This window comes from Coregonus lavaretus, assembly GCF_964263955.1.
Source record: "Coregonus lavaretus genome assembly, chromosome: 5".
NCBI classification, from domain to species: domain Eukaryota; kingdom Metazoa; phylum Chordata; class Actinopteri; order Salmoniformes; family Salmonidae; genus Coregonus; species Coregonus lavaretus.
This window is the reverse complement of record NC_139992.1, coordinates 3,840,795-3,970,014: the sequence shown is the minus strand read 5'-3', so window position 1 is coordinate 3,970,014 and position 129,220 is coordinate 3,840,795. Positions and strand designations below refer to the sequence as shown.

Sequence of the window (129,220 nt, the reverse complement as noted above, 5' to 3'; positions counted from 1 at the left end):
CTCCTATCTCTATCCTCTACTCCATCTCCTCTCTCCTCTCTCTTTCCTCTACTCCATCTCCTCTCTCCTCTCTCCTCTCTCTATCCTCTATTCCATCTCCTCTCTCCTCTCTCCATCCTCTACTCCATTACCTCCTCTCTCCTCTCTCTTTCCTCTACTCCATCTCCTCTCTCCTCTCTCTTCCTCTACTCCATCTCCTCTCTCCTCTCTCCATCCTCTACTCCATCTCCTCTCTCCTCTCTCTTTCCTCTACTCCATCTCCTCTCTCCTCTCTCTTTCCTCTACTCCATCTCCTCTCTCCTCTCTCCATCCTCTACTCCATCTCCTCTCTCCTCTCTCTTTCATCTACTCCATCTCCTCTCTCCTCTCTCTTTCCTCTACTCCATCTCCTCTCTCCTCTCTCTTTCCTCTACTCCATCTCCTCTCTCCTCTCTCTTTCCTCTACTCCATCTCCTCTCTCCTCTCTCCATCCTCTACTCCATCTCCCTCTCTCCTCTCTCTTTCCTCTACTCCATCTCCTCTCTCCTATCTCTATCCTCTACTCCATCTCCTCTCTCCTCTCTCTATCCTCTACTCCATCTCCTCTCTCTCTCTCTTTCCTCTTCCCATCATATGTCTGTAATCTGTCCCTGCCTCACCCGGATCATCCACATCTCTCTTATTGCCCTTCACAACTCTGCCCATATCCTGTCTTCCACTCTGCCCATATCCTGTCTGCCACTCTGCCCATATCCTGTCTTCCACTCTGCCCATATCCTGTCTTCCACTCTGCCCATATCCTGTCTTCCACTCTGTCCTCAACTCTGCCCATATCCTGTTTTCCTCTCTGTCCTCAACTCTGCCCATATCCTGTCTTCCACTCTGCCCATATCCTGTCTGCCACTCTGCCCATATCCTGTCTGCCACTCTGCCCATATCCTGTCTTCCACTCTGTCCTCAACTCTGCCCATATCCTGTTTTCCTCTCTGTCCTCAACTCTACCCATATCCTGTCCTCCTCTCTGTCCTCAACTCTACCCATATCCTGTCCTCCTCTCTCAGTCTCTTTAGTTTCTCCTCCCTCTCCTTCTCCTCCTCTCGCCTCTTCATATCCTCCATATTCTCCCTCTCCCTCTTCCTCACCCATAGTCCCCTTCACCTCCACTTCTCCCTCTTCCTCTCTTTTAGTCCCCTTAACCTGCTCCTCTCCCTCTCCCCACTCCCCCTCAACTTGCCTCCCCACCCCTTGCCCTCTCTCCAGCTCCCCCTCCCTCTCCAACTCACCCTCCAGCTGCTCCTCCCTCTCCCTCTCCGTCTCCACCTCCGCCTTCTTCGCCCTCTCCCTCTCCTCCTCCCCTCCCTCCCTCCCCACCTCCCCCTCCCTCTCCTCTTCCATCTCCCACCTCCCCCTACCTTTCCTTCTCCCCCTCCCTCTCCTCCTCCCCTCCCTCCCCACCTCCCCCTCCCTTTCCTCCTCCATATCCCTCCTCCCCCTCGCTCTCCTCCTCCTCCCTCCCTCCTCACCTCCCCCTCCCTTTCCTCCTCCTCCTCCCCCTCCCCCTCCCTTTCCCCCTCACTCTCCTCCTCCCCACCTCCCCCTCCCTCCCCTCCTCCGGTGATCAGCAGGTCTGCCATCATAAACAGGTGCTCGTGTCGCCCACAGTGGTGAAGATTTGCTCAGAGAACCAGAAGCATTAGAAGTACTAGCGCCTCACCGAGGCGAATACAGGGTTGGAGATGTTGGGGTAGATCCAACATTCCGCCCCGAAGCCGATGTATCAGGACAGGGAGAAGTAGAGACAAGCCTTCCAGCATGAATGTGTGTAGAGCAAAAGCTTGGAGATGAGGAAGGTGGATTCGGCAGGAGAAGTTCCGCCCCCATTAATTTCCAACGAGGACACGCAGAGAAATGTGCCGGGGATTGTGAGAAGGTGAGCGGCGAGAACTCTGCTAGCGGAGCAGTAGAAAAGGTTTAGTTCTGCTCTGCTCTACTTTATGCACATTTCAAGTGAAGCGAAGCATTGGAGCGAAGTGTTGTCAAGAGGAGGTGCCGCCTCTGGTCAAAACCCAGCGTTAGAGTAGGACGTTCTGGTCTCCATTTAGTCCTTGGCCTCGTTTGGCGGGAGGTGCACAGGAAGCAGTTGACCCTCACCAGGGGTTGACCCTCACCACGGGCTGACCCTCACCAGGGGTTGACCCTCACCAGGGGCTGGTTGACCCTCACCAGGGGTTGACCCTCACCAGGGGTTAACCCTCACCAGGGGTTGACCCTCACCACGGGTTGACCCTCACCAGGGGCTGCTTGACCCTCACCAGGGGCTGGTTGACCCTCACCAGGGGTTGACCCTCAACAGGGGCTGGTTGACCCTCACCAGGGGTTGACCCTCAACAGGGGCTGGTTGACCCTCACCAGGGGTTGACCCTCACCAGGGGCTGGTTGACCCTCACCAGGGGCTGGTTGACCCTCACCAGGAGTTGACCCTCACCAAGGGTTGACCCTCACCAGGGGTTGACCCTCACCAGGGGCTGGTGTATGGCGAAGTACAGACAGAGGAGGTCAGTGGGCAGCAGGGAGGCCTAGATAGATAGATAGATAGATAGATAGATAGATAGATAGATAGATAGATAGATAGATAGATAGATAGATAGATAGATAGATAGATAGATAGATAGATAGATAGATAGATAGATAGATAGATAGATAGATAGATAGATAGATAGATAGATAGATAGATAGATAGATAGATAGATAGATAGATAGATAGATAGATGAGGTCAGTGGGCAGGCGGCAGGGAGGCCAGGTCCAACATGAAGATAGATAGATAGAGGAGCTCAGTTGGTAGAGCATGGTGTTTGCAACGCCAGGGTTGTGGGTTCGATTTCCACGGGGGGCCAGTGTGAAAAATAAAAACAACTATGTATGCACTCACTAAATGTAAGTCACTCTGGATAAGAGCGTCTGCTAAATGACTAAAATGTAATGTAAATGAGGTCAGAGCAGGTGGCAGGCGGCAGGGAGGCCAGGTACAACAGGAAGATAGATACAGTAGATAGAGGAGGTCAGTGGGCAGCAGGGAGGCCAGGTCCAGCAGGAAGATAGATACAGGTAGAGGAGGTCAGTGGGCAGCAGGGAGGCCAGGTCCAGCAGGAAGATAGATACAGGTAGAGGAGGTCAGTGGGCAGCAGGGAGGCCTAGTCCAGCAGGAAGATAGATACAGTAGATAGAGGAGGTCAGTGGGCAGCAGGGAGGCCAGGTACAACAGGAAGATAGATACAGTAGATAGAGGAGGTCAGTGGGCAGCAGGGAGGCCAGGTCCAACAGGAAGATAGATACAGTAGATAGAGGAGGTCAGTGGGCAGCAGGGAGGCCAGGTCCAGCAGGAAGATAGATACAGGTAGAGGAGGTCAGTGGGCAGCAGGGAGGCCAGGTCCAGCAGGAAGATAGATACAGTAGATAGAGGAGGTCAGTGGGCAGCAGGGAGGCCAGGTCCAACAGGAAGATAGATACAGTAGATAGAGGAGGTCAGTGGGCAGCAGGGAGGCCAGGTCCAGCAGGAAGATAGATACAGTAGATAGAGGAGGTCAGTGGGCAGCAGGGAGGCCAGGTCCAACAGGAAGATAGATACAGTAGATAGAGGAGGTCAGTGGGCAGCAGGGAGGCCAGGTCCAACAGGAAGATAGATACAGGTAGAGGAGGTCAGTGGGCAGCAGGGAGGCCTAGTCCAGCAGGAAGATAGATACAGTAGATAGAGGAGGTCAGTGGGCAGCAGGGAGGCCAGGTCCAACAGGAAGATAGATACAGTAGATAGAGGAGGTCAGTGGGCAGCAGGGAGGCCAGGTCCAACAGGAAGATAGATACAGTAGATAGAGGAGGTCAGTGGGCAGCAGGGAGGCCAGGTCCAACAGGAAGATAGATACAGTAGATAGAGGAGGTCAGTGGGCAGCAGGGAGGCCAGGTCCAACAGGAAGATAGATACAGTAGATAGAGGAGGTCAGTGGGCAGCAGGGAGGCCAGGTCCAACAGGAAGATAGATACAGTAGATAGAGGAGGTCAGTGGGCAGCAGGGAGGCCAGGTCCAACAGGAAGATAGATACAGGTAGAGGAGGTCAGTGGGCAGCAGGGAGGCCAGGTCCAGCAGGAAGATAGATACAGTAGATAGAGGAGGTCAGTGGGCAGCAGGGAGGCCAGGTACAACAGGAAGATAGATACAGTAGATAGAGGAGGTCAGTGGGCAGCAGGGAGGCCAGGTCCAACAGGAAGATAGATACAGTAGATAGAGGAGGTCAGTGGGCAGCAGGGAGGCCTAGTCCAGCAGGAAGATAGATACAGTAGATAGAGGAGGTCAGTGGGCAGCAGGGAGGCCAGGTCCAACAGGAAGATAGATACAGTAGATAGAGGAGGTCAGTGGGCAGCAGGGAGGCCAGGTCCAACAGGAAGATAGATACAGGTAGAGGAGGTCAGTGGGCAGCAGGGAGGCCAGGTCCAGCAGGAAGATAGATACAGTAGATAGAGGAGGTCAGTGGGCAGCAGGGAGGCCAGGTCCAACAGGAAGATAGATACAGTAGATAGAGGAGGTCAGTGGGCAGCAGGGAGGCCAGGTCCAGCAGGAAGATAGATACAGGTAGAGGAGGTCAGTGGGCAGCAGGGAGGCCTAGTCCAGCAGGAAGATAGATACAGTAGATAGAGGAGGTCAGTGGGCAGCAGGGAGGCCAGGTCCAACAGGAAGATAGATACAGTAGATAGAGGAGGTCAGTGGGCAGCAGGGAGGCCAGGTCCAACAGGAAGATAGATACAGTAGATAGAGGAGGTCAGTGGGCAGCAGGGAGGCCAGGTCCAACAGGAAGATAGATACAGTAGATAGAGGAGGTCAGTGGGCAGCAGGGAGGCCAGGTCCAACAGGAAGATAGATACAGGTAGAGGAGGTCAGTGGGCAGCAGGGAGGCCAGGTCCAGCAGGAAGATAGATACAGTAGATAGAGGAGGTCAGTGGGCAGCAGGGAGGCCAGGTACAACAGGAAGATAGATACAGTAGATAGAGGAGGTCAGTGGGCAGCAGGGAGGCCAGGTCCAACAGGAAGATAGATACAGTAGATAGAGGAGGTCAGTGGGCAGCAGGGAGGCCTAGTCCAGCAGGAAGATAGATACAGTAGATAGAGGAGGTCAGTGGGCAGCAGGGAGGCCAGGTCCAGCAGGAAGATAGATACAGTAGATAGAGGAGGTCAGTGGGCGGCAGGGAGGCCAGGTACAACAGGAAGATAGATACAAGTAGATAGAGGAGGTCAGTGGGCAGCAGGGAGGCCAGGTCCAGCAGGAAGATAGATACAGTAGATAGAGGAGGTCAGTGGGCAGCAGGGAGGCCTAGTCCAGCAGGAAGATAGATACAGTAGATAGAGGAGGTCAGTGGGCAGCAGGGAGGCCAGGTCCAACAGGAAGATAGATACAGTAGATAGAGGAGGTCAGTGGGCAGCAGGGAGGCCAGGTACAACAGGAAGATAGATACAGTAGATAGAGGAGGTCAGTGGGCAGCAGGGAGGCCAGGTCCAACAGGAAGATAGATACAGGTAGAGGAGGTCAGTGGGTAGCAGGGAGGCCAGGTCCAACAGCAAGCGTGAGGAGGTAGCACTTCTTCAGGCGGGACTTGTCCTGCACCAGGATGCAATGCTCCAGCAAACCTGCAGGGGGTAGCACAGCACAGAAACAGTCTGGGTCAGAGTAGTTCATATCCAGATAAATATGAATATTAATTTCATAACTAAGCAAACTCACTCTCCTCCCTCCTCTTGCAGAATTCAGTCATGGGCTCTCCACACTATTGCTTTTCACGTGCTTTTAAATGCATTAACAAGCACAATCACAAAGGATTATTTCCAACCCACCACTGGTAGACACACACACACAAACACAAACACACACATACACACACCCACACACACACACAGCCACACACACACAGGTTTCATCTGTTAAAAAATATAACATCTTTACCAGTGCAAAATTTGATGATGGTATCAGCCATGTACAGTGTTAAACAGAAATATACAATGCCTTCAGAAAGTTTTCACTCTCCTTGATTTTTTCCACATTTGGTTGTGTTAAAGCCTGTGTCAATGATCTACACACAACACCCCACAATTTCAAAGTGGAATTTTGTTTTTAGAACTTTTTACGAATTAATAAAAAAAATGTAATGCTGAAATGTCTTGAGTCAATACGTATTCAACCCCTTTGTTATAGCAAGCCTAAATACGTTCAGGAGTAAACATGTGCTCACATGATTGTAAGGTTCTGTATTTATTTTCTTAGTTCACCTTGTGTTCTTGAACGTAGCCCTGTTTCTTTGTGTTCTTGAACGTAGCCCTGTCTTTCATTTTTGTTCATTGATTTCACCTGTGTTAGTTACTCACCTGGTCTCATCAGCTCCTTATTTAGTTCAGTTCTTTCTGTTTGTGCCTTGTGAGGTATTGTTCGTTTTGACTCTACTAAGCCTTTTCCTAGCTCGTTTGTGAGAACCAGTTTTAGCCTTCAATCCTAGTTTTGTTTCACCTGCCTGTTTTCCTACCTGTGTATGACCATTGCCTGCCCGTGACCACGATTCCTGCCTTCTGCAAAGGCGTAATAAACACCTGCCACGCTCTGCGTGTGAATCTACACATTTTTCTCCCTGATTATTCATTACAATAATAAGTTGCATGGACTCACTCTGTGTGCAATAATAGTGGTTAATATAATTTTTGAATGATTATATCTGTACCCCACACATATAATTACTGTATAATTATAGGTCAGAAGTAGTCGAGTGCAAGCCACAGTGCCAGGTACGATTCATCTGTTGCCGTGAAGTATGTCCCGGAAAATAAAGTCAAATTAAATGTCAAATGTTATTTTTTTAAATCAAAAAATTCTAACATTTGGTCTGTGAGGTGGTCTGTTTATCTTTCAAATCACCATTTATTTAATGTGTACAAGGTGTCACATTGACATGACCCGAACACCTAGGAATGGATAACTGGCAGACGATGAGGACCCAGCTGTAGAATATGGTAAAGAAAATGAAAGACAGGGCTACGTTCAAGAACACAAAGAAACAGGGCTACGTTCAAGAACACAAGGTGAACTAAGAAAATAAATACAGAACCTTACAATCATGTGAGCACATGTTTACTCCTGAACGTATTTAGGCTTGCTATAACAAAGGGGTTGAATACGTATTGACTCAAGACATTTCAGCATCACATTTTTTTTAATTAATTCGTAAAAAATTCTAAAAACAAAATTCCACTTAGAAATTGTGGGGTGTTGTGTGTAGATCATTGACACAGGCTTTAACACAACCAAATGTGGAAAAAGTCAAGGGGAGTGAAAACTTTCTGAAGGCACTGTATATTTCTGTTTAACACTGTATATGGCTGATACCATCATCACATTTTGCACTGGTAAAGATGTTATATTTAATTGAGCTAAATTATAGTATATTCTACTGTCCTCCTCTGTGTAACCCTCACTCACCCACCCACCTAATCTGACGCATTTACACTGATCTATGCAGCTCAAACATGACTATTATGCATTGGGAAATGTATTTTTAAGCTCATGGGTGTGTCCCACACACAACATGCCTGACAGGTATAAAAGTGCACGAGTTCCTTTCAGAAAGAAGGCTTCTTTCAAGGGCGTCGGAGGAAGGGCACAAGGAAGGGCACAAGGAAGGGCACAAGGAAGGGCACAAGGAGTAGCACAAGGAGTAGCGGTAAATCTGCGCTAGCGGTTTCTAGAAGCGTCATAGCGTCCCTTGCGTGTGGGTGTGTGACCACTGAGGTATGTGTGACAGAGGAAGATGGCTGCGTAAAGAGAGAATGATTGTGAAATCAGAAAATGGATTGTTGTTGTTTAAAGACGTAATCTACGCGACAAAATTATACAATTCATAGGCGATCTTGTTTGCGTCCGTGAGTAGGTTTTTGTAATGTTGTCTCAATTTTTACAGTACATCCTGATTGACTGACAGTGGAATTGCCCGGATAGCCACCGTTAGCATTTTGGCTAACTAGCAAGCTAACTAGCTAAGTTGTTTCGTGGAAATCACTGCTCCACAGCAGCTTGCCATTTTTTGGGAAAGTACTGCAAACCTACCCGGTGAGTATTTGACTGGTCAGCTGAAATACTTTGAATTTGTCATTTTACTTGCTAACGTTATCTATCTATTTGCGTTCAGCTAAGTCTGAAAGTATCAGATTTGTTGCTAACGTTAAATCGCTGAAGGAGACTTCGCTATATTAGCTAGTTAGCTAGTTTTTTTTTAAATACACTGCGCTGTCTGACACACAGCAGCACTTAGCTGGCTAGCTAGCTACACGGGCATGCAGTAGCTACGTGATATGTTATGCAAACGAGCAGCAGGCATGCACATCAACTGTTTATATTGACGTTAGGCGTTTATTTACTTGGCTAGCAAACCAGCACATTTTCCAAATTGTTGTAAATGTTAACGTTAGTAATGCTGAAGCTAGCTAGTTGTTGAATACTCAGAAATTAGGAACGGGTAACGATATTCAACGATGCCATGGTATAATTCAACCTGATCTCATAGGCTACTCGTAACATACTAAACTTAAATGTGGGATTCTCAAATTAGTAGTATATGTTACGTTTGGTGTGGTTACATAAGACCGAATGTTACTTAAGTTAAAAACGAAAGGGGGGTGGGTGGGTGAACGTCTAGCAACCCAAAAGTTGTTTGTTCAAATCTCATCACCGACAACTTTAGCATTTTAACAAATGTCAAATTCGTAACCTTTTCTACATTTAGCAAATACGTAACATCATACAAATTGTGATTCGTAACATATCACACGAAATGGATGATGAATATTCACAAATTAATACATACCATACGAAACATAACATTTCATACTAAATGGAGTGTCCTGTCTTTACATATAGAATAATTAACCATTTAAGGCACAAGGGTGTGTGGTATATGGCCTATTTAACACGGCAAAGGGCTGTTCTTAAGCGCGACGCAACACTGAGTGCCTGGATACAGCCCTTAGCCGTGGTATATTGGTCATATGCTGCAAACCCCCGAGGTGCCTTATTGATATTATAAACTGGTTACCAATGTCATTACAACAGTAAAAAATACTTTTTTGTCATACCCGTGGTATACGGTCTGATATACCACAGCTTTTAGATAATCAGCATTCTGTGTATCGAACAACCCGCTTTATAATGTGGGATAATCAAGAGGCTATAAGTTCTATGGGAAATAATGCACAATGTGGAAGGTGTGCGGAGTGGCGATAACCTTTCACAGAGTTACATCATTTTCCAGAGAACGCATAGAGCCCCGAGTTCATTATGCCATGGTTATAATTTAACACATTTGCCGCTAGAAATGTTTGTTTGGCGCTACAAATGTGTTAAACATTCACTGAGCAGCTAGCAAGTTGACTAGATAGCGACAGTATCTGGCTCTGACTATAATTCTTCAGCAACGTCAAGTTGGTCTTGAGAGAACATTTTGAAATATGGCTGAGCTGTCCAGGTCAGGAGGTTCTTGAGATGGGCTTGAGAGGCTTGCCACTCAATAATATATCACGCGGGCACACGTCCCGTGGCTAGGCCAGCAGAGAGGGAGAGAGAGACATACCTTTTCCCTACATGCTGCACTACATTTGACCAGAATCTTATTCAAAAGTAGTGCACTATAGGGTGCCATTTCAGAAGCAGCCACGGTGTTCAGTAACCATGACTGTGGTCAGTTAGCCTCTCTCAGTTAGCCTCTCTCAGTTAGCCTCTCTCAGTTAGCCTCTCTCAGTTAGCCTCTCTCAGTTAGCCTCTCTCAGTTAGCCTCTCTCAGTTAGCCTCTCTTGGAAAATATTCCCCCCACATTCTATCCTCTATCTGCCCATCTGAGGGATATGCGCTCAAACTTTCCTTCTTCAGTAGTGATGAGTGCTTTTTTTTAGGCCCTTTTTGGGTTTGGTTCAATTATAAAAAAAATAATCACGGTTTAGATTGTATTTTTGTTGTTGTGTGGGTTGAATATTGTAACAACAAAAAATAAAACAATAAGTCCAATGATGGTAGTGACTGCCCATTACTGCTTATCACTTAACCATTTTATTCACATTACTTTAATAAAATATTTCAGTTGTGTTTACTACATTTTGTTTTATTTGACTTTATTCTTTATTTCCAAGTCATGTCATCTCTATAGAGCTGCTGCTTTCTGACTAAATTACTATTTTAGTAGTTCTTCAAAGTAAATAAGGCGTACTTTTATGACTGCTGAATACCAACTATCAAACACCTAGAGCATGTCTTTTTAGGTAGAGAAACCTCGTTAAGCAACTGCTCTCTATCCCTCTTGCTCGCACGTTCTTCTCTCAGTCTCGTCTCCATGTCTGCCGCACACAGACCGGACAAGTAGGCGTGCAATTAATTTAAGGTCATTGTTGTTAATTACCACGTTTTCTGCGCTAAACTATGTAGAATATTGGCCTATTGGAAACCAACTCCCTACTTCATCGAACAGTCTGGGCTTGATCTGATTTTAATGCCTTCAGAAAGTATTCATACCCCTTGACTTATTCCACATTTTGTTGTTACAGCCTGAATTCAAAATTGATTAAACATATTTTTTTTCTCACCCGTCTACACAGAATACCTCATAATGACAAAGTGAAAACATGTTTTTAGAAATTGTTGTAAATTTAATTGAAAATGAAATACAGATTTCATTTAAGTATTCACACCCCTAAGCCAAGATAATGGTGCTGGAGGAGATGGCTTCCGTTTTACGGGCTCCTAACCAATTGTGCTATTTATTTATTTATTAATTTTTTTCCGCATTGTTTAACTTATTTTGTACAAAATGTTTCTGCTACCGTCTCTTATGACTGAAAAGAGCTTCTGGATATCAGAACAGCGATTACTCACCTCGAACTGGACAAAGATTTTTGCTTTAATGAGTCTGACGCAACGGATATACTGCTGCTCCCGGGCCCAAATCCCCGTCATTAGCATAAAGAGGAGACGGAGATCCGGGTGCCTTGGGAGAATTTGTTGGCGAGTGGGTAACCCGCCTCTACCATCCGTTCTATTGGCCAACGTGCAATCACTGGAGAATAAACTGGATGAGCTCTGTTCGAGACCATCCTACCAACGGGACAACGGTAATATGTTATGTTTCACAGAGTCGTGGCTGAACAACGACACGGATAATATACAGTTGGCTGGGTTTTCCGTGCATCGGCAGGACATAGCAGCTACGTCCGGTAGGGGGGGTGTGTCTTTGTCAATAACAGCTGGTGTGGGATGTCTAATATTAAGGACATCTCGAGGTATTGCTCGCCTGAAGTAGAGTGCCTCATGATAAGCTGTAGACCACACTATCTACCAAGAGAGTTTGCATCTATATGCAACCAGAGGGGAAAAAAAACCTCTAGACCACCTTTACTCCACACAGAGACACGAACAAAGCTCTCCCTCGCCCTCCATTTGGCAAATCTGACCATAATTCTATCCTCTTGATTACAAGCAAAAACTAAAGCAGGAAGTACCAGTGTCTCGCTCAATACGGAAGTGGTCAGAAGATGCGGTTGCTACGCTACAGGACTGTTTTTCTAGCACAGACTGGAATATGTTCCGGAATTCATCCAATGGCATTGAGGAGTACACCACCTCAGTCACCGGCTTCATCAATAAGTGCATCGACGACGTCGTCCCCACAGTGACCGTATGTACATATCCCAACCAGAAGCCGTGGATTACATGCAACATCCGCACCGAGCTAAAGGCAAGAGCTACCGCTTTCAAGGAGCGGGACACTAATCCGGACGTTTATAAGAAATCCTGCTATGCCCTCCGACGAACCATCAAACCGGCAAAGCGGCAATACAGGACTAAGATCTAATCCTACTGTACCGGGTCTGACGTTCGTTGGATGTGGCAGGGCTTGCAAACTATTATTGACAACAAGGGGAAACCCAGCCGCGAGCTGCCCAGTGACACAAGCCTACCAGACGGGCTAAATGCCTTTTTATGCTCGCTTTGAGGCAAGCAACACTGAAGCATGCATGAGAGCACAAGCTGTTCCAGTCGACTGTGTGATTACGCCCTCCGTAGCCGACGTGAGCAAGTCCTTTAAACAGGTCAACATTCACAAGGCGTGTACAATTACCAGGATGTGTATTCCTAGCATGCGCGGACCAACTGGCAAGTGTCTTCACTGACATTTTCAACCTCTCCTTGACTGAGTCTGTAATACCTACATGTTTCAAGCAGACCACCATAGTCCCTGTGCCCAAGAAAGCAAAGGTAACCTGCCTAAATGACTACCGCCCCGTAGCACTCACGTCGGTAGCCATGAAGTGCTTTGAAAGGCTGGTCATGGCTCACATCAACACCATCGTCCTGGAAACCCTAGACCCACTCCAATTTGCATACTGCCCTTTTCCACCTGGACAAAAGGAACACCTACGTGAGAATGCTGTTCATTGACTACAGCTCAGCATTCAACACCATAGTGCCCTCAAAGCTCATCAGTAAGCTAAGGACCCTGGGACTAAACACCTCCCTCTGCAACTGGATCCTGGACTTCCTGACGGGTGGCCCCCAGGTGGTAAGGGTAGTTAACACATACGGGTGTTAGGCAATCCTCAACACGGGGGCCCCTCGGGTGCATGCTCAGTCCCCTCCTGTACTCCCTGTTCACCCACGACTGCATGGCCAGGCACGACTCCAACACCATCAAGTTTGCTGACGACACAACGGTGGTAGGCCTGATCACCGACAACGAGGAGACAGCCTATAGGGAGGAGGTCAGAGACCTGGCAGTGTGGTGCCAGGACAACAATCTCTCCCTCAACGTGAGCAAGACAAAGGAGCTGATCATGGACTACAGGAAAAGGAGGGCCGAACACGCCCCCATTCACATCGACGGGGCTGTAGTGGAGCGGGTCGAGAGTTTCAAGTTCCTTGGTGTCCATACCACCAACAAACTATAATGGTCCGAACACACCAAGAAAGTCGTGAAGAGGGCACGACAACGCCTTTTCCCCCTCAGGAGACTGAAAAGATTTGGCATGGGTCCTCAGATCCTCACTAAGTTCTACAGCTGCACCGTCGAGAGCATCCTGACCGGTTGCATCACCGCCTGGTATGGCAACTGCTCGGCATCTGACCGTAAGACGCTACAGAGGGTAGTGGGTACGGCCCAGTATGTGACTAGGGCTAAGCTTCCTGCCATCCAGGACCTATATACTAGGCGGTGTCAGGAAGGCCCAAAGAATTGTCAAAGACTCCAGTCACCCAAGTTTATTTAGTAAATATTTTCTTAACTGCATTGTTGATTTTAAAGGCTTGTAAGTAAGCATTTCAATGTAAGGTCTACACCTGTTGTATTAAATAAAATTAGATACATGTTAGAATCACCTTTGGCAGTGACTACAGCTCTGAGTCTTTCTGGGTCAGTCTCTAGAACTTTCCACACCGGGATTGTGCAGCATTTGCCCATTATACTTTAAAAAATTCTTCAAACTCTGTCAAATTGGTTGTTGATCATTGCTAGACAACCATTTTCAGGTCTTGCCTGAAGAATTTTGCCTGTAGATTTAAGTCAAAACTGTAACTAGGCCACTTCTTGGTAAGCAAACCCCAGTGTTGATTTGGCCTTGTGTTTTAGGTTATTTTTCCTGCTGAAAGGTGAATTAATCTCCTAGTGTCTGGTGGAAAGCAGACGGAACCAGGTTTTCCTCTAGGATTTTGGCTGTGCTTAGCTCCATTCCGTTTATTTATTTTTTCAATCCTGAAACTCCCCAGTCCTTAACGATGACAAGCATACCCATAACATGATGTAGTCACCACTATGGAGATTGGTACTCACTAATGTGTTGAATTGGATTTGCCCCATAGCCATTAGAGGTGTGCCGAGACAAAACAAGTAACGGATGTGGAGAATTGTCCGAATACGATTATTATTTTTTTTATTTTTTTATTTTTTGTAGTGATCGGGAAAAAGCTATTTTCAGTTGCCAGCACGCATCTCTCTTTCACTCAAACCGTGTGAAGCGCTGTGTTCTCTAAACAACTATTGGATAGTGATTCTGTAAAGAAACGGCCGGGGATTGGTTGAGCCTGCTGCATCGACTAGAACAAGCCTCCCTCTGCTGTCATTTCTCCAGACAGACACACGACTCTGTTTCACTCACTCACTCATTCGTTTCAGGGCACAAGTCTCCCCTTCTCCAAACGTAGTGTATGAATCGGAATCATCTGTAGCTAGTCATTGTTGTTCAATCTAGTTATTTCCCGGCGACTTTGCTGAGGCGATATGGTTGTTTTGGTCTGTCTACTTGGCGCTGTTTAGTAGGCTTACTTTGTCTGTCCATATAATTATTCCATTGCTGACGTCTGTCGTGATCCAAGCCCATGCTTGCTTGATATTATTATTTATTCATGTTTACAGAACGACAGATCATTATGAAATAAAATGAAAAATGTAGGTCGTTTTTCTTTTTGCTTGTATAAATGTGGAGTAAGTGTCGGCAGAGAAAAGCATTGCTCCTCTCCAAAGTGAAACAATATATGGGGCATGCAAATTAGCCTACCTTCATCTAAATCTGTGTCTGGAATACATGCAGACAGTAGTAACCAGCAATGCATAGGGCCTATGTATTTGCCTATTCCGTTGATAATTGAATAGGACTATGTAAGTAATCGTGCATTTTCATCTGTCGGGGTCATTTAACAATACAGTGAGGGGGCGGGGGGGGGGGAAGTATTTGATCCCCTGCTGATTTTGTACGTTTGCCCACTGACAAAGAAATGATCAGTCTATAATTTTAATGGTAGGTTTATTTGAACAGTGAGCGACAGAATAACAACAATAAAAATCCAGAAAAACGCATGTCAAAAATGTTATAAATTGATTTGCATTTTAATGAGGGAAATAAGTATTTGACCCCCTCTCAATCAGAAAGATTTCTGGCTCCCAGGTGTCTTTTTATACAGGTAACGAGCTGAGATTAGGAGCACACTCTTAAAGGGAGTGCTCCTAATCTCAGTGTGTTACCTGTATAAAAGACACCGGTCCACAGAAGCAATCAATCAATCAGATTCTAAACTCTCCACCATGGCCAAGACCAAAGAGCTCTCCAAGGATGTTAGGGACAAGATTGTAGACCTACACAAGGCTGGAATGGGCTACAAGACCATCGCCAAGCAGCTTGGTGAGAAGGTGACAACAGTTGGTGCGATTATTCGCAAATGGAAGAAACACAAATAAACTGTCAATATCCCTCAGCCTGGGGCTCCATGCAAGATCTCACCTCGTGGAGTCGCAATGATAATGAGAACGTTGAGGAATCAGCCCAGAACTACACGGGAGGATCTTGTCAATGATCTCAAGGCAGCTGGGACCATAGTCACCAAGAAAACAATTGGTAACACACTACGCCGTGAAGGACTGAAATCCTGCAGCGCCCGCAAGGTCCCCCTGCTCAAGAAAGCACATATACAGGCCGTCTGAAGTTTGCCAATGAACATCTGAATGATTCAGAGGAGAACTGGATGAAACTGTTGTGGTCAGATGAGACCAAAATCGAGCTCTTTGGCATCAACTCAACTAGCCGTGTTTGGAGGAGGAGGAATGCTGCCTATGACCCCCAAGAACACCATCCCCACCGTCAAACATGGAGGTGGAAACATTATGCTTTGGGGGTGTTTTTCTGCTAAGGGGACAGGACGATCAAAGGGACGATGGACGGGGCCATGTACCGTCATATCTTGGGTGAGAACCTCCTTCCCTCAGCCAGGGCATTGAAAATGGGTTGTGGATGGGTATTCCAGCATAACAATGACCCAAAACACACGGCCAAGGCAACAAAGGAGTGGCTCAAGAAGAAGCACATTAAGGTCCTGGAGTGGCCTAGCCAGTCTCCAGACCTTAATCCCATAGAAAATCTGTGGAGGGAGCTGAAGGTTTGAGTTGCCAAACGTCAGCTTCAACTTCTAATGACTTGGAGAAAATCTGCAAAGAGGAGTGGGACAAAGTCCCTCCTGAGATGTGTGCAAACCTGGTGGCCAACTACAAGAAACGTCTGACCTCTGTGATTGCCAACAAGGGTTTTGCCACCAAGTACTAAGTCATTTTTTGCAGGGGGGTCAAATATTTATTTCCCTCATTAAAATGCAAATCAATTTATAACATTTTTTACATGCGTTTTTCTGGATTTTTTTTTGTTCTGTCTCTCACTGTTCAAATAAACCAACCATTAAAATTATAGACTGATCATTTCTTTGTCAGTGGGCAAACGTACAAAATCAGCAGGGGATCAAAAACTTTTTTCCCTCACTGTATGTCTGAGTGAAGGAACACAATGTGCTCTGAGATGCAGTCTGAGTAATGGCGCAGTAATGCTCACTTGATGTATAGGCTTTACCGGCATTTTAAAGCGCACTTCTGGGTTTTCCGATCACGCGTAAATCCGGTTACGAGTATCAAGTGTTATATAACGGATACGATTACGACGATCGGCACACCCCAATACCCATAACATGATGCAGCCACCACTATGCTTGAAAATATGGAGAGTGGTACTCAGTAATGTATTGGATTTGCCGCAAACATAACACGTTTTAGTCGGGACAAAGTTAATTGCTTTGCCACATTTTGTGCAGTATTACTTTCGTGCCATGCAGCGAATAATTTTTATTCTGTACAGGCTTCCTTCTTTTCACTCTGTCAGTTAGGTTCGAATTGAGGAGTAACTACAATCTTGTTGATCCGTCCTCTGTTTTCTCCTATCACAGCCATTAAACTTTTTAAAGGTCACAATTCCTTCACCATTGGCGTTATGGTGAAATCCCCTGAGCGGTTTCCTTCCTCTCCGGCAACTGAGTTAGGAAGGACACCTGTATCTTTGTAGTGACTGGGTTTATTGATACATCCATTGTGTAACTTCACCATGCTCAAAGGGATATTCAATTTCTGCTTTTTATTTTTACCCATCTACCAATAAGTGCCCTTCTTTGCGAGACATTGGAAAACCTCCCTGGTCTTTGTTGAATCTGTTTGAAATTCACTGCTTGACTGAGGGACCTTACAGATAAGTGTATGTGTGGGGTACAAAGACGAGGTAGTCATTCAAAAATCATGTTCAATACTATTATTGCACACAGTGAGTCCATGCAACTTATGTGACTAGTTTAAGCAACTTTCTACTCCTGAACTTATTTAGATTTGTCATAACAAAGGGGTTGAATACTTATTGACTCAAGACATTTCTGCTTTTGTAAAAATTTCGAAAAAACATAATTCCACTTTGACACGGGGTATTGTGTAGCCAGTGACACAATCTAAATTTCAAACATTTTAAATTGACTGTAACGGGCGGCCAGCTCTAGGAAGAGTCTTGGTGGTTCCAAACTTCTTCCATTTAAGAATGATTGAGGCCACTGTGTTCTTGGGGACCTTCAATGCTGCAGAATTTTCTTTGGTGCCCTTCCCTAGATCGGCGCCTCGACGGACAATTCCTTCAACCTCATGGCTTGGTTTTTGCTCTGACATGCACTGTTAACTGTGAGACCTTGTGTAGACAGGTGTGTGCCTTTCCAAATCATGTCCAATCAATTGAATTGACCACAGGTGGACTCCAATCAAGTTGTAGAAACATCTTTCAAGGATGATCAATGGAAACCGGAAGCACCTGAGCTCAATTTCGAAAAAAAAATGTATTTGTTTTTTTTACCCCTTTTTCTCCCCAATTTCGTGATATCCAATTGGTAGTTAGTCTAGTCCCATCGCTGCAAGTCCCGTACGGACTCGGGAGGGGCGACGGTCGAGAGCCGTGCGTCCTCCGAAACACGACCCAGCCAAGCCGCACTGCTTCTTGACACAATGCCCGCTTAACCCAGAACCCAGCAACACCAATGTGTCAGGAAACACTGTACACCTGGCGACCGTGTCAGCTTGCATGCGCCCGGCCCACCACAGGAGTCGCTAGAGGGTGATGGGACAAGGACATCCTGGCCGGCCAAACCCTGTCCTATCCCGGACGATGCTGGGGAAATTGTGCGCCGCCCCATGGGTCTCCCGGTCAACAGAGCCTGGACTCGAACCAGGATCTCTAGTGCCTTAGACCACTGCGCCAGTTGGGAGGCCCCAATTTCAAGTCTCATAGCAAAAGGTCTGAAATACTTACGTAAATAAGGTATTTAATTTATTTTTTGTGCGAAAATTAACAACCCGTTTTCGCTTTGTCATTATGGGGTATTGTGTGTAGATTTGATGAGGGGGGGGAAAGGCTGTAACGTTACAAAATGTGGAAAAAGGGAAGGGGTCTGAATACTTTCCAAATGCTCTGTATCTGTGTGTATGTTCATATGGCAGTGAAAGACAGTGGAAAAACTGTCTTTTAGTTATCAAAATTCTGAACTTAATTGAGTGAACAACAGTAGGCATATCTTATTGGCACCAGCAATGAGCATCGGCCATATCCCCGGTGAGAGCGCACTGCTGCTGATTCACTCTTTATCATTGTTTGGTCACGGCCACTTAAGTGTGTGTGTGTATATTTGGACAGTAATTTCCTCCTCCAGTTTAGATGGACGTCATATTCTATTTGTCACCCCTTCTCGTAGGTTTTGGGATTTTCCTTTCAATTAAACCCTAGACAACCAGGTGTGGGGAGTTCCTTATTAATTAGTTGCCTTCATCAATCAAGTACAAGGGAGGCGCGAAACCCTGCAGCCCTCCGTGGAATGGGTTTGACACCCGTTTACACACTCTCAGCCATTCATTGAACAGTCTTTTTATTTTTATTTTGCTAAAAGGGATTTTGAGTTATGTTATTAGCCAACATTTTGACTATCCAATCTACTCATCACATTATGAATATTACATACGTCCGCAAATGCGACGATGCATGGAATGCTTTATTATAAAGGTCTGTTTTTCTGGTGAAAAATGAGCTTCCCCCCCCCCCCCCCCCAAACTTGAAACAGTTCTAACATCTTCAAATTGTGTGGTAAGGGCACAGGTCATTGCATCCTCGACTTCCATCATCTGTAAAGATGTATTACTATAATCTAGATGTGATTTCTGTCGTTCTGAGCACCGTGCGTGGACGCCCTAATCAGGTTACGCACCCAATGCATATGGGTTCGGTACATTTCTCAAATGTCAGGCACCACATTTTCATAATGGCCACATGTATGTTAGCCATTCAGGTTTTTGTACGTTTTGCAGTGTTTTCCACAACTACATGGAGTAGCCAGCCAAATACAAAAAAAAAAGTCATTTTGGTGGCCTACATTTAAATGCCTTGATTCCGTCTGAAATACACAGCGACATTATTGAATATTTTATCAAATTTACCTCCCAGATTGGAAACATTTAGTTGTGGTATTGTATGTAGAAGGACAGGACTTTACCTTTTTTTTTTAATTTGTTGTTGTTTTGGATATCGTCCAGGCCTATATGAGCATAACTATTTTCTAAGTTAAAGAACATTACACCTTATTTTTTAACATTTTAACCTGTCAGGGTTCTACACTAACTGTTTCCACTGGTGGCACTAGCATGTGATTTGGTTGCACCATTTTATAAAAAATAAAAGTTTCAAAAACGTGTATAATGACCTGGCCTGTGTCCCATAATGTACCTGCATTCTGTACAGAACCAGGCTAATAATGACTAGCCATCTTTTTTTTTTTTTATTAGCATGCCCTTGTGTTCTTACATTTTGATTTGGATAGATTTTCTGTAATGGCTAAGAAAGGTGCAATATGTATTTTATTGCAGATTTGAAAGTGCCATGTGTTATTTTCTTCTAAATCCTCTAGAGGGCAGAATTAGGAAAAACTATACTTTATACAACCCCCATTTTTTTTTTTTTTTTTTTAAGGTTTTCACTCTCAAAATCGCGCTTTAAAAAAAACGAATTATAGGAAAAACAGCATTGGATATTCTAAGTCCACAACAATGATTAAACCACATCCTATTTCCAAGGTCCATAGTCAGAATTTAGGCTAATATATCTCAATCACTGTAAGCAAAAACACTTTCAATGCATGGCTGAGCGTGTAGTGGCATAGAGTGGGCTATAGGCTACATCAGATACGTTTCTTGGCCTTTTTATAAACAGATTTCATGCAGTTCTACTTTATGACTGGAGACATTAGCAGAATATTTTTTTTAATACAACAAACTAAGGGTAGCCTACTGTGCTGACACTGACAAACAGATCAATAAAAACGTTTTCTGATCCATATAATAGGCCTACGACGTTTACATTTTAGTCATTTAGCGGACGCTCTTATCCAGAGCGACTTACAGTTAGTGAGTGCATACATTTTCATACTGCCCCCCCCCCCCCCCCCCCGTGGGAAACGAACACACAACCCTGGCGTTGCAAGCGCCATGCTCGGAGAAGGGGAGACCCAAATAGCCTACCATATGACATCCATCTAACCTGGAGGAGGACATTTATTGTCCAAAAATATACAAGTGGCCGATGCTCTTCGCTGGTGCCAATAAAATGGGCTGTTTTAATTTGAGAATTTTGATGACTATAAAAGACAGATTATTATTTTCATTATCTTTCTTTACAGCAATAGCTATTTCGTTTCCAAACTAAGATGAAATAATGCAAAATGCCTGGCTGGGCCTCTGCTTTTCACTGACCGTCACAACGCCACAATCCTCTGGTATTTGCCGCATGCGCTGTCCAAATTGCGGGCCCTTCCGACTGTAGGCAATGCAATTTTTTTTCAACAATCCACATCTTATTTTATTTTAAGAATCTGATGATCCTCTGTGGCCAAATCATGCTTTCTTGTGTAGCAGCCTATTTTGAATGATTTTGATTTTATTTGTGTATAGACAGGAGTAGGCTAATTTAGGCTCTATAATTTTGGCAATTTACTTTAGGTGAAGCTTAGCTTATGGGCACGCCGCCTGTGTCTGTAGCGGACTTGTGATGGAGTTTTCAAAACAAATGGCCACTGGATTAATGCAAATAATGATTCTGCCAGGTAGGCATAGGCTACTTTGTAGTTACCTTTTTTTAATTGCCTTCCGAAGACTGTTAAGCTATGATTAGCATCGCTCACGGCTACACAGTGGTAGACTTATAGGCACTACACAGACCGGGGTGTTCCCGTTCCGTTGCTGCCTCTCCAGAAAGTTGGTCTATTTTTGGTCAGTTGCACATTACTGTTTGAATAAATCATAATGATAAAAAAAGACCAACTTGTGAGCCTAAAACTAATGTGACCAGGTACATTTTGTTCTTCACTGGCACCCTTGCGATCAATTAAATGTGTGTCGCGCTGCTAATTGAAATGGTCGCAAGTGCGACTGTTTTGGTCACAGTATCGAACCCTGCCTGCCTTCTCTTGATCAGTCTTATTTACAGTTTTTACTGCAATGATATGAACTGACACAAGGTTTGTTTTTCAAATTATGTATTTGATTTAAAACAGAAATGATTTAACTAGCCCCCTGCCCACATTATCTCGAAAAATACAATATATGAACCACAGGAAATAAAATAAATGAATGTTCCAGAACAATAATAATGACTAAGTGGATTTTGGGCGTAGTTGGCAAGAGGCTGTTTGCAAAACAAATACCCACTGGATTGATGAAAATATTTACCATATGGTTCTTCCAGTTAAGCATAGGTTACTTTGTAGTTAACATTTAGTTGAGATGGTTTTTGGGACAACCAGAAGACTGTTTTCATTAGCATCGTCGCTAATGGCTACACAAAGTGGGAAACGTTGCTGGAAATACAAATCACTGATGCATTCTGTTCATGTCTTGTGATATAAACTTGGGCAAATTAATACATTTACAATACATTTAGGTGATTCCAATACAGTTTTTAAATATTATTGAATTCCGTTTAAATGCCTAGATTCCGTGAGAGCCCAAATTATCATATTTGGACAAGAATGAGGTTCTCCACTGCCTGTTGTTCCTGCAGTGATGATTCACCATTTTCATTGAATGTTTTAATAATTTATCTGCAGATAATCGCCAAAATAATCTAGGCATACCAGTAGCCTACGCAAAACAGGGAGCCAAATGAATGCTGTGATTCGGGAGGCTACACTGACTGATGAGACGAGTCACTCACTGTCTAGTGACATCTAGGCAAGGAAACCAAGGAAACCCTTTGGTTTATTTGTCCTGATGCGATACCATGGACATATAACAACATTTACATTTAACTACGTTGCATGATTTATTAATGGCAAAGGGGATATAGGAGATTGACTATATTGAGTTTGTTTGACACCTTGCAGTTCAGTTTATAATAATAATAATAATAATAATAATAATAATATGCCATTTAGCAGACGCTTTTATCCAAAGCGACTTACAGTCATGCGTGCATACATTTTTTTTTTTTGTGTATGGGTGGTCCCGGGGATCGAACCCACTACCTTGGCGTTACAAGCGCCGTGCTCTACCAGCTGAGCTACAGAGGACCACAAAGTTTACATTGACATTTTAGTCATTTAGCAGACGCTCTTATCCAGAGCGACTTACAGTTAGTGAGTGCATACATTATATATATGTATATAATTTTTTTTATATTGTCAATCAAAGCACAGTAAATAGCCTACTATGCGACTCCGCCCCATCGCTATGGTATACTATGCGCCATTGTTACGTGTGACATTTATACGGGACGTGCAAATTCACGAGCATCATGCTCTCTCCCTCCAATTCGCTAGAAGATGCATATCGTTCATTCTAGCGGGAGATGGCTCAATGGACTAGCGAATTGAAACTTTAAAAAAATAAAAATAAATGAAAAGTAGCCTACTTAATATGAAGTGGGGGAAAAGTCGCCGGCTGAAAAATGAGTCTTACCGGCTGATTTAGCCGCCGCTAATGGAAAACACAGCCTGTCAGATGGGGCTCCCTGAGGACATGACTTTGAAAATCCTAACATGGCTGAGCCTCACATTAAACAACGTGTTTTCATGTAGTTTGTTGTCTTGCCAACGTAGTGGTGCGCACACTAACCGACGTGGACGGGAGGACACTCACTGCAACACTCTTCACTTGGTGGTGAGGATTCTCCACACCACGCTGTCTCGCCAAAAACAATGTGGTGATTCGATTTAACGTATCTAGAACGAGCTGTGGCTCAAAACAGCCTCAAACGTTTTCAGTCAGACATTCACGCTTGCCATACAGAATTTAAATATCTAGCCAACATTTTGAATTGCTTGTGAACCTCAGAGCTGTAACGATTTTGACACTTTTTTTATTTGCTTAAAGGCAAGTACAAACGCATACTAGTAGTAAATACTCCTACTCGAGAGTCTACACATTCTGGGTGATGTGAAACATCATCTCACTGGCTTCTTCTCTGGCGAGCTCTCATTGGCTATTGCTGATCAGCGTTCCCAAAACTTGTCGTTGCACGTCTCACTCACTACAAGAGCATTGAAGATTTTGTGCTGGTTTTTTTTAAAATCAAACGTTTGAAAATATCAGGACATCTGGGACGGCTCAAAGACGGGATCGGTAGCCCTCAGATTGCGTCTCTGACCCGCTCACATTAAACGACCGTCGGTGATTGCCGCGCGCCCTGAGGAGGCAACGACGTGGACTTGGTCTCCGATCTCAAACTTGTCTGGGACAGCTAAATCGGGGTCAAAATCGTGTGGTGTACACCCAGTTTAACACCGTCACTGTCACCTCTGTCTGTGTCTCTCTCTGCCAGATTAGACCTGTATAGTACAATACACTGGTTTACCAGCTTATAACCAAACCCTTTCCTCTCTGTCTAGGTGGTGGTTGACGTTCAGTCCTGGGAGAGCAGTTGGGGCTAAGGAAGACTAAGCCGATCGCTGCTGGGTGGTGACTTCCTTGAGGAAGCCAGCTAGGACCATGAGCCAGGGCTCCCTCTGTGGACCAGAGCCAACATGGAGGTTTAGCCCAGACAGACGCTGAGCAAGTGTTCAGGTAAGATGTTGTTATTTTTTTTGTAGAACTTCTCTCTCTGTACACGTGATGTAAGCAACCCTCAATCATAGTGACTCACTGAGGCGCTACGGTGACCTACTTTATCTCCCAGCAGACTTTGCTCTCTCTGTCTCTCTCTCTCGTGTCCTGAACCAAGTGTAGCAGTCAGTTGTGTTGTCGTGATTTGGAAGGTGGAGTTGGGTGTGGAAATGTTCAAGACACCGACTGATTCTGTGAAGCATGATTGTAGTAAAGAATGGAGATGGAATATGGGCATGGAGATTATGGTGGAGCAGATCATGTTATCTGTGGTAACCCTGATATTAAAGACTAATCACTCCGATGTTCAGTTTCTTAAAGTTTTGCTAAATGTGTCCTTCCTCAGCCACAGAGCAAAACATTCCTCTCTAACTCTGTCTTTATCCCAGATCTCTACTTTGACGTCAGTCACGAGTGAGAGATCAACCGAGCGCCTGAGTGGCCTGTACATTCTTCTAATCCCTAATTGCTATAAGCAATAACTTGAGCAGGACACTAAGTACTACTAGGAACCCCACACAGGGTACTAACTTTACTTTAGCTCTATATGGCTCTAAACTCTAAGGTGATTGGATGAGACATTTGGCTCCATCAGTGTTGCTGGTTCCACAAGCCTCTAAGTGAACTTCCCCTGTTTGTCTGGGCTGGGGCCCCGTGCTGTTAGGATGGGGTGGGGGGGCTGGGGCCCCGTGCTGTTAGGATGGGGTGGGGGGGCTGGGGCCCCGTGCTGTTAGGATGGGGTGGGGGGGCTGGGGCCCCGTGCTGTTAGGATGGGGCCCCGTGCTGTTAGGATGGGGCCCCGTGCTGTTAGGATGGGGGGGCTGGGGCCCCGTACTGTTAGGATGGGGTGGGGGGCCCGTGCTGTTAGGATGGGGGGGGGGGGCTGGGGCCCCGTGCTGTTAGGATGGGGCCCCGTGCTGTTAGGATGGGGGGGCTGGGGCCCCGTGCTGTTAGGATGGGGCCCCGTGCTGTTAGGATGGGGGGGCTGGGGCCCCGTGCTGTTAGGATGGGGCCCCGTGCTGTTAGGATGGGGCCCCGTGCTGTTAGGATGGGGTGGGGGGGCTGGGGCCCCGTGCTGTTAGGATGGGGCTGGGGCCCCCGTACTGTTAGGATGGGGTGGGGGGGCTGGGGCCCCGTGCTGTTAGGATGGGGTGGGGGGGGCTGGGGCCCCGTGCTGTTAGGATGGGGTGGGGGGGGCTGGGGCCCCGTGCTGTTAGGATGGGGGGGGGGGGGCTGGGGCCCCGTGCTGTTAGGATGGGGGGGCTGGGGCCCCGTACTGTTAGGATGGGGTGGGGGGGCTGGGGCCCCGTGCTGTTAGGATGGGGGGGCTGGGGCCCCGTGCTGTTAGGATGGGGGGGCTGGGGCCCCGTGCTGTTAGGATGGGGTGGGGGGGCTGGGGCCCCGTGCTGTTAGGATGGGGTGGGGGGGCTGGGGCCCCGTGCTGTTAGGATGGGGTGGGGGGGCTGGGGCCCCGTGCTGTTAGGATGGGGGGGCTGGGGCCCCGTACTGTTAGGATGGGGTGGGGGGGCTGGGGCCCCGTGCTGTTAGGATGGGGGGGCTGGGGCCCCGTGCTGTTAGGATGGGGTGGGGGGGCTGGGGCCCCGTGCTGTTAGGATGGGGTGGGGGGGCTGGGGCCCCGTGCTGTTAGGATGGGGGGGCTGGGGCCCCGTACTGTTAGGATGGGGTGGGGGGGCTGGGGCCCCGTGCTGTTAGGATGGGGGGGCTGGGGCCCCGTGCTGTTAGGATGGGGGGGCTGGGGCCCCGTACTGTTAGGATGGGGTGGGGGGGCTGGGGCCCCGTGCTGTTAGGATGGGGTGGGGGGGCTGGGGCCCCGTGCTGTTAGGATGGGGGGGCTGGGGCCCCGTGCTGTTAGGATGGGGGGGCTGGGGCCCCGTGCTGTTAGGATGGGGTGGGGGGGCTGGGGCCCCGTGCTGTTAGGATGGGGTGGGGGGGCTGGGGCCCCGTGCTGTTAGGATGGGGTGGGGGGGCTGGGGCCCCGTACTACTGTTCTGTGTTAGGATGGGGGGGACTGGGCCCCCGTACTGTTAGGATGGGGTGGGGGGGCTGGGGCCCCGTGCTGTTAGGATGGGGGGGGCGGGGCCCCGTGGCTACATCAGTTTTGGGGGACTGGGCCCCTGTACTGTTAGGATGGGGTGGGGGGACTGGGCCCCCGTACTGTTAGGATGGGGGGTCTGGGGCCCCCGTGCTGTTAGGATGGGGGGGGGGCGGGGCCCCGTGGCTACATCAGTGTTGGGGGACTGGGCCCCCGTACTACTGTTCTGTGTTAGGATGGGGAACAGGGGCCCCCGTGCTGTTAGGATGGGGGGGACTGGGCCCCCGTACTACTGTTCTGTGTTAGGATGGGGAACAGGGGCCCCCGTGCTGTTAGGATGGGGGGTACTGGGCCCCCGTGCTATTAGGATGGGGGGGGACTGGGCCCCCGTGCTGTTAGGATGGGGGGGGGGGGGGGGGGACTGGGCCCCCGTACTACTGTTCTGTGTTAGGATGGGGGGGCTGGGGCCCCGTGCTGTTAGGATGGGGTGGGGGGGCTGGGGCCCCCGTACTGTTAGGATGGGGGGGGCTGGGGCCCCGTACTGTTAGGATGGGGGGGCGGGGCCCCGTGCTGTTAGGATGGGAGGGGCGGGGCCCCGTGGCTACATCAGTGTTGGGGGACTGGGCCCCCGTACTGTTAGGATGGGGTGGGGGGGCTGGGGCCCCGTGCTGTTAGGATGGGGGGGGGGGGGGCTGGGGCCCCGTACTGTTAGGATGGGGGGGCGGGGCCCCGTACTGTTAGGATGGGGGGGCGGGGCCCCGTGCTGTTAGGATGGGGGGGCTGGGGCCCCGTGCTGTTAGGATGGGGTGGGGGGGCTGGGGCCCCGTACTGTTAGGATGGGGGGGACTGGGCCCCCGTACTGTTAGGATGGGGTGGGGGGGCTGGGGCCCCGTGCTGTTAGGATGGGGGGGGGGGGGGGCTGGGGCCCCCGTGCTGTTAGGATGGGGGGGGCGGGGCCCCGTGGCTACATCAGTTTTGGGGGACTGGGCCCCTGTACTGTTAGGATGGGGTGGGGGGACTGGGCCCCCGTACTGTTAGGATGGGGGGTCTGGGGCCCCCGTGCTGTTAGGATGGGGGGGGGGCGGGGCCCCGTGGCTACATCAGTGTTGGGGGACTTTGCCCCCGTACTACTGTTCTGTGTTAGGATGGGGAACAGGGGCCCCCGTGCTGTTAGGATGGGGGGGACTGGGCCCCCGTACTACTGTTCTGTGTTAGGATGGGGAACAGGGGCCCCCGTGCTGTTAGGATGGGGGGTACTGGGCCCCCGTGCTATTAGGATGGGGGGGACTGGGCCCCCGTGCTGTTAGGATGGGGGGGGGGGGGGGGACTGGGCCCCCGTACTACTGTTCTGTGTTAGGATGGGGGGGCTGGGGCCCCGTGCTGTTAGGATGGGGGGGACTGGGCCCCCGTGCTGTTAGGATGGGGGGGGGACTGGGCCCCCGTACTACTGTTCTGTGTTAGGATGGGGGGGCTGGGGCCCCGTGCTGTTAGGATGGGGGGGGGGGCGGGGCCCCGTACTGCTGTTCTGTGTTAGGATGGGGGGCTGGGGCCCCGTGCTGTTAGGATGGGGGGGCTGGGGCCCCGTGCTGTTAGGATGGGGGGGGACTGGGCCCCCGTACTACTGTTCTGTGTTAGGATGGGGGGGCTGGGGCCCCGTGCTGTTAGGATGGGGGGGCTGGGGCCCCGTGCTGTTAGGATGGGGGGGGGCGGGGCCCCGTACTGCTGTTCTGTGTTAGGATGGGGGGCTGGGGCCCCGTGCTGTTAGGATGGGGGGGGGGCCCCGTGCTGTTAGGATGGGGTGGGGGGGCTGGGGCCCGTACTGGTGGGGTGGGGGGGCTGGGGCCCCGTGCTGTTAGGATGGGGGGGCTGGGGCCCCGTGCTGTTAGGATGGGGGGGCTGGGGCCCCGTACTGTTAGAATTGGGTGGCGGGGCTGGGGCCCCGTGCTGTTAGGATGGGGTGGGGGGGCTGGGGCCCCGTGCTGTTAGGATGGGGTGGGGGGGCTGGGGCCCCGTGCTGTTAGGATGGGGGGGCTGGGGCCCCGTACTGTTAGGATGGGGCTGGGGCCCCGTGCTGTTAGGATGGGGGGGCTGGGGCCCCGTGCTGTTAGGATGGGGGGGCTGGGGCCCCGTACTGTTAGGATGGGGTGGGGGGGCTGGGGCCCCGTGCTGTTAGGATGGGGTGGGGGGGCTGGGGCCCCGTGCTGTTAGGATGGGGTGGGGGGGCTGGGGCCCCGTGCTGTTAGGATGGGGGGGCTGGGGCCCCGTACTGTTAGGATGGGGTGGGGGGGCTGGGGCCCCGTGCTGTTAGGATGGGGTGGGGGGGCTGGGGCCCCGTGCTGTTAGGATGGGGTGGGGGGGCTGGGGCCCCGTGCTGTTAGGATGGGGGGGCTGGGGCCCCGTACTGTTAGGATGGGGTGGGGGGGCTGGGGCCCCGTGCTGTTAGGATTGGGGGGGGGGGCTGGGGCCCCCGTGCTGTTAGGATGGGGGGGGCGGGGCCCCGTGGCTACATCAGTTTTGGGGGACTGGGCCCCTGTACTGTTAGGATGGGGTGGGGGGACTGGGCCCCCGTACTGTTAGGATGGGGGGTCTGGGGCCCCCGTGCTGTTAGGATGGGGGGGGGCGGGGCCCCGTGGCTACATCAGTGTTGGGGGACTGGGCACCCGTACTACTGTTCTGTGTTAGGATGGGGAACAGGGGCCCCCGTGCTGTTAGGATGGGGGGGACTGGGCCCCCGTACTACTGTTCTGTGTTAGGATGGGGAACAGGGGCCCCCGTGCTGTTAGGATGGGGGGTACTGGGCCCCCGTGCTATTAGGATGGTGGGGACTGGGCCACCGTGCTGTTAGGATGGGGGGGGGACTGGGCCCCCGTACTACTGTTCTGTGTTAGGATGGGGGGGCTGGGGCCCCGTGCTGTTAGGATGGGGTGGGGGGGCTGGGGCCCCGTACTGTTAGGATGGGGGGGTGGGGCCCCGTGCTGTTAGGATGGGGTGGGGGGGCTGGGGCCCCTGTACTGTTAGGATGGGTTGGGGGGGCTGGGGCCCCCGTACTGTTAGGATGGGGTGGGGGGGCTGGGGCCCCCGTACTGTTAGGATGGGGTGGGGGGGCTGGGGCCCCCGTACTGTTAGGATGGGGGGGGCTGGGGCCCCGTACTGTTAGGATGGGGGGGCGGGGCCCCGTACTGTTAGGATGGGGGGGCGGGGCCCCGTGCTGTTAGGATGGGGGGGGCGGGGCCCCGTGGCTACATCAGTGTTGGGGGACTGGGCCCCCGTACTGTTAGGATGGGGGGGACTGGGCCCCCGTACTACTGTTCTGTGTTAGGATGGGGGGGGATTGGGCCCCGAAATGTTAGGATGGGGTGGGGGGGCTGGGGCCCCGTGCTGTTAGGATGGGGGGGGGGGGGGGGCTGGGGCCCCCGTGCTGTTAGGATGGGGGGGGCGGGGCCCCGTGGCTACATCAGTTTTGGGGGACTGGGCCCCTGTACTGTTAGGATGGGGTGGGGGGACTGGGCCCCCGTACTGTTAGGATGGGGGGTCTGGGGCCCCCGTGCTGTTAGGATGGGGGGGGGGCGGGGCCCCGTGGCTACATCAGTGTTGGGGGACTGGGCCCCCGTACTACTGTTCTGTGTTAGGATGGGGAACAGGGGCCCCCGTGCTGTTAGGATGGGGGGGACTGGGCCCCCGTACTACTGTTCTGTGTTAGGATGGGGAACAGGGGCCCCCGTGCTGTTAGGATGGGGGGGACTGGGCCCCCGTACTACTGTTCTGTGTTAGGATGGGGAACAGGGGCCCCCGTGCTGTTAGGATGGGGGGTACTGGGCCCCCGTGCTATTAGGATGGGGGGGACTGGGCCCCCGTGCTGTTAGGATGGGGGGGGGGGGGGGGGACTGGGCCCCCGTACTACTGTTCTGTGTTAGGATGGGGGGGCTGGGGCCCCGTGCTGTTAGGATGGGGGGGACTGGGCCCCCGTGCTGTTAGGATGGGGGGGGGACTGGGCCCCCGTACTACTGTTCTGTGTTAGGATGGGGGGGCTGGGGCCCCGTGCTGTTAGGATGGGGGGGGGGCGGGGCCCCGTACTGCTGTTCTGTGTTAGGATGGGGGGCTGGGGCCCCGTGCTGTTAGGATGGGGGGGCTGGGGCCCCGTGCTGTTAGGATGGGGGGGACTGGGCCCCCGTACTACTGTTCTGTGTTAGGATGGGGGGGCTGGGGCCCCGTGCTGTTAGGATGGGGGGGCTGGGGCCCCGTGCTGTTAGGATGGGGGGGGGCGGGGCCCCGTACTGCTGTTCTGTGTTAGGATGGGGGGCTGGGGCCCCGTGCTGTTAGGAGGGGGGGGCTGGGGCCCCGTGCTGTTAGGATGGGGGGGGACTGGGCCACCGTACTACTGTTCTGTGTTAGGATGGGGGGGCTGGGGCCCCGTGCTGTTAGGATGGGGGGGCGGGGCCCCGTGCTGTTAGGATGGGGGGGGCGGGGCCCCGTGGCTACATCAGTGTTGGGGGACTGGGCCCCCGTACTGTTAGGATGGGGGGGACTGGGCCCCCGTACTACTGTTCTGTGTTAGGATGGGGGGGGACTGGGCCCCCGTACTGTTAGGATGGGGTGGGGGGGCTGGGGCCCCGTGCTGTTAGGATGGGGGGGGGGGGGGCTGGGGCCCCCGTGCTGTTAGGATGGGGGGGGCGGGGCCCCGTGGCTACATCAGTTTTGGGGGACTGGGCCCCTGTACTGTTAGGATGGGGTGGGGGGACTGGGCCCCCGTACTGTTAGGATGGGGGGTCTGGGGCCCCCGTGCTGTTAGGATGGGGGGGGGGCGGGGCCCCGTGGCTACATCAGTGTTGGGGGACTGGGCCCCCGTACTACTGTTCTGTGTTAGGATGGGGAACAGGGGCCCCCGTGCTGTTAGGATGGGGGGGACTGGGCCCCCGTACTACTGTTCTGTGTTAGGATGGGGAACAGGGGCCCCCGTGCTGTTAGGATGGGGGGTACTGGGCCCCCGTGCTATTAGGATGGGGGGGACTGGGCCCCCGTGCTGTTAGGATGGGGGGGGGGGGGGGGGGGACTGGGCCCCCGTACTACTGTTCTGTGTTAGGATGGGGGGGCTGGGGCCCCGTGCTGTTAGGATGGGGGGGACTGGGCCCCCGTGCTGTTAGGATGGGGGGGGGGACTGGGCCCCCGTACTACTGTTCTGTGTTAGGATGGGGGGGCTGGGGCCCCGTGCTGTTAGGATGGGGGGGGGGGCGGGGCCCCGTACTGCTGTTCTGTGTTAGGATGGGGGGCTGGGGCCCCGTGCTGTTAGGATGGGGGGGCTGGGGCCCCGTGCTGTTAGGATGGGGTGGACTGGGCCCCCGTACTACTGTTCTGTGTTAGGATGGGGGGGCTGGGGCCCCGTGCTGTTAGGATGGGGGGGCTGGGGCCCCGTGCTGTTAGGATGGGGGGGGGCGGGGCCCCGTACTGCTGTTCTGTGTTAGGATGGGGGGCTGGGGCCCCGTGCTGTTAGGAGGGGGGGGCTGGGGCCCCGTGCTGTTAGGATGGGGTGGGACTGGGCCCCCGTACTACTGTTCTGTGTTAGGATGGGGGGGCTGGGGCCCCGTGCTGTTAGGATGGGGTGTGGGGGCGGGGCCCCGTACTACTGTTCTGTGTTAGGATGGGGGGGGGGGGCTGGGGCCCCCGTGCTGTTAGGATGGGGGGGGTGCGGGGCCCCGTGGCTACATCAGTGCTGGGGGACTGGGCCCCCGTACTACTGTTCTGTGTTATGATGGGGGTCAGAAGGGGCATAGGCTTCTCACCTCTGACCTCCGTACAGCCTATAGCCTCCCTCACACAGCCCATTAGAAACATGAGGAGCAGTGGGGCGAGGGGCCCTCTAGCAGGGTTGGGGTCAATTCAAATTGAAGGCAGTCAATTTAGGATGTCAACTCAAATTAGAGTTCAGGGGACCACCTTTGAGGTCTGGGGAATGTAGTTATATCTGTGCGCATTTGTGTGTGTATGTACTGAACAAAAATTTTAAAACGCAACAAGTTCAACGATTTTTACATTTACGTCATTTAGCAGACGCTCTTATCCAGAGCAACTTACAAATTGGTGCATTCACCTTATAGCCAGTGGGATAACCACTTTTACACTTTTTTTTTTGGTGGGGTAAGGGGGGGGTTAGAAGGATTACTTTATCCTAGCGGGACCTGTGCTTCAGCAGAGGTAGGGGAGCCAGCAGGCCAGAGGTGGATGAACGCAATGCCCTCGTTTGGGTGTAGGGACTGTTCAGAGCCTGAAGGTACTGAGGTGCCGTTCCCCTCGCAGCTCCGTAGGCAAGCACCATGGTCTTGTAGCAGATGCGAGCTTCAACTGGAAGCCAGTGTAGTGTGCGGAGGAGCGGGGTGACGTGAGAACTTGGGAAGGTTGAACACCAGACGGGCTGCGGCATTCTGGATGAGTTGTAGGGGTTTAATGGCACAGGCAGGGAGCCCAGCCAACAGCGAGTTGCAGTAATCCAGACGGGAGATGACAAGTGCCTGGATTAGGACCTGTGCCGCTTCCTGTGTAAGGCAGGGTCGTACTCTCCGAATGTTGTAGAGCATGAACCTACAGGATCGGGTCACCGCCTTGATGTTAGCGGAGAACGACAGGGTGTTGTCCAGGGTCACGCCAAGGCTCTTCGCACTCTGGGAGGAGGACACAACGGAGTTGTCAACCGTGATGGCGAGATCATGGAACGGGCAGTCCTTCCCCAGGAGGAAGAGCAGCTCCGTCTTGCCAAGGTTCAGCTTGAGGTGGCGATCCGTCATCCATACTGATATGTCTGCCAGACATGCAGAGATGCGATTCGCCACCTGGTTATCAGAAGGGGGAAAGGAGAAGATTAGTTGTGTGTCGTCTGCGTAGCAATGATGGAAGAGGCCATGTGAGGATATGACAGAGCCAAGTGACTTGGTGTATAGCGAGAATAGGAGAGGGCCTAGAACTGAGCCCTGGGGGACACCAGTGGTGAGAGCACGTGGTGCGGAGACAGCTTCTCGCCACGCCACTTGGTAGGAGCGACCGGTCAGGTAGGACGCAATCCAAGAGTGAGCCGCGCCGGAGATGCCCAGCTCGGAGAGGGTGGAGAGGAGGATCTGATGGTTCACAGTATCAAAGGCAGCAGACAGGTCTAGAAGGACAAGAGCAGAGGAGAGAGAGTTAGCTTTAGCAGTGCGGAGAGCCTCCGTGACACAGAGAAGAGCAGTCTCAGTTGAATGACCAGTCTTGAAACCTGACTGGTTTGGATCAAGAAGGTCATTCTGAGAGAGATAGCAAGAGAGTTGGCTAAAGACAGCACGCTCAATAGTTTTGGAGAGAAAAGAAAGAAGGGATACTGGTCTGTAGTTGTTGACATCAGAGGGATTGAGTGTTGGTTTTTTGACAAGGGGTGCAACTCTCGCTCTCTTGAAGACGGAAGGGACATAGCCAGCGGTCAAGGATGAGTTGATCAGCGAGGTGAGGTAAGGGAGAAGGTCACCAGAGATGGTCTGGAGAAGAGAGGAGGGGATAGGGTCAAGCGGGCAGGTTGTTGGGCGGCCGGCCGTCGCAAGATTTTATCTGGAGAGAGAGGGGAGAAAGAAGTCAAAGCATAGGGTAGGGCAGTGTGAGCAGGACCAGCAGTGTCATTTGACTTAACAAACGAGGATCGGATGTCGTCAACCTTCTTTTCAAAATGGTTGACGAAGTCATCCACAGAGAGGGAGGAGGAGGAGGAGGAGGGGGGGGGGAGGATTCAGCAGGGAGGAGAAGGTGGCAAAGAGCTTCCTAGGGTTAGAGGCAGATGCTTGGAATTTAGAGTGGTAGAAAGTGGCTTTAGCAGCAGAAACAGATGAAGAAAATGTAGAGAGGAGGGAGTGAAAAGATGCCAGGTACGCAGGGAGTCTAGTTTTCCTTCATTTCCGCTCGGCTGCCCGGAGCCCTGTTCTGTGAGCTCGCAATGAGTCATCAAGCCACGGAGCTGGAGGGGAGGACCGAGCCGGCTGGGAGGATAGGGGACCTAGAGAGTCAAAGGATGCAGAAAGGGAGGAGAGGAGGGTTGAGGAGGCAGAATCAGGAGATTGGAGGGAGAAGGATTGAGCAGAGGGAAGAGATGATAGGATGGAAGAGGAGAGAGTAGCGGGAGAGAGCGAAGATTGCGACGGCGCATTACCATCTGAGTAGGGGCAGAGTGAGTAGTGTTGGAGGAGAGCGAGAGCGAAAAGGATACAAAGTAGTGGTCGGAGACATGGAGGGGAGTTGCAGTGAGATTATTAGAACAACAGCATCTAGTAAAGATGAGGTGAAGCGTATTGCCTGCCTTGTGAGTAGGGGGGATGGTGAGAGGGTGAGGTCAAAAGAGGAGAGGATTGGAAAGAAGGAGGCAGAGAGAAATGAGTCAAAGGTAGACGTAGGGAGGTTGAAGTCCCCCAGAACTGTGAGGGGTGACCCATCCTCAGGAAAGGAACTTATCAAGGCGTCAAGCTCATTGATGAACTCTCCAAGGGAACCTGGAGGGCGATAGATGACAAGGATATTAAGCTTAAATGGGCTAGTGACTGTGACAGCATGGAATTCAAATGAGGAGATAGACAGATGGGTCAGGGGAAAAATAGAGAATGTCCATTTGGGAGAGATGAGGATTCCTGTGCCACCACCCCGCTGACCAGATGCTCTCGGGGTATGCGAGAACACATGGTCAGACGAGGAGAGAGCAGTAGGACTAGCAGTGTTTTCAGTGGTAATCCATGTTTCCGTCAGCGCCAAGAAGTCGAGGGACTGGAGGGTAGCATAGGCTGAGATGAACTCTGCCTTGTTGGCAGCAGAACGGCAGTTCCAGAGGCTGCCTGAGACCTGGAACTCCACGTGGGTGGTGCGTGCAGGGACCACCAGGTTAGAGAGGCAGCAGCCACGCGGTGTGAGGCGTTTGTATAGCCTGTGCGGAGAGGAGAGAACAGGGATAGACAGAGGCATAGTTGACAGGCTGCAGAAGATGGCTACAATAATGTAAAGGAGATCGGAATGAAATGAACTAAACATCTGGGAAAGGAGAGAGCGGGGCCTCCCTCACCACAACACCCAAATATAACTCTCCCAACTTCCACCTCAGAAACTATAATTGTTGTAAACTACAGCGGTTCGATGTTTTCTAGGAATAGACTAACTTAGTTTATTCAGCTAGCTAACTAGGTACAGTATTCTTCCGTGAAAATCGTCCAGGGCACCTAGTCATAAGACGCCACAGCCAGCTAGCATGCCGGACTCCAACAACACGGTTTAGCACCAATACTCGGCCACAACAAACCACCAGTGTGTCAACACGCCAAGCAGATCGTTCGTGTCCGTGTCTAACGTTGTGGGTTAGTCCCGACAGCTTGAGCGAGTCCGTCGTCAACTTATTCAGCCAGTTAGTTAGCTAGAGTAGTTAGCATACTAAGTTACAGTTCATAAAAGGAAATCAGTCAATTCTAAATACATTTATTTCGGCCCTAATGTATGGATTTCAAATGACTGGGCAGGGGTGCAGGCATGGTAGGGCATATGCCCACCCACTTGGGAGCCAGGCCAACCCACTGGGGAGCCAGGCCCAGCCAATCAGAATGAGTTTTTCCCCACAAAACGGCTTTATTACAGACAGAAATACTCCTCGGTTTCATCAGCTGCCCGGGTGGCTGGTCTCAGACCATCCGGATGTGGAGGTCCTGGGCTGGCGTGGTTACACGTGGTCTGGGGAGGTCCTGGGCTGGCGTGGTTACACGTGGTCTGGGGAGGTCCTGGGCTGGCGTGGTTACACGTGGTCTGGGGAGGTCCTGGGCTGGCGTGGTTACACGTGGTCTGGGGAGGTCCTGGGCTGGCGTGGTTACACGTGGTCTGGGGAGGTCCTGGGCTGGCGTGGTTACACGTGGTCTGGGGAGGTCCTGGGCTGGCGTGGTTACACGTGGTCTGGGGAGGTCCTGGGCTGGCGTGGTTACACGTGGTCTGGGGAGGTCCTGGGCTGGCGTGGTTACACGTGGTCTGGGGAGGTCCTGGGCTGGCGTGGTTACACGTGGTCTGGGGAGGTCCTGGGCTGGCGTGGTTACACGTGGTCTGGGGAGGTCCTGGGCTGGCGTGGTTACACGTGGTCTGGGGAGGTCCTGGGCTGGCGTGGTTACACGTGGTCTGGGGAGGTCCTGGGCTGGCGTGGTTACACGTGGTCTGGGGAGGTCCTGGGCTGGCGTGGTTACACGTGGTCTGGGGAGGTCCTGGGCTGGCGTGGTTACACGTGGTCTGGGGAGGTCCTGGGCTGGCGTGGTTACACGTGGTCTGGGGAGGTCCTGGGCTGGCGTGGTTACACGTGGTCTGGGGAGGTCCTGGGCTGGCGTGGTTACACGTGGTCTGGGGAGGTCCTGGGCTGGCGTGGTTACACGTGGTCTGGGGAGGTCCTGGGCTGGCGTGGTTACACGTGGTCTGGGGAGGTCCTGGGCTGGCGTGGTTACACGTGGTCTGGGGAGGTCCTGGGCTGGCGTGGTTACACGTGGTCTGGGGAGGTCCTGGGCTGGCGTGGTTACACGTGGTCTGGGGAGGTCCTGGGCTGGCGTGGTTACACGTGGTCTGGGGAGGTCCTGGGCTGGCGTGGTTACACGTGGTCTGGGGAGGTCCTGGGCTGGCGTGGTTACACGTGGTCTGGGGAGGTCCTGGGCTGGCGTGGTTACACGTGGTCTGGGGAGGTCCTGGGCTGGCGTGGTTACACGTGGTCTGGGGAGGTCCTGGGCTGGCGTGGTTACACGTGGTCTGGGGAGGTCCTGGGCTGGCGTGGTTACACGTGGTCTGGGGAGGTCCTGGGCTGGCGTGGTTACACGTGGTCTGGGGAGGTCCTGGGCTGGCGTGGTTACACGTGGTCTGGGGAGGTCCTGGGCTGGCGTGGTTACACGTGGTCTGGGGAGGTCCTGGGCTGGCGTGGTTACACGTGGTCTGGGGAGGTCCTGGGCTGGCGTGGTTACACGTGGTCTGGGGAGGTCCTGGGCTGGCGTGGTTACACGTGGTCTGGGGAGGTCCTGGGCTGGCGTGGTTACACGTGGTCTGGGGAGGTCCTGGGCTGGCGTGGTTACACGTGGTCTGGGGAGGTCCTGGGCTGGCGTGGTTACACGTGGTCTGGGGAGGTCCTGGGCTGGCGTGGTTACACGTGGTCTGGGGAGGTCCTGGGCTGGCGTGGTTACACGTGGTCTGGGGAGGTCCTGGGCTGGCGTGGTTACACGTGGTCTGGGGAGGTCCTGGGCTGGCGTGGTTACACGTGGTCTGGGGAGGTCCTGGGCTGGCGTGGTTACACGTGGTCTGGGGAGGTCCTGGGCTGGCGTGGTTACACGTGGTCTGCGGTTTGTGAGGCCGGTTTGACGTACTGCCAAATTCTCTAGAATGACTTTGGTTTATGGTAGAGAAATTAACATAACATTCTCTGGAGAAAAGCTCTGTTGGACATTCCTGCAGTCAGCATGCCAATTGCATGCTCCCTCAACTTGACACATCTGTGGCATTGTGTTGTGACAAAACTGCAGATTTTAGTAGCCTTTTATTGTCCCCAGCACAAGGTGCACCTGTTTAAAGACCATAATATTTAATCAGTTTCTTGATATGCCACACCTATCAGGTGGCTGGATTATTTGGCAAATTAGATATGCTCACTTACAGGGATGTAAACAAATTTGTGCACAAAATCTGAGAGAATGAAGCTTTTTGTGTATATGTAATATTTCCGGGAACTTTTATTTCCGCTCATGAAACGTGGGACCAACACTTTACATGTTTTTGTTTAGTATATCTGTGTATATGTGTACAGTGCATTCGCAAAAGTATTCAGACCCCTTGACTTTTTCCACATTTTGTTATGTTACAGCCTTATTTTAAAATTGATTCAATTGTTTTGTGTCTCATCAATCTACACACAATACCCCATAATGACAAAGCAAAAACAGGTTTGTAGACATTTTGTATTAAAAATAAAAAAACGTATATTACATTTACATGCAGTGCCTTGCAAAAGTATTCATCCCCCTTTTGCGTTTTTTCCTATTTTGTTGCATTACAACCTGTAATTTAAATTGATTTTTATTTGGATTTCATGTAATGGACATAACACAAAGTACTTCTAATTGGTGAAGTGGAATGAAAAAAAATAACCTGTTCAAAAAAATAAATAACGGAAAAGTGGTGCGTGCATATGTATTCACCCCCTTTGCTATGAAGCACCTAAATAAGATCTGGTGCAACCAATTACCTTCAGAAGTCACATAATTAGTTAGATTGCACACAGGTGGACTTTATTTAAGTGTCTCGATCTGTCACATGATCTGTGTGTGTGTGTGTGTGTGTGTGTGTGTGTGTGTGTGTGTGTATGTGTGTGTATATATGTATGTATGTATATATATATATATATATATCACACACACACACACACACACACACACACACACACAGGGGGAAAAAAGTATTTAGTCAGCCACCAATTGCGCAAGTTCTCCCACTTAAAAAGATGAGAGGCCTGTAATTTTCATCATAGGTACACGTCAACTATGACAGACAAATTGAGGAAAAAAAATCCAGAAAATCACATTGTAGGATTTTTAATGAATTTCTTTGCAAATTATGGTAATGGTATTTTATGTTTTTTAATAATACAAGTTCTACATTTGTTTTGTGTAGTGCATTACCCTACAGTGGCAACACATACAGTTGAAGTCGGAAGTTTACATACACCTTAGCCAAATACATTTAACTCAGTCTTTCACAATTCCTGACATTAAATCCAGGTAAAAATTCCCAGTCTTAGGTCAGTTAGGATCACCACTTTATTTTAAGAATGTGAAATGTCAGAATAATAGTAGAGAGAATGATTTATTTCAGCTTTTATTTATTTCATCACATTCTCAGTGGGTCAGAAGTTTACATACACTCAATTAGTATTTGGTAGCATTGCCTTTAAATTGTTTATCTTGGGACAAACGTTTCGGGTAGCCTTCCACAAGCTTCCCACAATACGTTTGGTGAATTTTGGCCCATTCCTCCTGACAGAGCTGGTGCAACTGAGTCAGGTTTGTAGGCCTCCTTGCTCGCACACGCTTTTTCAGTTCTGCCCACAAATGTTCTATTGGATTGAGGTCAGTGCTTTGTGATGGCCACTCCAATACCATGACTTTGTTGTCCTTAAGCCATTTTGCCACAACTTTGGAAGTATGCTTGGGGTCATTGTCCATTTGGAAGACCCATTTGCGACCAAGCTTTAACTTCCTGACTGATGTCTTGATGTTGCTTCAATATATCCACATCATTTTCCTTCCTCATGATGCCATCTATTTTGTGAAGTGCACCAGTCCCTCCTGCAGCAAAGCACCCCCACAGCATGATGCTGCCACCCCCGTGCTTCATGGTTGGGATGGTGTTCTTCAGCTTGCAAGCATCCCCCTTTTTCCTCCAAACATAACGATGGTCATTATGGCCAAACAGTTCTATTTTTGTTTAATCAGACCAGAGGACATTTCTCCAAAAAGTACAATCTTTGTCCCCATGTCCAGTTGCAAACCGTAGTCTGGCTTTTTTATGGCGGTTTTGGAGCAGTGGCTCCTTCCTTGCTGAGCGGCCTTTCATGTTATGTTGATATAGGACTTGTTTTACTGTGGATATAGATACTTTTGTACCTGTTTCCTCCAGCATCTTCACAAGGTCCTTTTGCTGTTGTTCTGGGATTGATTTGCACTTTTCGCACCAAAGTACGTTCATCTCTAGGAGACAGAACGCGTCTCCTTCCTGAGAGGTATGACCGCTGCGTGTTCCCATGGTGTTTATACTTGCGTACTATTGTTTGTACAGATGAACGTGGTACCTTCAGGCATTTGGAAAATGCTCCCAAGGATGAACCAGACTTGTGGAGGTATACAATAAAAAAATGTTGAGGTCTTGGCTGATTTTCTTTTGATTTTCCCATGATGTCAAGCAAAGAGACACGGAGTTTGAAGGTAGGCCTTGAAATGCATCCACAGGTACACCTCCAATTGACTCAAATGATGTCAATTAGCCTCAGAAGCTTTTAAAGCCATTATATTTTTCTGGAATTTTCCAAGCTGTTTAAAGGCACCGTCAACTTAGTGTATGTAAACTTCTGACCCACTGGAATTGTGATACAGTGAATTATAAGTGAAATAATCTGTCTGTAAACAATTGTTGGAAAAATGACTTGTCATGCACAAAGTAGATGTCCTAACCGACTTGCCAAAACTATAGTTTGTTAACAAGAAATGTGTGGAGTGGTTGAAAAATGAGTTTAAATGGCTCCAACCTAAGTGTATGTAAACTTCCAACTTCAACTGTACATTCTAAGTCATTTCAATTGGTCTTTCTCCATTCTGATTTTGTTTTATACTGTTCAATTCAACTTCAACCTAAAATAATTTCCTGCATTTCCATCAATTTCTGCCTTTCCTGCACTCATCTGAGAATTTCCACAATGCCACGTACTGATGCACGATATGGGCAAAAAAACGAGGCCTTATTTTGGGCAAAAAAACTAGACCAAATGTTGCAATTGAGATTTAGATCAAAACTCTTGGGTGACATGTTGGAATCATGGAAATAGAATGTTTGTTCTAATTTTATAGTTAGAATATAAATAAGTGTTTGACATGACAACGAATGTTATGGAGGAGTTATTATGACAGGGCAGGAACCACAGTTATGGTCAGTGTTTCCTAGGGGACCCTATAATCTAATTCATGAGAGAATTTTAATTTTTTTCTCTCCATCTGGGTTAGGTGCTGTAGGCTAGCCGGCCTGAGTGTACACTACCGGTCAAAAGTTTTAGAACACCTACTCATTCCATGGTTTTTCTTTATTTTTTACTATTTTCTACATTGTAGAATAATAGTGAAGACATCAAAACTATGAAATAACACATATGGAATCATGTAGTACCCAAAAAAGTGTTAAACAAATCAAAATATATTTTAGATTTGAGTTTCTTCAAATAGCCACCCTTTGCCTTGATGACAGCTTTGCGCACACTTGGCATTCTCTCGACCAGCTTCATGTGGTAGTCGCCTGAAATGAATTTCAATTAACAGGTGTGCCGCCTTAAGTTAATTTCTTCCCTTCTTAATGCGTTTGAGCCAATCAGTTGTGTTGTGACAAGGTAGGGGGGGGTATACAGAAGATAGCCCTATTTGGTAAAAGACCAAGTCCATATTATGGCAAGAACAGCTCAAATAAGCAAAGAGAAACGACAGTCCATCATTACTTTAAGACATGAAGGTCAGTCAATATGGAACATTTCAATAACTTTTAAAGTTTCTTCAAGTGCAGAAACCATCAAGCGCTATAATGAAACTGGCTCTCATGAGAACCGCCACAGGAATGGAAGACCCAGAGTTACCTCTGCTGCAGAGGATAAGTTCATTAGTTACCAGCCTCAGAAATTGCAGCCCAAATAAATGCTTCACAGAGTTCAAGTAACAGTCACATCTCAACATCAACTGTTCAGAGGAGACTGTGTGAATCAGGCCTTCATGGTCGAATTGCTGCAAAGAAACCACTACTAAATGACACCAATAAGAAGAAGAGACTTGCTTGGGCCAAGAAACATGAGCAATGGACATTAGACCGGTGGAAATGTGTCCTTTGGTCTGGAGTCCAAATTGGAGGTTTTTGGTTCCAACCGCCGTGTCTTTGTGAGACGTGGTGTGGGTGAACGGATGATCTCTGCATGTGTATTTCCCACCGTAAAGCATGGAGGAGGGGTTATGGTGTGGGGGTGCTTTGCTGGTGACACTGTGTGTGATTTTATTTAGAATTCAAGGCACATTTAACCAGCATGGCTACCACCGCATTCTGCAGCGATACGCCATCCCATCTGGTTTGGCCTTAGTGGGACTATCATTTGTTTTTCAACAGGACAATGACCCAACACACCTCCAGGCTGTGTAAGTGCTATTTTACCAAGGAGAGTGATGAAGTGCTGCATCAGATGACCTGGCCTCCACAATCCCCCGACCTCAACCAAATTTAGATGGTTTAGGATGAGTTGGACCGCAGAGTGACGGAAAAGCAGCCAACAAGTGCTCTGCATATGTGGGAACTCCTTCAAGACTGTTGGAAAAAAGCATTCCAGGTGATGCTGGTTGAGAGAATGCCAAGAGTGTGCAAAGCTGTCATCAAGGTAAAGGGTGGCTATTTTGAAGAATCTCAAATATTAAATGTTTTGATTTGTTTAACACTTTTTTTGGTTACTACATGATTCCATATGTGTTATTTCATAGTTTGGATGTCTTCATTATTATTCTACAATGTAGAAAATAGTAAAACCCTTGAATGAGTAGGTGTTCTAAAACTTTTGACCGGTTGTGAACACTACACTAACAGACTCAGTGGGGGGGAACAAACAGAACATAACCTTCTTTCCTCATTAGAAGGAGACTGGTTATCAGGCTAAGAGGCTGGCTGTATTAATATTCATCTAACGCTAGTAATGGGGGAAGAAATCGATAGTTGCATATTACAATATTATTTTTGGATGATATGTCGAGATTTGACTCCCAAATATTGCATTATAGAATCACAATACATATAGAATCGTGAGAATCACAATCCATATCGTATCATTAACACCCCATCTTATCTGCCAGCTGCAGAACAACACTACTCTGACCGGAAGCAGGACTAGGCCTATACTTCACGATGTGGAGTAGAGATGGACGGCCTGGTAGCCATAGATGGACGGCCTGGTAGCCAGAGATGGACGGCCTGGTAGCCATAGAAAGCCTAGTTCTAAGGGCCTCATTTAAGGTATCACAGACATGTTTGTTGTTATTAGTTTTGGGGTTGTGACTGCCTCAACACGGTTCCCTTCTGAGGATGAAACTTTACATTTTAGTCATTTAGCAGATGCTCTTATCCTGAGCGACTTACCATTTTTAGTGAGTGCATACATTTTCATACTGGCCCCCCTGTGGGAATCGAACCCACAACCCTGGCGTTGCAAACGCCATGCTCTACCAACTGAGCTACACGGGACTACATACATAGCAGTACTTTCATCTTAACGTGTGTGTGTGAGACTCTTTGAACTCCGACTCTGGTCTGCAGCTTCTCTTCTGGATATCAAATCAAATGTTATTTGTCACATACACGTTTTTAGCAGATGTTTTTGCGGGTGTAGCGAAATGCTGGTGCATTAGTCTACTCTAGAAGCCACTATCCTATTACCCTGGTTGCTGGAGGAGTAGCTGAGATTACACTCTACGCTAAACCTAATGTTTCAGTCTCTCTCTGGCTCTGTCTCTGTCTTTGTCTGTCTGGCTCTCTGTCTCGCTCTGTCTGGCTCTCTGTCTCGCTCTGTCTGGCTCTCTGTCTGGCTCTCTGTCTCGCTCTGTCTGGCTCTCTGTCTGGCTCTCTGTCTCGCTCTGTCTGGCTCTCTGTCTCGCTCTGTCTGGCTCTCTGTCTGGCTCTGTCTCGCTCTGTCTGGCTCGCTCTGTCTGGCTCTCTGGCTCACTCTGTCTGGCTTGCTCGCTCTGTCTGTCTCTGTCTGGCTCGCTCGCTCTGTCCTCGCTCTGTCTGGCTGGCTGGCTGGCTCGCTATAGTTGGTTCAGAGTTCGTTTTGATATTTCAACCGCACGCGAGTGGTCTGGTCAGAATGTAACCTCTGTAATAATCGTAACCTCTGTGTTTGTGTCCCTGCAGTGCTGCGGGTCCTCAGCCTAGGCATGGAGTGGTGTTGGCTGCAGACTGGATGACAGGGTCTTCAGGGAGAGCCGACACGCGTCCCCCTGCACAGAGACCCAACCCCCTAACTGACCACCGCTGACCCATTACCACGGTGACACTGAAGGACAGCCTCACTCCTGCAACCAACAACCACAGCAGAACCCACTCTTTTTCCTCTTCCCCCTCTACCTGGACTCTCTCTTGGCCCTCCTCCTCCTCCTGACCTCCTCCTCCTGACCCCCCCCTCCTCCTCCTCCTCCTGACCCCCCCCCTCCTCCTCCTCCTCCTGACCCCCCCCTCCTCCTCCTCCTCCTGACCCCCCCCTCCTCCTCCTCCTCCTGACCCCCCCCTCCTCCTCCTCCTCCTGACCCCCCCTCCTCCTCCTGACCCCCCCCTCCTCCTCCTCCTCTTCCTGACCCCCTCCTCCTCCTCCTGACCCCCTCCTCCTCCTCCTGACCCCCCCTCCTCCTCCTGACCCCCCCCTCCTCCTCCTGACCCCCCCCCTCCTCCTCCTGACCCCCCCCCTCCTCCTCCTGACCCCCCCTCCTCCTGACCCCCTCCTCCTCCTCCTGACCCCCCCCTCCTCCTCCTCCTGACCCTGACCCCCTCCTCCTCCTGACCCCCTCCTCATCCTCCTCCTCTCATCCTCCTCCTGACCCCCTCCTCCTCATCTTCCTCCTGACCCCCATCTCAACCTCTTCCTTCTCTCATACCCTGACCTCTGACCGTTGACCCCTTTGGTCAGGATGAGCTGGTTGAGCCGGCTGACCCCTCGAGGTCCGGGGAGCAGGTCCAGTAGGAACGTGGCCCCGTCCAGCCCCTGTACAGCCGACCCAGAGACCTGCCTCATGGTGTTTGAGAACCACTGGAGACAGGTGAGACTCGAGCACTTAGGGACTGATTTTTAGACCTGGGATACCAGGTGGGTACAATTCATTATCAGGTAGAACCGAAAACCAGCATTTAGTCTGGACCTCCCAGGGTAGGATTTGAATACCCCTGCTCTAGGGGAATAACCTCTGATCCTTACACACACACACTCAGCCTACAGCTGGATATCTACATCTCTCTTTATATGCTTACCCATAGCCTAGACACATTCATACGACAGTACCACCACAGACGGATACATTTCTGTGGTGTATAACAGCGCTAGTCTAGTTCACCTTCTGCTTTCTTAACCTTTTTTTTAAACAAGATACTTTCAAATCAAACTGGGGAAAACTGGCTGCAGTCCACATCTTTTGTATGGTTACTTTGCCAGACTTGGAAACCCATAAGTCTGTTTTCAGCTCGGTTGGTAGGGCATGGTGCTTGCAATGCCAGGATAGTGGGTTTGTGTCCCAGGACCACCCGTATGTAAAATGTATGACCTGTAAGTCGCTTTGGATAGAACCTTCTGCTAAATGACATGCACTACATGGCCAAAAGTATGTGGACACCTGCTCGTCGAACATCTCATTTACCCACCACCCTCTTCGAAGGACAAATATCTTAGTTTTTTTATTTATTTTTTTACAGCTTTTCTGCTACATATACATACATTTTACATATACGTTTTACAGACATGGTACTTTTATATAAAGCAGTCACATAACAATAATACATTACCAAACAGAAGCTCTTTAATCCCACCCCTCAGCCACTCTCAGCCCATCCCACATATCACCACAGACCACCCTCGTTTGGTTTCCATGTGCCATATATTTTTCAATTTACATACATTTTGAACCTTTCTAATCTTATAGTATCCACAGATTGTGAGCTAAAGATGGAAACCTTTCCTACAAGTATTATTATATTATTTATTGACTGACTATGGCTTTCCAAATTGCCCAACACTGTTATTTATAAGGTTAATTTTAAGTGAATCTTGTGGTTTTTTTTATTTATATATTTTTATATTTTTTAACCAGTCCTGAACCTGTGGCCAGAAACAAGCTACATAGGGGCAATACCAGAATAAATTATGTAATTATTGTCTCTTCAAAGCAAAATCTACAGAGCTGAGATTGTTGTATGCCATATATATATATATATATATATATATATATATATATATATATCGTTCTGTTGGTGGCAAGAATTTTATAAAATAATTTTAAATTGAAAAACTCAGTGTTGAATCAAGTGTTGTTTTTTTGTACCTGTTCATAAACCATGTGCCATGGAATCGGTACATCGCAAATCTCTTCCCATTTTATATTACAAACCATGAAAAACAGCATCAGACCATTATTCCTCTTCCACCAAACTTTACAGTTGGCACTATGCATTCGGTCAGGTAGTGTTTTCCTGGCATCCGCCAAACCAAGATTCGTCTGTCGGACTGCCAGATTGTGAAGCGTGATTCATCACTCCAGAGAACACGTTTTCACTGCTCCAGAGTCCAATGGCGGCGAGATTTACACCAATCCAGCCAATGCTTGGCATTGCGATTTTAGTGTTGTGTGCGGTTCTTCGGCCATGGAAATCCATTTCATGAAGCTCCCGACGAACAGTTATTGTGCTGACGTTGCTTCAAGAGACAGTTTGGAACTCGGTAGTGAGTGTTGCATCCAAGGACAGACGATTTTTACACGCGTCAGCACTCGGCGGTCCCGTTCTGTGAGCTTGTGTGACCTACCACTTCCCTGCTGAGACGTTGTTGCTCCTAGACGTTTCCACTTCACAATAACAGCACGTACAGTTGACCGGGGCAGCTCTAGCAGGGCAGAAATTTGACAAACTGACTTGTTGGAAAGGTGGCATCCTATGACGGTGTCATGTTAAGTCACTGAGCTCTTTAGTAAGGCCATTCTACTGCCAATGTTTGTCTATGGAGATTGCATGGCGGTGTGCTCGATTTGATACACCTGTCAGCAACGGGTGTGGCTGAAATAGCCACTAATTTGAAGGGGTGTCCACATACTTTTATGTATAGTGTATATTGATAGATACACACTTGAAATGTGCCAACAGAAAGCTCTTCCATCATAATGCTACACCCTGCCTGCCAGACAGCCTGTACAGGAATTAATAATGCTGCACCCTGCCTGCCTCTCAAGGTCTCGACTGACCTCATCACTGCAGTGAGGGTAAAAACACATACAGCAGGATGTACATTGTATTTCCAGAGGATAAAAGACCAGATAAAATGAGTTGTTTACCCCATAAGTCTGGTGTCCAGTTAGTATATATATATATATATTTTTTTTTTTGCACAGATGATCAGATCAAGGAACGTCTCAGGAACCACATTAATATACATTTACATTTACATTTTAGTCATTTAGCAGACGCTCTTATCCAGAGCGACTTACAGGAGCAATTAGGGTTAAGTGCCTTGCTCAAGGGCACATCGACAGATTTTTCACCTAGTCGGCTCGGGGATTAGAACCAGCGACCTTTCGGTTACTGGCACTACGCTCTTAACCACTAAGCTACCTGCCGCCAATCCTCTGAGATGTGAAATGCGATTGCCAAATAAGACGCCCTGGAACGCGCCCACCCTCTGTGCAGCAGCGTTCGGTTAGCAGGGTGGTTTTCCACTGTTCTACTGCCAGGCCTCTGGACTCCCAGCAGCCAAGACCATTACCACACAACACACTGACTGTGTCCCAAATGGCACCCTATTCCCTATATAGTGCACTACTTTTGATCAGAGCCCTATGGTCAAAAATAGTGCACTATATAGGGAGTAGGGTGCCACTTGGGATGCAACTACTGACTGCAGGCCTCTGGAGGGGCAGAGCACACAAAGGTCAAACTTATCTGTCCTGTTTCACTGCATGTACAAGTGGGTAACCTGTACGAGTGTGAGATCGAAATATGTTTTTTGCATATCCCAACTCTCCCTCAGACACCCTTAGAGAGTGAGTTCACGGCCAGGGATCAGCCATTATTGATGGCGACCCTGGAGCAATTGGTGTTAAGTGCCTTGCTCAAGGGCACATTGGCAGATATTTCACCTTGTCGGCTCAGGGATTCGAAATAGCAACCTTTCGGTTACTGGCCCAACACTAACCACTAGGCTACCTGCTGCACGCAACACAAAACTGAAAAAGTATGGAATTACTTTTGTGCCATTTAATATCAAGCAAAACTTCTGAAATAGAGAACTAAATTCATAGCATTGCAAGCAAAAAAACTATTATTGGAAGCAAAACGTAAACCAAATTTATTTTTTAACATTGTCCATTGTTTCAATTTTTTTTTTGCAGTTGCAAGTTTTGGCACATTGATTCCAGCAGCATAGCATCCTGCATCCCACTGCTGGGTAGAAGGATTACTAATCCTCAACCAGAGCGTCCAGTGTGGCAGCTCTAGATTTGAATCTACGAACACACATGAAATCGTAAAATGTCTAGCTGGTCATTTGTTATGCTAACAAGCTAGCAAGAGGTTGCATGGCAACAGCATCAACTTCTGTTAGACAGGCGAAGCGCTAGTACGCTCAACTGAAAGGATACCTTTTCATTTACAGTATACTAAAATGAACTAATAGTATATACTCATTAAGTATGTAGTATACAGCAGGGGCGGTCTGTTCAATAGGGCGATATGGGCGACGCACTGCCAAACGGGAAAAGGGAATTTTTTTCTAATCAATTATATCACGGCAACAGTAGTTATCAGTGTTGTAATCTAGACGTCTGATCTGCCACAGTGCCACACTGCCACTAAATGTCCAATCAGGCTAAAGTCGTGCTTCAAATGGCTCCCCCCCCTTTTGGGGCGATTTCAGTCAGGTTGAAAATCGCCCAGAAGTCTGTCATAGACTCCCATGTAAAATCTATTTTTTTCAAATTTCAGAGCTTTCAATACAATCTCTATGGGTTTCTGAGGGCTTGCACTTACGTGCTTTCGTCATACGTAACGTAACCATGAACGTAACTAAGAAAAGAGCGGGTAGCAGCGTCTCTGTTGCGACCTGCAGTGTGTGTGACGTTTGGTGTGGCGTTATCTTATGTTTTTAATCTTATGTTTTTAATTTGTACACTTAGTGGCGTTATTTTATGTTTTTAATTTGTACACTTAGTTTACAAACATTCTGCCAACCATGGATTTCCAGTGGTGGGGTCACGGTGTTGGACTGATCTTGTTGATCGTGTACATACCCGCTACGAACGGACTAAATAATGAAAACGCTGCTGGCAGCGGAATCCAATACAGCAGGGAGTTTTTACTACAATGCAACTCAAATACGAACGCGATGGATATCCCAATGGCCCATCTAATACCTGATTGTCTGCGAGTGGATTACAAACCCAAATGCAAACGTGGAAAATGCGGGGGAATCAGACAACGACTTAAAAAAAAATTAAGAACAAACTTCCCTTACCCACCACCTTGCTGATTAATGCCCAGTCACTGAGGGGGAAAGCGGATGAGTTGTCAGCGAATCTGCGCTTCCAACACGAATATCGGGAGGCCTGTTTGCTGGCATTTACTGAGACTTGGCTGGATGACAGAGTCCCGGACAGAGAAGTGGAGCCGGCCGGCTTCACCCTGGTCAGAGCGGACCGCGATCTGACAGTCACAGGGAAACTTCACGGCGGGGGCGTCTGTCAGGGACCAGTGGTGTAAATCGATCCTGGTAAGAGAGCGACTCTGTACCCCCGACATTGAACTGCTTTCTGTGTCACTGCGACCTTACTATCTGCCCCGTGAGTTCCCCCAATTGTTTGTTACCGTTGTGTACATTCAACCAAAAGCTAATATAACAAAGGCATCAGAGATTATTTATAATCTGTCACAGAAACTGGAATCCATCTCCCCCGACGCACCCAAATTTATTTTAGGGGATTTTAACAACTGTACCTTGCACAAAGTCTTGCGCACATACCATCAGTATGTGAAATGTCACACTAGGAAAAATAGGACTCTTGATTTGTGCTATGGGACAATACCAAAGGCGTTCTCTGCCACCACCAGACCTCCTCTGGGGACATCAGACCACAATGTGGTCTACCTCAGGCCAATTTACTGTCGCCTCCTGGAGAGGGAGAAACCCACAGTTAAAACTGTCCAGATCTGGAATGACAACAGTATCACTTGGGGTGTTTTGACTGTACAATGTGGGAGGTATTTGAGGACAGCAGCTCTGATCTGGATGAACTCACAGAGGTTATTTCAGACTATGTAAACTTCTGTGTTGAGTCAGTTGTGCCTACTAAGACCTGTAAAATCTTCCCTAACAACAAGCCTTGGGTATCAAAACATCTAAAATCACTACTTGATAGGAAGAAGGCAGTTTATGCTGGGGGTGATAGACAGGCTTTAAGAGATGTACAACGTGAGATAAAAAGACAGATACTGGTGGACAAGTTTTGCGGAGTGTTTGAGTTAGCTTTGCGAGGCAAAGATGAAACTGAGGGCTCCACCAACCCTGGTAAGCCAACACTTTTGAGATCAGTCAATAAATGCTTCTGGTATTGATTTATATGCTGCCCCTGTCTTCATGTTGTTGCTGGACATATCTTTTTTTAAATGTGTGTAGGTCACCTAAATCATCAGAAAAATTGCCCCCCCTGAGAATTTTTTCAGGAGCCGCCACTGGTATACAGTATATTAGTATGGGTATTCGAACACAGCAATTGCCTTGTAGTCTACTGTACATGTGGTCCTCTGTAGCTCAGCTGGTAGAGCACGGCGCTTATAACGCCAAGGTAGTGGGTTCGATCCCCGGGACCACCCATACACAAAAAAAATTATGCACGCATGACTGTAAGTCGCTTTGGATAAAAGCGTCTGCTAAATGGCTTATTATTATTATTATTATTATTATTATTATTATTACATGGTGGAGGAACATATTGCCTGGCAGTAGTCTACTGTACATGGTGGCACTTCACTTTTTAATATGGAAAACGGCTGTGAGGATTTTTCTACAATATTCACAACATATTAACACAATTACAATATTTTATAGAAACCAATCTAATTTCATCAGTTACATGTGGGAAAAACGTATTTGAGTGAACATTAGCGAGCAAGCCAGCAGCAGGTGAAACTGAAAGTTAATTCTCTCCTCCCTCTCTCGCCGGTTTTAGCTTGCGGCTAAACTGTCTAACTGTCTAGGTTTAGGATATTTACTAGCCCGTACCAGTGACAAATGTAGCTATGTTATCGATATATGGCAGGACACAAACAAAATCTAGCTCACCTATTTTGCCAGCTAGAAAGAAATGGCCACAAATTAATTCAGAAATGGAGGAAGAGGCCATAGCAAGCTAACATATATCTGCTGCCACTTCAACAAGAAGCAACTATGACCACATTGATCCCAAAATAAATACACTTTCCCATGGACCAAAATCCACAATCCACCCCTCCCAAAGAAAGCATGGGTCCGGGGCTTCTCCTAAATGCTACCCGAACCACGATCGGATCCATGACCGAAGCGTCTAATTTCAGTTTAGCCCGCACTCGGCAGGCTGTATAGAAAACTCCCCCAGAGCCACAAAACGACCAAATTACCTCAACGCGCAGCCCCCACAAACACCTTAAACTACTCTTTCCCATAGTGCTATCTATGACAGCATCAGCAGTTGGCTACCAACCGCTGACAGACATGTTTACATCGGGTTAGTTTTATCAGCGTAATTTAGATGGAAGACGTGAGCTAAATGCGGTAGCTCTATAGCTAGCTAACGTTAGCATAGAGGTAGCACTTCCATGCCAGTGATAATCATCACGGTCTCTGCTGGTGCTGCTTGGCTATTTTGAAATGCTTTAGAAGCCACATTAATGGTAGGGACAGCAAGTTCTCACAGACAGTAGAAGTTCTCAGGGATGAGATGTGCCCTGCAGATTGACCAGTAGACACCCAATTCGCCCACCTAATTTTCACACTTATCCCACTTTTGAGACTTTATTTATTATTTATTTATTTTTTATTCACCGTGTGACGCTGACCACAGGGAGTTGTGTGGGATTGTTTCTGAAGTTAGATTTGATTTGGAGAACCTCAAACCCAATTTTATAGAACAACATTACAATATTATAACAATTTTTAATTTAAGTGTTTGTAATTTGGGAATGTTTTCTTGGGGTGCCTTTAAGACCAGAAGGAAGAGTGTCAGCTACTGGCCCTCCAACACCACTTCCAGGTACATCTGGTCTCCCATCCAGGGACCGACCCTGCTTAGCTTGAGGCAAACCAGCAGTGGGATGCATGATGCTGTAATACATGTGCCAAAACTTGCAAGTGCCAAAAAATATACAGCCAAAGAGGTGTTTGATCACAATTGAGTTATAGAAACATTTTCACTGATACTATCTATTTTAATTTGTTTGTTTGCACTTTCTTTGCTCAATTCTTTTGGGTTTATGTTTTGCTTTCAATATCATTATTTTTGTTTTCAATACTAAGAATGTTGTTCTCGACTTCAGTAGTTTTGCTTGATATTAATGTCACCAAACTAACTCCAGACACAAGCAGATCTCTATCAATCTGTCTATACAAGCTTCCTGCTAAGCAGCACATTCATCACTGAGTCAACAACAGACGCTCATGTTAACTCATTCTCACACACTTGGGGTTTCACACACAACAACACTTTGTCCATTTGATGGCCAAAGCAGTTACTAATTAGTGACGCATGTGACATCCAGCCAACACCCAGGACACTGAGGATCAGGGAAAAACATTTGTTTAAGTCCCCACACTCCCCCCCCCCCCCCCAATCTCTCTCCCTCCTACAGGTGTCCTGGGTACTGGAGCAGCGGGATTCGTCAAGCTCTAGTGATGACCTCACCGCGGTGCGGAACCACACCGACCAGATGCTGTGCCTTCTGGCCGAGGAGCGACCGGGGGAGTGTGAGGGGCCCGGTAACGTTCCCCCCGTTGGCCCCATCCTGGACCTGGTGGTGTCTGAGAACGTCCTGGAGCGTGTGGTGCAGTGGCACCTGAGGCGCGGCCTGGACCCCGACAGCCAGGGGGCGCTACTCAAGCTGTTTGAGATGCTGATAGGCCAGTCTCAGCAGCCACTGCTCCAACACAAGGCGGTGCTGCAGCCTCTGCTGGGCCTGCTGGGGGCCTGTGCTGAGCCTCAGCTGGGCTGTCCTCCCTCTCTGGAGAACAGCCTGGTGCTGCTGCTCAACCAGGTGGGTGGAACAGATTGATTTGATTTTTATTGGGGAAAAGATGCTCTGAGTACAACCCAGGGGATAACATTTGTTTCCAACGTGGTCCCTGATGGAATACACACAGTGCAAAGGAAAATAAACGTTGTGCTCAATGGAGGCATAGATGGCATTAGATGGTTGGAGGCATGGATGGCATTAGATGTTACTGGTTTGATTTCATCTGAAAAGTAACATGGACTGTTGAGCTGCTAAGGCTTTTGTAATCCATATAATGTTGGTACTGTAACTGTTAGTCCTGTTCATTGTGTCACGTCGTTTTCTATGGTTTTTTTTTTACGTTTGATGAAATGAAAAAGATATTGTGATCTCAACATCACCAGATCTGTGTGTCGATGGCGCGTGCTCCTGCGGTGTTGGAGCTGTTGTTCAGGACAGTGCCGGCCCAACAGGGTCCAACCAACCTTCTCATCTTCTCCCTGCTGGTCCCCTTCATCCACCGTGACGGGGCCATCGGACAGCAGGCCCGCGACGCCCTCCTCCTCGTCATGGCAACCTCCGCCAGCAACCAGAACGTGGCATGCTACATCGCAGAGAACTCCTACTTCTGCCCGGTGAGGGATTTAATTTAATGTATTTAACTTTTCTGTGCCTTAATGACAAACTTGTATGCCATCTGTAAATACGAATACAATTGTTAAATTACGAGCCTAGTTTGTTTAGCCACAGAAAAAGAAAGCAACCTTCCTGCTAGCAATGATTGGCTGAGATAATGAGTTGGCTGGACATGCAGAGAGATTAGTTCCAATTGGCCTGCCATGTAGCACGCTTCTGTCTAATATGAGCTGGTCAGTATGTGTAGGTAATCCTTTCTAACACAGCTTTTAAAAAAAAGATATCACGTAGTAGAACTGCATAAGTGTTGCTCTCCACTTTCTGCAGGACCGAGTTTTGAAATTAGTGGAATTAGAGTATGATAGCTAAGGAGATGGAGAAAATTCTGGCGTTTCATTGCAAAGATGCAGACTGAGTCGAAAATGGAACACACAGCTGGTGTAGGCCGTCATTGTAAATAAGAATTTGTTCTTAACTGACTTGCCTAGTTAAATAAAGGTAAAATGTAAAAAATAAATAAATAAATGGCTGGAGCAGCTGATGTTACAGATATAGGATCTTAATTTATAATTTGAGCCAGTTTGCAACAGCAGGAAAATAATCCTGCAGCAAGTGGAAATATGAGTTTTGTGAATTGGTTGTTTTAATAACAAAACCAACGAGTGTGCAACTATGGTGCAAAACCGACAGGGTTGGCTTAAACGGTTGGCAACATGTAAAAATATATTTTGTCTCCAAATGTTTATTGAAAACAAATACATTTGCACAATGAGCACTTGTCTGTGCAATACATCCTTACAGTTGTTGGTTAGCTAGCGAACAGATGGTATCAATAACAAGATACAACGAGCTGAAAAACGATTAACCTACGATTCCCCACAAGGCAGCTTCTTGTCATTGTTGCTAGATATCTGACCGTTCAGAATCGTAACAACACACACTTTCCGGCCACATCGATGTGCATATCATTTTCGTGACATTGTCAGCCAACCCATCTATAATTAATTGAAATTTTTTGTAAGGGTTGATACATTTTTCGTTAGGGCAAGTCAAGTCTGACATTTTTAAAAGTGGGAATGACCAACTTTAGAAGCCATTTTAAACCTTGAATACACTACACGTTTGCATTTCCTGCTGTACAGAAATTCTCAGCAACAAAAGTGATACAATTAAGATCCTACATATGTATGTTTTATCTCTCTTTGTTGGGATTAGAGTTTTTACTCACTAATGTAACACAGTGGTCATACCTACTAGTTGTATTCACAATCTGGTTACCTAGAAGTACAAACTAAGTTGTTGTTGGGTTATTACATATTTATTAACGCATTTCCGGATATCTTCTAAACTACCCACAATGCACTATTTCTCTACTCTGTGCTACAGAGTTTGTAGGCTAGCTCGGTAGCTAGCTCAAGCTGGCTAACGTTAGTCACTAGCCATGCTAGCACGTAATTACTTTCCAGACCAAGTGTTAGTGGTGATGAGCTGCAATCCACCACAAGAAACCGATGGGGCACTATGCTGCCATGCAGCATGCTCTTCACATACTTTGTGGCTGTTATCGAATAGGAATCAGTTAGCACGGCAGGCTCTGGTGCCTTCAAATGGGCTCAAAACTAAAGAGAAAATCATACCTGCTTGCTCTAATTGTGTAGAACCTTGTCTGTTCTCCTTTTTGTTAACTTTTCGGCATGTTTGAAGTAGGCTATGGGAGTTTTATAACCTTTTTCCACCTTGGCTTAGCACTAGTTGACGCACATCTGGAATCTATCTATTTGGGATTTCCCTGATTCTCCATCGGCCGTTTTAAGCACCCACCTCATCTGGCTTTAGTAGCTAACTCAGCCTGCATTGGATGGGCCCCAGCCATCAATCTGTAGTTATGCTAGTTGTGTTCTAGCTGGTCTCCAGTATTTGGGCTCACGCTTGCCGACCGTAACCGTGGTGGTTGGCTAGGCTGGCTAGCTAATGGCTAGTTGGCTAAATAGATAATGCTAGCTGGCTGGCTAGCTTGCTTGCTAAGATAATTGCATATAGCAAAAATTATTTGATAACTGGTTAGATGGCATTATGCATTACCAAAACATTGGTTTACTTTATTGTAGGTGTAAAGCTAGGTGTTGATAGCAACTGGCTGACTCATGTAGTGCTAACGTAACGTTAGCAGGCTAGTAGGGATAACGTTAGCAGTTGGTAGAGCATGGCGCTTGTAACGCCAGGGTTGTGGGTTCGTTTCCCACGGGGGGCCAGTATAAAAAATGTATGCACTCACTAACTGTAAGTCGCTCTGGATAAGAGCGTCTGCTAAATGTCTAAAATGTAAATGTAAAATGTTAGCAAGCTAGTTGGCTAGCAAACTTGCAAGTTGATTTGTAACAATACAGTTGAAGTCGGAAGTTTACATACACCTTAGCCAAATACATTTAAACTCAGTTTTTCACAATTCCTGACATTTAATCCTAGTAAAAATTCCCTGTCTTAGGTCAGTTAGGATCACCACTTTATTTTAAGAATGTGAAATGTCAGAATAATAGTAGAGAGAATGATTTAATTCAACTTTTATTTCTTTCATCACATTCTCAGTGGGTCAGAAGTTTACATACACTCAATTAGTATTTGGTAACATTCCCTTTAAATTGTTTAACTTGGGTCAAACGTTTCGGGTAGCCTTCCACAAGCTTCAGACAATAAATTGGGTGAATTTTGGCCCATTCCTCCTGACAGAGCTGGTGTAACTGAGTCAGGTTTGTAGGCCTCCTTGCTCACACACGCTTTTTCAGTTCTGCCCACACATTTTCTATAGGATTGAGGTCAGGGCTTTGTGATGGCCACTCCAATACCTTGACTTTGTTGTCCTTAAGCCATTTTTCCACAACTTTGGAAGTATGCTTGGGGTCATTGTCCATTTGGAAGACCCATTTGCGACCAAGCTTTAACTTCCTGACTGATGTCTTCATATGTTGCTTCAATATATCCACATCATTTTCCTTCTTCATGATGCCATCTATTTTGTGAAGTGCACCAGTCCCTCCTGCAGCAAAGCACCCCCACAGCATGATGCTGCCACCCTCGTGCTTCACGGTTGGGATGGTGTTCTTCGGCTTGCAAGCCTGCCCCTTTTTCCTCCAAACATAACGATGGTCATTAAGGCCAAACAGTTCTATTTTTCTTTCATCAGACCAGAGGACATTTCTCCAAAAAGTATGATCTTTGTCCCCATGTGCAGTTGCAAACTGTAGTCTGGCTTTTTTATGGCAGTTTTGGAGCAGTGGCTTCTTCCTTGCTGAGTGGCCTTTTCAGGTTATGTCGATGTAGGACTTGTTTTACTGTGGATATAGATACTTTTTTACCTGTTTCCTCCAGCATCTTCACAAGGTCCTTTGCTGTTATTCTGGGATTGATTTGCAATTTTCGCACCAAAGTACGTTCATCTCTAGGAGACAGAACGCGTCTCCTTCCTGAGCGGTATGACGACTGCGTGGTCCCATGGTGTTTATACTTGCGTACTATTGTTTGTACAATGAACGTGGTACCTTCAGGCGTTTGGAAATTGCTCCCAAGGATGAACCAGACCTGTGGAGGTCTACAATTATTTTTCTGAGGTCTTGGTTGATTTTTTTATTTTTTTCCCATGATGTCAAGCAAAGAGGCACTGAGTTTGAAGGTAGGCCTTGAAATGCATCCACTGGTACACCTCCAATTGACTCAAATGATGTCAATTAGCCTATCAGAAGCTTCTAAAGCCATGACATAATTTTCTGGAATTTTCCAAGCTGTTTAAAGGCACAGTCAACTTAGTGTATGTAAACCTCTGACCCACTGGAATTGTGATATAGTGAAATAATCTGTCTGTAAACAATTGTTGGAAAAATGACTCCTAATCGACTTGCTAAAACTGTCGTTTGTTAACAAGACATTTGTGGAGTGGTTGAAAAATGAGTTTTAATGACTCCAACCTAAATGTATGTAATCTTCCGACTTCAACTGTAAATAAATTCATAGTTTTTGCTTATAAATTGGCAGATTATATATATTTTTGAAACCAGTAGTAGTGTTGTCACGATACCAGAATTTAGTCTTCGTACCGATACCAGGTTTAGTGTCACGATACTCGATACCATCACGATACTTGATACCAAAACGATACCACGGCAAGAAAATAAGGCGTATTTGCCAGTCACAGAATGGAACTTGATCCAGACAGATCTTTTTGAGTTCAATATTATTTCATTTTAAATGTTAGATTTTTGAATGGATTCATTTAATGAATAAATTATAACGTCATACAATCAATTTGACTTAGTTTTCTTACCAGTCTAACTACATAATGGTAATAATTTATTTGAATGGTAAATCTGTATTGATAAAACTGGCCTAAGCCTATTCAATAGGAGTGTGTACATGCATTGATTTATTGAACTTGTTTTGGCTAATGTTTTCATTAGGCTACAGATTGAATAACAATATGTTTCCCTTCCATTTGGGACATTTTATTGTACTTATCAACAACATTTGCATAGAAGAAGCAATCTCTTTTATAAAAGTATGCGCGGTCTCTTTTAAGACCCATGATGTCATTTACACACAGTCAATTTGAGGCTAGAGCAAAGATGATCTTGGTAGAAGCCGGAAGTAGAGGCCTAAGCATTGTTGTTCACTAGTTTACTCCAAGTAGGGAAAGGGTGGCGGGGTTGGAAAGTAATAAAGGGGAATATATATATTTTTGTGTGTGTGTATCCTCTGTAGCTCAATTGGTAGAGCATGGTGCTTGTAACGCCAGGGTAGTGGGTTCGATCCCCGGGACCACCCCTACGTAAAAAGTTATGCACACATGACTAAGTCGCTTTGGATAAAAGCGTCTGCTAAATGGCTTATTTATATATATATATATATATATATATATATATATATATATATATATATATATATATATATATATATATATATATATATATATATATATATATATATATATATATATATATATATATATATATATATATATATATAAATGATCTTGACTGGGAGAGACGTGAGGCTGGGGAGACTAAGTGATTGAACGATTTTAGTGACAATAACCTTTAATCAGCAATATTTTGTTACCTCAAACAAGGTACTAGGGTAGTGAAGTGATGTTGGCTTCAGCTGTAAGCTAGCAAGGAAAGTTGGCCTACAAAGCTGGACTCAAACATTTTTTCTTCTTGCATTGTAGTGTTCTAGCCTGTGCTGGACATAGTTTTGGGAACAGTAATGAACCGTTTCAACATTTTCTACATGCCGTGTTGCATTATTCAGTTGTGTTGACTTGTGTGCAGCATGAGCGGTGATGCAGGCCAGACTCCCAGGGAGGACAGTGGTTCCTCATGGCAGGCTAGAGCTAGTAATGAGTGGGTGGGGCAGGCACGGCGCTCTCGCGCTGTGAGGGGACATTGACTCTGTATCAGCAGAGCCGATCAGGAGACGATGTGAGACACATTTGACAGAAGTACTGAAAGTAACAAATTCTAGTACCGAAACGTTTTCCATGTTCTAAGTATCGGAAAAAGTACAGAAGTTTGGGTTTACCGTGCAACACTACTCATGAGTGCAAGCGATTTGGTTTAATTTGAAGTTCTGTTGGAGTTTACATTTATAGGTCCCGCATATTACATCACTCCCTGGGAAAACATTTTACGACATGACTTCGGCATTGTTCTGAATTTTTATTTTTATTTTTTTTAATTTAAAAACTCGAAAAATAGAAAAGTGAGGTAACTTTGCATTGGGACTTTTTATGCGTATACTAATGCAAATCCATATGTTACATGTGGTTACATTTATGCTACCTACCCTTTAAAGAAGACTAGATTTAGATTACTGACGTGTATTCACTTGTCTACCTTACTGGTGTTTGTCTGTTCGGCTTACCATGTAGCGACTGGCTAGGGTTAGCGGTGTAATGACTGGCTAGGGTTAGCGGTGTAATGACTGGCTAGGGTTAGCGGTGTAATGACTGGCTAGGGTTAGCGGTGTAATGACTGGCTAGGGTTAGCTGTGTAATGACTGGCTAGGGCTAGCTGTGTAGCGAATGGCTAGGGTTGGCTGTGTAGCGACTGGCTAGGGTTGGCTGTGTAGCGACTGGCTAGGGTTAGCTGTGTAGCGACTGGCTAGGGTTAGCTGTGTAATGACTGGCTAGGGTTAGCGGTGTAATGACTGGCTAGGGTTAGCGGTGTAATGACTGGCTAGGGTTAGCGGTGTAATGACTGACTAGGGTTAGCGGTGTAATGACTGGCTAGGGTTAGCGGTGTAGCGACTGGCTAGGGTTAGCGGTGTAATGACTGGCTAGGGTTAGCGGTGTAATGACTGGCTAGGGTTAGCGGTGTAGCGACTGGCTAGGGTTAGCGGTGTAATGACTGGCTAGGGTTAGCGGTGTAGCGACTGGCTAGGGTTAGCGGTGTAGCGACTGGCTAGGGTTGGCGGTGTAGCGACTGGCTAGGGTTGGCGGTGTAGCGACTGGCTAGGGTTGGCGGTGTAGCGACTGGCTAGGGTTGGCTGTGTAGCGACTGGCTAGGGTTGGCTGTGTAGCGACTGGCTAGGGTTGGCTGTGTAGCGACTGGCTAGGGTTGGCTGTGTAGCGACTGGCTAGGGTTGGCTGTGTAGCGACTGGCTAGGGTTGGCTGTGTAGCGACTGGCTAGGGTTGGCTGTGTCTGTGCTGCACTGCTGTTTAATGCTGTCTGTGTCTGTACTGCTCAGTCTGTTTGTTTGCAGTATGTGGTTGGCTCTCCACTCCTCTCTTCCCTGTACCTCTCCTCTTCTCCTCTGCTGTACTGTGTAGAGGTACTCTCCTATGATGGAATAATGGATGAGCTTCAGTCTGACCTACTTAACAGAGAGGATCAGCAGAGTTGTAGACCGGCGGGGAGAGGGCTGTAGACCAGGGGGGGAGAGGGCTGTAGACCAGGGGGGGAGAGGGCTGTAGACCAGGGGGGGAGAGGGCTGTAGACCAGGGGGGGAGAGGGCTGTAGACCAGGGGGGGAGAGGGCTGTAGACCAGGGGGGGAGAGGGCTGTAGACCAGGGGGGGAGAGGGCTGTAGACCAGGGGGGGAGAGGGCTGTAGACCAGGGGGGGAGAGGGCTGTAGACCAGGGGGGGAGAGGGCTGTAGACCAGGGGGGGAGAGGGCTGTAGACCAGGGGGGGAGAGGGCTGTAGACCAGGGGGGGAGAGGGCTGTAGACCAGGGGGGGAGAGGGCTGTAGACCAGGGGGGGAGAGGGCTGTAGACCAGGGGGGGAGAGGGCTGTAGACCAGGGGGGGAGAGGGCTGTAGACCAGGGGGGGAGAGGGCTGTAGACCAGGGGGGGAGAGGGCTGTAGACCAGGGGGGGAGAGGGCTGTAGACCAGGGGGGGAGAGGGCTGTAGACCAGGGGGGGAGAGGGCTGTAGACCAGGGGGGGAGAGGGCTGTAGACCAGGGGGGGAGAGGGCTGTAGACCAGGGGGGGAGAGGGCTGTAGACCAGGGGGGGGAGAGGGCTGTAGACCAGGGGGGGAGAGGGCTGTAGACCAGGGGGGGAGAGGGCTGTAGACCAGGGGGGGAGAGGGCTGTAGACCAGGGGGGGAGAGGGCTGTAGACCAGGGGGGAGAGGGCTGTAGACCAGGGGGGGGAGAGGGCTGTAGACCAGGGGGGGGAGAGGGCTGTAGACCAGGGGGGGAGAGGGCTGTAGACCAGGGGGGGAGAGGGCTGTAGACCAGGGGGGGAGAGGGCTGTAGACCAGGGGGGGAGAGGGCTGTAGACCAGGGGGGGAGCGGGCTGTAGACCGGGGGGGAGAGGGCTGTAGACCAGGGGGGGAGAGGGCTGTAGACCAGGGGGGGAGAGGGCTGTAGACCAGGGGGGGAGAGGGCTGTAGACCAGGGGGGGAGAGGGCTGTAGACCAGGGGGGGAGAGGGCTGTAGACCGGGGGGGGAGAGGGCTGTAGACCAGGGGGGGAGAGGGCTGTAGACCAACAGACAATCTTTAAACAGTCCTCTTTGACACCTACCCTTGTCTTCCTGCTCATGAATCAGCTCAAACAAGACTCTGACTCTCTGCTCTGATTTTCTCCGCCCTGCCACGTTACTGTCAACCCCAGCTATATAGCCTAGTTTGCGATGACAAAGTTAAACAAAATACTTTTTGTCTTTGCTGTTTGTCTGAGACCTTCCCATGGTGTGTGGTTAGTTTACCCAGGGTGCATTTCAGACTTAACCACCAGTCAGGCTCTTGCGTAACACCCAATCCACAAGGTCAATGAGGGGAAGTAGACAGACCAATCCATTGGCTCCCTGTACTCCCCTCTCCCAGATTCCTCTCTGAACCGTTGGATTGAGCTTGTCTGTCTGTCCGACGCCCCCATGCTCTGTTACTGAATGATAACATGGGAGACCTCTGACCCTGTGTTTTAGCTTGACCTCTGACCCTGTTTTAGCTTGACCTCTGACCCTGTGTTTTAGCTTGACCTCTGACCCTGTTTTAGCTTGAATAGATACAAAGCAGAACCTCTTCATTCTGTGTTTTCTCCTCTTCCAGTCTCCTGCTGCAGTGGTAGCCAGCTACAGGCCAGTCTCGTGCTGCAGTGGTAGCCAGCTACAGGCCAGTCTCGTGCTGCAGTGGTAGCCAGCTACAGGCCAGTCTCGTGCTGCAGTGGTAGCCAGCTACAGGCCAGTCTCGTGCTGCAGTGGTAGCCAGCTACAGGCCAGTCTCGTGCTGCAGTGGTAGCCAGCTACAGGCCAGTCTCGTGCTGCAGTGGTAGCCAGCTACAGGCCAGTCTCGTGCTGCAGTGGTAGCCAGCTACAGGCCAGTCTCGTGCTGCAGTGGTAGCCAGCTACAGGCCAGTCTCGTGCTGCAGTGGTAGCCAGCTACAGGCCAGTCTCGTGCTGCAGTGGTAGCCAGCTACAGGCCAGTCTCGTGCTGCAGTGGTAGCCAGCTACAGGCCAGTCTCGTGCTGCAGTGGTAGCCAGCTACAGGCCAGTCTCGTGCTGCAGTGGTAGCCAGCTATAGGCCAGTCTCCTGCTGCAGTGGTAGCCAGCTCCAGGCCAGTCCAGGCTGTGTTGTTGGTGTAACAGACTGACAGCTCTGAGAGAGAGAGAGGTCTGACCACATGGCCTGCTGTGCAGAGACCTGGCTGCTCTCTCAGATGTGGTGTGGCTCTGCTCTGGGCAGCAGATCTGGGCTGGATGGACGCTGTGTCTTGACTCTGCCTCTTGGCTGTCCTCCCCAACTCTGTGCCAATGAACTCATGGATGAGCTTGCATAAGAGGGAGATGTTGTGCATGTGTGAGATCATGATCCCTTACCCCAGAACAGGCCAGCTCCAGTTGAGGCTGGCGTAATGAAGGTGCAGATGTCAGGCTATAAATACCAGGGGTTTAGCTCCCACTGCAGATCAGAGTGTGCAGCACTGTGCAGATCAGAGTGTGCAGCACTGTGCAGATCAGATTGTGCAGCACTGTGCAGATCAGAGTGTGCAGCACTGTGCAGATCAGAGTGTGCAGCACTGTGCAGATCAGAGTGTGCAGCACTGTGCAGATCAGAGTGTGCAGCACTGTGCAGATCAGAGTGTGCAGCCAAGTCTCTGTATTTGTTGGGGGTATTTTTTTAGGATCCCCATTTAGCTGTTGGAAAAAAACAGCAGCTACTCTTCCTGGGGTCCACACAAAACATGAAACATGACATAATACAGAACATTGATAGATAAGAACAGCTCAAGGACAGAACTAAAAAGGCAGACGTGGCCAACATATCAATGCATACACACAAACTATCTAGGTCAGATAGAGGAGAGGCCTTGTGCTGTGAGGTGTTGCTTTATCTGTTTTTTTTAAACCAGGTTTGCTGTTTATTTGAGCAATATGAGATGGAATGGAGTTCCATGCAATAATGGCTCTATATAATACTGTACGCTTTCTTGAATTTATTCTGTATTTGGGAACTGTGAAAAGACCCCTGGTGGCACGTCTGGTGGGGGAAGTGTGTGTATGTGTGTCAGGGCTATGAAAAGACCCCTGGTGGCATGTCTGGTGGGGGAAGTGTGTGTGTGTCAGGGCTGTGAAAAGACCCCTGGTGGCACATCTGGTGGGGGAAGTGTGTGTGTGTGTAAGTTGACTATGCAAACAATTTGGGATTTTCAACACATGAATGTTTCTTATAAAAAGAAGTGATGCAGTCAGTCTCTCCTCAACTATTAGCCAAGAGAGACTGGCATGAATAGTATTTATATCAGCCCTCTGATTACAATGAAGAGCAAGATGTGCTGCTCTGTTCTGGGCCAGCTGCAGCTTAACTCGGTCTTTCCTTGCAGCACTGGACCACACGACTTGACAATAATCAAGATTAGACTAAACTAGAGCCTGCAGGACTTGCTTTTTGGAGTGTGGTGTCAAATGCAGAGCATCTCTTTATTACGGACTGACCTCTACGCCAAGTAATTTAGTCTCCTCAACTTGTTCAACAGCCACACCATTCATTACCAGATTCAGCTGAGGTCTAGAACTTAGGGAATGATTTGTACCAAATACAATGCTCTTAGTTTTAGATGTTCAGGACCAGTTTATTACTGGCCACCCATTCCAAAACAGACTGCAACTGTTAAGGGTTTCAGTGACTTCATTAGCTGTGTTTGCTGATGCGTATATGGTTTAATCATCAGCATACATGGACACATGCTTTGTTTAATGCCAGTGGCAGGTCATTGGTAAAAATAGAAAAGAGTAGAGGGCCTTGAGAGCTGCCCTTCAGTACACCACACTTTACATGTTTGACATTAGAGAAGCTTCCATTAAAGAAAACCCTTTGAGTTCTATTAGATAGCTCTGAATCCACAATATGGCAGAGGTTGAAAAGCCATAACGCATACTTTTTTCCAACAGGTTATGGTCAATAACATCAACGGCTGCACTGAAATCTAGCAGTACAGCTCCCACAATCTTCTTATTATCAATTTCTTTCAACCAATCATCAGTCATTTGTGTCAGTGCAGTACATGTTGAGTGCCCTTCTCTATAAGCATGCTGAAAGTCTTGTTAATTTGTTTACAGAAAAATTGCATTGAATTTGTAAAAAAAAAAAATAATATTGAGTGGATGGTCGGGGGGCCCAGAACATCATTATAAATAATTTGTATGCTACAAATTGACCCGCAAGAAGCCCAAGCAGATATAATTGAGTAAAACCTAATCAATTCAAACCTTACATTTATATACGATCACATCTCTCTACTATGCGTGGGAATACATGGGAACAGATTTCCAAAATTAAAATCACTTGGAGCTGATTTCCTGGTGTTTTTATAGTCTTTTTATAGTCAAGTTTGAATTGATTAGGTTTTACTCAAATATATCTGCTTGGGCTTCTTGCGGGTCAATTTGCAGCATACAAATTATTTATAATTATGTGTGTATATATATATATATATATATATATATCATTTTTTTTTCTCTTGAAAACCTTGGGGGGCCAAATATAATATTTATGATATTTTTGCTCACAAAACTTGGGGGGCCAAAGTCCACAAGCCTGTCTTGGCTAGCTGCTCTCCAAGGGGCTGTGGCGTTATTAAACCAGTCCGGCATGACCAGAGACAGTTTTTCAGATGAAACGGTGAACACATTTGCCTTTAGAGACTGTCCTGAGACCTGTTTTTCCAGAACATGTGTATATCTCCCAGAAATGTCATCTTCCTCCGTCCCTTATTTGATCAGAACTGTTAGTATTTCCCCCTGAATGTTTGTTTGTGCTGCCGACATGCCTGCTTTCCCTTATTTTGACACGTATACAGCCTTGTCAAAATGAATCTTTCACCTCCTTTTTTTAAATTCAGTCCTAAACATCCACTGACCTCTTCCCACCCCCAGGTGCTGGCCACAGGCCTGAGTGCTCTCTACTCCTCCCTGCCGAGGAAGATCGAGGTACGGGGCGATGACTGGCACGCTCTGCGGAGGGAGGACTGGATGGGCGTTTCCTCTCTGGTGCTCTTCATGAACTCTCTGGAGTTCTGTAATGCTGTCATTCAGGTGTCACACCCTCTGGTGCGCAGCCAGCTGGTCGACTACGTACACAACGGCTTCCTGGTCCCTGTCATGGGACCCGCCCTACACAAGGTAGGGGGGGGGGGGGACTCTCTGATTGGCTAGCCTGAGCGTCACTCTCGCTGGTTGATTGATTGATAGAATTGATTAGATAATTAAAAGTAGGAGCTACTAGGCTGCTCCAGCCGGCGACGACGCTCAGTATTCAAAATGTGATGTTATTACTCTTCTCTTTTAAAACATGTCGTTTTGGCTGCCAACATCCAAATTATTTTTTTAATATTTACCCTCCCGCCCTCTTTCCAGTCATCTGTAGATGAGATGATAGCCAGTACAGCCTACCTGGATCTGTTCCTGCGCAGCATCACGGAAACGGCTCTCCTTAAAACCTTCCTGCGCTTCATCCTCATGCATCGCCATGACAACGACACCATCCTGGACACGTTGCTAACGCGCATCAGCAGCAACTCAAGGGTCAGTGCTATAGTATTGAGGGGGGTGGGTGTACAGTACTAAGGCTCCTCTGGGAGGGAGAGGGAGAATTTTACATTTTAGTCATTTAGCAGACAATCTTATCTAAAGCGACTTACAGTTAGTGTCATCAAAAGGCAGCTGGGTGAGACAACCGCATACAATATCGGCTGTAGTAAGTAAAATGAATTTCAAAAGTTCATGTAGGAAATGGGGCCCGAACGCAGATATATATATTGCAAGCACGTATTTGGCTTCCGTCCTGTGACTGGTTCTCTCTCTACCCTGCAGCTCATGTTGTTCTGGTGTCTGTGTCTGTCCCACAGCTGTGTATGGTGTCTCTACCTGTGGCTAATGTTCTGGTGTCTGTGTCTGTCCCACAGCTGTGTATGGTGTCTCTACCTGTGGCTAATGTTCTGGTGTCTGTGTCTGTTCCACAGCTGTGTATGGTGTCTCTACCTGTGGCTAATGTTCTGGTGTCTGTTTCTGTCCCACAGCTGTGTATGGTGTCTCTACCTGTGGCTAATGTTCTGGTGTCTGTCTGTCCCACAGCTGTGTATGGTGTCTCTACCTGTGGCTAATGTTCTGGTGTCTGTCTGTCCCACAGCTGTGTATGGTGTCTCTACCTGTGGCTAATGTTCTGGTGTCTGTGTCTGTTCCACAGCTGTGTATGGTGTCTCTACCTGTGGCTAATGTTCTGGTGTCTGTGTCTGTCCCACAGCTGTGTATGGTGTCTCTACCTGTGGCTAATGTTCTGGTGTCTGTGTCTGTCCCACAGCTGTGTATGGTGTCTCTACCTGTGGCTAATGTTCTGGTGTCTGTTTCTGTCCCACAGCTGTGTATGGTGTCTCTGAGCCTATTCAAGACTCTGCTCTCTCTCAACTGTGAAGACCTCATGTTGCAGCTCGTTCTCAGGTAGAAGCTGTTACATTCTCATTAGTAGCAGTATAGTAACAGTGTATTGTTGTCCTACAGCAAATTAAAATTACATGAAATCTATTATTATTATTATTATTATTATTATTATTATTATTATTATTATTATTATTATTATTATGACAGGTATCTGCTGCCCTGTACCCATGTGATGTTGAGTCAGAGGCGTGCCGTCAGGGAGACAGATCTCTATGGTAAATCAGCTGACAAGTTCCTGTCCCTCATCCCAGACTGCTGCCGCCTTAGCACACTGCCCTCTGCTGAGCAGGAGGAAGAACCCGCCCTTTGGGGGAAAGGTAACTGACGGACAGGCCACTAACCATGGTTTCTACTGATCATTTCACTCATTCAGTCTTATCCAGAGCAACCTACAATGTACCTTTTCAATGCACAATACAAGCATACATTTGTTGTGTAAACCGTGGTGTTGTGTTAAAGATTTGGACAGAGTTGACCTTCAGTTTTAACTATAAGTGCACATTATAAAGTATTATGGAGATTGGTTTTGATCAATGTTTCAAATATATACACTGAACAAAAATATAAACGCAACATGTAAAGTTTGTTTTTAGAGAATTTGGCAGTACGTCCAACCGGCCTCACAACCGCAGACCAAGTGTAACCAAACCAGCCCAGTACTGCCACATCCAGCTGCTTCACCGTCTGAGGTGGAGGGCTGAGGCTTTTCTGGGGGAAAAACTCATTCTGATTGGCTGGGCCTGGCTCCCCAGTGGGTGGGCCTATGCCCTTCAAGGCCCACCCATGGCTGCTCCCCTGCCCAGTCATGTGAAATCCATAGATTAGGGCCTAAAGAATTTATTTATATTGGCTGATTTCCTTATATGAACTCAGTTAAATCTTGGAAATTGTTGCATGTTGCGTTGATATTTTTGTTCAGTATAAGTAGTGATTCACAAACAAAAGATGTGTTGTGCAAATATAGAATGTAACTTTTTCAAGGGAAACTTTGGGATTTTGGCAATGAGGCCCTTTCTCTACTTCCCCAGTCAGATCATCTTGTGGAAACCATTTTCATTACTCTGCATGCAGATTGAAAGAAGTTTCTAACTAACACCAGTGCAATTGCTAACTAACTAAGTGGTCAAATATGTTTTTGTGAATGTGACAACATTTGTGACTCCGCAGATTACATTTGTGAGTTGCGTTTTACAGGTCAGTTGGTGCAGATTTAAGATACAGAATCCAGATTAGGACATCCTCAGTTTTCATAAAAATATGAGAAATGGGTACACTCAGCAGCCAGTTCATTAGGTACACCCATCTAGTACCGGGTCGGACCATCCTGTAGCCATGAAGGGATGCACCTGGTCAGCAACAATGTTTTAGATACGCTGTGGCGTTTAAACGTTGCTCAATTGGTATCAAGGGACTTAACGTGTGCCAGCAAAACATTACACCACCACCACCAGCCTTGTACCATTGAAACCAAGCAGGATTGGGCCATGGACTCATGCCGCTTATGCCAAATCCTGACTCTGCCATCAGCATGACGCAACAGGAACTGTGATTCGTCGAACCAGGCAATGTTTTTCCACTCCTCAATTGTCCAGTGTTGGCGATTGCGTGCCCACTGGAGACTCTTCTTAGCTGATAGGAGTAGAACCCGGTGTGGTCGTCTGCTGCAATAGCCCATCCATGACAATGATCGACGAGATGTGCGTTCCGAGATGCCGTTCTGCACACAACTGTTGTACTGCGCTGTTATTTGCCTGTTTGTGGTCCGCCTGTTAGCTTGCACCATTCTTGCCGTTCTCCTTTTGACCTCTGTCATCAACAAGCTGTTTTTTGCAGCTGACTGGAAGTTTCTTTGTTTTGTTTGTCGCACCGTTCTCGTTAAACCCTAGACAAGTCCAAGAGGCCGGACGTTTCTGAGATACTGGAACCGGCGATCATACCACGTTCAAAGTTGCTTAAGGTCACTAGTGTTGCCCATTCTAAAGTGACTCACTGTCGGTAGGAGCTAACCATTTTCGTGAAGGGGCTGGTGTGTCTAATTAACTGGCCATTTGAGTGTGTATCACAATTACTTTTAGAAACGGATCTGTTTGGTATCTTAGCTTCCTTTCCTAGCTTAATTTCCTTCTTTCTTAGCTTTCTTTCCTTGATCCCTTTCCTTCGTTTCCTCCCCTCCTTTACTTATCTCTTTCCTTTCTTCCTATCCAAGCTTCCTTTCCTCCATTCCTTGCTCCCTTTCCTTCCCTGACTTCCTCTCCTCCTTTCCTAGCTTCCTTTCCTCCATCCCTTGCTCCCTTTCCTCCATCCCTTGCTCCCTTTCCTCCATCCCTTGCTCCCTTTCCTTCCCTGACTGCCTCTCCTCCTTTCCTAGCTTCCTTATCTCCGATCCTTGATCCCTTTCCTTCTTTTCGTCCACTCCTTTCCCTAGCTCTCTTTCCTTCTATCCTTTCCTCCTAGTCATCTTCCTTTCCTCCTTTTCATGCTCCCTTTACTTCCCTAGTTCCCTTCCCTCTCCCCCTTTTCTAGACCCTTCTCTCCCTTTTCTAGACCCCTCTCCCCCTTTTCTAGTGTTATTTCCTTATTCCCTTTATTTCCTAACTTATTTTCTTATTTTTTCCTAGTTTCCTTTCCTAGCTACCTTGTCTCCTATCCTTTCCTAGCTACTTTTCCTTGGTCTTACCATCTTCCATTCCTCCTTTCCTAGCTTCCTTTCCTCTCCTCCTTTCCTAGCTTCCTTTCCTCTCCTCCTTTTCTAGATGAATTGTCTTTCTTCCATCCTTTCCTCCCCTCCTTTCCTAGCTCTCTTTCCTTCTATCCTTTCCTAGCTTCCATTCCTCCTTTCCTTGCTCTTTCCTTCTCTAGCTTCCTTTCCTTGCTCTCTTTCCTTCCCTAGCTTCCTTTCCTCTCCTCCTTTCCTATATACTTTTATTCCTTTCCTCCTTTCTTTCCTAGATCCCTTTCCTCCTTTCCCAGCTTCCTTTCCTCACTACTGCAGTAGTGACTTTGGGCATTCTACACTACTGCTACTATTAGTCATTATAAAAATGTGAGCTGATGCGTCTGCTTGGCACTCAGCATTAAGAAGATGGATTGTGGGTAAGGCCTTACGACAGATTAGCGTTCTGTTCAGGGGGTGTACTTGTACATCAAGCTGCCTCACGCTACAGAATCAGGAGATTGGCTCCTCCCCCTAAATCCGTTCTGGCCCTCATTTCCCTGCAATTCTACACATTTCATTTTCTCATGTGGCAGAGAGAAAAATGTGCAGTTTTTATAGTTTGTCATTCTAATCTGCACATTTTACCATGAGGCTGAGTTTTTATTTTTAGCTAATTTCCTGTAATTCTACATATTAACTGGGGGGGTGCGTGCTGGCTGGCCATCTGGGGGGGAGGGGTGCTGGCTTGCTGTCCATCTGGAGGGGAGGGGGGGGGGGGGGGGAAGGCTGGCTGGCCATCTGGGGGCGCAGGCTGGCTGGCCATCTGGGGGGGCTGGCCATCTGGGGGGGGCTGGCAGCTGGAGGGGGGGGCTGGCTGGCCATCTGGAGGGGGGGCTGTCTGGCCATCTGGAGGGGGGGCTGTCTGGCCATCTGGAGGGGGGCTGTCTGGCCGGCTGGAGGGGGGTGCTTGCTGGCTATCTGGAGGGGGGGGGGGGGGGGGGGCTTGCTGGCTATCTGGAGGGGGCTAGCAAAAAATCAATCCCATAAAATAATTGTGGGCAAGCTTGAGAAATCATCCTCATCACACCCTGGATACAAAGGATCATGGGTGCACTAACCGTATTATCACTGCAAGACAACCTGTCCCTCTTCAAGTCCCCCTTCAGAGACCAGTGACCTGCCTGCCAAGGACCGGCGTAAGGCAGGTCATCCGTAGTACACACACGCTCTCTATTACCTCACACACACGCGCTCTCTATTACCTCACACACGCTCTCTATTACCTCACACACACACGCTCTCTATTACCTCACACACACACGCTCTCTATTACCTCACACACACACGCTCTCTATTACCTCACACACACGCGCTCTCTATTACCTCACACACACACACGCGCTCTCTATTACCTCACACACACGCTCTCTATTACCTCACACACACGCGCTCTCTATTACCTCACACACACACACGCGCTCTCTATTACCTCACACACACGCGCTCTCTATTACCTCACACACACACACGCGCTCTCTATTACCTCACACACACGCTCTCTATTACCTCACACACACGCTCTCTATTACCTCACACACACGCTCTCTATTACCTCACACACACACGCGCTCTCTATTACCTCACACAAACACACGCTCTCTATTACCTCACACAAACACACGCTCTCTATTACCTCACACAAACACACGCTCTCTATTACCTCACACACACACGCTCTCTATTACCTCACACACACACGCTCTCTATTACCTCACACACACACGCTCTCTATTACCTCACACACACACGCTCTCTATTACCTCACACACACACACGCTCTCTATTACCTCACACACACACACGCTCTCTATTACCTCACACACACACACGCTCTCTATTACCTCACACACACGCTCTCTATTACCTCACACACACGCTCTCTATTACCTCCCACACACGCTCTCTATTACCTCACTTTGTGTTTGAGTGTCCCCTTAGTCCACTTATTCTCCTAAGGTAAATGTGAAATGTGTTTTGCTTGTATTTTAACTTGAATGTTTTATTGCCCCTTCAATGCATTATCCATGTACAGAATGTATGAGGTTGTCACATTTTGCTGAGTCATCACTTGCGATTTGACTATAATGCAATATGCAAATATGTCTAAAGCATATTAGAAAACACTCCACACACCAAAGCATATTACACCAGAATCCCATTCTGAATGATGTCTCTGCACTCAATAAAAAAAAAAATATATATATATATATTCCCCCCCCCCCCAGCAAGCGCCCCCCCTCCAGATAGCCAGCAAGCGCTTTTTTGCCAATTATGAATGTTATTCAGTGCATTTCTATGGGCTATTTTAGTAAAGGCCAAATTCAATATTTTATGAAATTATATTTAAAAAAAAAAATACCTAAAGGGTTCCTAAAATTCAAAATAAAACTTTATTTTTAGACAAATTTTTGTTTAAAAGTTGCATTGTATATTTGCACAACACCTTTTGTTTGTGACTCACTACTTAGATTTATATCTAAATGTTTTAAATGTATATCTCCATTAAGTATAACAATGACTGACGTTCCCCCCGTCTGGCTGGCTGCCTCCCCCCGTCTGGCTGTCTGTCTCCCCCTGTCTGTCTGCCTCCCACTGTCTCTAGTCCTGAACAGTCCCAGCTCAGAGTCTCCAGTACACCACAAACCCAGCACTCCGTCCCGCTTGGCCCTCTTCATGCGCCAGCAGAGCACTGGGGGAGGTCCCTCGTCCCCCACAGAGACGATCCCCTCGTCGCCTGGTGCCGGCCCCAACACCCCCCTGTCCCCAGACAGCCCCATGCACCCCGTCCCAGAGGGGCTGGACTGGGAGTCGGGGTACCTAGAGTACCTCAGGGACGCCCGTAGGGGGGTAGAGCTGTGCTCCTGGGCCTGCCGGAACTGGTCAGCCCCCTACGACGGCGAGGACCCCTCACCCAACACTGCCCCTCTACCGCCCCCCACCTCCAACCCCTCCCTGGCCTTGTTCCCAGAGCACTTCTCATTCCAGCAGGGAGGAGGAGGTGGAAATGGAGGAGGTATTAACTCCCCCGGCCAGCAGAGGGCAGCAGTGGTGGCAGCAGCGCGGTCAGAGTGGAGCAGTACAGAGAGGGACAGTGGAGAGTGGGACGTCACCATCGGTAAGAACAGCTGTATCAGCCTCACACCCCGCACCAAGAAACGCAGCCTGCAGAGAGAGGAGGTCCCCCTCCCCAAACCTCTCCTTCTCCCTCCTGATTCTGCCCCCTCCGCTGACCCCCACCTCCACTCCGCCCCCACCAAGGGACCTCAGCAGGCCGTCTTCAACGGGACGTCGTTGGGGGGGCAGGGGGACGGGTGTATGGACAGCCAGGATGGAGGGATGAAGGTTAAGAAGGTGAAGAGAGAATTGGGTGAGCAGCGGCACCCTGCTGGGGGGGACTCTAGTCAGAATGGGGGCGTGGGTGCCTGCCCTACCCAGGCCCCTACCCCTGCCCAGGGCTTCTACAGTGAAGGGAATGGGAGTGGGGCTGCGGAAAGCTCCAGAGGTCTTCCACCACAGAAACAGAGTCCCACCCAGCATCAGCCTGCTTCACTGCCTTCAGAACCCCATACCAACTCCTCCAACGACAGGCCTACTCCCCACGCTGCGGCACCCGGCCCTGGATCGGGACCTCCAGATGCAATGCTCTCTAACCAGTCAGAAGCAGTGGAGCGGCTGATCTCTGAGCTCCTGGATGGGGCTGGGCCGGGGGAGGGGGGGCAGCAGGGGCCTGGGGACTCCAACGGCCAGGGCATCAGCATCGAGGCCTTCACCCAGGAGCTCCGGGAGCTGGAGGAGAGGGTGAGGGAGAGGAGCAGAGGGGCGGGGCTTCTCAGACAGCTGGAGGAGACCACCAGAGACCCCCACTCAGAGGAACCACCCTCGCCCCTGGACGCTGACCTGATGGGGAGCGGGGTAGGGGCTGGAGCAGAGCCCAAGGGAGAGGGGTCAGCTGTGGGGATGTTCAGCCCTGCCAGGCCTCTAGGACAGTCATCCTCTCAGCCCTACACAGGTGAGAAAGACCACCAGAGAGCTGAATGGTTTTGTTTGTTAGTCTATTAGGTGTTGTCTACTGTTCGCTTATGTGTGTTAAGATGTCAGTTCTCAGATATTGAATAGGTGTTTGATGTTGGAGGATTTTGCGTGAGGTTGGATGCTGCTCCATTATTTTACTTTTGTTGGTTTTATGTTTTCTTTTTGTTGACTTGCTCTTTTGATGTTTGACGTTGGATGGTGTTGCTGCACAGTGCAAAGGAAATAATTATTGACTGTTGCTTCCTTTTGATATTTAGTGTTACCTGTTTTTTTTTTCTTGTTGGATCTTGCCTTCCATTAGTGTGCATATGCACCCTTCCTCCCTCCATTCTCACATTCTCGCTCCCCTCTCTCTTCCTCGCTCTCCCTCTTTTTCTCTCCCAGGGACTTCAGATTTAAATGAGCTGTTAGCTAAATCTGGTGCAACGTATCACTTCTCACTTCTGATATCTCTCTCCCTCTCTCTGGCTCCCTCTCCCACAGGTCCGTTTATGGTGGTTCTGTTTGCCAAGCTGGAGAACATGCTCCAGAACTCTCTGTATGTGAACATCCTGCTGACAGGGATTCTGGGCCAGCTTGCTTGCTACCCTCAGCCCCTGCTCCGATCCTTCCTCCTCAACACCAACATGGTGTTCCAGCCCAGCGTCAAATCTCTCATACAGGTAGGAAGGATCACTATGTTCCCTAACTCTAACCCAGTGTCAAATCTCTCACACTGGTAGGAAGGATCACTATGTTCCCTAACTCTAACCCAGTGTCAAATCTCTCACACTGGTAGGAAGGATCACTATGTTCCCTAACTCTAACCCTAACTCTCCCCATGCCTCCTCTCTCTCTCTCTCTCTCTCTCTCTCTCTCTCTCTCTCTCTCTCTCTCTCTCTCTCTCTCTCCCCCCATTCCTCCTCTCTCTCTCTCTCCCCCCATGCCTCCTATCTCTCTCTCTCCCCCATGCCTCCTATCTCTCTCTCTCCCCCCATGCCTCCTCTCTCTCTCTCTCTCCCATGCCTCCTCTCTCTCTCTCTCTCTCATGCCTCCTCTCTCTCTCTCCCTCCCTCCCATGCCTCTCTCTCTCTCTCTCTCTCTCTCTCTCTCTCTCTCTCTCTCTCTCTCTCTCTCTCTCTCTCTCTCTCTCTCTCTCTCTCTCTCTCTCTCTCTCTCTCTCTCTCTCTCTCTCTCTCTCTCTGCCATGCCTCTTCTCCCTCCCTCAGGTTCTGGGCTCAGTGAAGAACCGCATTGAGATGTTTGCTGCGTCCCACGAGGACTTCCCTGCCATGCTGAAGAAAGCCCAGCGCTACCTGGCTGCCAGGGGCAAGGTGGACTGGGCCGACTCACCCATGGGGGTGCCCACCCTGCGACGCTCTGATTCTCTGGGTGGGTGAGAGGGGCACACAGCCTGTAGTAGTCCATGGGAGTTCTAGAGAGAATGAATAATGCAGAGAGGCTGTGTTGGAGTTGATTTGGTCAAATCTGGACAGCTGTTCTGTTTACATTTTTTTAGTCATTTTAGCAGACGCTCTTATCCAGAGCGACTTACAGTTAGTGAGTGCATACATTTTTCAACCCTGTTCCCAGGGTTACTGAAAGGGACTGGGACAGGGTAGGCAGCAGGAGAGCTGATTACATCTTATAAAGACACATCTCCTCACCAGGGGGAATCAGGCTCAGACTGGCCTGTGTGTTCTGGCCACACAAACAAACAGTTGAAGGCAGCTGCTGTGAAACCATGTCTGTATTTGCATCTGTCAGAAATGTCTGTAGTGAGGCGTCATAACGGACCCGGGTTCGATCCCAGGCTCTGTCGCAGCCGGCCGTGACCGGGAGACCCATGAGGCGGCGCACAATTGGCCCAGCGTTATATAATATAATAAGCCATTTAGCAGACGCTTTTATCCAAAGCGACTTACAGTCATGTGCGCATACATTTGTTACGTATGGGTGGTCCCGGGGATCGAACCCACTACCCTGGCGTTACAAGCGCCATGCTCTACCAATTGAGCTACAGAGGACCACCTGATCCAATAGAGACAGTGGATAGGACAGGTAGGTAGACTGTCCGGGTTAGGGGAGGGTTTGGCCGGCCGGCCGGGATTTCCTTGTCCCATCGCACTCTAGCGGCTCCTTGTGGCGGGCCGGGCGCCAGTTGGACGTTGTTTCCTCTGAGACATTGGTGCGGCTGGCTTCCGGGCTAAGCGAGCAGTGTGTCAAGAAGCAGTGTGGCTTGGCAGGGTCGTGTTTCGGAGGACATATGGCTCTCGACCTTCGCCTCTCCTGTGTCTGTTGGAGTTGCAGCGATGGGACAAGACTGTAACTACCAATCGGCTATCATGAAATTGGGGAGAAAACGGGGTCAAAATAAATAAAATAATAAATAATGTTATTTACTTATCTGTTGTGTCAGTCTACCTGTCCTATCCACTGTCTGTCTGTTGTCATTCTACCTGTCCTATCCACTGTCTGTCTGTTGTCAGTCTACCTGTCCTATCCACTGTCTGTCTGTTGTCAGTCTACCTGTCCTATCCACTGTCTATCTGTTGGGTCAGTCTACCTGTCCTATCCTAACCACATGCTGTGCTGTGTGTCTCTGTCTCTTCTCCAGTGAAGAGCCGGAAACCCTCGCTAGGCGACCTGATCCTTCGCCACACCAACAGCCCCACGCGGGCACGCCACGCCGCCCAGCTCGCCCTGGCCCACGTACGAGACGGCGGCCAATCGCTGCACAGCGCCCTGTTCCGGGGCGGGGCAGGGGCGTCGGGGCTGGAGAAGCAGGCGGAGGCTCTGAGGGTGAAGAACGCAGTCTACTGCGCCGTAATCTTCTCCGAGTTCCTCAAGGAGCTGGCTGCTCTGGCCCAGGAGCACGCCGTCTCCGTGCCCTTCCTCCAGAGCCACGACACTGAGGAGTGACATTTTTTAAAGGTTGCAACCCAATTTTCAACCCTCCTCCTCAGAAGAGTGGACTTGCACACACTCCCTGTCATGGATTGAAAAGCATTGGATTGGTGTAAGCATTGTCTGGAGGGAGTTCCTTTCTACCCGTTGTTAAAATATATTGTACACGAGGTCTGGGGCCTGTATCCACAAAGCGTCCTGAGTAGAAGAACTGATCTAGCGTCAATTTTGACTTTTAGATCAATAATGAATAAGATTGTATGGCTGATTCTAGATCAGTACTCCTGCACCGAGAGGCTTTCACCCTGACCTCATGGTGCAGCTACCATTTACCCCCTTCTGCCTGCAGGGGGCAGAGTGGACCACGGACTGGGCTGAGCGCTGCAGTGAAGAGACGAGAGAGGGAGAGGGGGGGGGGGGGGGGGACACACGGTTCATTCGGACAATGAGAAAACAAGAAGGGAATTTCAGTTTTTGTATGGAAAAAGTATATATAAAATGTTATGATACTGTGCATATCATGTATATAATATTTATGTGGACATATATATATTATACACACTAAATGTCAGATCTGGAGAGTGATCTGTAGTGGACATACCATACCATGCCATAGGTGGCAGCATAGAGCAGCACCACATTCGTACATGGTGCCGAGTCACCTCTCTCCCCTCTCTAGTGAATGATGCTCATCAGACTTTTTCCAGCTCAAAGGAGAACAAGGTTAAAGCTTCCGTCTTTTTTTTAGAAAATCTGACAAAAAGACCCACAACTTTTGATTTTCTCCGTTCGGTACAGAATTTGCAGAGCGCTGAAACTGGTTAGTAAACTCTGCTACTCAGCTCTGACCGTCTCGACTGTATAGTTGTGATATTATTATAATTGTGGACACAACAGGAAGGGAACCGGCCAATGGGCTCAGCATCTCAAGAAGACACCTTTTTTTGTTTTTAAACGCGTCACCTCAGCTTGGGAGATTTAACAGGGAGGGAGGGAAGGAGAGATGGGGGAGGGAGGGAAGGAGAGATGGGGGAGGGAGGGTGGGAGAGATGGGGGAGGGAGGGAAGGAGAGATGGGGGAGGGAGAGATGGGGGAGGGAGGGTGGGAGATGGGGGAGGGAGGGAAGGAGAGATGGGGGAGGGAGGGTGGGAGATGGGGGAGGGAGGGAAGGAGAGATGGGGAGGGAGGGAAGGAGAGATGGGGGAGGGAGAGATGTGGAGATGGGGGATGGAGGGAAGGAGAGATGGGGGAGGGAGGGAAGGGGAGATGGGGGAGGGAGGGTGGGAGATGGGGTAGGGGGGGAGGGAGAGATGGGGGAGGGAGGGAAGGAGAGATGGGGGAGGGAGGGAAGGAGAGATGGGGGAGGGAGAGATGGAGAGATGAGGTCTGGAAAAGGGAAGGAGACCGTAGAGAGGATCCTCCCTCTGTACTGTGTACTGGAAAACAAAAGTGGATTTTGATATTTGTATTTACAACCTCATGTTTTATCGTCATTTTAGATTTATTTGTATTTATTTTAAAAAATTAAACATTTTTAAGACATATCAATGCCATGTGGGAGCAAAACATCAACGTGTGTGTGTGTGTGTGCACCATGCAGTGTATCTGTTCGTGCACCTAGTGTTGCCAGAGGAAAGGCGGTGGTTCTGTTCTATCGTAGAAAAAACGGCAATGCTCAGGTGTAACTACAAAGCAGGATCAATGAGTTAGCCAGCTAACTCGCTGAAATATTCTGAATTTTTGTATTTATTATTTTGAAAGATAAGCTTGAAATTGGCCAGGTCTAATTAACTCAACAAAATTGCATATCTAAGTTTAGATTTCTTAATGAATCAGAAAATCAATAGTTATTTCTGGTTGCTTATCAAAGTTAGCTGGCTAACTCATTGATCCTGCTTTGTAGAGTATACCCCTCTGAAGGTTCAGTGTGGGATGGGAATGTTAATCGGTAGTCTGAGACTGGGAGAAAACCGTGCTCGTTGCTTTCAACCTCCTTTCTCTCTTGGTTTTCCTCGGGAGATATTGGTGTCTGTAAGTCTATAGTGGATCCCAAGCTTTACATTGGTTTAATGTAACTACGATTATCACATCCGATTTCCTGTTTGCAGTAACCAAACTGAAGTACCGTCCATCAAATCTGTTGTTGTGTGAAATAGGCTATACAGTTTTGTTTGGGCTCTCTCAAAACCCTGGGAGAATTGGTCCCACTCCTAAGGGCTATTATCAGTTCACACTGGCTATCCATACTGAAAGCCATTCTTCCGGTTGGTGGCCAACTGTTGGAAGGGAATGATATTGTAGATTCATCACCTAATTGCATTTTGGTACACCAGAAGTACGTTCATTTCCAACGGAATGTTGCGTTTTGCCTTGCAGCGTTGCGTTGCAGAGGCAGTTGCAGTGCGTTCTGTGTGGTGCGTATGTTGGATTTATCGAACGTATGCGTTAAAACTGTATGCGTAGACGGCTTGACAGAAATGGTAGCAGAAGGTGACTGTTGAACTTTTGTTGCACACATATCTAGATGACGCTGCATACTATTTTGCGCAATGACGCAGTCGGTGTTTTAAAAGCGTTATACTTAACCTTACATAGGTAATATACAGCGCTAGAATCTGCCATTCTATTTGTCTCTGAGGTACCAAGTAAAGAGAGGACCTTGTTTTCTCTGGGAAACTAGTCTGTAGAAACCTTGACCCTGTCAGTGTTTCCGTGGATCTCATATTGAATAGTATGTGTCATGTTGAGAAGCTAGCTGCGCCCACACGGTGTTTTGAAGCTTTGTCAAGACACTTTAATTACTTTAATTTCCATTTGATTATTTTTTTAATCAAAGGGTTGAGGTTGTTTTAAACTTTGTGAGTGCATGTGAAAGTCCATCTCTAACCCAGCCTCTATATTGTTAGTAACTTGGCTCCACATTCTCCCTGGTCTGTCAGTGAAACATCTGTCAGAATTGAAATGGATATGCCATAACTCTTGAGTGTTGACTTTGATGTTTTGATGAAAGCTACAATAGTTCCCTTAATGTCCTGTGCTGTTACTTTTATTTTATAAGAGTGTAACTCTCAAGAATTTTAACCCCAGAATTGACGATATTCCCCAAGTCTCTCGAACAGCTGCAACCAAATGTTTGAGGGGAAAAAAAGTACAGTAATTCAATAAACAAATATGAACAAGAACATCTGTATGAAAAGTCGCAAGTTCCACAAGCAGGTCCTGGGTAAGCTCTGCTAGACAGATAATCAAGCAGGTCCTGGGTAAGCTCTGCTAGACAGATAATCAAGCTGGTTCTGGGTAAGCTCTGCTAGACAGATAATCAAGCTGGTTCTGGGTAAGCTCTGCTAGACAGATAATCAAGCTGGTTCTGGGTAAGCTCTGCTAGACAGATAATCAAGCTGGTTCTGTGTTGGAGAGGGAGGAGGGAGAGGAAAGTGAAGTTCTGCAGTGTTTTCCAAAACGCCATCCCGTCCCTCAATCCGTCAATCCCCAAACCTTCCCAGTCTGTCCGTTCATTCACCCCTCCAATGTGACCTGCTAACCTTCCCAGTCTGTCTGTTCATTCACCCCTCCAATGTGACCTGCTAACCTTCCCAGTCTGTCTGTTCATTCACCTCTCCAATGTGACCCGCTAACCTTCCCAGTCTGTCCGTTCATTCACCCCTCCAATGTGACCTGCTAACCTTCCCAGTCTGTCCGTTCATTCACCCCTCCAATGTGACCTGCTAACCTTCCCAGTCTGTCTGTTCATTCACCTCTCCAATGTGATCCGCTAAGTTCTCTCTAGAAAGAAATGCAAGGTTCAGACGTCAGATATTTACCTTGACTGGGCTATCCCTTTTTCATTCTGTTTTATTTTTTTATTTTGTCTCAATACATTGTTTCACCATGTTAATTAACCATTTTTACAATAAGGAAAATGAAAATGCTAAGAAATTCAAGCAACTATTTCAATTGTATTGATTGTTTTTGATGTTTTGTGAGCGTGTTCAGCTCTTTCCAGGTTTTGTCTTTTTAGTATTGACCTGTGTGCACGGCAGCAGTAATCTTCCTCAGCCTCTCTCCCTCTTACAGCCCAGTCTCTGTAACTGCCAGCCGGCCACTCCACAAAATGCCATGCAGTAGAGGTTTGAGAAAGATCCTCTACTGTAACTTCATGACTTCCTATTAACTGCTCATCTTTTATTTAAACTGTGTTGGAGAGGATGTGGTAACCGTTCCAATTGACTAGAAAAACCACAAGAGAGCTGAACACCTCTCACTGTGTGATTCAAACCGTTTTGATTTTTAAGTGTAGTTTTCTGGAAATTATGTCAGCTGTTCTTCCTCACTTTTTTCCTGTATTGTGAAAGGATGGATAGACTTGCCCTGATAGATCTCTCCTGGAATCTATGCAAACATGCTCTGGTGTTCCAACGCCAAGGCTGAAACGGGAGATGGACTGAGTTAATCTGTAAATAATGTATAAACCAATGGGTCTTAGGAATACAGGGGCATATGAATTAATCAACAGGACTGAATGAAACACATGCGAAATGAATGTCTGAAATATTTTTCTATAATTAAAAGAGAAAAAAACAAACAAATGAAACAAAAACAAAAAACCTTGTGGGGAAAAATCTGTAAGAAACACTAAAAAAGGGAACGTTTTTATTAATTTATAAATGTTTTACCTAGCAGTATGGATTGTCCTGATCTCTTTTTATTGTGGCTTTTCTCTCCACTTTCAATTGTGACACACCACACAAGAGTTGATGTACATATCCCACCTAAGAGATGAGCTTCCCACCTAAGAGATGAGCTTCCCACCTAAGAGATGAGCTTCCCACCTAAGAGATGAGCTTTTCCTGTCTTTCACCCTCTGTTCTCCTTTTAATAATTCATTCTCTCTAAGCGGGTGTGAGGGTGTACTCTCTTTCACAGCGGAACATTCTACAGATACTCAACTGACTCAAACTCTTGCTTATTAGCCTAGCTCAGAGCACTGGGATGGTGAGAGTGAAATATATGTATATCTAGAACATTCACCACTGTCAGTGTGTTTGGTTGATCTAGAACAGTGTTTCCCAACTCCAGTCCTCCAGTATCCCCCTACATCACACTTTTTTTTGTTGTTGTAGCCTCAGACGAACTCACCTCATTCAACTCATCAAGGGCTTGATGATTAGTTGACGAGTTGAATCAGGTGTACTTGTCCGGGGCAACAACAAAAAATGTGTGCTGTTGGGGGTCCTGGAGTCAACCCTGATCTAGAACATTCTCCACTGTTGGTGTATTAGTTGATCTATAGAACACGTGTCAAACTCATTTCACGTAGGGCTGAGTTTTTTCACTCCCTTGGACTTGATTGATTAAAAAAGGTCACTGATTAGTAAGGAACTCCTCCCCTCACCTGGTTGTCTACATCTTCATTGAAAGGGGGGAAAAAACTAAAAACCTGCAGACACTAGGCCCTCCATGGAATGAGTTTGACACCCCTGATCTAGAACATTCACCACTGACAGTGTGTTGGTTGATCTAGAACATTCACCACTGACAGTGTGTTGGTTGATCTAGAACATTCACCACTGACAGTGTGTTGGTTGATCTAGAACATTCACCACTGACAGTGTGTTGGTTGATCTAGAACATTCACCACTGACAGTGTGTTGGTTGATCTAGAACATTCACCACTGACAGTGTGTTGGTTGATCTAGAACATTCACCACTGACAGTGTGTTGGTTGATCTAGAACATTCACCACTGTCAGTGTGTTGGTTGATCTAGAACATTCACCACTGTCAGTGTGTTGGTTGATCTAGAACATTCACCACTGTCACAGTGTGTTGGTTGATCTAGAACATTCACCACTGTCAGTGTGTTGGTTGATCTAGAACAGGGTTCTTCAGGGCCGAAACACTTCTGTTTTTTTATTTCTACCTGGTAGTTAATTGCACTCACCTGGTGTCCCAGGTCTGAATTAGCCCCTGATTAGAAGGAGAGGATGGAAAAACAGAGGTGTTTCGGCCCTCCAGGACCGGAATTGAAGAACCCTGATCTAGAACATTCACCACTGACAGTGTGTTGGTTAATCTAGAACAGGGCTGCCCAACCCTCTTCCTGGAGAGCTACTGTCCTGTAGGTTTTCAGTCCAACCCTCATTTATCAGACTGACAGACTGTGATGTTGATACCATAAGAGTGTGACCGGCCGAGGCCTCTGACAGGACTGGACTGGCAGTTTCACACCATGCTGTTAAGTTAGCCTCCTGTAGCTCAGTTGGTAGAGCATGGCGCTTGCAACGCCAGGGTTGTGGGTTCGATTCCCATGGGGGGCCAGTATGAAAAATGTATGCACTAACTGTAAGTCGCTCTGGATAAGAGCGTCTGCAAAAAAAAATAAAAAATTCATCGAACGATAACAGGTAGTGTCCCAAATTGCAGCCTACTCCCTATATACCCGACCTGGTCAAAAGTAGTGCACTATGTAGAGAAAAGGGTGCCATTTGGGACATTTGCAAACCTGGTGTGATGTGGGTTATCTTTATTATCCTCCCCCTACTTCTCTTTTATCCCTCTACTCTCTGTCTCTGTCTGTCTCTCTCTGTCTCTGTCTCTGTCTCTCTCTCTCTCTCTCTCTCTCTCTCTCTCTCTCTCTCTCTCTCTCTCTCTCTCTCTTTCTGTCTCTCTCTTTCTGTCTCTCTCTCTCTTTCTGTCTGTCTCTCTCTCTCTCTCTCTCTGTCTCTCTCTCTCTCTCTCTCTGTCTCTCTCTCTCTCTCTCTCTCTCTCTGTCTCTCTCTCTCTCTCTCTCTCTCTCTCTGTGTGGCTCTCTGTCTCTGTGGCTCTCTCTCTCTCTATCTCTGTCTCTCTCTCTCTCTCTCTCTCTCTCTGTGTGGCTCTCTGTCTCTGTGGCTCTCTCTCTCTCTCTTCCTCTCTCTCTCTCTCTCTCTCTCTCTTCCTCTCTCTCTCTGTCAATGTTAGATTAAGGTTGTGGTTGAGTCATACTGCTGCATATTCTCTCTCGTTCTCCCTGGGTGTTTGATGAATCTGAGAAAGACATAAATGACACGAGGAACAGCTGCTGTACTTTGAACTCCCTAAGATAAAGACTGCTGAACATTGAACCTTGATTTATCTTTTTGGCCTTCCTGTGACGTCGGGTGCTGTAGGTTAGCCTTGAGCTAGCCTCTAGCCAGGCCCATCTCCCGGCTATCCACCTCTCTGTCAACCAGACGGGACCTCCTAGTGTCGACATGGAGCCCCGCCGAACCATCACGACTGGTCTGCCGACGTAATCGTCTGATGTGGTTTCAACAGGCTTCCCGTTGCGACGACCACGAAGATCCATCTGCTAGCCCCAGCCTGCTAGCACGCGCAATCAACAGCCGTGCCTTCTGCTCGCCTGTGCTGTAGCAGCCTACGAACTGCTCCCGGACTTACCTATTGCTGTTCACTGGACCTTATGATCACTCAGCTACACATCTGATGCCCGCTGGACTGTTCCTTTACACGGTACCCTATCCTGTTTATCTGTTTAGCCTCAGCCCAAACTTTCGTCGCCATTACCAGTTGTTGTCTTAGCCCTCTCGTATAACACCTGTGATTGCGTTATGCCTCTCTCCCATGTCAATATGTCAATTCAGAAATTTCCATCCCGAACTACATTTTCCGTCTAGATAGAACTGCCAAAGGGGGAGGAGTTGAAATGCACTGTAGAGAGAGCCTGCAGAGCTCTATCGTACTATCCAGGTCTGTGCCCAAACAGTTTGAGCTTCTACTTATAAAAATCCACCTTTCCAGAAATGTCTCACTGTTGCCGCTTGCTACAGACCCCCCTCAGCCCCCAGTTGTGCCCTGGACACCATATGTGAATTGCTTGCCCCCCCCATCTATCCTCAGAGTTCGTAATGCTTGGTGACCTAAACTGGGATATGCTTAACACCCCGGCCGTCCTACAATCTAAACTAGACGCCCTCAATCTCACACAAATTATCAAGGAACCTACCAGGTACAACCTTAAATCCGTAAAGATGGGCACCCTCATAGATATCATCCTGACTAATTTACCCTCTAAATACACCTCCGCTGTCTTCAACCAGGATCTCAGCGATCACTGCCTCGTTGCCTGCGTCCGTAATGGGTCCGCGGTCAAACGACCACCCCTCATCACTGTCAAACGCTCCCTAAAACACTTCAGCGAGCAGGCCTTTCATAATTGACCTGGCCCGGGTATCCTGCATCGATATTGCCGTCAGTAGAGGATGCCTGGATGTTCTTCAAAAGTGCTTTCCTCTCCATCTTAAATAAGCATGCCCCATTCAAACAATTCAGAACTAAGAACAGATATAGCCCCTGGTTGACCCCAGACTTGACTGCCCTTGACCAGCACAAAAACATCCTGTGGCGTACTGCATTAGCATCGAACAGCCCCCGCGATATGCAACTTTTCAGGGAAGTTAGAAACCAATATACACAATCAGTTAGGAAAGCAAAGGCTAGCTTTTTCAAACAGAAATGTGCATCCTTTAGCACTAACTCCAAAAAGTTTTGGGACACTGTAAAGTCCATGGAGAATAAAAGCACCTCCTCCCAGCTACCCACTGCACTGAGGCTAGGAAACACTGTCACCACCGATAAATCTACGATAATCAAGAATTTCATTTTCCTACGGCTGGCCATGCTTTCCACCTGGCTACCCCTACCCCGGCCACCAGCTCTGCACCTTCCGCTGCAACTTGCCCATACCCCCCCCCCCCCCCCGCTTCTCCTTCACCCAAATTCAGATAGCTGATGTCCTGAAAGAGCTGCAAAATCTGGAACCCTACAAATCAGCTGGGCTAGACAATCTGGACCCTTTCTTTCTAAAATTAGCCGCCGAAATTGTCGCAACCCCTATTACTAGCCTGTTCAACCTCACTTCGTATCGTCTGAGATTCCCAGAGATTGGAAAGCTGCCGCGGTCATCCCCCTCTTCAAAGGGGGTGACACTAGATCCAAACTGTTACAGACCTATATCCATCCTACCCTGCCTTTCGAAAGTATTTGAAAGCAAAGTTAACAAACAGATCACTGACCACTTCGAATCCCACCGTACCTTCTCCGCTATGCAATCTGGTTTCTGAGCTGGTCATGGGTGCACCTCAGCCACGCTCGAGGTCCTAAACGATATAATAACCGCAATTGATAAAAGACAGTACTGTGCAGCCGTCTTCATCGACCTGGCCAAGGCTTTTGACTCTGTCAATCACCGCATTCTAATTGGCAGACTAAATAGCCTTGGTTTCTCAACTGACTGCCTCGCCTTGTTCACCAACTACTTCTCAGATAGAGTTCAATGTGTCAAATCGGAGGGCCTGTTGTCTGGACCTCTGGCAGTCTCTATGGGGGTGCCACAGGGTTCAATTCTCGGGCGGACTCTATTCTCTGTGTATATCAATGATGTCGCTCTTGCTGCTGGTGACTCTCAGATCCACCTCTACGCAGACGACACCATTTTTTGTATACATCTGGCCCTTCATTGGACACTGTGTTAACAAACCTCCAAACGAGTTTCAATGCCATACAACACTCCTTCCGTGGCCTCCAACTGCTCTTAAACGCTAGTAAAACGAAATGCATGCTCTTCAATCGAACGCTGCTTGCACCCGCCTGCCCGACTAGAATCACTACTCTTGGCGGGTCTGACTTAGAATATGTGGACAACTACAAATACAGACTCACATTAAGCATCTCCAATCCAAAGTTAAATCTAGAATCGGCTTCCTGTTTCGCAACAAAGCCTCCTTCACTCATGCTGCTAAACATGCCCTCGTAAAACTGACTATCCTACCGATCCTTGACTTCGGCGATGTCATTTACAAAATAGCTTCCAACACTCTACTCAGCAAATTGGATGTAGTCTATCACAGTGCCATCCGTTTTGTCACCAAAGCCCCATATACTACACACCATTGTGACCTGTACGCTCTCGTTGGCTGGCCCTCACTACATATTCGTCGCCAAACCCACTGGCTCCAGGTCATCTATAAATCACTGCTAGGCAAATCCCCGCCTTATCTTAGCTCATTAGTCACCATAGCAACACCCACCCGTAGTCTGCGCTCCAGCAAGTATATCTCACTGGTCATCCCCAAAGCCAACACCTCCTTTGGCCGCCATTCCTTCCAGTTCTCTGCTGCAAATGACTGGAACGAACTACAAAAATCTCTGAAGCTGGAGACACTTATCTCCCTCATTAAATATAAGCATCAGTTGTCAGAGCAGCTTACCGATCACTGCACCTGTACACAGCCCATCTGTAATTAGCCCACCCAACTACCTCATCCCTATATTGTTATTTACATTATTTATTTTGCTCATTTGCACCCCAGTATCTCTATTTGCACATCATCTTCTGCACATCTCACTCCAGTGTCAATACTAAATTGTAATTATTTTGCACTATGGCCTATTTATTGCCTTACCTCCATAACTTACTACATTTGCACACACTGTATATAGATTTTCTATTGTGTTATTGACTGTACGTTTTTGTTTATTCCATATGTAGCTCTGTGTTGTTTTTATCGCACTGCATTGTTTTATCTTGGCCAGGTCTTGGAGGGTGGGTAGTTTGCCTCCGGTGATGCTTTGTGCAGACCGCACCACCTTTTAGAGAACCCTGCGGTTGTGGGCTGTGCAGTTGCCGTACCAGGCGGTGATACAGCCTGACAGGATGCTCTCAATTGTGCATCTGTAAAAGTTTGAGGGTTTTAGGTGCCAAGCCAAATTCCTTCAGCCTCCTGAGGTTGAAGAGGCGCTGTTGCGTCTTCTTCGCCACCCTGTCTGTGTGGGTGGACCTTTTCAGATCGTCAGTGATGTGTACGCCGAGGAACTTGAAGCTTTCCACCTTCTCTACTGCGGTCCCATCGATGTGGACCGCAGGATCAAGGACTGCCAAAGGCATTAACTCCCCAGGATCAAGGACTGCTGTACATTTAACTCCCCAAGATCAAGGACTTTAAAGACACGATGCAATTAAGAAAACGGCCCTTTTCAACAATAAATTGACTCACTCAAAGGAATCGTCCTTGGAATCACGGAACAGGAACTTTTTCTCTGTGTGACTATGGAGAACTTGAGAGGTTGACGTAGACTAATCCTTGTCTTGAGGGGTCAACTATATTAAACTGAGGATGGAATACAGCGTTGCTCATCCATCAATTACATTGAATAGGCTTTTATCCTCCAGACCAATGTCCTCTCCTCACGCTCCTTTCCTCCACCCCCTCTGCCTCTATCAGCCGCCCCCCTCCTCGCCTCCCTTAGGTCCCTCTGTCCCCCCTCCTCCCTTCCTGTTCTCCTCTCTCAACTTCCCTCCTCCTCCTCCCTTCCTGTTCTCCTCCCTCAGCTTCCCTCCTCCCTTCCTGTTCTCCTCCCTCAGCTTCCCTCCTCCCTTCCTGTTCTCCTCCCTCAGCTTCCCTCTTCCCTTCCTGTTCTCCTCCCTCAGCTTCCCTCCTCCCTTCCTGTTCTCCTCCCTCAGCTTCCCTCCTCCCTAGGGGAAGTTGAACACCTGGAGGGAGAACGGTGGGAAGAAAGAGGAAGTTATCAGGAGGTAAGGAAACCACACTGCTTAGATATATCCCTTCATTGGACAACAGAGTGGAGGTTAGTTCACTATACTGGGAGAGCATCCCTATCAGCTTGGGCTCAGACGGCGGTCTCCCTGCTACCAAGGAGGTGTAGTCCGGGGAGACAAACTTGGCCCACTTGGCCTTGGGGTGGAGGTAGCAGCCCCTCCAGCCGCCACACCTCCGCCAGGCCTGAGGGAGAGCCAGACAACCTCCGCCAGGCCTGAGGGAGAGCCAGACAACCTCCGCCAGTTCTGAGGGAGAGACAGACAACCTCCGCCAGGCCTGAGGGAGAGACAGACAACCTTCGACAGGAGAAGGCCAGAGTGGTGGTGGGCCTCAGCTCTGTCCTCTCCATCCCCAGCACACACAGCTTGACGTCAGCTACAGCCAAGCTTGGCGTCAGCTGCTTACCTGGAGCCAAGAGATGGAGCGGGATTAGACAAGGGCCTCATTTCCCAGAGCCTTCGTAGTGTTGAGATCATCCAGTGGTATATCGAGATGTGGGTATACTCTAATTTTACCAGAAATTCACAGGTTTCAGATTGTTCCTTTTTTTTTCTCAGGTTTTCGCTCTCAGTCATACTTTTAATTGAACAGACAATTTTAGTTGTTTTTCTAAGTCCACAACAGTGCTTAAACCACATCAGGAGACCACTTTTGAGGTCTGGGAAAATTCTAACAAATTTAAAAAATGTAGTCTAATTCAACTGTCACTCACATGAGATGGAGTTTGCAAAACAAATGTCCACTGGATTGATTCAAATAATCATATCATTCTGCCAGGTAGGCAAAGGCTACTTTGTAGCAAGTTAACATTTTAATTGAGAAGGTTTTTGGGAAAGCCTTTTCATCTACCAGAAGACTGTTAGGCCTATCATTAGCATCACTATTTTTCCTGTTCCTTAATTGTTTTAAACGTGGACTTTTTTATTTCATATTTTGAGGCATGTCTTTCCTTGCTTCAAATTAGCCTATAGCCAAAATCCCACCATAGAAGCGTGGAGGCAATTATTTTTTTATTTAACCTTTATTTAACCAGGTAAACCAGTTGAGAACAAGTTCTCATTTACAACTGCGACCTGGCCAAGATAAAGCAAAGCAGTGCGATAAAAACAACAACACAGAGTTACATATGGGGTAAACAAAACATAAAGTCAAAAATACAACAGAAAATATATATATATACAGTGTGCAAATGTAGCAAGTTATGGAGGTAAGGTAATAAATAGGCCATAGTGCAAAATAATTACAATTAGTATTAACACTGGAATGATAGATGTGCAAGAGATGATGTGCAAATAGAGATATTGGGGTGCAAATTAGCAAAATAAATAACAATATAGGGATGAGGTAGTTGGGTGGGCTAATTTCAGATGGGCTGTGTACAGGTGCAGTGATCGGTAAGCTGCTCTGACAACTGATGCTTAAAGTTAGTGAGGGAGATAAGAGTCTCCAGCTTCAGAGATTTTTGCAGGTCGTTCCAGTCATTGACAGCAGAGAACTGGAAGGAATGGCGGCCAAAGGAGGTGTTGGCTTTGGGGATGACCAATGAGATATACCTGCTGGAGCGCAGACTACGGGTGGGTGTTGCTATGGTGACCAATGAGCTAAGTTAAGGCGGGGATTTGCCTAGCAGTGATTTATAGATGGCCTGGAGCCAGTGGGTTTGACGACGAACATGTAGTGAGGACCAGCCAACAAGAGCGTACAGGTCAGTGGTGGGTAGTATATGGGGCTCTGGTGACAAAACGGATGGCAATGTGATAGACTACATCCAATTTGCTGAGTAGAGTGTTGGAGGCTATTTTGTAAATGACATCGCTGAAGTCGAGGATCGGCAGGACAGTCAGTTTTACGAGGGCATGTTTGGCCGCATGAGTGAAGGAGGCTTTGCTGCGAAATAGGAAGCCGATTCTGGATTTAACTTTGGATTGGAGACGCCCAGTGTGAGTCCGTAAGGAGAGTCCACAGTCCAACCAGACACCTAGGCATTTGTAGTTGTCCTCATACTCTAGGTCAGACCCGTCGAGAGCAGTGACTCTAGTCGGGTGGGCGGGTGCCAGCAGCGTTCGATTTGAAGGGCGTGCATCTAGTTCCACCTGTGTTCAAGAGCAGTTGGAGGCTACGGAAGGAGTGTTGTATGGCATTGAAGCTCGCCCCGGAGGTTTGCCAACACGGTGTCCAATGAAGGGCCAGATGCATACAAAAGGGTGTCGTCCGCGCAGAGGTGGATCCGAGAATCACCAGCAGCAAGAGCGACATCATTGACATACACAATTATAAAGACTTTCCTCTCCTGTTATATTGGTTTTCAAGTCAATTTTAATTGGCTACTAGACAAAGGCATTATCCTATTCCTTTTAGCAACCCATGATAGTTGTTGCATCTTTAGATCTCACCTCTTTCTAAATGTCTGACTGATATTTCTATCTCTGTCCCGCTAGTTGCATTTTGGATCATTGGCCTACTGCTTTGTGCCCATCGCTGCGCTTAAAATTTGAATAAATATAAACACTGACCAAAAATATAAAAGCAACATGTAAAGTGTTGGTCCCATGTTTCATGAGATGAAATAAAAGATCCCAGAAATGTTCCATACGCACAAAAAGCTTATTTCTCAAAAAAAAAATGAAATGCACAAATTTGTTTACATCCCTGTTAGTGAACATTTCTCCTTTGCCAAGATAACCCATCCACCTGACAGGTGTGGCATATCAAGAAGCTGATTAAAAGGCATGATCATTACACAGGTGCACCTTGTGCTGGGGATAATAAAAGTCCACTCTAAAATGTGCAGTTTGTCACACAACACAGACAGACTGTCTTGTACTGTTCATCCTGACAGAGAGACTGTCTTGTACTGTTCATCCTGACAGGACTGTCTATTGCTGTTAATCCTGACAGAGAGACTGTCTAGTGCTGTTAATCCTGACAGAGAGACTGTCTAGTGCTGTTCATCCTGACAGAGAGACTGTCTAGTGCTGTTCATCCTGACAGAGAGACTGTCTAGTGCTGTTCATCCTGACAGAGAGACTGTCTAGTACTGTTCATCCTGACAGAGAGACTGTCTAGTGCTGTTCATCCTGACAGAGAGACTGTCTAGTGCTGTTCATCCTGACAGAGAGACTGTCTAGTGCTGTTCATCATGACACTGTCTAGTGCTGTTCATCCTGACAGAGAGACTGTCTAGTGCTGTTCATCATGACACTGTCTAGTGCTGTTCATCCTGACAGAGAGACTGTCTAGTGCTGTTCATCCTGACAGAGAGACTGTCTAGTGCTGTTCATCCTCACAGAGAGACTGTTGAGTACTGTTCATTCTGACAGAGAGACTGTCTAGTGCTGTTCATCCTGACAGAGAGACTGTCTAGTGCTGTTCATCCTGACAGAGAGACTGTCTAGTGCTGTTCATCATGACACTGTCTAGTGCTGTTCATCCTGACAGAGAGACTGTCTAGTACTGTTCATCCTGACAGAGAGGCTGTCTAGTGCTGTTCATCCTGACAGAGAGACTGTCTAGTGCTGTTCATCATGACACTGTCTAGTGCTGTTCATCCTGACAGAGAGACTGTCTAGTGCTGTTCATCCTGACAGAGAGACTGTCTAGTGCTGTTCATCCTGACAGAGAGACTGTCTAGTACTGTTCATCCTGACAGAGAGGCTGTCTAGTGCTGTTCATCCTGACAGAGAGACTGTCTAGTGCTGTTCATCCTGACAGAGAGACTGTCTAGTACTGTTCTTCCTGACAGATAGGCTGTCTAGTGCTGTTCATCCTGACAGAGAGACTGTCTAGTGCTGTTCATCATGACACTGTCTAGTGCTGTTCATCCTGACAGAGAGACTGTCTGGTACTGTTCATCCTGACAGAGAGGCTGTCTAGTGCTGTTCATCCTGACAGAGAGACTGTCTAGTGCTGTTCATCCTGACAGAGAGACTGTCTAGTGCTGTTCATCATGACACTGTCTAGTGCTGTTCATCCTGACAGAGAGACTGTCTAGTACTGTTCATCCTGACAGAGAGGCTGTCTAGTGCTGTTCATCCTGACAGACTGTCTAGTGCTGTTCATCCTGACAGAGAGACTGTCTAGTGCTGTTCATCCTGACAGAGAGGCTGTCTAGTGCTGTTCATCCTGACAGAGAGACTGTCTAGTGCTGTTCATCCTGACAGACTGTCTAGTGCTGTTCGTCCTGACAGAGAGACTGTCTAGTGCTGTTCATCCTGACAGAGATACTGTCTAGTGCTGTTCATCATGACAGAGAGACTGTCTAGTGCTGTTCATCCTGACAGAGAGACTGTCTAGTGCTGTTCATCCTGACAGAGAGACTGTCTAGTGCTGTTCATCATGACACTGTCTAGTGCTGTTCATCCTGACAGAGAGACTGTCTAGTACTGTTCATCCTGACAGAGAGGCTGTCTAGTGCTGTTCATCATGACACTGTCTAGTGCTGTTCATCCTGACAGAGAGACTGTCTAGTACTGTTCATCCTGACAGAGAGGCTGTCTAGTGCTGTTCATCCTGACAGAGAGACTGTCTAGTGCTGTTCATCTTGACAGAGAGACTGTTTAGTACTGTTCTTCCTGACAGAGAGGCTGTCTAGTGCTGTTCATCCTGACAGAGAGGCTGTCTAGTGCTGTTCATCCTGACAGAGAGACTGTCTAGTACTGTTCATCCTGACAGAGAGACTGTCTAGTGCTGTTCATCATGACACTGTCTAGTGCTGTTCATCCTGACAGAGAGACTGTCTAGTACTGTTCATCCTGACAGAGAGGCTGTCTAGTGCTGTTCATCCTGACAGAGAGACTGTCTAGTGCTGTTCATCCTGACAGAGAGACTGTCTAGTACTGTTCTTCCTGACAGAGAGGCTGTCTAGTGCTGTTCTTCCTGACAGAGAGACTGTCTAGTGCTGTTCATCCTGACAGAGAGACTGTCTAGTGCTGTTCATCCTGACAGAGAGACTGTCTAGTGCTGTTCTTCCTGACAGAGAGGCTGTCTAGTGCTGTTCTTCCTGACAGAGAGACTGTCTAGTGCTGTTAATCCTGACAGAGAGACTGTCTAGTGCTGTTCATCCTGACAGAGAGACTGTCTAGTGCTGTTCGTCCTGACAGAGAGACTGTCTAGTGCTGTTCATCCTGACAGAGAGACTGTCTAGTGCTGTTCATCCTGACAGAGAGACTGTCTAGTGCTGTTCATCCTGACAGAGAGACTGTCTAGTGCTGTTCATCCTGACAGAGAGACTGTCTAGTACTGTTCATCCTGACAGAGAGACTGTCTAGTACCGTTCATCCTGACAGAGAGACTGTCTAGTACTGTTCATCCTGACAGAGAGACTGTCTAGTACTGTTCATCCTGACAGAGAGACTGTCTAGTACTGTTCTTCCTGACAGAGAGGCTGTCTAGTGCTGTTCATCCTGACAGAGAGACTGTCTAGTGCTGTTCTTCCTGACAGAGAGGCTGTCTAGTGCTGTTCTTCCTGACAGAGAGACTGTCTAGTGCTGTTAATCCTGACAGAGAGACTGTCTAGTGCTGTTCATCCTGACAGAGAGACTGTCTAGTGCTGTTCGTCCTGACAGAGAGACTGTCTAGTGCTGTTCATCCTGACAGAGAGACTGTCTAGTGCTGTTCATCCTGACAGAGAGACTGTCTAGTGCTGTTCATCCTGACAGAGAGACTGTCTAGTGCTGTTCATCCTGACAGAGAGACTGTCTAGTACTGTTCATCCTGACAGAGAGACTGTCTAGTACCGTTCATCCTGACAGAGAGACTGTCTAGTACTGTTCATCCTGACAGAGAGACTGTCTAGTACTGTTCATCCTGACAGAGAGACTGTCTAGTACTGTTCATCCTGACAGACTGTCTAGTACTGTTCATCCTGACAGACTGTCTAGTACTGTTCATCCTGACAGAGAGACTGTCTAGTGCTGTTCATCCTGACAGACTGTCTAGTGCTGTTCATCCTGACAGGCTGTCTAGTACTGTTCATCCTGACAGAGAGACTGTCTAGTGCTGTTCGTCCTGACAGAGAGACTGTCTAGTGCTGTTCATCCTGACACAGAGACTGTTTAGTGCTGTTCGTCCTGACAGAGACTGTCTAGTGCTGTTCATCCTGACACAGAGACTGTTTAGTACTTTTGATTCTGACATACTACATACTGTACAGCATTCAGCACAAAACTGACATGATTTGATTCCAGCATTTTTGTCTCAAATGCTTTGCCTCATAAAACAATCAACCCAATGTTTGTCTGTCATATAAGGTTTGATGTGTTTGCCTGCATGTCATACGATAAGGTTTCAAGCTCATTTTATCACCAAACCACTACACCCTCTTCATCAAGCCATATCCATTAAAGGAAACAAACCTATAAAAAAATAAAAATAACAGCTGTCAGGGCAGCTGAATTCCTTCACTTTGTGTGCTGACTTGGAAACTGGAGGCGTTTTGGCTGTCTCCTAGCAACACCCAACAAGTAAACAGAGAAGTTGAGAGAGAGAGAGAACGTTAGTTGAGTGTGGTCATAAAGGAGAACAGTGTGTGGGGTGGAACAGGTGTTGGATACCTGGGCACAGGTAAGGCAATTTATATTTTCTATATAATATATTCTTAACACAGATAGTTCATGACTTTAAATTATATAACTTATAACTTAAGGAAATGCGTATGGAATTCAGGGGTAATTGGGGTATGGTGCCATTATGCATTAGTGAAATGTAGTAACGGTTGAAGCCGCAATATGTACCTTTTTAGGGCGACCTGACCAAATCCACATAGAAATATGAGTTATAGATCTGTCATTCTCATTGAAAGCAAGTCTAAGACGCGGTTGATCTGTTCTATGTGGGAATTTCTATGCTTCCCATTCTTAAGTTAGTTTTTGCCTCTTTTAGTCTCTGTCAGGATGAACAGTACTAGACTTTCTGTCAGGATTTTGTGCACCAGCTTCAAACAGCTGAAAATACAATATTTTTGGTTATGGAAAATATATTTCACAGCGGTTTAGATGGAACAATGATTCTCTACACTATAGTTGCTTGTTTTGTCACATATAAAATCGAAATTAGGTGAACTATTAGAATTTTTAGCAACCAGGAAATGGCGGAGCGATTTCTGCATAGTGTAGCTTTAAGTAAGGTTTAAATGTTCCTAAATATATTTATATTTCATGCTTCAAAGGACTAGCAATTATTTTAAATCCAAACAGTGTTCAAAGTACAATTTAACAGAGACACTTATTTATCAGGGAATGACAGTATTGTTGTGACATTGTGTGCTGCAAAAAGGTGCTGACATTAAATGGAAAGTAAGAGAGAATTTTATTCTCCTCCCACTTGTTGTGCCTTCAGATGTAATAATATACGCCATTTAGCAGACGCTTTTATCCAAAGCGACCTACAGTCATGAGTGCATTACATTTTGCATACGGGTGGTCCCGGGAATCGAACCCACTCTCCTGGCATTGCATGCGCCATCCTCTACCAACAGAACCTACAGATGTAGGATCTTAATTTGAGCCAGTTTGCTACAGCAGGAAAATGATCTTGCAGCAACAGGAAATGTGGAATATAATTAATGGACGTTTTTGTAGGGGTTGATACATTTTTCATTAGGGCAAATCAAGTTTGACATTTCAAAGTGGAAATTACAAACTTTAGAAGGCATTTTTTTTAAAACTCAAATACACTATACGTTTGCATTTCCTGCTGTGCAGGAACATTTTCGAGAGAGAGAGAGAGAGAGAGAGAGAGATGCATGCAGCAACAGGACCTTCTCATCTATAATGTAGGGTGGTAATGTAAGGAGAAACCTGTGAGACACAAGAGAAGGACTGACACGGACCCACTGCCACACAGACAGCCTGACTGACAGACACCCCCCACCCTTAGTGTCTCATACTCATCAGTGGTATATTGTCTGCTTGATTTTACATTACGTAAAAGTTTGATTTAAAAAATGAGTCTGTCTTTTTGAGTTTTTTGTATTGCTTTATTTCAACTATTGAATTTTAATGAGGAGAGCTTGTAGTAGGATTTCTTATTTTAGTTCCCCTCTTCAAAGTGTTATAAGACCGTTTAGATCAGATCACTGAGGCACTACCGTAACAGCTGCTGAATGTTTTGATGTCCAGACAGGATTCCTATACCTACACCGTGGTCTGCCCGAGAAGAGGAAATATAGTTGTAATAATTTATAACAAGTCTATAAAGTGGTATAATTTTATTCCTACTTAGCGTCAATAGCGGTGCCTCCACTATTCCAGCACCATTTCAACTTCAACATCATCAAATCACCTATTCTTGGTCTAATACAGTGAAAACTAAAAGATACCAAAAACAAATTTAGTCCAATCAACGTAAACTAAATATGATGTGGCTCCATGGTACGGATTTTGTGTGTGTGTGTGTGTGTGTGTGTGTGTGTGTGTGTGTGTGTGTAGAAAAACCACGTTGACTCACCCTACTTGTAGAGAAATGCCAATGCCACCCTCCTCTTTCATGTTGACGCAACGCTCTATGATTCTGTCATACAGTGCAGCCTTTTAGTTTTTGTTGTCCTAGGTTACCTGGCTAAAATGCTTGCTAGCTAGCCTAGCTTCCTTTCATGGGCAACGTTAACTAGTTAACATTAGCCTTCTACATCCTAGCTACATATTGAACTTCCATCCTCTCAGTCCAGGGGCACAATGTATGAATTCATGGTTGGATCAGAATCACCGTTATAATCATTGGCCAGTACGGAGAATTAAGTAATTCCATAAGTCCAAATCCCTATCTCCATCCATGTCTAATTTAGGAACGGGCCAATGTTAACTAACTAGCTGGCCACCGGAAGACAACAACACAACGAGATGCAACAATTCAAGTTGTTACTGTGAACTACACATTTCTCTTGAAGCGATGTGATAGGAGTGAAACTGGCTTCCCTTCAAACTTTTTTTGCGTCTGCCAGGACCATTCACAGTTGAGCTCGCTCAGTTTAGCTCAACGCTGATAGGCTATTATTTTATACCTTCTTTTTTTTTTTTTTTACCAAGAGAGGCCAAATACTCGCTGGCTTTCCCTTGCATTCAATGCTACGGGTGGCCACAATGTCATACTCGTTTGAACCAGAACGCATCAGATCGATGGCCTACACATAGAGAAACAGAGGGGCGCTGAGAATTGTATATGTTTTTTTGGGACGGCTGGCTTCCCTTGGCATCCATGAAAACACGCCACTGCTTAGCGTTCTGCTATCTCCTCATCACATGGCTGTTCCCAGGGGCAATGTTCTGCTATCTCCTCATCACATGGCTGTTCCCAGGGGCAACGTTCTGCTATCTCCTCATCACATGGCTGTTCCCAGGGGCAACGTTCTGCTATCTCCTCATCACATGGCTGTTCCCAGGGGCAACGTTCTGCTATCTCCTCATCACATGGCTGTTCCCAGGGGCAACGTTCTGCTATCTCCTCATCACATGGCTGTTCCCAGGGGCATCATTATTGTCATAATACATCAGGCAGGCAGATTGGGAGAACAAACATCTTTCTTTCACTGCCATTTCTCATAGTCGCTTTGTTCTAGTTCATGAATAAAATATAAAAGCCAGGCTCTTCTCAATGATTTCTAATGTCACATTTCCCCAGGCGAGGAGAAAGGGGGAGTAATGTCACTGAATTGGGGACCTGTGTTGGATTTTTTGTGGTGACACTCTGGGCTGAATAGCTTAACCACCCTCTCTGGGCTGAATAGCTTAACCTCCCTCTCTGGGCTGAATAGCTTCACCTCCCTCTCTGGGCTGAATAGCTTCACCTCCCTCTGATTCCTGAATAGCTTCACCTCCCTCTCTGGGCTGAATAGCTTCACCTCCCTCTCTGGGCTGAATAGCTTCATTTCCATCTCTGGGTTGACTAGCTTCACCTCCCACTCTTCTCCTGTCTAGAAGATTCTGAATGTCTGTCTCCATTTGAAATACTAATAGTTTTTTCAATGCCAATGCTCTCTCTCTCTCTCTCTCTCTCTCCCTCTTTCTCTCCTTCTTTCTCTTTCTCTCTCTCGTTCTCCCACTCACAGGCTACTGTCACTTTCAACAGCGGCTGTGTATAGAGATTGCGTCATCTGTGGATCTGTTGGGGGCGGTATGCAAATTGGAGTGGGTTTAGGGTTTCTGGGATGATTGTGTTGATTCGTGCCATAACCAGCCTATTCATTAGGCTCTAATCTATGGATTTCACATCACTGGGAATACAGATACAGTTTAAGTTTACATACACCTTAGCCAAATACATTTAAACTCTGTTTTTCACAATTCCTGACATTTAATCCTGGTAAATATTCCCTGTTTTAGGTCAATTAGGATCACCACTTTATTTTAAGAATGTGAAATGTCAGAATGCTAGTAGAGTGATTTATTTCAGCTTTTATTTATTTCATCACATTCCCAGTGGGTCAGAAGTTTACATACACTCAATTAGTATTTGGTAGCATTGCCTTTAAATTGTTTAACTTGGGTCAATCGTTTCGGGTAGCCTTCCACAAGCTTCCCACAATAAGTTGGGTGAATTTTGGCCCATTCCTCCTGACAGAGCTGGTGTAACTGAGTCAGGTTTGTAGGGATCCTTGCTCGCACACGCTTTTTCAGTTCTGCCCACAAATTCTCTATAAATTGAGGTCAGGGCTTTGTGATGGCCACTCCAATACCTTGACTTTGTTGTCCTTAAGCCATTTTGCCACAACTTTGGAAGTATGCTTGTGGTCATTGTCCATTTGGAAGACCCATTTGCGACCAAGCTTTAACTTCCTGACTGATGTCTTGAGATGTTGCTTCAATATATACACATAATTTTCCTTCCTCATGATGCCATCTATTTTGTGAAGTGCACCAGTCCCTCCTGCAGCAAAGCACCCGCACAGCATGATGCTGCCACCACCGTGCTTCACGGTTGGGATGGTGTTCTTCGGCTTGCAAGCAACCCCCTTTTTCCTCCAAACATAACGATGGTCATTATGGCCAAACAGTTCTATTTTTGTTTCATCAGACCAGAGGGCATTTCTCCAAAAAGTATGATCTTTGTCCCCATGTGCAGTTGCAAACCGTAGTCTGGCTTTTTTATGGTGGTTTTGCAGCAGTGGCTTCTTCCTTGCTGAGCGGCCTTTCAGGTTATGTCGATATAGGTCTCATTTTACTGTGGATATAGATACTTTTGTACCTGTTTCCTCCAGCATCTTCACAAGGTCCTTTGCTGTTGTTCTGGGATTGATTTGCACTTTTCGCACCAAAGTACGTTCATCTCTAGGAGACAGAACGCGTCTCCTTCCTGAGCGGTATGGCGGCTGCATGGTCCCGTGGTGTTTATACTTGCGTACGATTGTTTGTACAAATGGACGTGGTACCTTGAGACATTTGGAAATTGCTCCCAAGGATGACCCAGACTTGTGGAGGTCTACAATTGATGTCAAGCAAAGAGGCACGGAGTTTGAAGGTAGGCCTTGAAATACATCCACAGGTACACCTCCAATTGACTCCAATTATGTTAATTAGCCTATCAGAAGCTTCTAAAGCCATGACATCATTTTCTGGAATTTTCCAAGCTGTTTAAAGGCACAGTCAACTTAGTGTATGTAAACGTCTGACCCACTGGAATTGTGATACAGTGAATTATAAGTGAAATAATCTGTCTGTAAACAATTGTTGGAAAAATTACTTGTCATGCACAAAGTAGATGTCCTAACCGACTTGCCAAAACTATAGTTTGTTAACAATATATTTGTGGAGTGGCTGAAAAACACATTTTAATGACTCCAACCTAAGTGTATGTAAACTTCCGACTTCAACTGTATGCGTCTGTTGGTCACAGATACCTTTTAAAAAAAAGTTGGGGTGTGGATCAGAAAACCAGTCAGTATCTGTTGTGACCATAATTTGCTTCATGCAGCGTGACACATCTTCTTCACATAGAGTTGATCAGGCTGTTGTTTGTTGCCTGTGGAATGTTGTCCCACTCCTCTTCAATTGTTGTGCGAATTTGCTGGATATTGGTGGGAACTGGAACATGCTGTCGTACACAGCGATCCAGAGCATCCCAAACATGCTGAATGGGTGAATGTCTGTATGCACAGTTCCTGCAGAAGTTATTTGGTTGTGCAAACCCACAGTTTCATCAGCTGTCCGGGTGGCTGGTCTCAGACGATCCTGCAGGTGATGGAGCCGAATGTGGAGGTCCTGGGCTGGTGTGGTTGCATGTGGTCTGCGGTTGTTAGGCCGGTTGGACGTACTGCCAAATTCTCTAAAATGACGTTGGAGGCGGCTTATGGTAGAGAAATTAACATTCCATTTTCTGGCAACCGCTTTGATGGACATTCCTGCAGTCAGTGTGCCAATTGCACACTTCCTCAATACTTGAGACATCTGTGGCATTGTGTTGTAACACTGCATATTTTAGAGTGGCCTTTTATTTTCCCCAGCACAAGGTGCACCTGTGTAATGATCATGCCGTTCAATCATCTTCTTGATATGCCACACCTGTCAGGTGGATGGATTATCTTGGCAAAGGGATGTAAACAAATTTGTGCACCAAATGTGAGAGAAATAAGCTTTTTGTGTGTATGGAAAATGTCTGGCATCTTTTATTTCAGCTCATGAAACCAACATGTTACATGTTGCGTTTTTATATTTTTGTGAAGCATAGATACTGTTGTTCTGTTGATATGGTGTTGGTTGATAACAGTCAGGAGAGTCAAGCAGGTTTGAGAATATCAATTTTCTGTGAGTACAGTGTATTGAAGAGTCTGCCTGCGGTAGAGAGATCAGCCTGTCACAATGAGTCTGTCAGCTATACAAGAACAGGATGCTGCAGGTCTTTAACAACATACACACACACATTACGTGCTGAATCCAAAATGTATGTGACAGCCATAGTCAGACTTACAAATGGCACAGATTTCCCAGAACACAGATCATTGGTCATTACTGTACTTGTTTAGATTTAGATTATTTTACAGTAATTCGTTGACATAAGGAATATGAAGGAGGTGTTTAGTCCCAGGGCCCTTAGCTTAGTGGTGAGTTTTGAGGGTGATGAAGACGGATGTGGAGGTCCTGAGCTGACAAAAGGAATATGAATTTGATTTTTTTCTCTTCTTCTTCTTCTGTCAGGGTAGGAAGTGACTTCACTGCAGACATCTGGTAGCAGGAAGGCCTGCTCATACCGTGTCTCTGACGCCCTACCCTCCACCCCTTGGTCTGCCATTATGTTCCCCAGCCATCCCCACAGCCCCAGTCCCTTGGGTCAGTCCGACACAGAGACCCCAGAGGGAGACCAGCTAGCCCCCCACTCCCTCCTGCCCTGCTGGGCCACCCAGGCCCTGCGTGACCTGGCCCGGGGGGAGACAGAGCTGCGACGGCTGCGGGAGCGCCAGGTGGCTGAGACAGAGGGCGTGAGCAGGGGGCTGGAGCGTGCCATACTGGGGGCGCGTCGGGAGGAGCGGCGTCTGCTGGAGAGGGTGGAGCAGGACCACCGGGACGCCCAGCGGAGGCTGGAGCAGCTGCAGAGGGAAAACGCTGCGGCCGCCCGCGTTAGCCAGGCCCTGCTGGACCAGAGGCTGGAGGAGGTCGCCCAGCTGCGGGAGCTGATCCAGAGGAGCGGTCAGGGCCAGACAGGGCCCGACCAGAACCTCCTGATCAGAGGGGTGGCCGACCTCCTCCAGCCCTGGGAGATCTCTCTCTCCCTGAAGAAGGTGAGCTTCAGACCCAGCTCCCAGCCCAAGGCCGTGACCTTCGGGGAGATCCGATTCCAGGAGCAGGACCTCTGTCTTAATGTGGGGGGTTGTGGGCCAGAGGGCCAGATGTGTGCCCTCCACTCTGGGGAGAACTGTGGGAATGCCCACCATGGGGGTGCGGGGAAAGGGAGGAGTACCCCTGATGGTGGGACTGGGCCGGGGCAGGTTGTGACCTCAACGACAGGCAGTGGGAACCTGAGGGTTGTCAGGAAGATCCGCCTCTCTGCCAGGAGTGACGAGGAGTCAGGAGAAGAGAAGAAGTCATCCTCAAAGAGGAGACGCTGGCCTCCTAAGAGGGAGCCCTCTGACAGGGAGTCATCCCAGGATGAGGAGATAGAGTCCCCTGTATCTCAACCACGAGGAGAGGACCTCTTCTTGGCCGTCCCCGCGTTGCTTAGCAATGGAGACTCTGAAGAGGACTTGAGGCACAGGGTGAACAGTTTAGACGGCCGGCTGGGTGACGGGGTCAGGAGCAAGAGGAAGCAACGCACCCTGGTCAACGTCTCTGGCCGCGAGCCCTCCTCTCCTCCAGAGGGGGGAAGACTGGAGCACAGTAGTCTGAGTCCCTGCTGGAGCCTGAACAGCCAGGACGGAGGAGACCGCAGTGTGAGACAGTGTGAGTCCCTGAGGGGAGCGCCGTCTCTTGGCTACAGAACACTGGGGTCTCCCTCTCCCAAGGCCAGTCCCAGGGAGCCACTGACCAGCTACAGCTGCGTGGACCTCAGCTCCAGAGAGCGCCCTCGCTCGTGCCTCAACGCGTCCTCTGACGACCACCAAATGAGCCCCACGGGGGACTCTGGCCGTGCTCTTTCCCCAGCTGACAGCCTGGATTCCTGCTACACCTTCATCGTCAGCTCCCCTCGGGACCACAGCCGGGGAGGCTCCCTGAACCACGACCCCCGCCTGTCCAAGTCAGCGGCAGACCTGTCACGCAAGACCCGCCCCCTGGTCAACAGTGGGAGGGGGAAGCATGTGGGGGTCTGGAGGGTGAACCGCAGCAGCCTGACCTCCACCACCTCCATCCCCTCAACACTAAGCCGAGGACACACCGTCTCTGTGGGTCTACAGGCCCTCTCCGGGCGCAGAGACTCTGGGGTGTGGGGCCCGGTAGCCAAGAGGCAGAGTGGGATCATTGGGAGTACCAGCCGTGTGAGCAGGTCTCTCTCCATGTCGGTCATAGACTCCGCCTCTCAGGAGCAGCGGGAGAGCGGCCGGGGGGAGAGAGGAGAGCCTGCTCTGATGGTGATGGAAGAGGAAGGAGACCTTCTCCAGCCCCAGCTTGGGTGTCTGATCCGTCAGTTTGGTAAACAAGGCTCCGGCCGTGCCGACCTCACCCTGCCCAGCGGGGTCCACGTCACGCCCCAGGGGCAGCTCTTTGTGGTGGACTGCGGGAACGCCCGCGTCCAGGTGACCGACCCGCGAGGGAACGTCCTCCAGCAGGTGACCTCCACGACCTCCGAGGGCTCCGCCCGACGCTGCCGGAACTACTTCGACATCGCCGTCAACGCCAAGGGTCTGATCGCTCTGAGCTGCGCAGCGGAGCGCGCCCTCCTGGTGTTCAGCCGCCACGGCCGTCTGCTCCAGACCTTCGGCGGGTCGGGGATGGGCGCCGCCAAGGACGAGCTGGAGGCCCCACGGGGTGTGACGGTGACCCGGCTGGATGAGTTCCTCGTGGCAGACATCCGGAGAGGCACCCTGACTGCCCTCAAGCTGGACCCAAAGACAGGCTCTCGGCTGGAGCGCACAGTGGTGACGGGTTTCCACAGGCCCTACCTGGTGGCTGCCTGCCTGAGCTCTGGCCTGGTGGCCGTGTCGGAGAGGGGCAGCGAGACGGGCCGGGAGCCCTGCGTCAAGGTGCTGGAGCCGGGCTGGAACACGGTGAGGGTCCTGGGGGTGTGTGGCGGCATGGGGCCCGTCCTGACCTGCCCCTGGGGGATCTGCATCGACAGGGATGGAGACGTGCTGGTGGTGGACTGGGGCAGGCAACACAGGGTGGTGTTGTACCCAGCCCAGGGGGTGGGAAGGCCTATAATCGTCCAGGGGTTGAGCAGCCCCCGAGGCCTGGCCCTACTACCTGAGGGGCATCTAGTGGTGTCAGACAGCATGCACCACTGTATCAAGATCTACCAGTACAAGTGATGTCACCAGAACACTGTGCAGCAAGAACACTCCCACTGAATTATGAGAAGGGGACTTGAAATCGCTTCATGTTTCTTTATTATATGTTGAGACTTGTCTTTTCACCTAACCAAATTGTGAACTGTTTTTGAAGTAACAAAGTGTAGAGTAATATTTTCTGTCATTTCAGCTGGCCCGTTCTCTGTCTACAAAGTTCTGTCTGTTGCCGTTAGGGTTAACGTACATGATTGAATGATGACCTGTAGATGTCAGCGTTGAGACATCAAAATCCAATGATAAAGTCTTTCCTAGAATCAAACAGTTTGGAAAATCAAAGTTTACAGTAGTTCCTAAAGGCACTGTAATCAGAGTAAACACACACACACACACACACACACACACACACACAGGCTCCCGAGTGGCGCAGTGGTCTAAGGCGCTGCATCTCAGTTCGATTCCAGGCTGTATCACAACCCGGCCGTGATTGGGAGTCCCATAGGGCGGCGCACAATTGGCCCAGCGTCGTCCGGGTTTGGCCGGTGTAGGCCGTCATTGTAAATAAGAATTTGTTCTTAACTGACTTGCCTAGTTAAATAAAAATAAACACACACTGGAAACTGACGGCACCAGCATCACTATCATGTGATTACTCATAAATGCTTACCATTCGTTACAGTCACATGTTGTAAAGTTGATACTTATACTATTTCCCTGTTCAATGTGATATTTTCTGTTTGCTGTGTTAAAAAAAAAAAGAAGAAGAAAAAAAAAGAATGCTTGAGTGATCTAGAATCTAGTCACGGTTGTCCTCAGGTATTTCCGGAATCTTGGGGACAGTTCTAGAATTTTCCACACTGTCACGTGTCATTCTTTACTAACAGTGTGATAAACAGTAGGCTCAGGCTGGAGGCTGTATGCCTCCCTCCCATTCAGCCTCACTCACAGCTTGTCTTTCTGTCACAGAAGAAGAAGAAAAAACAGCACATGCATATTCGCCATTCTAGGATGGATTTACTGTGATTTTAAATAACACCCTGCTACTTCCAACACTGACACTGCTGTCTAACTCCTCTCCTCACTCGTGTGTGTTTGTGTGTGTGTGTATCTGTTTCTGAATGTCTGTGATATGAAAGATGTCTCACGGAGGAAGCCGCTGCATCGTGTTACTAAGGATTAACCTCCAACCTGTGAAAATGCTAATTTGTTCATCCAGAATAAACATCACAGAGGCATCATGACACATCAAGAAGTGTGTGTTATTTTGTGTTTGCTACTCTTTTTTTGTAGTCAGTCTCAGGGCTTGTCTTCTTTTTTTAACTTAATTATTTGTTTTCCTCTCTAGCTTTCTCTGAAATCTCTCCCATGACAGAACATTTTCTCCAGCACATTTTCTGCATCTGCATATTTAATCAATACATCTTTTAGCTTTTCGTGTTTTTTGGCAGCCTTTGCTTTGCGCTCAGATCAACTGTCCACCTCCGTCCTAAATGATTTATTTACTGTGTAGGCTTAAAGGAATCCCTACAGACACGTCTGGCCCTACAGATAGGACCTTCCGGTAAAAATCTGACCCAAATTCCTGCCTCCAAATGTCAAAAGCCAACTTTCTGAGCAGGCGAAGCTGGTAATTTGGACCGTGAAGAGCGAGGTTGAGAAGAGTGTGTGAGAAAATCCGGTGAACATCAGCAACATGTCTGTTAGAGCTGGGAAGAGAATGAGATGCAAACCGGTTCCACCTGTCTTCCACCTCTACTGGAGATGTAGAATGCAGAGAGATGTGATCGCAAACATGTTATATAAATGTCATTTTTTATTGCCTGGCTGGAATGTAAAGTGCCGCGATTGCAGTAGTTCTGCTGCTACACCCACCACGGAGAATAATGGTCTGTCTGCAGGGGGTAAATGGGATTTGAGACTCGATCTCCCCTGGCAGTGCTGTTTTTCTCCAGAGACTAGAGATGGGGCATGGCTTAGTTGGCAACAGGTTCAATTCCCAGGGCCACCCATACGTAAAATGTATGCACAAAGTCGCTTTGGATCAAAGAGTCTGCTAAATAGCATTTATTATTATTATTATTATTATTATTATTATTATTATTTTCTAGAATCATCCCTGAGACTGAAACCCACCTCCCTCTCTCATAAGTACACAACACAGCAGCCTGTGGGTCCCCATGGCAACAGTCAATTAGAATATATGCCCTACTGTATATTCAAATGGGGTTTGTTTCTCACTGTCTGGGGAAAATGGGGTATTGACTGATTTTAAATGATGAATAATGTTGATTGCTTCCTTTACTCACAGTGGAATAGGAGTTGTGTGTGTCCGCATTGTAAATGTGTTAATTAATGGAGAGATGTTGCGCCTCTCCTGCTAATGCATGGTGTTACTAAGGATTAACCTCCAAACCGTGAAAAAACGCTAATTTGTTCATCCAGAATAAACATCACAGACGCGTCATGACACATCAAGACGTGTGTTATTTTTTTGTGTTACTCTGTATTTTGTAGAGTGCCTCAGGCAGTGAGTGTGTGAGTCCCAAATGGCATCTTATTCACTATATAGGGCACTACTTTAGACCAGGACCCATAGGCGACGCTGCCAACATAATACTTGACGCTGCCAACATAATACTTGACGCTGCCAACATAATACTTGACGCTGCCAACATAATACTTTAAAATACAGAGGGTTTCGCAACACACTGCTGGCCTGGCTCTTTCAAAACTACTGGCTGAAATTATACAGAAGTTAGAGAGTGCATCTTTAAGTAATACTGCAAGACGACATTGCAAAGAAATGAACTTTTTGGCTTAAAATTGTCAGGTTTGGGTCAAATCCAATACAACTAGGGTTGCAAAGCCACCGGTAATTTACCAAAGTTACCAGAATCATAAGTAATTTAGGTAATGAACAGATAATCTTTGGTAATTTATACTTGAATAACTTTTAAAAAAATTAATGCATATATAATATTTTTTAAATATATATATATATATATATATATATATATATATATATATATCTGTGTCCATGTTGCCCATGAGTGTTGAGTGGATAGACCATATGCGTCTCTTCCAACTATTGACTTAATTCACAACTGACACAATTAACAAAGACATATTGACATAGTAGAATAAATAAAGGTGTTGTCGTGTATTGGGATTATGCCTTTGTTAAATGTTTTTCTTGAAGAAATGGAATGTTGTTTATGTTAGGTCAAATGTAGCCGTTTGGAGGGTGACGCCCCAGGGGAGACTGGTGATTGGCCAGAAGAGGGAGCCACCCATCTTTTTGCATTGTTTATAAATAGGGGCTAGACAAAGAAAGGGCAGAACGGCCATTGAAATCTGGGACGCCGTTCTCCGGATGTCATGACATCTGTCACTTATGCTGAAGCTTGTGATATGAATAAACCTTATGATCCAAGTTCAGTATGAGCGGACTCCTTTGTTTATCAGCAATAATTGCCAGCATTCACCCGATACGACAGTGTTTACAAATAATAAAGGATATTTCATGCTGAAACCCTCATATTAAACACCAGCGATATTCACTATGTTTATGGTTTATATTTAGGATAATGTTTTACAGCTTCGTCATTCTATTTTTTTTTGTAAAAAAAAAATCGTATTTGATTATTTTATATATTTTACATGTGATAAGGCCACACAGAGGGCAAGAGATAATAACTGACACCGGTGATGATCTGAAGTACCCAAAAATGCCACTACATCTCATCTGTTAAAATTCCCAAAAAACTTTAACTTAACAAAACTCTGGTAGTTTCCTGGTAAACTTTGAACGTTTCCAGTAATATGCCCTCCTGAGTCCCCAAATACAACACATCACAGAGTGAAATCCTCTGTATTTTCAAGTAATGTGGTGGCAGCATCATGTTATGGGTATGCTCTTCACCGGCAGGGACTGGGGAGTTTGTCAGGAACAAAATAAATACACTAGATATACAAAAGTATGTGGACATGCCTTCAAATGAGTGGATTCGGCTATTTCAGCCACACCCGTTGCTGACAGGTGTATAAAATTGGGCACACAGCCATGCAATCTCCGTAGACAAATATTGGCGGTATAATGGCCTTACTGAAGAGCTCAGTGACTTTCAACATGGCATCGTCATAGGATGCCACCTTTCCAACAAGTCAGTTGGTCAAATTTCTGCCATGCAAGAGCTGCCCCGATCAACTGTAAGTGCTGTTGTTGTGAAGTGGAAACATCTAGGCGCAACAAGGGCTCAGCCGTGAAGTGGTAGGTCACACAAGCTCACAGAACGGGACCGCTGAGTGCTGAAGCGCATAGCGCGTAAAAATTGCAACACTCACTACCGAGTTCCAAACTGCCTCTGGAAGCAACGTCAGCACAATAACTGTTCGTCGGGAGCTTCATGAAATGGGTTTCCATGGCCGAGCAGCCTCACACAAGTCTAAGATCACCATGTGCAATGCCAAGTGTCGGCTGGAGTAGTGTAAAGCTCGCCACCATTGGACTCTGGAGCAGTGGAAACGCGTTCTCTAGAGTGATGAATCACGCTACATCATCTGGCAGTCCGACGGACTAATCTGGGATTGGCGGATGCCAGGAGAACACTACCTGCCCGAATGCATAGTGCCAACTGTAAAGTTTGATGGAGGAGGAATAATGGTCTGGAGCCGTTTTTCATGGTTCGGGCTAGGCCTCTTAGTTCCAGTGAAGGGAAATCTTAACGCTACAGCATACAATGACATTCTAGACAATTCTGTGCTTCCAACTTTGTGGCAACAGTTTGGGGAAGGCCCTTTCCTGTTTCAGCATGACAATGCCCCCGTGCAAGAAGCGAGGTCAACACAGAGATGGTTTTTTCGAGATCGGTGTGGAAGAACTTGACTGGCAGAGCCCTGACCTCAACCCCATCGAACACCTTTGGGATTAACTGGAACGCCGACTGCGAACCAGGCCTAATCGCCCAACATCAGTGCCCGACCTCACTAATGCTCTTGTTGCTGAATGGAAGCAAGTCCCCGCAGCAATGTTCCAACATCTAGTGGAAAGCCTTCCCAGAAGAGTGGAGGCTGTTATAGCAGCAAAGGGGCGACCAACTCCATATTAATGCCCATGATTTTGGAATTAGATGTTCGACGAGCAGGTGTACACATACTTTTGGTCATGTCGTGGTCCTCTGTAGCTCAGCTGGTAGAGCACGGCGCTTGTAACGCCAAGGTAGTGGGTTCGATCCCCGGGACCACCCATACACAAAAAAATTTATGCACGCATGACTGTAAGTCGCTTTGGATAAAAGCGTCTGCTAAATGGCATATTATTATTATTATTTAGAATATGAAAGAAGCAAAGCCCCGGTAAAAAGTTAGAGGAAATCCTGCCTCAGTGTTTTGAATATCTAACCTTGGGATAGTGTTTTATTCTTCAGTGGGAAAAATAAAACTCTTACAGTGGGACAAAATTGTTTTACAGTGGGACAATGAATGCCAAAGACGGACCAGAATGGCTTTCCAAGAGGTGTTGAGCGTTCCCGATGGGTCCTGTCTCAGTCCTGTCTCAAGGTAAATAAGAGACAAGGTTTGAATATTGTTGTCCATCAATGATTATCAACCAAGTTTACTGAGTTTGATAAATTCAGACAAAAACAAGGTATGTATGTTGCCCTAGGAGTTGTGCAGAGTTGGTAGAATCTTATTCAAAATAATTCAAAGCTGTAATGGCTGCCAAGCTGCTTCCACCAAGTATTAACTCTGGGGTGCGCAATCAAGGCATCTTTTGTTTTTCAAATTGTTTTATTAAATTGTATTTATTAAATGTTCTATTTTTATTTATTTATTTTACTTTGAAAATGTAGCGCAGGTTGTGTAGATCTGTAGGAAACAATCAAACGAAATCCCTTTTAGATTCGATTTTAAGGCAGCAAAATGTGACAGCTGTGTAAGGCGCGTGTGGACTTTCACTGGGCACCGTATGAGTGTTTGTCTGCCTATATGTGTGATGTTGCAATTCAGCAATACATCAGGGTACACAGCAGAATATGCTTTGTGTGTATGTGCTTTAATAAAAACCGTATGTGTGTATTGCCTGAGCTTCCAGTATGTATGTGGGTGGCAGTTTGGTAGGTTGTCTTTGTACTGTATCTGTCTTGCCAGAGGGGATTTTTGGAGGAGTGAGTGGGGAGCTAACTGGTGTAAAATACCAATAAAGCTTTTGCTTCTTCACAGGGAGCTGTTCTCAGTCTCCCAGTCACATGTACATTGTACACAAAGTTGCAGACAGAACTGTTCTGTTCTGTCTGCAACTTCCACTCGACCCTTCTGTTGGAGCCAGGGGAAGGAGACTGGGCCTGTCAAATGCCTACCCAGCTAGCACACAACGTTCAGAGAACCATGTGTTTCTCAGAGCTTGGTGAGAGTGTGGTTGTCCTATGGTAATTTTGCACACAACCTTCTTACAACTTTCTGGTGAATGGTAAAGGATAGTTGTTTGGCTTTGGAACATTTCTCAGCACATTTTAAGTAACTTGACAAACATTTTTATTTTCTTGGCATTTCATAACTAACAGAACGTTTCCTAAAAGTTCAAAAATGGTTACATTTAATTTAATATTTTGGTAATGTTCTAGGAACGTTCTCCAACTGGTTTGACGTTGGGAATGTTCTCAAATAGTTCAGAGAACGTTAAGGCAGGTTCCTTCCTCCTACACAACAACTGAAATATTTTATTAAAGTAAAGTAATGTGAATAAATGATGGTTAATAAGTGATAAGCAGTAATGGGCAGTCACTATCATCATGGGACTTATTAATTGTTTTATTCTTTGTTGTTACAGCATTCAACCCATGCAATGCATAGTGCATTAATTTTTTTAATGATCGAAACCTGTGGGAATTTCAGTACTTCAGCATAACATTTCCTACAGGTTTCCTAATGGTTCTATTTAAAGTCATGTTCTCAAATTGTTCCTGAAAATGTTTAAAAACTTTCCATAAAAACCACAATAACACTTTAGTAACATTCGGAGAGCTCTCTCTATCCTCTATCTTGTTAAGTGTGTTCAGGTGTGTTGGTCGCGCCCACTATTTGGACACACCTGGTCTTAATGAGTGCTTGTTTCCTTTTAAATTGGGTCTGTTTGAATAGACTGAAAGTAACAGCTTTGTATGCCTAAAAAACAGAGCATTCTAGCTCCATCCTGGTGGTGCAGTGGACTAATTCCATGGATAAAGAACAGAAGATTATAGGTTTGAATCTCACTGATGAAAAATAAATGTGTTTGCGTGATTAATGTCTAAGGAAATTAATTTCCATGTGTCCTATCTGTGCTTGGAGATTTAAAAAAAAAAGTTAACCAAAAATAAGCTAGCAGTGTTATTAAAAGTCTTATTGAATCATTCAGTGAAGGTTTTAAGGAAGTTATTCAAAAAAGCTATAATTTCTGTTCTCAGAGCGTTAATAAAAACTCCCAGGAAAACTTTGAAGGACCAGAGCAAAATGTTGTCAGAACCTCCCTGCAACCTAATCCGTTTTACCGGTCAGGAAACGTACTGTATGGCTTTGTTCCCACAACCAATGTGAAACCAAAAACATACGTTCCCACAACTTCCAAGGAACCAAACGTGCTAGCTGGGTACTGTAAAATACTTCCCTTATTCTTAGAGAGAGGCTTCAACTATTAACAGGTTAGGAGGCGCACGACTCTCACTGTGTATGAGCTACTGCAGTGGTTCCCAACCTCTTTCGTTTACTGTACCACCAACTGAATTCTGCTCTGTCTGGAGTACCCCTGAACGACCCACTAATGTGCATTTTACCAGTAAGCCTATGGTCTCATGAGTCTTCAAGTACCCCCTGTGGATAGGCCAAGTACCCCCTGTGGATAGGCCAGGTACCCCCTGTGGATAGGCTAAGTACCCCCAGGGGTCCTTGTACTCCTGGTTGGGAACCACTGACTTGCTGTACATTATATTCTTCTGTCTTCAGTACTGTGACTGGCAGGCCTGGGTGTCGGTCTATTTTCATTCCACTTCGAAGAGGGGGCAGTTAAGCCAGTTACTGAGGCTGGCACCAATAAGAGGAGGCAGTGAAGCCAGTTACTGAGGCTGGCACCAATAAGAGGCGGCAGTGAAGCCAGTTACTGAGGCTGGCACCAATAAGAGGAGGCAGTCGTAAGATCTCAATTGCACAGTCCTAGCTCCTCTTCTCCTTCTCAAAACCCATTTTAGGAGAGGTCAGAGGGGCGGGACCTCTGGCTTTTTCATCCAATGGGTTTTGAGAAGGAGATGAGGAGCGAGGATGCGAAGGAGTATGCAATTGAGATCTTCCCAGTGAGGAGCTACTTCGAAAACCCTCCTCTGAGGGGTTGAGACCAGGGGAGAATCTCAATTGGTTTGGCTCGACTCCTCACGTCCTCTACTTCCTCCATCCGTCATTGTAAATAAGAATTTGTTCTTAACTGACTTGCCTAGTTAAATAAAGATTAAATAAAAATAAAACAAATAAAAAATCCTCTCCTTGCCTGATTTTGATGAAGGTCGAAGTTAATCGAGAAGCGGAGGCAAGGAGAGGAAACGTGGAAACAAATGCGCTTGTATGAAATGAGAGAAATGAAATGAGACTCTCCTTCTCCACTTGTGCTTCATCAGGCAAGTTATGTTTACAGCCAAAATAAATGTGTAAATTGATAAAAACAAATGTAGCTAGTTGCAAGACATTTTATAGACAAAAGGATACATAGTATATGCTTTTTAAATGTGTGCATGCCTTTCTGCTTCGAGAAAAGAACAGCTGATTCAAAGGGGGTGTGGCGGATTGTAAAAACACTTTCTTGCTAGCCGGCAGGAACCTCGTGTACATAATCTGCCAAACTAGTTAATTTAGGAGGTGAGTGTACTCTTCCGTTAGTCGAATAACGAATTGACACTCTCCTCGACCACTTTTCTGGTTTCCGGGTCACGGAGGAGACGAGGAGAGGACATACGTTTTTTTCCAATTGAGAATCTCTCTGGGCTCTATTTTCGGCTGGCGTTAAGGCAGCGCTATTGTAAGCGGAAACGCAGCCTATCCAGCGGTGACTCACACTGCACATATGCGCATGGAACAAGAGTAGCCTAATCTGCTTTTTGTGCCTGTATACTTCGTATTTAGAAACATTTAAAAAATCATGTTTTTTCCTATTTCGTTTTATTTGGTTAAAAACCAAGCTTGGCCTCCCCTCCTCTCAATTCAGTTTTTTTTTTGTCCTGCCCAATGCAATCAGGCATTCGTCAAGACTGTTGATAAAGGGTTTGGATCCTGAGACCGCTAAGAAATACATTTTAATCACCAAAACGTTATTAAAATATCAAGTTTGAGTGAGCTGACATTCCCTTTTTTATCTATGCATTGTAGGCAGGCCCACATTATTTTAGCCATGCAGGTCCCGTTTTGGACATGCGTAAAACCCCCTCCATGAAGTAGGCTATATGTCCATGCCCATCATGAAACAAAAGATGAGAACCTACCCGTATTTAGAAGTTATCTGTAACCTGTAACAATAGCTTGTTTTCCGTTTCATATGTTCAAAACCCAAGCCCTCCCTTAGGCCTACTATAACGAAGGCTGGTTCAACAGCAATTCGTGTCTTTCTATCCGGGCGATTTTATGATACAACATTTAACTTCTATTTATTGTTGTTGTTATTTATTTATTTAAACAGTGTTTTTCGTTTAATTTTATTACAACCAATTGTATTAGAATTATTCACCTTTCTGGTTTTGTGGTTACAAAGTCTGTGGTGCGCACGCAATGCAACTTCTGGTGATGGTTTCTCCCTTTCTCTTTATATTGGATCTTTGTCCAGCTACTGTGAAAAGTTTGGATGTGCGTAAAACCCTCCATAGTCTGCGTCGTTTTAGTATTATATGCTCAAGGGGAGAAATTATGGTGGCTGTAAATGTGACACAGCCTATGTAAAACAAGTTGTTGTTTCGTTTTGTTTAGAATTTGATTAGACTTATTCATTCTCTTTTTAGGCCTTATCAATCATTAATTTAATTTTGCTTATTGACAATGTTTGGCATGTCCATGCTCAGCCATAATGTAATTTACAGTAGGCCTAGCCCCTATGTCAGTGTGACTGCTATTGAAGCCATGCAATTACTTAGAACAATGTGGACTGCAAATGGGTTCAAGTTAACGTATTTAGCAAAGATACAGTAGGTCTATATTTTGTTATTTTATTTATGTAAGCCATTTAACAAACTATAACTGACTAACATTGGAATTGGAGTTGATGCCAAGGCAATACATAAAAGACCGTAAATAAACAACTTGAAGCAACCACATATATCGCAATGGATTGCGTTCAATTCTCGACACACCCACAAGTTGTTTATTCATCAAAACCCAGACCTTTCGCACCAACGCCAGCAAGTGCACTGATACATGTGAGTGAAAATAGCAACAATAGCAGTAGGTTTGTTGAAATAGAGCCCCCCCCCCCCCCTCCTTCCTCTCTCTCTCTGTTTCTCTCTTGCTCTCTCTTGCTCTCCCTGTCTCTCTCTCTCTCTCCTTCTCTCTCTCTCTCTCCTTCTCTCTCTCTCTCTCCTTCTCTCTCTCTCTCTCCTTCTCTCTCTCTCTCTCTCTCTCTCTCTCTCTCTCTCTCTCTCATTCTCACAGGCGTTAATCAAACTGGCATGTCTATTTCTCTTTCTACCCAGGTCAGTGGAATGAAGGCTGTGTTCTCTCTCTCTTTGTAGCTGAAGATAAGCCTGCTTTCAGGGCAGCAGAGTTTTCCTGACCTGATGTCAGCTGGTCTGTGAGCAAACCTAGTCTCTTTCATCTCTGTCTGTGTGACATAAACATGCTATCTATAACACCTCTGGCTATTTCCACAGGTGCAAGCTCTACACCTAGAGTACAGGCCCACACACACACACACACACACACACACACACAACAAACGAATGCACACAACACCTCAAACACTGTTTGACATTAGTTACAGCACGTCTGCAATTTTAATTCATGCCATTATGCCATTAAATATGAACAAAATGAAAAATACCAACACAAACAAATGGAAGTACTTAGGCCGGATCATGGATTTTAAATGAATAGCTGGCTACTCACTCCCAGCTTCTCTCTCTTTCTAATCTATCTTTGTATTTACGGTCCAAGTCATCATTAGCAGTCCATTCCGACAGCGTCACTCAGTGACCCAGCAGCGTTTGAACAGTGTTGCTGACTGTAGGCTAGGTCAGGCTTTGCCAGTTGTGTTTTCTGCTGGTTTGTTTGGCCAGCGGCCGCCATAGATAAATGTTGACAGACTCCAAGCTGGTAAACACAATACCTGCCATGTCCCGGGTTAAAACATAGACAGAGTAAAGCTTTGCCAAAGATCAAGGCATCATACACTACATGGCCTAAAGTATCGAACATCGAACATCTCATTCCAATATCATGGGCATTAATATGGAGTTGGTCCCCCCCCCCTTTGTTGCTATAACAGCCTCCACTCTTCTGGAAAGGCTTTCCACTAGATGTTGGAACATTGCTGCGGGGACTTGCTTCCATTCAGCCACAAGAGCATTAGTGAGGTCGGGCACTGATGTTGGGCGATTAGGCCTGGCTCGCAGTCTGCGTTCCAATTCATCCCAAAGGTGTTCAATGGGGTTGAGGTCAGGGCTCTGTGCAGGCCAGTCAAGTTCTTCCATACTGATCTCGACAAACCATTTCTGTATGGACCTCACTTTGTGGACGGGGGCATTGTCATGCTAAAACAGGAAAGGGCCTTCCCCAAACTGTTGCCACAAAGTTGGAAGCACAGAATCGTCTAGAATGTCATTGAATGCTGTAGCATTAAGATTTCCCTTCACTGGAACTAAGGGGCCTAGCCCGAACCATGGAAAACAGCCCAGACCATTATTCCTCCTCCTTACAGTTGGCACTATCCATTGGGGCAACTAGCGTTCTCCTGGCATCCGCCAAACCCAGATTTGTCTGTCGGACTGCCAGATGGTGAACCGTGATTCATCACTCCAGTGAACACGTTTCCAGAGTCCAATGGCGGAAAGCTTTACACCACCCCAGCCGACGCTTGGCATTGCGCATGGTGATCATAGGCTTGTGTGCGGCTGCTCGGCCATGGAAACCCATTTCATGAAGCTCCCAACGAACAGTTCTTGTGCTGACGTTGCTTCCAGAGGCAGTTTGGAACTCAATAGTGAGTGTTGCAACCAAGGACAGATGATTTCTAGGCGCTACGCGCTTCAGCACTCGACGGTCCTGTGAGCTTGTTTGGCCTACCATTTCACGGCTGAGCCGTTGTTGCTCTTAGACATTTCCACTTCACAATAACAGCACTTACAGTTGACCAGGCAGCTCTAGCAGGGCAGAAATTTGACGAACTGACGGTGCCACGTTGAAAGTCACTGAGCTCTTCAGTAAGGCCATTCTACTGCCACTGTTTGTCTATGGAGATTGCATGGCGGTGTGCTCGATTTTATACACCAGTCAGCAACGGGTGTGGCTAAAATAGCTGAATCCACTAATTTGAAGGGGTGTCCACATACTGCTGTATAGATAGGTGTAAGTGCCCTCATACAGACAGTATAATCTTTGCTTTTAAAGCAGCATGGGCGTGAAAAAGAGCTCCCGCATAAAACCAATCTTAGGTCCTGTGAGAGTGGGTTGTTGTGGGTCTGCATGCCCATTTGGTCTTGTCTGAGTGAGAGCCCTTTCACAAGAGTCTGTTACTCTATTACACCACTGTGGTGGGTTTGATGAAGGCTTTTGATCGTAGATTAGAAATGTTTGGTTTCTGCTTCTGAAGAAGTCCATTGATGATTGGTTTTAGCATCAAACCATGGTGTAACCCACAGCCTTGTGTTGGGCCTACAGAGATACAGCCTTAAACCAGAGGTGAATCAATAAGAGCTGTCTTTCTAAAGGGGGAAAGTATGTGTGTGTCACTTTGTGTCACAGAGCTGTCACACACTCTCTGGTCTGTCTCTGTCTCTGGTCTGTCTCTGGTCTGTCTCTCTGTCTCTGGTCTGTTTCTGGTCTGTCTCTGTCTCTGGTCTGTCTCTGGTCTGTCTCTGTCTCTGGTCTGTCTCTGGTCTGTCTCTTTCTCTGGTCTGTCTTTCTCTGGTCTGTCTCTGGTCTGTCTCTGGTCTGTCTCTGGTCTGTCTCTTTCTCTGGTCTGTCTCTTTCTCTGGTCTGTCTCTGGTCTGTCTCTGTCTCTGGTCTGTCTCTGGTCTGTCTCTGGTCTGTCTCTGGTCTGTCTCTTTCTCTGGTCTGTCTCTTTCTCTGGTCTGTCTCTGGTCTGTCTCTGGTCTGTCTCTGGTCTGTCTCTGGTCTGTCTCTTTCTCTGGTCTGTCTCTTTCTCTGGTCTGTCTCTTTCTCTGGTCTGTCTCTTTCTCTGGTCTGTCTCTTTCTCTGGTCTGTCTCTTTCTCTGGTCTGTCTCTGGTCTGTCTCTGGTCTGTCTCTTTCTCTGGTCTGTCTCTTTCTCTGGTCTGTCTCTGGTCTGTCTCTTTCTCTGGTCTGTCTCTTTCTCTGGTCTGTCTCTGTCTCTGTCTCTGTCTCTGGTCTGTCTCTGGTCTGTCTCTGGTCTTTCTCTGTCTCTGGTCTGTCTCTGGTCTGTCTCTGTCTCTGGTCTGTCTCTGGTCTGTCTCCGTCTCTGGTCTTTCTCTGTCTCTGTCTCTGTCTCTGGCCTGTCTCTGGTCTCTCTCTGGTCTGTCTCCGTCTCTGGTCTTTCTCTGTCTCTGTCTCTGTCTCTGGCCTGTCTCTGTCTATGCTTTTTTTAATCCACTAGCCATTAATAGATATGTCAGTCTGCCGGCATAGACTTCTATTGCAGTAACGTTAAAGGGCTCTGGCTAGTATTACTTAGCCAGCTAGAAGGATGAAGTATGAAGTTAACGTTAAACAGAGCCTGACCTCAGCAGAAGCAGAAAAATAGGCTACTAAGTTCTCATAATAACTTTTCTTTACAGAGAGCAGGCTACTGAGACAGACTGATGTGGTGCTCAGTAGTGAGGCTACTGAGGCAGACAGTGATGTGGTGCTCAGTAGTGAGGCTACTGAGACAGACAGTGATGTGGTGCTCAGTAGTGAGGCTACTGAGACAGACTGATGTGGTGCTCAGTAGTGAGGCTACTGAGGCAGACTGATGTGGTGCTCAGTAGTGAGGCTACTGAGACAGACTGATGTGGTGCTCAGTAGTGAGGCTGAGACAGACTGATGTGGTGCTCAGTAGTGAGGCTGAGGCAGACTGATTTGGTGCTCAGTAGTGAGGCTACTGAGACAGACAGTGATGTGGTGCTCAGTAGTGAGGCTACTGAGGCAGACAGTGATGTGGTGCTCAGTAGTGAGGCTACTGAGACAGACTGTGATGTGGTGCTCAGTAGTGAGGCTGAGACAGACAGTGATGTGGTGCTCAGTAGTGAGGCTGAGGCAGACAGTGATGTGGTGCTCAGTAGTGAGGCTACTGAGGCAGACAGTGATGTGGTGCTCAGTAGTGAGGCTACTGAGGCAGACAATGATGTGGTGCTCAGTAGTGAGGCTGAGGCAGACAGTGATGTGGTGCTCAGTAGTGAGGCTACTGAGGCAGACAATGATGTGGTGCTCAGTAGTGAGGCTGAGGCAGACAGTGATGTGGTGCTCAGTAGTGAGTCTGAGGCAGACAGTGATGTGGTGCTCAGTAGTGAGGCTAATGAGGCAGACAGTGATGTGGTGCTCAGTAGTGAGGCTACTGAGGCAGACAGTGATGTGGTGCTCAGTAGTGAGGCTGAGACAGACAGTGATGTGGTGCTCAGTAGTGAGGCTACTGAGACAGACTGTGATGTGGTGCTCAGTAGTGAGGCTGAGACAGACAGTGATGTGGTGCTCAGTAGTGAGGCTGAGGCAGACAGTGATGTGGTGCTCAGTAGTGAGGCTGAGACAGACAGTGATGTGGTGCTCAGTAGTGAGGCTACTGAGACAGACAGTGATGTGGTGCTCAGTAGTGAGGCTGAGGCAGACAGTAATGTGGTGCTCAGTAGTGAGGCTGAGGCAGACAGTGATGTGGTGCTCAGTAGTGAGGCTGAGGCAGACAGTGATGTGGCGCTCAGTAGTGAGGCTGAGACAGACAGTGATGTGGTGCTCAGTAGTGAGGCTACTGAGGCAGACAGTGATGTGGTGCTCAGTAGTGAGGCTGAGGCAGGCTGCAATGCATGCAGGAGGAAGAAGAGGAGACAGAGAGAGAGGAAGCAGCCAGAGAGGTTAGTACAGTGGTTCCCAAACTTTGGGGAATCTTTACTAATCTTATCAAACAAGTAAAAAATAAATATGAACATCTGCACATGGCCTATGTTCCCATTCGGCCAACATTAAAATGAAACAGTACAGCTCTAAAAACATCATATACGTTTTCGTTTTGTCGCTGATGCTATGTGTCAGTGTGAATCATTTCTCATATTTCTCCTCTTTCAGGGGTATAACATTAAAACTGTATAGCTAATAGTCTATGCCTTTGTAGATGGACTGAGGTGAATGAACCTACAGCAGCCAAGGTGATAATGACTGGGGGCATTTCTGCTTGTTTGTGCTGTTCTCCAAATAGCATTTTATAGGTTTGTCATCCCCCCCCACCCCCCACCCCTTCTGTTCCGGACCTCACTAAAACTCAAACCCTAGTTACAGCCCTGGGTGGGATGACCAGAGGGTGGAGGGAGAGATCATCTGCCCCGTAAGAGCCATTATCCACTCTGAAAATGGCCTCTTGAACTCCCAAAATGTCCCCGTCCACCTAGAACCTAAAACAGAGAAAGCTGTCATTAAAATTCCAAACATTCCTCCAAATGTACCACCTGAAAGGACAGGACACTGCTGACAGGACACTGCTGACAGGACACTGCTGACAGGACACTGTGGCTGCTGGTTTTATGGTTTGGGACGTGCCATCCTTGAGAGTCCACGTGTAATGGACCAATTCTGGTTTTAAAGGCGGTTTTACATAATACCATACTTGATATTCACTCTGGGGAAGATCCATATGATGAAATAGAAAACGGACAGAAAGTACGGCCAACTGGAGTTCAAATAACGGTTGCTTTTGAGTAGGAGGTTAGTGAGAATTAATTTCTGACATAACAGCACTCTACATTCAGCATCTCTGAAGACTCACACAATGAATGATTGCCTACACACCTGGGTCCCTTTGTCTGGACTATACTTTTTAAACCTCTGCTCCACAGCATTGAACACATTTAGTCCCTTTCCCTAATGCTAGTTTTTAAAGCTAATCTACTCCCTTTCTTTGGCGACAGTCAGTACTCACCCGTAGGTGTCAGTAGTTCACAGAGGCGTCTCCCTCTTGTATAAGGCAGCGCTGCTGGGCCCTTCAAACTGCAGCTTGATGGCCTGTTTGAGGTTGAGCTGGGGGTCCGTGGTCGTCATGACCACCGTGGAGTCAGCAGATAAGGCAGTAGTGGGGGATAGGGACATCTTCTGGTTCTCCTCCCATGTCCCTCTCTGGGAAGGGCTCTGGAGCTGGTAAGGGTAGCCCGTAGGGGGACTGTCCCTGTTTTTGGGGCCATCTTGTCCAGGCGTCACCCCTAGAGAAGCCATGACAGAGTTCCACCTCCCCGCTCCGTACTGAGGCCTCTCCTCCTGGATCAGGCTGGGGGGTTTGTGTTTACTGGGATAGTCGAACCCTCTTGGGTAAGGCTGTTCGGAGTCATGCACCATGGCCGTGACTGTGCAGAGAGTGGGTGGAGGAGGACTGGCCATGGGGCACCGGGCCATGCGGCTGCTGTCGTGCAGGCTGCCATGGGCGGAGCCGGGCGGGGGCAGGGTGGAGGGGCGGGAGCGGCTGCGGGGGAGGGAGTGCTGCTGGATCTGCTGGGTGAAAGAGAGGCTGTCAGCGGGGACGGTCTGCATCGTGGCCAGGGAGTGGGCTGTGGAGGAGGATGTCTGGGAGCTCTGGTTGGAGTGGAAGCGATCGGCCGTGGAGCCTGGGGAGCAGGAGGCCGAGGCTGAGGAGGTGGAGGTGGTGGCCCCGTTACTCCCTGAGCAGGCTGAGTACGGGCTTTTCATAGTGGATGACTGGGGTGACCGGGTGTTCGATTGGCGCAGAAGGCCTGGATACGGTTTGGCTCCGTAGCTCTCCAGCAGCCTGACGATGGTGAAGTGGCCCCTCTTCCCGGCCACCTTGACGGGGCTGCGGCCGTACTTGTCTATGTGGTCAGGGTTGGCCCCTCTCTCCAGCAGCATAGCCACGATGTTGGCGTGGCCCTCCTGAGCCGCAATGCTCAGTGCCGTGGCCCCCTGCTGGTGGCAGGCCAGATCCACGTTGACTCCCCTGACCTCCAGGAGCAGACGGCCAGGCTCCACATGACCCCGCCAGGCTACAGAGTGCAGGGGAGGTCGTCCCTCCCCGTCCTGGGCGTTAGCGTCCGCCCCATGGCTCACCAGCAGCCCCACCGCCTCCAGGTTGCCCTGCCAGGAGGCCACGTGTAGCGCCGTGCGCCCCTCCCCGTCCCGGGACTCCAGGGGCACGCCCCCTTTCTCCATGAGGAGGGCAGCCATGTCCAGATGGCCCTCCAGCACCAGGAGATAGAGCAGCGGGCGGCCCTCTGCGTCCCGTACGTCCGTGTCCGTGCCCCGCCTCATCAGTAGCTCCACCACCTCAGCGTGGCCCTCCAGGGCGGCGGCGCTCAGTGCAGAGTGGCCGTCGTACGCCCGGTGGTCGATGGGTGAGCGGCGGTCCAGCAGGAGCCTCACCGTGGCACTGTGGCCCTCCTGCGCGGCCAGTATGAGGGGTGTCCGTCCCTCGATGTCCATCTCTCCGACCCGCGCCATGCTCCCACGCTCCGTCAGGACGGCACAGACCCCCCGGTGGCCCTCGCAGGCGGCGGCGTGCAGCGGGGTCCAGCCCAGATCGTCTTTATGGGTCTCATCCAGCCCTCGGTCCAGGAGAGCGCTGACCACCTCCACGCTGCCCCGTGCTGCTGCCAGGCTCAGAGCTGTACGACCCTCCCCGTCGATGCTATCCACCGCCGCGCCCCAGAAAAGCACCCTGCCCACTGTCTTAGTATGGCCCATGGCGGCAGCCGCCAAAAGCGGGGTGACAGCAGGAGAGGTGGCGGCGTCAGGCCCGGCGCTCTCGTCTACATCAGCCCCGGCCTCTAACAATAGTTCTACCACCTCCTCATGACCTTCATACGCCGCCAGCAGCAGAGGGGTCATCCCATCCCGGTCCCTGTGCCCTGGGTCAGCCCCTCGCTCCAACAGCAGGCTGGCCACGTCTCCATAACCTTTGACCCCGGCTGTTGTGCGCACACAGAGGGCAGCCACAGACAGGGCAGTACGTCCATCTCCATCGGCCAAGTCGACCTCCGCCCCGTGGTCTAGCAGGATCTCTACCGCCTCCCGGTGGCCCATGTAGGCGGCGGCGATCAGCGGCGTGCGGCCCTCCCGGTCTGCCTTTTCCACCTGTACCCTGTGGTCCAGCAGCGTGAGGAGGATCTCCTCGTGACCCCCCCAGGCTGCCGCCCTTAGCGCCGACCGGCCCTCCGCATCACAACCGTCCACGTCCGCCCCCGCATCTAGCAGCAGGTGCACTGCCTCAGTGTGACCACCCCAGGCCGCTGACCGTAAGGCTGTCCAGCCCTCGCTGTCCGCGTGTTCCACCATCCTCACGGCGGTCTCCGGCTCCTGACCCCTGGCCCAGTCCAGCAGCATCCCTAGCACCCTAACATGGCCGTGCCTGGCAGACAGCGTCAGGGGAGTCTGGCCCTGGTGGTCACTGATCAGAGGGTCAGCCCCTCTGGACAGGAGCAGGTCGGCCACGTCGGCTGAGCCTGCTTGGGCCGCACTGGCCAGCAAGGTGCGTCCGTCTGTGGGGTCGGTCCGGTTCACACTGACCCCGCTGTCCAAGAGCACCCTCACTGAGTCCTGCCTCTCCAGCGCCCGCCGGACGATGGTCCCCCCTCGTCCTGCACAGTGTACCCCCATGCTGGGACCTCTGTCTGGGGTGCAGGAGGGAGGGAACACCCCGCTCTTCATCAGCAGCTGGAGGACCTCCTGCCTGACCAGGACAGGGGGCTGAGAAGCAGGGGAAGAGGGGTGAGAGGAGCTAGCCAGAGGGGGCACATCAGCCCACAAGAGCCACAGGGCCAGGAAGGCAGGGTTGTCCTTGTGCATGCCTGAGCTGATCAGGTGCGAGCCCATCTGACAGGTGTCCTCGGTGTTAAGGTGTGGGGCGCGCAGGGTGAGAGCCATGGCCAGCATGGTGTGACCCTCAGACATGCTACAAAGATACCTCTGGGTGCAGTACTTCACGTCCGTCAGCCACTCTGCAAAACTAGCATGGAACAGAAGCTTGCTGCCTCCCGGCCCATCAATGAGCAGCGTGGACAGATCCTTTAGCCTGCTCTGGAAGTCCAGAGGGCTGAGGGACATGTCCTGGGTCCAGGTGGCGGTGTAGATCTCCTGGGTGGTGAGGGGCCTAGGGGAGGCCAGGAGGGTGTTGAGGAGGGGCCTGACCTGGAGGAACAGGCCCCTGGGGAAGAGTCTCTGGCAGAGCCACAGGTAGAGGCCGTTGAGGGTCCCGGGGATGTCTCGGATCTCCCGGAGCCCCACCAGGGCCCCCGTCACGCCGTCCAGCACCTGCTCCAGGAACAGGAAGCAACCGCCACTCTTGATGTGCAGCAGGTTGAGCATGTCGGCCGTCTCAGGGGTCAGCTGACGGCGGAGCGCCCCTTCCTGGTCCAGCCTCCGCAGGATGTACTGCTGCACGTCACGCACCGGAGCCGGCTTCCGCAGGTCGTCCAGACACAGTTTACGGAAACCTGGAGGAGAGAGAGAGAGAGAGAGAGAGAGAGAGAGAGAGAGAGAGAGAGAGACAGAGACAGAGAGAGAGACAGAGACAGAGAGACAGAGACAGAGAGACAGAGACAGAGAGACAGAGACTTATTGAAACTCACTTATTGTAATTTGAGATTGTTTTTCTATTTTAGGTAGAGGTATTGGACTTCCCTGCAAAGACAGAATAATATAATGTGTATGGGGTAGCATTCAACTGCAGTCAGGCCAGAGGGATATATATATACACTATATATACATAGGTATGTGGGCACCCCTTCAAATTACTACATTTGGCTGTTTCAGCCACACCCGTTGCTGACAGGTGTATCAAATCGAAACCATGCAATATCCATAGACAAACATTGGCAGTAGAATGGCCTTACTGAAGAGCTCAGTGACTTTCAACGTGGCCCTGTCATAGGATGCCACCTTTCCAAGGTGTCAGTTTGTCAAATTTCTGCCCTGCTAGAGCTGCCCCGATCAACTGTAAGTGCTGTTAGTGTGAAGTGGAAACTTCTAAGAGCAACAACGGCTCAGCCGCAAAGTGGTAGGTCACACAAGCTCACAGAACGGGACCGCCGAGTGCTGTCTTCAGTTGCAACACTCACTACCGAGTTCCAAACTACCTCTGGAAGCAACGTCAGCACAATAACTGTTTGATGGAAGCTTCATGAAATAGGTTAATTGGGTTATTAAAGCCCATGATTTTGGAATGAGATGTTCGACGAGCAGGTGTCCACATACATTTGGTCATGTAGTGTATATATATATATATATATATATATATATATATATATATATATATATATATATATATATAAATGCCATATCCTGCAGTGGATTCACACTTCCATTTTCACTGGTGGTGTCAGAGCGCTACAGTATTTAGTGGTATTAAGCAGGATTGTGTTGGTGCCAGAGAGCTACAGTATTTAATGGTGTTAAGCAGAATTGTGTTGGTGTCAGAGCGCTACAGTATTTAATGGTGTTAAGCAGGATTGTGTTGGTGTCAGAGCGCTACAGTATTTAATGGTGTTAAGCAGGATTGTGTTGGTGTCAGAGCGCTACAGTATTTAATGGTGTTAAGCAGGATTGTGTTGGTGTCAGAGCGCTACAGTATTTAATGGTGTTAAGCAGGATTGTGTTGGTGTCAGAGCGCTACAGTATTTAATGGTGTTAAGCAGGATTGTGTTGGTGTCAGAGAGCTACAGTATTTAATGGTGTTAAGCAGGATTGTGTTGGTGTCAGAGCGCTACAGTATTTAATGGTGTTAAGCAGGATTGTGTTGGTGTCAGAGCGCTACAGTATTTAATGGTGTTAAGCAGGATTGTGTTGGTGTCAGAGCGCTACAGTATTTAGTGGTATTAAGCAGGATTGTGTTGGTGTCAGAGCGCTACAGTATTTAATGGTTTTAAGCAGGATTGTGTTGGTGTCAGAGCGCTACAGTATTTAATGGTGTTAAGGAGGATTGTGTTGGTGACAGAGCGCTACAGTATTTAATGGTGTTAAGCAGGATTGTGTTGGAAATAGAATCTCTATCTCCTCTCCAGCAAAGACGTCTTCAGATGTCACCCACCCTGTGATAATGAGAGTGTGGGTTTTCTGTGCTTTGTTAAAACTAATGTGGTCCTGTGTGGGCAGTATAATATAACCGGCATTCAGCACGCCTGACAAGGACAGGAATACAATGGTTTGTCCCTCGCTGCTTTGTTCCTGATCACGTCACAGTTGATTAAAATTAGCATTTTCTAACACTACCCACATTCTAATGACATTCAAATGTATTTTTGTTTTGTTTACCTTTTGTAGAAAAGCCTGACTTGAGATATTGTCCATGCTATAGGCCTGTAGAAAAGCCTGACTTGAGATATTGTCCATGCTATAGGCTTGTAGAAAAGCCTGACTTGAGAGAGGTGCTTTCAAACACAGGCCAGCTCACTCCATATGCAAAGGAAGAGCTGAGTCAGTCCAGACATACCTGAGAACATCTTACAGACAGCCTTGTTCTGTCTGCGTACAGAGCAGACCAGGAGCAGCCAGCTGGGGAAGAGGTGCTGGTGACTGGACAGGAGCTCCGAGATAGAGCTGCTCCTCCCTGGGGCCCCAACACCGCTGGACCCCTCACCGGCCCCACACCCCGAGTCCAGGGAGTCCACAACCAGAAACAAGGGCTGCTCTGGGGGAGGGAGGTCCAGCAAAGGCAATAACACCGCCCTAGAGAGAGAGAGAGAGAGAGAGAGAGAGAGAGAGAGAGAGAGAGAGAGAGAGAGAGAGAGAGAGAGAGAGAGAGAGAGAGAGAGAGAGAGAGAGAGAGAGAGAGAGAGAGAGAGAGAGAGAGAGAGAGAGAGAGAGGTTTATTAAATGGAACTTAGCTGTAGTAGTATACATAATTGCATCATTCAGTGACTGTCTGAACAGGAATGTCGACGGTTGAAGCTTCTGTAGTGAAACATAATGAAGGCTGCTGAATGGAAGTGGTCATAGAATTGGGGTTTTCTGAGGAAACAGTTTCTGTATTCACCAGGGTATGAGTGTTACATCTGTCCTGCTCAGGCAAGCATTTCATCCCACTCACCCTGGCTCACTCCCTAACCCTGTCTCCCTCCCTCACCCTGTCTCCCTCCCTCACCCTGTCTCCCTCCCTCACCCTGTCTCCTTCCCTCACCCTGTCTCCCTCCCTCACCCTGTCTCCCTCCCTCACCCTGTCTCCCTCCCTCACCTTGTCTCCCTCCCTCACCCTGTCTCCCTCCCTCACCCTGTCTCCTTCCCTCACCCTGTCTCCCTCCCTCACCTTGTCTCCCTCCCTCACCCTGTCTCCCTCCCTCACCCTGTCTCCTTCCCTCACCCTGTCTCCCTCCCTCACCCTGTCTCCCTCCCTCACCCTGTCTCCCTCCCTAACCCTGTCTCCCTCCCTCACCTTGTCTCCCTCCCTCACCCTGTCTCCCTCCCTAACCCTGTCTCCCTCCCTCACCCTGTCTCCCTCCCTCACCCTGTCTCCCTCCCTCACCCTGTCTCCCTCCCTCACCCTGTCTCCCTCCCTAACCCTGTCTCCCTCCCTCACCCTGTCTCCCTCCCTCACCCTGTCTCCCTCCCTCACCTTGTCTCCCTCCCTCACCCTGGCTCTCCCTAACCCTGTCTCCCTCCCTCACCCTGTCTCCCTCCCTCACCCTGTCTCCCTCCCTCACCCTGTCTCCCTCCCTCACCCTGTCTCCCTCCCTCACCATGTCTCCCTCCCTCACCCTGTCTCCCTCCCTCACCCTGTCTCCCTCCCTCACCCTGTCTCCCTCCCTCACCCTGTCTCCCTCCCTCACCCTGTCTCCCTCCCTAACCCTGTCTCCCTCCCTCACCCTGTCTCCCTCCCTCACCCTGTCTCCCTCCCTCACCTTGTCTCCCTCCCTCACCCTGGCTCTCCCTAACCCTGTCTCCCTCCCTCACCCTGTCTCCCTCCCTCACCCTGTCTCCCTCCCTCACCCTGTCTCCCCCCCTCACCCTGTCTCCTTCCCTCACCTTGTCTCCTTCCCTCACCCTGTCTCCCTCCCTCACCCTGTCTCCCTCCCTCACCATGTCTCCCTCCCTCACCCTGTCTCCCTCCCTCACCCTGTCTCCCTCCCTCACCCTGTCTCCCTCCCTCACCCTGTCTCCCTCCCTCACCCTTGTCTCCCTCCCTCACCCTGTCTCCCTCCCTCACCCTGTCTCCCTCCCTCACCCTTGTCTCCCTCCCTCACCCTGTCTCCCTCCCTCACCCTGTCTCCCTAGGCGGTAGAGTGATCCAGTGACTCAGGTCTAAAGAAGCTCTGTGATTTCCTGTACCGCCCTGGGCACACACACAGAAACAGGACTGTAGTCTCTGCCAGCCCTCCTACAGCCTTCTTATCAAAACTATTAACCTCACCTGAGTCCATGTAGCAGCAGGCCCTATCTAGGAACGGGGATATCTACTGTGGACATCCTTTCCCCATCACCTCAACTCAGTCCTGGGCCCTTTGTGTGTACTGTGTGTGTGTGTGTGTGTGTGTGTGTGTGTGTGTGTGTGTGTGTGTGTGTGTGTGTGTGTGCAACATAATGAGGGTGATGACATTATGACCGTAGTCCCGTGTAGCTCAGTTGGTAGAGCATGGCGTTTGCAACGCCAGGGTTGTGGGTTTGTTTCCCACGGGGGGACCAGTATGAAAAAAAAATTATGCACTCACTAACTGTAAGTCGCTCTGGATAAGAGCGTCTGCTAAAATGACTAAAAATGTAAAAATGTTGTTTAAACACCGTCTCTCACCCTGGTAACAACATGCTGCGGCAGAGATAGAGACCTAATGAAGGGATACATGTGACATTTAAAAAAGGTTGTGTAACGATGTAAAGTGTTTGATGGGTTGAGTCTGTGTTAGAAGGCAGAAGAACAGAGACTTGGTCATTCACAACAATGGATTCACACTGCTTAGATGATCTCTCCTCTTAGAAGTTTCCAGAGGAAGGTGTCAGCTATCGTAAATATAAGACATAGCCTAGCGAACACAATTTTAAAGGCTGCAGTCCTTTTTTCATTACTCACACTGAACAATACACTCAGCTCAAGTTTTTGTGTAAAAGCACTTAGTGCCTTTTGACAGGGGATGTCAACGTCGGCTCCAGTCCAAAACATTTAGGCTACAGGTTTATCGCACGTTTGTGTGCCTTAGTGATATGATAAAAGAGAGGAACAAACGCTGTGTGTGTGTGTGTGTGTGTGTGTGTGTGTGTGTGTGTGTGTGTGTGAGCACATGCTGTGTGTGCCCAGAACCAGGTTAATGGCCCTTTAATTGACTCAGGGCATCCTGCCCCATCCTGTCCTCGTGGTACTGGCCGAAAGGCTGACCTTTGACCCCACAGCCCTGCTGTGATTGGACAAGGTGTGGAGACAAGCCTGACAACACCGGCCCTGTGAACCCTAATTGGTCCAAAGTATAGAGAAGTGATTTAAAACTGCCGACCCTTTTAGCTACGGGCCAACCTTGTGGAACAGCAGTTAGATAAGAGAGAATAGCCTTGTGGTTAAAAGGACAGTTAAGGACAAACTGTATGAACTCTACGACAGAATAAAGCTGTATGAAAGGCAGTGGAAAAGCCTTGTAATAAAGCAATTCCCTAGAGGTGGTTGGGTCCACTAGCCACTGTTGATTGTTGACAGTGTAAGCTAAGCGGCTATGTGGCGTTAACGACTCTAATGGCTACCGCTAGAATCTGTTCTAAACTAAGGATCCTCTGCATGTGCTTTCACCGTCACTCCAAGCTCGTGTTTCCTCTGTTTGTTCGAACCGCTGTTTAGTGTTCACATGACAGTGGCTCAAACCGCAGCCACTTTCTCTCACTCAGGCTCCAAACACACACACAGCTCCCTCCAGGCTATGGGTCAGTCCGAGGGCAATGTGGAATGTAGCCCTATACA

General features: G+C 48.1%; 2 protein-coding genes and 1 long non-coding RNA gene across 3 annotated transcripts in view; 2 read left to right on the top strand and 1 right to left on the bottom strand.

The window, feature by feature from the left end:
- The first annotated feature begins 7,814 nt into the window (after positions 1 to 7,814).
- Positions 7,815 to 44,004, top strand: LOC311128940. The gene is made up of 3 exons (XR_014613239.1): positions 7,815 to 8,112; positions 23,800 to 23,974; positions 43,749 to 44,004. It is a non-coding gene; the product is annotated as an uncharacterized lncRNA (long non-coding RNA).
- A 419-nt stretch (positions 44,005 to 44,423) lies between these two features.
- On the top strand, positions 44,424 to 76,926 carry LOC311129754 (FHF complex subunit HOOK-interacting protein 1B-like). Its single transcript, XM_084162180.1, has 11 exons — positions 44,424 to 44,647; positions 52,461 to 52,862; positions 53,225 to 53,455; positions 65,322 to 65,567; positions 65,802 to 65,969; positions 66,802 to 66,881; positions 67,029 to 67,198; positions 72,200 to 73,606; positions 74,113 to 74,291; positions 74,838 to 75,000; positions 76,226 to 76,926. Exons 1-11 carry the CDS (start codon positions 44,519 to 44,521, stop codon positions 76,528 to 76,530), a joined length of 3,480 nt encoding a protein of 1,159 aa, XP_084018306.1. The 5' UTR covers positions 44,424 to 44,518; the 3' UTR covers positions 76,531 to 76,926.
- Positions 76,927 to 119,219: 42,293 nt separating this feature from the next.
- Positions 119,220 to 129,220, bottom strand: part of LOC311129099 (uncharacterized protein) — a gene marked incomplete at its 5' end in the record, with an annotated part of 11,186 nt that continues 1,185 nt past the window's right edge. Inside the window, 3 exons of the mRNA XM_084161379.1 lie at positions 119,220 to 119,747; positions 120,272 to 123,785; positions 125,780 to 126,015. Coding sequence (XP_084017505.1) covers positions 120,289 to 123,785; positions 125,780 to 126,015 — 3,733 coding nt within the window. The 3' untranslated portion in view covers positions 119,220 to 119,747; positions 120,272 to 120,288. The remainder of the gene's footprint in view (positions 119,748 to 120,271; positions 123,786 to 125,779; positions 126,016 to 129,220) is intronic.

Excerpts from the sequence above, each read along its gene's own strand:
- LOC311129754 (XM_084162180.1), top strand. The coding sequence starts at position 44,519 with ATGAGCTGGTTGAGCCGGCTGACCCCTCGAGGTCCGGGGAGCAGGTCC. Across the intron at positions 44,648-52,460 it reads TTGAGAACCACTGGAGACAG|GTGTCCTGGGTACTGGAGCA; the intron begins GTGAGACTCGAG and ends TCCCTCCTACAG. Across the intron at positions 66,882-67,028 it reads ATGTTGCAGCTCGTTCTCAG|GTATCTGCTGCCCTGTACCC; the intron begins GTAGAAGCTGTT and ends TTATTATGACAG.